Source organism: Panicum virgatum, chromosome 7N, assembly GCF_016808335.1.
Source record: "Panicum virgatum strain AP13 chromosome 7N, P.virgatum_v5, whole genome shotgun sequence".
NCBI classification, from domain to species: domain Eukaryota; kingdom Viridiplantae; phylum Streptophyta; class Magnoliopsida; order Poales; family Poaceae; genus Panicum; species Panicum virgatum.
The window spans coordinates 30,090,830-30,206,426 of record NC_053151.1 but is presented as its reverse complement, the minus strand read 5'-3'; the positions used below and the strand labels follow the sequence as shown (position 1 = coordinate 30,206,426).

Below are 115,597 nucleotides of genomic sequence, written 5' to 3'. Positions count from 1 at the left end.
GTGCCATATATGGCATCAAGTTCGTTGCGATATTCTACACCGCCGAACTTTGCTCAACCTAATAATACACCGATCACTAATCGGCTTAACGCCGATGATGTTGGATCATGTAGTATTAAAGATGAGGTGATTAAGATATTTCGGCAAACTTTTGGTATAGAGCCTAAAGCCAAATGCCGATCTTATCAAAGACCATACCCTGAGAATTATGATTATGTTGCATATCCTCAAGCATTTAAAATTTCTGAATTTGTTAAATTCACTGGTGATGATAGTAGAACTACATTGGAGCATATTGGTCAATTTATTATACAATGTGGTGAAGCTAGCACTAATGACATTTATAAATTGAGATTATTTCCTTTATCTCTATCGGGTGCTGCATTTACCTGGTTTATTTCATTGCCACCCAATTCAGTTTTTACTTTTGCTGATCTAGAGCAGAAATTCCATGATTATTTCTTTACTAGTGAAACTGAATTGAGATTGTCACATCTTTCATCGGTTAAACAAAAAATACATGAAGGTGTTTCTGAGTATATTAGAAGATTTAGAGATACTAGAAACCGATGCGATAGTTTGACAATTTAGAGGTGTCACATCTTTCATCTAGCTTTTACTGGTTTACTTGATTTTCATAAAGCAAAGCTAGAGGGACAAGAATTTCTAGATGTTAATCAAGTACTACAAAAAGCTCTGGCTATTGAAAGCCGAGCTAAAGAAGCTAGAGATTCTCAAAAGTCCAACGAAAAACCTAATCGTCATGTTTATGTGCTTGGGTGTGATTCCAATTGTTCAGACGATGAAGGTAAAGATGTTTATACCGCTGAATTTGTTTGGCCCTCCAATGATAAACCTTGCATGTGCGGTTCTCTTAAGCCGATTCACAAAAATCGGCAGAAAAGATTTACTTTTGATGTATCCAAATGCGAGAGAATATTTGATGAATTGTATAAGAATGGATACATCAAGATGTCACATGTCATACCGCCGCTTGAAGAATTAAAGCGGCGAGCTTATTGCAAATTTCATAATATTTTCTCTCAAGCGACTAATGATTGTAATGTGCTTCGGAGACAGATTCAATCGACTGTTAATGAAGGCCGAATAATTATTCCACAAATGAAAGTGGATCAGAATCCTTTTCCTGCACATACATATGTGCTTGAGTTGAGTAATCCCAAAGTGTTAATTCGGCCGAATCAAGCTGAGTCAACAAGAGGGAAAAATGTAATTATCGGTGAAGAGAGATTTGAGCCCTCGAAATCGCACCAGGAAGCTCTAGCGAAGAAGATCCCTTAAGATTTATTGAAGGATTCAACGCTCGGGGGGGGGGGGGCAAGAATAGAAAAAGGGCGCCAGGTCTGCTCAGACCGGTCTGACCGGTCAGGAAACCGGTCTGACCGGTCACTCTGGGAGTTTTGAAAAAAAATTCCAGAAACAATAAGGAAAAAAAGGCCGAGTTTTAAAGAACTCTTGGCCAAATATGAGAAGAAAGGAGTCGTCCAGAAGCAGAAGGGACGGCCAGATAAGGTTAAGGATACAAAGCCATCATCGTCTCAAGTGCAATTGAGTTTGAGCCAAGGTAATTTATTTAATGGGCCGATTGCTCCTTGGTATTGTGTTGTCGGTCGAAACCCACCAGCGAGCAGCGACAGGCAACACGAAGAGCCGGGAGGTCGCCGGGGCGCTGGCAGGCACTGCTCCCTCGTCGATGGCCCGCAATTCCAGCACACGCCGCGGCTTGTGAAGACGCAGGGCGTGCCACTTGACCTATACCCGATCAGGAAGGTGCGAACGTGCTTGAAATGATTTGCCTACATACACAAACACGTGGAAACATAAGTCCGAGCCGTGGTCGGCTCCCCGGGACGACTCTTGCATCGGCTTTAAAGAGCCGATCGAGTCCCGGTGTCAGATGGGATCTGTTTGCATCCGGATATTGATAATTAAAGTGAATAACTGTAAAGCTGTTTCAATTAAATCTAATTAACCTAATCCACGATGGTAAAAGCTTCACTACTAGATCGGAACATCCTACACATGATTGGGCCTAATAAACGTAACAGATAACTAAACCATAACCAAAACAGAGGCCTAAGAACTAGCAAGAGCCGATTCCCGGATCAATTCCCTGTTAAGACTAGAGTAGAGCATCTAACACGCCACCGGATCATCCAACCCGTTTGCAAGGCCTAACCTAGCAGATATTACGCCAACTCTTAAGAATAAGAGCAAACCATAACAGATTAGATCTACCAGACATAAAATAAGCAGGGTGTTGCCTTTACGTAGCTAACTCTATGCAACAAGAGCTAGTATAAGATGATGACATGATCACATAAAGATAACATGATATTCGTAGATGATAAGCAACAAAAGCACGATGGATCTACTAAAAGCCATGCTACGAACATCAGGATAACTAGCATTACTCGCCATAAAAATGCTTTAGTACGAGTAATACCAAGGTAAAGGTAAGAACAACGCTGCCCTGATCGCGAGAAGCGATCAGGGCAGCATGACGCTTACTTGGATGAAACCCTAGGATTAGGGGTGGCGATGCGCCGAGATTGTTGTTTGTGAGACGTGATGACGTTCTTTTTTTTCATGAATAACATAGGGTACATATTTATAGTCCGGAGACTTGGGAAACAATCTAAACTAATCTTGTCCCGATCGGACTCTATCTCTAATCTTGAACTAAATCTAAAGATACATGGCCCTTGTGGCCCAAACGCTCATGCAGGAGCCGATTTACAAGCCTTCTACAATCTCCTGCTTCAAGCTCATCTTGCTTTCGGCCCATAAATTAATCCTGTTAATTTACGGCGATAACACATGCCCCCTGGTTTTGGCAATGATAGTTCCAAAACCAATCCATCGCTTCATCTTCCCGTTAATGCTCATTAAACACACTGCAACCACCAAGGAAGACGCAACGTCTCTGCAACTGGCTCCTCGTAGAACATGAAACTGCCGATCCATCTTCCATCTTTTCACTATTTAATCTCACCCCGAATCGGCTTTTCTTCACAGCAAACTTCTTCTTCCTCCCAAAGCCAAGTAGCACAGAAAACCCCACTCCTCTACCAGCCATGGCGATCTCTTCTTCCTCTGGCTCCAACTCCTTCGGAGATTCCTCTTCCTCCTCTTCTCCCTCTTCTTCTTCTTCCCTTTCCGCCTCCTCCATCAACTCCATCCCGGAGAGTCGGGAGACGACGCCGGAGTGTGACCCAACTGCAGCGTATGAAGCGCTGGCTCCTCTGCACTAGGATGCAGAGGAGTTCGACTTCGGGACCGTCTCTGAGGAGGACGAGCCCGAAACTGCAGGAGAGGAAGACCTCCAGTTCCTGTTCCAAGAGGAACTGGAGAACAGCAAAGACGACAGCTTCTCTTGGGAGGGAGCCGACCCCTCCGCAGAGATCGACTCCTCCTCCAGCGATGACACGGCGGCAGGAGGAAACCCCCACCAATTCCTCAAAGCCCCCACGGAGGGAAGAGAAGAAGGAAGCAGCGGCGGCGAATGAAGCAGCAGCAGTGCCAACGACGACGACAACAGCGGCAGCGACGACGACAGCGGAGACGCATCGGCGCGTAGCCCTAAGCGCCGTAGGCACTCAGATACCTACGATTGGTAGATGTAGGTAGCATCGTAGGGATAGGATCGTAAAGCCGAAGGATTAATTCCTTTGTAACAATCGGCTTTTCTTTGTAAGAAACCTTTCCTTTTTAATGAAATCGACTTCCTTTAATTACTGTGTGCTCGTTTACTTTCCAAAAAAGCCGATGGCAACACATCAGGCTTCTATAAATATCCAAGAGCCGACGAAATTCAAACTAGAAGCAACTCGCATAAGAGTAGAGTATCACTTCCACCTTGAACCAAACTCGAAACAAGCTCTCAAATCTGAGCGTAATTCGAAAACCCAGCTCTACAAATTTGAGCAAGAACTCTTCAAGCATCCGGAATTCGAATCAGAGCCCATAGCATCCAAACCCCAAGTCAACGGATCTGAACCATGGCAGACTCTGCAGCTCAGACAACAAATCCTACTGTTGATGATGCGGCAATCTGCGGCCTGAAGGTACATTCAGCCCAATCCTTTTAACCTTCTTCAGCTTATTAAGCCTCCAAACATTAAACTCTGAATTTTGACACCATATGCATATTTCTGAATCTCTGAACTTCAGGTGTCAGACATCCTTCTGCCACATCATTCCAACCCAAAATCATTATGTCTTGGCCCACGAACCTATGAAAATCCCATAGATTTGATCTCTTGTGAAGCAAATAGGATCCCTTTCGTGAGTCAAAACATCGATTTGAACCTCTGGGCGGACTGCTTAAGAGCCTGGCCCAACACTCCTGAGAGCTGGAATACATGGTACAGCAGAGTAGCAAAAACTTATATGCCCTTGTGGTAGGATTTGAACATAGCCGATGCACTTAGCTTATCATTATCTCCTCTTGACAAAGATGAGAATCTTCTGAAAACCATCGGCTATTTCTGGTCTGATGCTCTGAACTGTTTCCTCTTTGGTCATGGACCCATGACTCCCACTCTGCTAGATGTCACCATGATCACTGGCCTAGATATTAGATCTCCTAATCCAGCTGCCCACAAAATGGCAGAAGTCCCCTTCAAACTTTCTTCCAAGGCAAACTGCACAAACTGGGGCACTTACATGAATCAGCACATGAAAACAAAAGGTCCAGTGACTGAGAAGGAACACACAGTCTTTTTAAATCTTTGTCTAGAGCACTTCATCTTCTGTGGCCCTTCTTTAGCTCCAACTAAGAACTATCTTCTCTTAGCCTATCACCTGGCCCATGGCAATCACATCGGCTTAGGCAAACTTTTTCTTGGAGAAACCTATAGATATCTCCATTTGATGACATCTAACTTGCTTAACCAAAAGAAACTGAGAACCGGAGGCCCTTGGTGGTTTATTCAGTTGTGGGCACAACTGTACTTTCAGCACAAGATTCCGAACTTCCAAGGCCTAACCAAGAACTCTTTTCCTGATGAGAGTGGTAAACCAATTAGATGTACTAGCTATGGCCAAGCTTTATTTAGTCTTCCTGGCAGTAAATTGAATTCAGCAGATGCAGCAAACTGGTTCAGAATCTTCTACAAGGGACTGGATAATCCACTCTATTTCCCATTCACTGAATCTGAATCCTTTGAGAACCCAACTGCCTTCAGACTAGATAATTTTGCCGATGACGACAGCACTCGGCATCTATACCCTTTAATGATCCGATCTGGTTTCCTTCCTGTTGGCATTAGCACCTCTAATAGAATGATCAAGCCAGGTTATGAATCTTATCAACCAGTCATAGCAGCTCGGCAATTTCCCTCCCCACTTCCATATTCACCACTTGGTGGAGAGTAGAGCCGATCTGCCTGATGGTCTCACCAGCTCAAGATGCTACAGCATGTTCGATGACCTCCACATTCCAATACCAGCCGATCTATCCTTTGATCCTTCATCGATCGATTTTAGCACATGGTGGGGAATGTGGAAAACACATGTATTCAGGAAAGCTCTAGGTCCTCGACTGCAGCAAATTGATCCTGAATATGTGATCCCCGAGGAAGAGGTACCGAATCTATGCACTTTATCCTTTCTGAGTACTCTATCCTTCCACTTGTCTAATCCTGCTCACCCTGTTTGCAGCAACAAGATGGTCCAGAACCTATGACCAGCAACGGAGAGCCATTCCACTTTCTTCCAACTACCCCTGATGTACTTTTCTGCAAAGGATTGCCATCAATGAAGAAAGTGATAATGACCATTCAGCCAGACTTACTTCAGTCGGCTTCCAATCGAAGACAAGCTTCTGCAATTGTTGCCCCCCGAGTCTTAATCAAGAAAAGGAAGATGATCACGAGGCGCGTTACCAAGAAACCAGCACCAGCTTCCCCGAGTCCATCAGAGTCCAACACCAACCAGGTAACTCATCTTTCTAAATCTTCTTCTTTATTGCATACGCACATACTCTGGTTGACTGTAATTCTATTTTCAGGACGCAACTGAAGACATCCTTGAAACTGACATTTCAAATGCTCTGACGGATGTACATGACGAACAGGCTAACACAGTCGAAGCCCCTGTTGTCACCTCCAATCCATCCGGATCAGCTACACCAGAGCCGATCATCACTTCCTGTTCAGAACAGGTAACATTACAAGAACCAATTCTGAACCAGCCGATAGCTCCATAAATGCATCTTGAGTCGGCAGATAGTAACAGGTGATGACAAGGATGACGAAGCAATCATAGCACGAGCAGACGCCGTCCGCACAGAAGCCATCCATGCCATAGAAAAATTCCTGAACCAATAGATAGGCTCAAGAAACAATTAGTAGTGCCTGTTAACCTGAAACTTGTAACCGTTTAAAACATCTTAAGTCGATGGTCGCACATCGGCTGTCTCACTTCTCATATATTATCTCTTTTTTTTACTGGCCAACTCAACGTGTTGGCCTTTTTTCTTTTTTTACCGGCCAACTCAACGTGTTGGCCTTTCATCATCATTTTTTTTACCGGCCAACTCAACGTGTTGGCCTTTCTATTTTTTTACCGGCCAACTCAACGTGTTGGCCCTTTTCTTTTCTTTTTCTTTTTTTTTACCGGCCAACTCAACGTGTTGGCCTTTCTCTTTTTTTTACCGGCCAACTCAACGTGTTGACCTTTTACGCTACAGCCAGATGGGTCTCATCGGCTCTTGTTACTCGCTTTCCCACATGCACGGGAAATACTTCTTAAGGTGTTGACCATTGACAGCAACAGGGAACTTGACACCGTCCAGCTCCTCAAGCATGTATGCATTCCCAAACAAAACCTGATCAACCTTGTACGGCCCGTGCCAAGTTGGAGACCACTTGCCATACTTTTTCTATTTAGTTCCCAATGACAATACTGCCTCCCAAACCAAATCTCCAACCTAGAAATTCTTTGGCTTGACCTTCTTGTTGTACGCACGAGCAACTTTAGCCTTATTTTCCTTGACCTTCTCCAGCGACCAAAGCCTTAGCTCTGTCAGATCCTCCACATTATCATTCATCAAGGTTGCATACTGTTCAGCAGATAGATCATTCTGAAACTCAACACGCCTTGATCCGGCCGTGATTTCCCATGATAACACAGCGTCTTGGCTGTAGACTAAATGGTACGGCGATGTCTTGGTGGACTCGTGACATGAAATACGATACGCCCACAAAGCTTCTGATAACACCTCATGCCAGCGCCTAGGATATTCATCGATCTTTCTCTTTATGAGCTTGATGACGCTCTGGTTGGATGCTTCAGCCTGTCCATTAGCTTGGGCATAATATGGAGATGATCTGATCAGCTTAATCCCCATGTCATCGGCAAACTTTCTGAATTCCTCTGATATAAAGACCGATCCTCCATCGGTCGTAATGGTCTGAGGGATCCCAAATCTGTGAATGATGTGCTCTTTGACAAAGCTGATCACATCTCTTGACGCTACTGATCTCATGGGCACTGCTTCTACCCACTTTGTGAAATAATCTGTAGCAGTTAAGACCCATTGGTGACCCTTGCTAGACGACGGGTTGATCTGACCAATCATGTCCATGGCCCAACCTCTAAATGGCCACGGTTTGATGATAGGATTCATTACTTATGCTGGCACTATCTGAATTTTGACAAACCTCTGACATGCCTGACACCCTTTGTAATATTTGAAGCAAACTCCAAGCATAGTGGGCCAGTAATAACCCGATCGCCTAATTAGCTACTTCATCTTATGAGCCGATTGATGAGTACCGCAGGCTCCTTCATGAACCTCATGCAAGAGCCGATTTGACTCTGAAGGTCCCAGACATTTAAGCAGTAGTCCTTCCAAGGTCCTGTAGAACATGTCATCCCCAATCAGAACGTACTTTATGGCCTTGAGTCTTATCCTTCTGGGTGCCCCCCGAGCCGAATCCTTCAAGTAATTGAAGATATCGGCTCTCCAGTCTCCGGGTTCTAGAAACTGAACTTCTACATCGACTCCATCGGCTATTTCCTTGTACCCAGAAGCCATCTGTGCTAAATCATTGGCTTCATTGTTCATAGTTCTGCGTATCCAGTGGAAATTGATGTACCTGAATCGTGACATCAACTCACGGCACTGCATCCATATTGGAAAAAGAGCCTCGCTCTCACACCTATATTCTTCCGTGAGCTGAGAAATCACTAGCTTCGAATCTCCAAATATTTACACCGCTTCTGCACCAGCTTCGAGGAGTAGTTCCATCCCTTTGCGAATGGCTTCATATTCCACCAAATTATTGGTGCATGGAGCAGTCATCCTGATGGAAAAAGAGTAAGTCGCCCCTCGAGGCAACACCAACAGAATTCCACACCGCACCCATCATCACAAGCCGATCCGTCAAAAAACATAGCCCAAGCACGAATAAATAGTGCAGCAATATCAGTGCTGATCTTGTCTGCAACAAGATCCGCTAGTGCCTGTCCTTTGACTGCTTTCGCAGGCTGGTATCGAATATCGAACTCCGACAATGCAAACATCCATTTTCCAAGCCGGCCTTTCAGGACAGGAGCCGACAGCATATGCTTTATGACATCCGATTTGCATATGACAATTGTTTCCGCCGAGAGCAAAATATGACGAAGCTTTGTACACGTAAAGAATAAGCAAAGGCAAAGCTTCTCAATTTCAGGGTATCTGGTCTCGGCGTCTAACATGCGCCTGCTGAGGTAGAAAACCACCCTCTCATGGCCGTCGTGCTTCTGGATTAACACCGAAGCAATGGAAGTGTCACCCACGGATAGGTACACATAGAACGACCTATCTTGCTGAGGAGGAACCAACACTGGAGGCTTTGATAAATATTCTTTAATTTCATTGAAAGCTTGCTGTTGTTCTGCCCCCCAGCGAAACTCATCATCGGATTTGATCTTCACTAAACCCATGAACGGTTCGATGCGTCCAGACAGATTAGAAATAAATCGTCTGACAAAGTTAATTTTACCGATGAGCTTCTGCAACTCTTTCTTTGTGGTAGGTGGCTTCATCGTCTTCACAGCTTCTTGACTCTTCAGGCCGATCTCGATTCCTTGTTCATGCACCAGGAACCCCAAAAATTGACCAGCCGATACGCCAAAAGCACACTTCTTCGGGTTCATTTTGAGCCCAAACCTTCGAGTCCGCTCCAAAACTTGACGCAGATCTCCTAGATGCCCCCCAGCTGATTTGGATTTGACCACGACATCATCAATATAAATTTCTACCAGTTTGCCGATGAGATCATGAAAAATGTAATTCATGGCACGTTGGTACGTTGCACCGGCATTTTTCAGTCCAAAGGTCATAACCAAATATTCGAACAAGCCGACTGCGCCTGGTACTCTGAACGCGGTCTTGTTCACATCTTCTGGGGCCATGAAGATCTAGTTGTAGCCGGCATTACCATCCATAAAACTCATCATTTTGTGGCCGGCAGCTGTGTTGATCAATGCCTCTGCAACAGGCATCGGATACTCATCTTTTGGCATTGCTCTGTTGAGATCTCTAAAATCAACGCAGACACGCCATCGGCCATCCTTCTTTTGTACCGGTACCACGCTAGAAATCCATCTGCATACCGGCACGGCCTGATGAACCCAGCATCCAACATCTTCTCCACCTCCTTCTTGACTTCTTCTAGGACTTCGTCCTTCATCTGACGTGCTCGATGCTGAAACGGCCGAAACCCTTTCTTGAGCGGGAGCCGATGCTCGACGATGCTTCTGTCTAGACCGGGCATCTCGGTGTAGTCCCATGCAAAACAATCCCGGTACTTCCAGCAGTGCAATCATCTCCTCACACAAGACCGGATCCAACTTCTTGCTGATAAATGTCGGCCGTGACTTATCCCCAGGACCGATGTCAACCTCTTCCAAATCATCAGCGGCGAGTCTGAAAAACCAGCTGCGAACGCAGGCGAGTCCTCATTATCCACAAGATCAGCGGCAAACACAGGGAGATGACAAGAAAAATTATTTGGCCAACCGCATGGGCTGGCCGTTTCTATTCTTCCATTATCATTCGAAATCAAATAATCAATGAGTGGCCAACTGCTGGAGCAGGCCATCATATGTACATGATGTAACAATTCCGACCCCAAACAGGATTTTTCTATTTTTCGGGGCCGGTCGCTGGGACCGGCCTCTCCATCTCTATTACACTCCGCAGCATGCCAGGATGTGTTTCCTCTGTGAGGCCAGTGGATAAGACCAGCCTCAGTCCGTTTTTTGTCGCTTCGATCCGATCACAATCTTCCAGGGCGATCCCTGAGATCGGCTCTTGTCCTTCTGCGTCCCAGGCATTCATATCTGCAAGCGAGACTTCGCTGGAATCGTCCGCAGGGAGCACTTCCACTTCATCGCCATCCCATTGGACGAGATACTGATGCATTGTGGAAGGGATACAACAGTTGGCGTGAATCCAATCCCTCCCAAGCAGTACCGTGTATGTACTCTTGCTATTGACGATGAAGAATGAAGTCGGGATTGTCTTGCGACCCACTGTCAGCTCCACATTAAGAACCCCCATTGCCTCTGATGGTTGTCCGTTGAAGTCATTGAGCATCACATTGGTCTTGATTAGGTCGGCAGAAGAACGCCCCAACCGGCGCAGCACTGAATATGGCATCAGGTTGACTGCAGTACCGGTGTCAACCAGCATCCTGTTAACGGGTTTACCGTTGATGAAACCCTTGAGATACAGCCCCTTCAAATGTTTGTAGCTTTTTCCTTTGGCTTCTCAAAGATGATCGGCTGGGGGCCAAGATCCAACTGTTCAATAGGCAAATCCTCCGGCTGGGGTGCCTGGAACTCTGATGGGAGCACGAACATCATGTTCACATCAGCCGATGGCTTCTCATCGGCTTTTGCCTGCTTGACGCACCACTCTTTTCTTGGAGGGCGCCTTTCCACCCATCGTGGGTGACTGACCTGTTCCGCGAGATCCGGACGTGCCTTCCTCAGCACGTCGAGGTACCTTGCTTCTGCCTCTTCAAGATTGCGCAAGCGCTGCACTCTGCGTTTCTGCGAGCGATTAAGCCCGTCAGGGCACCAGCTTGGGCGCTGGTACCTGTCTTCTTCTTCTGGCTCAGAATCACCCTTGGTCGGCCGCTCAACATGATCGTCGTGACGCACTTTGGGACCCAAGCGCCGGAACACCGAAGTATCGCCTGATTGGCGTGTCCGAGGCCTGCACTCCAGACAATCATCTATAGTGGGCAATCGGCTCATGCCGGAATTCCAGCAGTACCTGAAGAACGGGCAATGCCAGTGGTCGCGTACAGCCTGGCGCCTTCCCAGCGTCCTCCCTGTGCGGTACTCGTACTCCTCTTCTTCCGATTGATATCGGCGACGCAGCTTGTGCTGATATTCATACTTTTCCAGAAGCCGATTGGAAGCAGTAAGCTGATTACGGATGTGACGCACTTGCTCTTCAGTAATATGCTGTCGCCCTGGCTTATTTTGATCTTGGGGCCGTTTGCCAGAAATGGCCTCTCTCCTTTGCTCATCACGACGACGTACAGGCCCCGCCATGTTGATCTGGAATGAAAAATTCTGGCCCGTAGGAGTGAAGTCCGACAACTCTACCACGTTAGCTTGCGGGAAGGGCTTCGTGTCAACCTTCATCGTGTGTTGAGCCAAGATTAATCGGCCTTGCTCGATAGCCGATTGAATCTAACGACGGAGCTCCTTGCATTCACCCATGGCATGAGTGAACGAATGATGTCATTTACAGTATAGCCTTCCCTGTAGCTCTTGTGCGGTTGGCAGCTTGTGATTCTCTGGGAGCTTCAGCTGTTTTTCTTTGCGCAGCAGATCAAATATCTGTTCTGCTTTGGTTACGTCGAAGTCGAAGCCCTTCACAAGCCCCTGCTGTTTGATCCATTTGCACGGGACGGGGTTTGCCCCCCGAGTCCACTCTGCCACGGCCACTTCTTGCTCCTTGCCAGAGTCATCAGATTCATCCGCCTGGGCCATGTTTACATGGCGCTTGAACTTGTCCTGGTATAGCTCAGGATGGTAAAGCTCATATGCCATAAGCTTCTGCACCATGTGTGCCAGAGAAGTGAATTCCAACTGAAAAGCCAGATCCTTGATCGGCTTAGTGAGTCCCAGAACTGCCAGATCAACTGCCTCCTTCTCTGTGATGCGTGATGAGTAGCATCGATTCTTGACCTCTCTAAAGCGATGTATGTATTCTGAGACAGTCTCTCCTCGCTTCTGCCTGACTTGGGCGAGGTCGGCAATCCCAGCTTCAGCAGCCTCTGAGTGATACTGGGTATGGAACTGGTCTTCCAGCTGCCTCCAAGTTCGAATCGAATCTGGAGCCAATGACGCGTACCATCCAAAAGCTGGGCATGAAAGAGATTGGCCGAAGAACCGGACCCTCAACGGATCCGATACTGAGATCATCCCAAGCTGCGTTAAGTATCGGCTCACATGCTCGATGGAGCTGGCTCCTTCTGACCCGTTGAACTTGGTGAACTCAGGGAGCCGATACTTGGGTGGCAATGGGATCAAGTCGTAGTCACTTGGATACGGCTTGGAATAGCCGATCACTTTCCTCTTGGGCAGGATGCCAAACTGGTCTCTCAGTATTGCACTGACCTGTTCCACACTAAGAACTCCTGGGGCCGATGGCTCAGCACTCGGCCCGGTAGCATACTTTGTGAAAGGATCTTAAGATGTCTAGAGGGGGGTGAATAGGCAATCTGCAATTTAAAACACTTAACAAAAATGTCAGACACAGACTATCCCGGATACTCCGGGTATAGGCCCGGATACTCCGGGTTTTGTGATCCGGAGTATCCGGCGATAAATTCGGAGTCTCCGGGTATGAATGACCTGCAAGAAAACTGCAAGAATCTGTGTATGAAAAGTAGATCGAGTTAAAGTAAGAGTACCAGGGGTTCCTTAAGGTTGATATCCAACAAACAAACCTTACTAGAAACTCGTGAGTGAGTAGATCGAGCTCAAACCCTAGAAATGAAGTCTCACAAGCAAATAGCAAAGAAATCAAGTAAACTAACACAAAGGAGACAAGGATTTGTTTCCCAAAGTTCACACCCAAAGGTGCTACGTCTCTGTTGAGGAAGGATTCGAGAGACGATGCTCAAGAACCCCTATGTTCCTCTTCCAAGGGCGAGATCACCTCTCAAGCCCAAGGTTACTTACTATGGATTCCTCGGCGAGGAATGGAGCTTACAAACTTCTTGTGCAGCTCACAATCTTGATTGAGCAATCACAAGCACGCCTAGTCGTCTAGGAGCACAAGGCTCCAAGAGTAACAAACTCGAATCTGCGGGCTTGACCAAAACCAAATGCTCAAGAGATGGGAATGAGGCTCACTTGCTTGAATCCTTACTCTTGCTTGCTTCTCACTCAAATCCCTCAAGGGAATCACTCAAGAATGGAGAAAGGGGAGTGAGAGAGCTCTTTCTTGGCTTAGGTTTGAGTTCAGCTCGTCAAGTGGCAAGAGAGGAGGCTGAAAGGGTATGGAGGGGGTATATATACTCTTCAGCCTCAAAAGAGCCGTTGGGCGAAGGGGTACCCGGAGACTCCGGGTATATGCCCGGAGACTCCGGGCAACCCTAGGTTTTCAAACTTTGAACAGAGCCCGGACACTCCGGGCAACGGGGTCCGGAGTATCCGACCCTATACCCGGAGTATCCGGGTATGGCAGGGGAAAAACTCCGGTTTTTGCTCCTTTGAGTTGTTTTGTGGCTCACAAGTGTTTGTCTAGGTTCTCTTGAGCACTAGTTTCAAATCAAAGCCCTTGAATCAAGTCCCTCTTGATAGTACGGCGTTCCTATACTCAAAATTCAAATATAAAATCTAATTCCATGAGTATCCTTTGAACTCCGCTTTTTCATTTCCTTTTTGAGGGGTCGTACATCCTCACTTGATTCACCTATACAAACTCACCACCTGCATACATGCTCAATTACACAATTAAATGCACATGTGTTTTGTCATTAACACCAAAACCCACTTAGGGGCCTAGATCACTTTCAATCTCCCCCTTTTTGGTGATTGATGACAACCCACATGTAACTCATTTGATAATCATAAAGCGATAAACAACTAGCATATAAGAGCTCCCCCTTAATGTATGCCATGAACTTTGAATTTCAAATTTGACTTGTCATGTCAACAATCTTGGCATATATATCAAGAGAACTACAAAAGCTCTTATATGTTTTACAGTGGGGTGAACAAGTGAGTGTAAAGTCAAGTGTGATGCATATGACATGTTATCCACTCAATAAAATGTGTATCTGTCAGCTGGACCCGGAGACTCCGGGTATAGGTCCGGAGATTCCGGATAAGGAATCCGGAGAATCCGTCCTGTAGCCCAGAGTATCCGGACCTTCTGAGCCAGAACACAGAAAAACAGCAGTCAGTGAGCTCAAACAAGACACATACTAGCAGAAATTTCTTAGAATAAACCCAAGTTCGATAGCTAGACACAGAGTAGCACACATTACAAGGTTCTCACACCACATAGTCCTTACAAAGGATCAAGGAAGTTCAAAGCGTAAATAAAACGACATGAGTTCGAAACAAAGGGACACATGCCAAATGAGTACATAAATGGTCTTTCACTCCCCCTTTGTCATCAAGTGACAAAAAGGGAATGAAAAGAAGCATGAAGTTCATCTACTCATCATCTTCATCTTGAGCGGCATCCTCGGAGGTATCCTCATCTTCATCGGAGTCGGGGTGCTCACGATAGCCTATGGGCTCATCTTCTTCGGTCTCCTCTTCCTCATCAAAGATCTCTTGGCCACTTGGAGGAGCACGGCGGGAGGAAGAAGAAGCACGGCGACGAGGAGAATGGGGCTGACGACGAGCACGTGGAAGTGGAGCATGAGAAAAGCGGCAATAGAAGCCTCATCGGCGGCATCCCACTCAGCAAATGGATCATCAAAGTCCGGGAGCTCACGGTGAGGATCCAAAGGAAGTCCCAAATGACCCCGAATCTCATTGATGGACCTTGTGTTCTCATGCACATCATTTGCAATATTTCTACACATCCCAAATAAGCTGCGGAGGGCCCTCTTCACAAAAGAGTCATGATGACGGTGACGAGACGATGAAGAGGCACCCACAGAAGATGGAGCAGGATCATGTCTTGGGTTCCTTGTTGCACCGGCATGAGCTGGAGGTGGAGGTGGTGCATCACCTGAGCGGGCATGCAAGTGAAGAGGCTCATGCTTAACTGTCTTTGGAAATGTGACCTTGGTCACCCTCTCTATCATATACATGGTGTATGGTGTAGCAAGAAGGGACTTTTTGGCCTCAATCATAGTCCTTCTTAGCTCATTCCAAATGAAGTCCATAATGCAAAAAGGTCTACCACTTGGCAAAGTCCGGGCTAGAAGATTCACTGCATAGTATCTAAGTGCCACGGGATCACCATCCTTTGCATTAATGGTTGCTCTAAAGAATTGATTCATTGCATAGTAAACCGGCAAGAGATGGTTTGCCTTTCCTTCTTGAGCACAAATAGGATTGTAGAACAAGGTGGGTACTTGATATGTCTTGAGTTGTTCCTCAACATGAATGGGATCTCTCTTCTCATCCTTAGTGCCAAGTCCAAGTAACCTAGAGAAGGTCATGTAATCCACTCCATATTTTGCTCCTTCGGTGGTCCAATAAAATGCAATCTCATTTTCATCATAATATAAAGAAGAATGAAATTGAGCAAGGATCTCCTCATTCCAATCATAGCGAAAACCCATAATATCATAGAGACCCATCTCCTTGCACTTTTCCATAGCCTCATTAAAGAATGGATCCTTCATATTCTCATAATATTTCCAATCCACGTACTTGCAATGAACAATGAGAGCACGAGACTTACGCATCACAACTGAAGAATAGAAGTCTTCATGAAGCTTGCACCAAAAGCGCCGCTCAAGACCTTCACTCTTGTCATATCTGTAAACTTTCTCTTTGCGTGCCTCCCTAAGTGCCACGATTGAGATCCGCTGCAGTTGGGGTGGCTGACTTTGAGCCACTGCATGTGGGGCCCACTAGCGCTGGGGCCCGCTGGCAGTGACCCAATGTCAGCAGCCCCAACGTCAGCTGATCCGGTTCCAAGTGCCACATCTTGCTTGTAATAGTTTCTTTCCATCTCTACTGTGAAGCCAGGCACTATCCCAGGTCGATGAAGCCTTGGAATGTTAGGATAAGTGCGCTGTCCGGGAGTGTACTCAACTACCAAGCGAGGAGGGGTCTTAGGACATATGTCATGAGCAATACCCTTGCTTGTCGGAGTCGGACGGGATGGAGGAGCCGCGGCTCGGCTTTGAAAAATGTAAGGAGCTTTCCTTGGCTCCTTTCTTGAACTGCTGCCAGTGGGTTCCTTGCCCGCACGATGACGTGGACGCAACTCCCTTGGAGGATTTCGAGGAGCATCTTCCCTTTGAGAGTGAGGATCATGACGGCGCTTTTCACTTCTTTGTTCCGCATCCTCCAAGGACTCACCAGTGCGTGGCCTCACCATGCCTAAGTATAGATAACAAAGATTAAGACCAAGCTAGATAGAATAGGGAAGAAAAAGATGTGCTGGTGGTGATCAAGTCCGGAGACTCCGGGTATATCCCCGGAGACTCCGGCCCAGAGGGTCCGGAGTATCCGGGTGTATATCCGAAGTATCCGGACAGGAGCACCTGAAACCCTAAGTTTCAAAAATCTAAGGATTTGACCATGGGATTTGAATGAAACTTGAGCCAAAGGTTCCTACACATGCTAGGAAGAGATGCCCTAAAGATCTTTCAAAGAAACTTACGACATTGGGAGATCGGGCGATCCGAAGTTCAAAAGTACCTTTGAGACCGTTGAGAGCGCGGGAACTTCAAATCCAATGACTCCCCGGAGTTTCCGGAGGGGAGGAGAGCCTTCCTTCAAAGATTGACGAGTTCGTGATGGCCGGAAGGTAGAAATCGCCCCTAGGGCGTGAGTGGAAGAGTAGAGAGAAGAGGGGGGCGGCTGTGGTAAAAAGAGTGAAGGGAACCGTTTACCCCGACCCTCCCCGCGGTATATATAGTAAATTCCAAATATCCGGAGTATCCGGCCTCAGGGCCGGAGTATCCGGATAGTCCAGAGTTTCCGGGCCCTGGGCCGGAGACTCCGGCTCCCCTTGAGACTGATCAGAAAAGAACTCCAAGGAACTTGATCTAGATGGATTTGATATAGATAGATTTTGAGGATCTAATGGTGTGAGAGAAATTACTCAACTTGAGATCAGCCAACAATCAATCAAGGAGAACAATGATCTCAAGTGAGCAAAGTGAATAACCAAATTTTTCAATAAAACAACGGTCACACAATTTGAAAGTTTTCAAGATCTTTTTGTTTTGAGAACCACTTAATCTATGATCACTCAAGTGTATGCAGTAATTCAAGCTAGGTTACGAGAATCCAAGATGTTTAGTTCACTTCTCAAAGCACAAAACCTTGACTCATCTAGAGGCTTAGTGAAGATATCGGCAAGTTGCCCGTCGGTGCTTACATGTTGTAAAGCAATATCTCTCTTAGCCTCATGATCCCTTAAGAAATGATGACGAATATCTATGTGCTTTGTTCGGGAGTGTTGTACGGGGTTGTTTGCTAACTTGATTGCACTCTCATTATCACAAAATAGAGGAATTGCATCAAAATGACAACCAAAGTCACTCAACGTTTGTCTCATCCACAAAAGTTGTGCACAACACGCACCGGCGGAGACATATTCGGCCTCCGCCGTGGACTAGACAACCGAGTTTTGCTTTTTAGAGCTCCAAGCTACTAAGGACCGGCCAAGGAATTGACAAGTCCCCGTAGTGCTCTTTCGATCCACTTTGCAACCGGCATAATCCGAATCGGAATAGCCAAGTAAATCGAAAGATGAGCCCTTGGGATACCATAAACCAAGGTTAGGAGTGAAGACCAAATATCTTAGGATTCTCTTAACCGCCATCAAATGACATTCTTTTGGATTAGCTTGAAATCTTGCACACATGCACACACTAAGCATAATATCGGGCCTAGATGCACAAAGGTAAAGGAGGGATCCAATCATGGAGCGATATACCTTTTGATCCACGGCCTTGCCATCTTCATTGAGATCGAGATGCCCATTGGTTGGCATGGGAGTTTTGATGGGCTTGGCATTTTCCATGTCAAACTTCTTGAGCATATCCTTTAAATACTTGGTTTGACTAATGAAAGTACCATCCTTGAGTTGCTTGATTTGAAATCCGAGGAAGAAGGCCAACTCACCCATCATAGACATCTCAAATCTCTTTGTCATAATCCTACTAAAATCATCACACCAAGTTTTGTTAGTTGAGCCAAATATAATGTCATCGACATATATTTGGCACACAAAGATATCTTTATCAACTTTGCGAGTGAAAAGAGTAGGATCGGCTTTGCCTATTTCAAAGCCTTTTCTTAAGAGAAAGTCCTTAAGGCATTCATACCATGCTCTAGGGGCTTGCTTGAGCCCATAGAGCGCCTTATGGAGCAAGTAGACGTGGTTTGGGAATTTTGGATCTTCAAAACCCGGTGGTTGCTCAACATATACCAATTCGGAGATTGGTCCATTAAGGAAAGCACTCTTTACGTCCATTTGATATAGCTTGAAATCATGGTGAGTAGCAAAGGCAAGCAAGATACGAATTGACTCAAGCCTAGCTACGGGGGCATAAGTCTCACCAAAATCCAAACCTTCGATTTGTGTGTAGCCTTGAGCAACCAACCTTGCTTTGTTTCTTGTTACCACACCATGTTCATCTTGTTTGTTTCGAAAGACCCATTTGGTTCCAATGATATTTTGCTTGGGTCTTTCTACTAAGGACCAGACTTCATTCCGAGTGAAGTTGTTCAATTCCTCTTGCATAGCCATCACCCAATCCGGATCATCCAATGCTTCTTCCACCTTAAGAGGTTCCAAAGAAGAAACAAACGAGTAATGTTCACAAAAAGTAGCCAAACGAGATCGAGAGGTTACCCCTTTACTTATACTCCCAAGGATATTATCCACGGGATGATCCTTTTGAATTATGTGATGAACTCTTGGATGTGGAATGGAGGATTGATGTTGGATTGGTTCAGCTTCTCTATCATCTTGAGACTGATCTTGATGTTGAGTTGATGCCTCGGCTTGAGTAGCCCGGATACTCCGGTCTAGAGTCCGGATACTCCGGTCAAGATGTCCAGAGTCTCCGGCTTCATATCCAGAGTTTCCGGGTTTTGCAGCGGATGTAGAGGTAGATGGCCCTTGAAACATCAACACATCATCATCGTCATTGTCCACTTGTTCTTGAGGCTTTATTTCACCAATCGCCAACTTCTTGATAGCTTGACTTGATGACTCTTCCATTCCTACAACATTATCAACTTGCTCCCCTTGAGAGCCATTAGATTCATCAAATGTCACGTCACACGCTATTTCAACACAACCGGAGGTTTTGTTGAAAACACGATAGCCATGAGCATTTGAGGCATAACCAAGAAGAAAACCTTCATCAACTTTAGGTGCAAACTTAGAGTTCTTGGGCTTCTTGTTAAGAATGAAGCACTTACTTCCAAAAACTCTAAAGTAAGACACATTAGGCTTTTTACCAAGTAGGAGCTTGTATGCCATCTTGTTCAAGATCTTGTGAAGATATAGGCGGTTGATTGCATGACATGCCGTGTTGATTGCTTCCGCCCAAAATTGATCCGAGATCTTGTACTCATCAAGCATTGTTCTTGCGGCCTCGATGAGAGTTCTATTTTTCCTCTCAACAATTCCATTTTGTTGAGGAGTGTATGGAACCAAGAACTCATGACCAATGCCATCTTCATCTAGAAAATCTTCTACATTAGTGTTCTTGAATTTGGTGCCGTTGTCACTTCTCACTTTCTTGATCTTAGTCTCAAATTCATTTTGAGCTCTTTTTGCAAACTTCTTGAAGGTCTCTTGCACTATACTTTTCTCATGCAAAAAGAATACCCAAGTGAAACAAGAATAATCATCAACAATAACAAGACCATATTTGTTACCACCAATGCTAACGTACGCCACCGGGCCAAAGAGATCCATATGTAGAAGTTCAAATGGCTTGACGGTGGTGACGATGCTCTTTGATGGATGTGGAATACCAACTTGCTTTCCGGCTTGGCATGCACTACATACACGATCTTTCTCAAAAGAAACATTTGTTAGTCCTAGGATGTGATCCCCCTTTAGGAGTTTGTTGAGATTTTTCATCCCAACATGAGCTAGTCGGCGATGCCATAACCAACCCAAGCTAGACTTTGCTATCAAGCAAGCATCAAGTTGAGCCATCTCTTGAGAAAAATCCACAAGATAGAGCTTTCCCTTGAGCACCCCCTTGAAAGCAATGGAGTCATCGCTTCTTCTAATGACGGTTACACCCTCGTTAGTGAACAAACAATTGAAGCCCGAATCACAAAGTTGTGAGATGGACAACAAATTGTAACCAACTGACTCAACTAAAAGAATTTTTGAGAGAGTGAACTTTGAGTTTAGATTAATGTTACTGGTACCAAGCACTCGTCCCTTTTGATTTCCCGCAAAAGTAATGAAACGATCTCCACTTGATGCGGTTATTATTTCAAACATACTCCTTTCTCCGGTCATATGATTTGTGCATCCACTATCAATCACCCAAGTTGATCCACCGGAGGAGTATCCCTACAAAACAAAATTACTCTTTTCTTTTAGGTACCCAACAATACTTGGGTCCTTTAATGTTAGTCACAAGAACTTTGGGCACCCATACATGCTTTTTCACTTTTGTGTTCCATGTACGGTGTCCTACAAACTTGGCAACCACTTTACCACGGTGGTTCCTTGTCAATACATAATCGGCATAAAAGGATACATGAGATGATTCTTGTGCCTTGATCTTAGTTGAGTTAGATGCCTTGAACTTATCTTCTTTGAATGAGGATGCAACAATCTTAGCACCCTCATCACATGTTGTACCTCTCTTCATGAAGTTGACATGACCACTTTCTTGAATCACATCATTTGTCTTGTGAATGGGAGTGGTTATGTTCACTAGACCTCCTTGAGCACCCAAGGCGGGCTTGTTCTTGTTCTTGGTAAATGGAATGGCATGTGGGGTACCTTGCCCATTCCTACCAAGTCCCTTACCCACTTCAAACCCAAACTTGCTCATGTATCTTGACCCAAATCCCTTGTGTGTTTCTCAAACTCACCTACCCTTGTAAAGGGAATTTTCTTTGGGACTTGAGTATGTGATGGAGCCTCTTCTTGCAACAAATGAGTGAGTCTAGAGATTTCTTTCTTCATTGCATTCATCTCAACATAGTTAGTAGCACAAGTTTGAATATCAATATTAAAGCACCGTGCACATCCATTACTTGTAGAAGGACTAGATGAATTAGATGTCTATTTAGTCTTAGAAGTACTTTCCCAAAGAGTATTAAATTGAACTTCAAGTACCGTGTGATTAGCTTGTAAGCTTGTCATGCTCTCTTAAAGTTTCTCATTATCCTTCCTTAGGAAAGTGTTAGTGTCATTGACAAAGGAAAATTTTCTAGTCAAATCATCCACTTTTTCTTTTTCACTAGAGAGTGACTCTTTCAACTCAAGAAGAGTGCCATCCTTGACTTTGATTGAGTTCACAAGCATACTGTTTTCCTCCCTTTCATAGGCGAGGTCCTTTTCAAGAGCCTTGAATTTTTCTCTCTCAAGTCTAAGCAATTCTTCTTGTGTTTCAAGAGTCTCATCCGCTTCATCTAGTTTCATAACTAATTTCATCATTTTAGTTGCGGCCCCTTTACCATATTTCTTGACTAGTTTAGCAACTTCTACTTCATTATCTAATTCATCGTCCGATGAGTTTGGAGATGTTACCTTGGAGTTTTTAGCCATGAGGCACATGATAGGAGCTTCATACTCATCGTCGGTGAGATCTTCAAACAAGCTTGGAGGATGTGGAGATGATGCCTTGAAAGCCATGGTTGCAACATCTTCTTTCTCGGACTCATTTTCTTGTTGTGAATCCCATTCTTGACCAAGATGAGCTTCTCCGGCTTGCTTCTTGTATCTTGATCTATCTCTCTTGGATGTGCTTTCTTTGGTGTCTTTGTTCTTCTTCTTCTCTTCCGGGCAATCGGCAATGAAATGCCCAACTTTGTTACACCCAAAACACGGCCTATTAGATCTTCTTCTTGGCTCATACTTCTTGTTCTTTCCAAAGTTTCTAAAGTTGCCTCTCTTCAATACTATTGTGAAGTTCTTGATAAAGAAAGCCATGTGCTCATCATTAAGCTCTTCATCATCATCACTATTAGTGCCATCATTTTTTGAGGATTGGTTTGCCTTTTCTTTGCCTTTTGACTTAGCTTGAAGTGCCAACCCACTATTCTTGGCCGCTTGTTCTTGAAGCTCGGCTAGATCTTGGTTAATCTTGACTCTTTAATTGATCATGGTGAGCCTCAATTCTTCCAAGGACATTCTCGGCGGTGAAGTGCTTGAATCCGCTTTCGGCTCTAATCAAGCTAGATAGAGTAACATCCCTAGCCATATACACGGTCAAGAGCTTGTCCACAATCTCACGGTCACCCCACTTGTCACCACCAAGAGATTTGATTTGATTTGTGATTTTCTTCATGCGGTTGTACATCTCTTTCACACTTTCATCTTTCTTCATGGAGAACAAGCTCAATTCATCTTCTAAAGTTTTGATTCTTGATTCTCGTACTTTTCTTGACCATTGATGGTTCACTAGGAGAGTGTCCCAAGCATCTTTGGCGGTTGGTGCATCCTCTATCTTGTCAAACTCTTCGGGACTCACGGATGTGTGTAGGATGTTCAATGCTTGGAAATTCCTTGGTAGCACATATGCTTGAATTGGTGTTGGAGTTTCATCTTTATCCGGAATTTTACACCCAACTTTCACAACTTTCCAAAGATCCTTGTGGATTGCATTCATGTAACCGAACATCTTAGTCTTCCATTGATTATCTCCGGTACCATCAAAGAAAGGTGGGTTGCCCATATGAATTGATGCATTGTGCTCACTAGGTAGATGAGCTGCCCTTGTTTGAAGAGCATGAGACTCTTCTCTTGGAATCGGTGTCGGAATCATCTTTGCCTTTTGACTTTGATGAGCTGCCCTTGTTTGCAGAGCATGAGACTCTTCTCTTGGAATCGGTGTCGGAGTCATCACTAGAGTCAATGATAACTCGGGAGCTAGTCTTTTTCTTCCTTTGCTCTTTCTTCTTTTTCCTCCATGCCTTCCACTCCTCATAAGACATCTCATCATCGGATGTCTCTTCTTCACTTTCATCTCCACCATTCTTTTTCTTATCTTTCTTCTTGTTGTTGGATGGCTCTGCCTTCTTATCTATTTTATCACCGGTATCGCCTTTTTCACCTTCATCAACCGGATTCACCGGGTTCTTTTCATCATCCGACATCTTGACCTCTCCGGACGGTTAAGCCCTTTGAATGGAGAGCCGGGCTCTGATACCAATTAAAAGGATCTTAAGATGCCTAGAGGGGGGTGAATAGGCAATCTGCAATTTAAAACACTTAACAAAAATGTCAGACACAGACTATCCCGGATACTCCGGGTATAGGCCCGGATACTCCGGGTTTTGTGATCCGGAGTATCCGGCGATAAATCCGGAGTCTCCGGGTATGAATGACCTGCAAGAAAACTGCAAGAATCTGTGTATGAAAAGTAGATCGAGTTAAAGTAAGAGTACTAGGGGTTCCTTAAGGTTGATATCCAACAAACAAACCTTACTAGAAACTCGTGAGTGAGTAGATCGAGCTCAAACCCTAGAAATGAAGTCTCACAAGCAAATAGCAAAGAAATCAAGTAAACTAACACAAAGGAGACAAGGATTTGTTTCCCGAAGTTCACACCCGAAGGTGCTACGTCTCCGTTGAGGAAGGATTCGAGAGACGATGCTCAAGAACCCCTATGTTCCTCTTCCAAGGGCGAGATCACCTCTCAAGCTCAAGGTTACTTACTATGGATTCCTCGGCGAGGAATGGAGCTTACAAACTTCTTGTGCAGCTCACAATCTTGATAGAGCAATCACAAGCACGCCTAGCCGTCTAGGAGCACAAGGCTCCAAGAGTAACAAACTCGAATCCGCGGGCTTGACCAAAACCAAATGCTCAAGAGATGGGAATGAGGCTCACTTGCTTGAATCCAGGCTCACAAGTGTTTGTCTAGGTTCTCTTGAGCACTAGTTTCAAATCAAAGCCCTTGAATCAAGTCTCTCTTGATAGTACGGTGTTCCTATACTCAAAATTCAAATATAAAATCTAATTCCATGAGTATCGTTTGAACTCCGCTTTTTCATTTCCTTTTTGAGGGGTCGTACATCCTCACTTGATTCACCTATACAAACTCACCACCTGCACACACGCTCAATTACACAATTAAATGCACATGTGTTTTGTCATTAACACCAAAACCCACTTAGGGGCCTAGATCACTTTCAATCTCCCCCTTTTTGGTGATTGATGACAACCCACATATAACTCATTTGATAATCATAAAGCGATAAACAACTAGCATATAAGAGCTCCCCCTTAATGTATGCCATGAACTTTGAATTTCAAATTTGACTTGTCATGTCAATAATTTTGGCATATATATCAAGAGAACTAACTATTGCTCCTTAGGTTATCCGACCTTTTTGCCTTGTACCCTTTTCGGAAATGAATGGTTATTGTTGACAAAGAAATCACAAAATACGAGTCCACAATTCAGATGGTCTCAGGTGGCAGATCCTGAGATGCATGATCTCAAAATTAAGTCATGGCTGATGCGCAAAAGATAACGTAGGCACCAAATTGCCAAGAAGAAAAATCGGCTCCTAACTATTTGGAGTAGGGATGCAAGCGGGGCGGGTTCTGCCGCAAGCCCGCTGGGCTGACCCGCGCCGCATACCCGCGTAACGCCGCCAATGGGCCCGCAGAGCTGAAGCGACGCTTCGCGGCCTGGCCGCGATGCCCAGCGGCGCCGCGTAGCTCGCAAAACCAAAGGCTCGCATCCGGCATCTCCCCTCGATCCTACCCTAAAAAAAAATCTCCCCTCGATCCACCCCGCCGGCCGGCGGCTCGCCACTCCGCTCCGCCTCCGAAGCCGCCGGCACCACTTCGTCTTCGTCTCCGCTCCATCTCCGCCGACGCCGGCACCACCCCCACCAACCCAGCGGAGCGTCCACTCCAGCGGCGACTCGAGCACCGAATCCGTCTCGATTTGTTGGTAAGGAATACTTACTCCCTCGCCTCGGTCATTTTTTCTTCGGGAGATGGTGCGGGCACTCTCAGGGAGCATGACGATTCTTGATTTGTTCTGTTCCATTTTCTTCTTCCTCAGCGGCTCAGCGCGCGCAAGATCTATTGGTATCTGTGTAGGAGGCGTATCCATGGTGTCTCCGTCCGCTCGTGTGCCATCGCAAAGAATGGTTCCAGGCCTCCTTGCTGCTTCCCCTGGCCCTACTACTCCTACCTTCGTTGCAGCACCCATCCCTTCCCAGGTCCCTGAACCCCATCGTCAAGAACAGGGAGGAATCTAGACAACAGGGAAAAAACGAAAGGTCAGCAGCAGGATTGCTAAGCCACGTAGAAGAAAAAATGAGGAGAAAAAGGGATTCCAAGTACAGTGCTAATAGATTAGTGTGGTTCTGTAATGTAATCTATTTTAGTCTTTTCGAGCACTCGCCGATGTCATCATCGGATGCTGAAGTATAGTTGTAACACATATTTGGATTTCGATTTATGGTGTTGCAAAATCTGGAACATATAGTTGTTATAGACTTGTTACACATTAGTTGCAAAATCTGGAAACGTCAGCTCTGCTAGCTTGCTAGTGCGGACGGTCAGCTCTGCTAGCTTTGCTAGTGCGGACAGTGTTCTCGAGGTGACGCGGCCTAAGCGGGCTGCCGCAAAGCCCGCAAAAACTTGCGGTGCTATGCGGGCCGCCGCAGCTGCCCGCGTGAGAGTTTGCGGCGCATGCGGACGTGGGGCGGGCAGCCGCCACCCGCCCCGCTTGCATCCATAATTTGGAGTGCTTATTAAGATAGCTAGCTGTACAATTGTTCAGGAATTTAATCTGAAGTATAGGACATCACGAACATAACCAGTAGTAACTTGCCACTGACAGTGAACCTGAGTACCTGACCTATCAGACTTATTATCTGAAGATTAACCGCCCCAAAAGGCCACATTAGTCACCGTGTCACGTATTTAATTGAAAAGATACTCACGTACTAGCTAGCACGCCGCGTCCTGCGGTCAGCAGGCGAAGGCGCGGCAGCGCCGTCCACGGTCCCCCACCCTACACCCCCACGAGCCGGAACCCCCCTTGCGCCCCGTCCTGCCCTCGCGCTCAGAGCGCGTGGATGGAGGAATCAGAAGAGGCGGAGCTCGAGGTCGCCAAGAAGGAGGGTCCTCTCGCTCTCCTGTCGCCGCCTGGTTCTCCGGCTCGACGGCAAGTCCATTTCGCCATTTCGGTGCTGGCGGTAGCCTGCGGCCCCGGTTTTTTTATTTTTAAATTTTTTATTTTTATTTTTTACAAAAATAAATTTTTGATTTGGAAATTTACGGAAATATACCCTGGCCGCCCGGCAGCGGGGCGGCAGGGATTTATCCGCAAAAAAAAGACGACAAAAAATTGCAGACAGATCCCTAAGGGCCGGTCGCCCAGCAGTCGGGCGGCCGGCCCCCCAGGCCGCCCGGCAGCCGGGCGGCCGGCCCCCCACCCCTATATAAGGTGTTGGCTGCCCCCTCACCCCCTCATTTGCCTTACTAAAAATCCAGAAAAAAAGAAAAGAGAGGGAGGGAGTGAGGGGCAAAGCGGCGAAGCCCTGTCGGATTTTCAAACATGCGACTTTAGGTAACTAAAATTTTCTACATTTTATAAATAGATTATGTTGTAATTATTTTTTGAAACAATAGATTAGCAATCAGTTCAATTATTGTTAGGAGTGATTAGTGGTACATTTAGATGCAGTTACTTGTAGTGATTAGTGTTGATATAGTACATTTAGTGTTAGATTTAGTATTAGAAAATACTAGAAAATTGTTAGAGAAGTATTAGAAAGTCTTAAAAATTGAAATATAATATTAAAAAAATTTAGAAAATGTTAGAAAATTTTAGAAAATGTTAGAAAAAATTTTAGAAAATGTTAGAAAATAGTTTAGCAATCAATTTAATTATTATTAGGAGTGATTAGTGGTACATTTAGGTGTAGTTACTGATAATGATTAGCGTTGATATATTATATTAGCAATCTGATTGCTCACTTGTGATTGCCAAGGCTCAACACCATGGCATCCTCAGGATCCACCTACATTCCATGGAATAAGGTGACGGAAACAGTCCCCCAATGAGTCCAGGTGCCTATGTATTTTTGCGGATCCTTGTGCAAACTAATGAAATCAAGGGTTTTTGGGGACGACTTTGGCAAGAGATTCTTCATGTGCGAGAATTACGAGTACGCCCCGTCTAAGCATTACGGCAAGGACCGAGCAAAGGTACTACAAAACACTATCAGAGTTTGTCACTTTCAGATCTAGTAATGACTTCTAAAATGATTTGGGGAAAGACTCCACCGCCTCTATGTGATTTCGTGCAGTGTGTAAGCATCTAGGCCCTCAAGGTATGTTTCGGTGATTAATGACAACCATTATTGTGACTAATGAGTTTGTGCAGCTTAATAAATCATTATCGCTCATTTGGTATATGACAAAAGAGGCCCCTCAATTTCGGTCATTCAAAAAGGCGATCTCGGCTTTTAACTTATATTTGTCAAGGCTAAGGATCTTTCTAGTCCTAAGTGTCACAAGGTTGAGAAGGACACTTAGGTTAGTATAGGTTTTATAGTTTTGTAGTGATCGCACTATTAAGAGGGGTTCATGAGTTAGTAGCTTGATCAAACTTGAGTTGGCCCTAGAAATATTACACACTCACTCAAAAACAGCAAAAGTTGGTCAATAAAAGTCAACACAACTCTTGGAAGAAGAAACAATCAAAGTCACATTCGAATCCAAGTCAAAACAGCTGAAAACAAAGAAAATCAGTAGCACCGGTTGAACCGGTGCTCTAGCATCGGAGCATCCGATGCATGGCGGAAGGACCGATGCCCTGTCGGTCTATCTTCTCTGGATGAAGGCAGACATCAAGTAAAGCACCGGTTGAACCGATGGTCAAGAAGATAAGCACCGGTGCAATGAAAGTCCTTTGTTCCAAAGAGCATGTTTTGATGGATTTAAACATCTCTTCAGCACCGGTTGAACCGACGGTTCAGAATCAAAGCACCGGTGCAATGAAAGTCCTTTGTTCCAGAGAGCATGTTTTGATGGATTTAAACATCTCTTCAGCACCGGTTGAACCGACGGTTCAGAATCAAAGCACCGGTGCAATGAAAGTCTTTTGTTCCAGAGAGCATGTTTGGTTGACTCCAATTTCTCTTCAGCACCGGTTGAACCGACGGTTCAGAATCAAAGCACCGGTGCATTGGATGTACTTTGTTCCAGAACGCTTGTTTGAGTTGATCAGTGAACCTCTTCAGCACCGGTTGAACCGATGCCCCTACGGAGCATGCACCGGTGCAATAACGCAAGCGTGGATACTGTGTCAGAACTCCAACGGCTACTTCTTTGACACAGAGAGACTGGTTGAACCGATGCCCATATTTTCTATATCGTCGGTTCTTCCGGTGGTCACGGTTTTTCTGCAGAAAACCTCCAACGGCTATGTGACCTCCTCCACTCTATATAAGGGTACCCCCTGGTTCATTTCAGTTGCCTTTTGACACCTTGAAAACCTGAGGCCACCCTTGAGAAGAAGAAAAAGAGCTTTGAGCAAAAGAGAGAAGATCTAGTGCTTAGTTTGTGCTTCAACCTTGAAGAACTCATCCATTGCAAGTGTAGCAAGTGTGCTTGAGCTAGGGCCAACTGAGTGTAGGTCAAGTGAAGGCTTAGGAACTTGTTACTCTTGGTGTTTGGCAGCACCTAGACGATCTTGGTGATCGAAGTGTTTCTCGCGGAGCTTGCCAAGGATTGTGGGAGCCCGGAGAAGAAGATTGTACGTGGCTTGAGCTCCACCACGCCGGGATGGTGAACGGAGACTCTTAGTGAGCGCCCAAGTCTCGGTGACATGGGAGGTGACAAGACTCTTAGTGAGTGTCACAACGTGGATTAGGGGTGTGTGCCAACACATCGACACCACGGGAAAAATCTGGTTGTCTCTTGCACTCTCTTTCATTTCAAGCACTTACTTTCATGCTTTCTTTCATGTGCTTGACCCTAGAGATCATAGCTTAGCTCTACCTTGCTTAGTTTCATATCTTTGTTAGCTTGTGTAGTTTGCTTTGTTTAGCCGGTTGGTGAATTGAGCCTTACTAGCCTTGCATAGGTTAAGGTTGTTTTATTGCTTTAGAATTTTGAAAAAGGCCCAATTCACCCCCCCCCCTCTTGGTCCATCGATCCTTACAATTGGTATCAGAGCCTCGTTGCTCATTTGGATCATTAGGCTTCACCGCCTAGAGCTATGGCCAAGATGGGAGGTTCGCCGCCTCACTTCGAGGGCAAGAACTTTGCCTATTGGAAAGTTCGTATGGCCGCATACCTTGATGCGATTGCCCCCGAAGTGTGGTTGGCAACAAAGACCGGGTTCACCGGAACTCCCACCACGGAGCAATTAAAATGGAATGCAAAGGCTAGAAATGCAATTTTCGAAGCCATTAGTGAGGAAGTCTTTGCTAGAGTAAATGGCATGGACTTAGCAAGTGATATATGGAAAGAGCTAATTGAAATTCATGAAGGCTCCACAAAAGTCCGTGAACAAAAATATCACTTGTTTAGAGCAAAATATGATTCTTTTAAAATGCTTGCTCATGAAAATTGCAATGATATGTATTCCCGCTTGAATGTCATTGTCAAGGACATTAATGCTCTTGAAGTTTCCAAAATTGACAGTGGCTCCATCAACCGCAAGATTCTCATGCTCCTTCCGAAGCCCAAGTACAACATTATCAATGCTATGCTTCAAAAGGAGAATCTTGATACAATGGAAGTGGGAGAGCTTGTGGGCGAAATTCGCGCTCATGAAATGAGTATCCTTGGTATGACCGAAGAGCCAACAACAAGCAAGTCAATTGCTCTCAAAACCAAGGCTAACAAATCCCGCAAGCTCAAGATGGTCAAGCAAGAATCAAGCTCAAGCAATGAAGAAGAGGATCATCATGAGAGCTCATCCGATGAAGAAGATGATGGAGAACTTGCTCTCATGATGAGGAAGTTCACACGCTTGAATGACAAGATCAACAAGAAGGGTTTCAACTTTGACCCCAAAAGAAGAATGTTCCGGCCATGGGGAGATGTCAAGAACAAAACTTGCTATAATTGTGGAGAAAAAGGACACATCTCTCCCGATTGCCCCAAGCCGGACAAAAGGAAGAAGGACAACAAAGGCAAACATCGCCATGATTCAAGTGATGATGAAGAAGATGAGAAGAAGAACAAGAACAAGAAGCTTGGGAAGAAGAAGAGCCATGACAAGAAGACCAAGCTCTTCCCAAAGAAGAAAGGGCACACCAAGAGAAGCTTCTTGGTGGAAAAACAAGAATGGGTGACCGATGTCTCATCAAGCGAAGATTCAAGTGATGAAGAAGACATAGTCACCATCGCCCTCACAAATGAAGAACCATCACTACCTCCACCTCCAATGTGCCTCATGGCAAAAGGTAACACCAAGGTATGTGAGGTAGATAGTGAAGATGAAAGTGATGAAGAGCTTGATCCTTATGAATTCACTAATCTCATTAATGAGTACACGTCCGTCATCAAGAGGGAAAAGGGCAAAGTCAAGATTCTTGAGAGCACTCATGTCAAGTTAGAGCTTGCCCACTCCGACTTGCTTGGCAAGTACAATGACTTGCTCAAAAAGCACAATGAGTCACTTGTACTTGCTAAGCAAGTTGAAGAGAGCCACAAAAAGCTTAAACAAGAGCATAGGGAGTTGGCTCACAAATATCAAGAACTTGAATTTGTCTATGAAGCAATTGACCCAAGTCTTGAGAACTTTGCTCATGAAACTATTGAGAAGGTCAATGCTTCTACTTCATGTGATGACCTACTCATTAATGCAAATGCCACTAATGCTTTGCCCAAGCTTGTACCTTCTAGGGAAAAGGAATTGATGGATCAAGTGGCAAGCCTCAAGAGTAGTGTGGAGAAGCTCTCAAGAGGAGAATACATCCACAAGGAAATTCTCTTCAACAATGCACGTGACTATGGCAAGAGAGGTCTTGGTTCATTTCCGGAGCCAAATCAAGGCACTACTCCTTCTCCGGAGATCAAGATTAGCTTCATCAAGGAAGTTGGATCATATTGCCAACATTGCCAAGTCACCGGGCACCACACTAGGGAGTGCACCTTACCATCACGTCCTCTTCCTAATTTACCCAAGAATTACTCTTCAATGTTTCAAAATAACCATTTTCTCTTGAGTAAAGTGAAGGGCAAGGTGAAGGCCAAGTTTATTGGCAAACTCACTAAGGAGTCAAAGAAAAAGCTCCCCAAGCAACTTTGGGTCCCAAAAGCTCTTGTCACACATGTGCAAGGCCCAAAGCTTGTTTGGGTTCCCAAAACTCAAAAGTGAATTCTCATGTGTGTAGGTGAACTACAAAGCCGGTGGAAAATATTGGGTACTTGATAGCGGTTGCTCTCAACACATGACCGGCAATGATAGCATGTTCACCTCTCTTGAAGACCCCGGCGATCATGAACATGTCACCTATGGTGATAACTCAAGGGGAAAAGTTTTAGGTTTGGGTAGAATAGCTATCTCTAAAGATTTATCCATTTCTAATGTCTTGTTTGTAGAAGCACTTAGTTTTAATCTTATTTCTATTGCTCAATTATGTGATCTTGGACTAACGTGTACCTTTGACAAGAATGGTGTTGTAGTAACTCTTGAAGAAGACAAGTCAATGGTATTCACGGGGTTTAGGCATGGCAACATCTATTTAGTGGACTTTTCTTCAAAGCAAACAAGCACCATGACATGCCTCTTCACCAAGTCTTCTCTTGGGTGGCTTTGGCATAGAAGAATTGCTCATATTGGCATGAGCAACCTCAAGAAAGCCCACAAGAGAGGGATGATCACCGGCTTGAAGGATGTCACGTTTGACAAGAACAAGCTATGTAAAGCATGTCAAGCCGGGAAGCAAGTTGCAACACATCATCCCATCAAGACGATGTTGTCTACCTCCAAGCCGCTCGAGCTACTTCACATGGATCTCTTTGGTCCAACTACATACAAGAGCATTGGTGGTAACCTCTATTGCCTAGTAATCGTTGATGATTTTTCACGTTACACTTGGGTTATGTTTCTAGGCGATAAGGGTGAAACTCCGGAACTCTTCAAGACATTTGCAAGAAGAGCTCAAAGGGAGTACAACTCCCCAATTGTGAAGATCCGGAGTGACAACGGCACCGAGTTCAAGAACATGAAGATTGAAGAATGGTGCGATGAAGAGGGCATCAAGCATGAGTTTTCCGCCACCTACACGCCTCAACAAAATGGAGTGGTGGAAAGAAAGAACAAGACACTCATCGCCCTAGCAAGAGCAATGTTGGATGATTATGGCACGTCCGAGAAGTTTTGGGCGGAAGCAATCAACACGGCGTGTCATGCATCCAACCGAGTGTATCCCCACCGACTCCTCAAGAAAACTCCATATGAGCTCATCACCGGGAAGAAACCAAATATATCCTACTTTCGAGTTTTTGGTTGTAAATGCTTCATCTATAAGAAGAAAAGGCTCGGTAAGTTTGAAAGTAGATGTGATGAAGGTTTCTTTCTTGGTTATGCATCAAACTCCAAAGCATATAGAGTATTCAATCAAACCTCCGGGTTAGTTGAAGAAACATGTGATGTGGAGTTTGATGAATCTAATGGCTCCCAAGAGGAGGTTGTTGGCTATGAAAATGTAGGTGATGAAGAGATTGATGAAGCTTTGAAGAATATGTCCATTGGGGATATCAAGCCGGAAGAGGTGCATAAAGGCAATGATCAAGGGGGAGGACCTTCCTCATCTACACCAAGCACCTCCAAGGCACCCCAAGTGGATAAAGATCAAGAAAAAGATGATCCACTACCTCAAGAAGATGTGCCAACACCAACACCCCAAGTCCAAGAACAAGAAGAGCAAAGTGTTCCACAACAAGTACAAGTCACACAAGATCCACCCCAGCAACCATCCACACAAATACCGCTAGTGAAGCATGGTCGCATCTCCAAGGATCATCCAATTGGTCAAATCATTGGTAGTCCTTCCAAGGGAGTAAGAACTCGCTCTAAGCATGCTTCATTTTGTGAACATCACTCGTTTGTTTCTTGTATTGAACCCACTAGCATAGCTTCGCTTGAGGACTCGGATTGGGTAATGGCCATGCAAGAAGAATTGAACAACTTCACCCGCAATGAAGTTTGGGTCCTCGAAGCTCCTCCAAAAGACAAGAACATCATCGGCACCAAGTGGGTCTTTCGAAACAAGCAAGATGAACATGGGGTGGTGATACGCAACAAAGCAAGACTTGTGGCAAAAGGGTTTTCTCAAGTCGAAGGTTTGGATTTTGGTGAAACCTTTGCTCCGGTCGCAAGACTTGAAGCTATCCGTATCCTTCTTGCTTACTCTTCACATCATAACATTAAGTTGTATCAAATGGATGTGAAAAGTGCATTCTTAAATGGCGTTATTAACGAACTTGTTTATGTTGAGCAACCTCCCGGGTTTGAAGATCCGAGGAATCCTAACCATGTTTATAGGTTGCACAAGGCACTCTATGGGCTAAAACAAGCTCCAAGGGCTTGGTATGAGAGGCTTCGTGACTTCCTAATCATGCAAGGCTTCAAGATCGGGAGGGTGGACACCACGTTGTTCACAAAAGACGTCAACGGGGATCTTTTCATTTGTCAAATTTATGTTGACGATATTATCTTTGGCTCAACTAATGATTTACTAAGCCATGAGTTTGCTACCATGATGTCTAGGGAATTCGAGATGTCCATGATTGGCGAATTGACCTTCTTCCTTGGTTTCCAAGTCAAACAAATGAAGGAAGGGACATTCATCCATCAAGAAAAATATACTAAAGATATCTTGAAGAAGTTCAAGATGGATGAGTGCAAGCCAATCAAGACACCCATGGCAACCAATGGGCATCTCGACTTGGATGTGGACGGTAAACCGGTTGATCAATCCCTCTATCGTTCAATGATAGGGTCTTTGCTTTACCTTACCGCATCTAGGCCCGATATAATGTTTAGTGTGTGCTTGTGTGCCCGCTTTCAAGCTAACCCAAAGGAGTCACACCTTTCGGCTGTGAATAGGATCCTTCGGTATCTCAAGCACACCCCTAGCATAGGCTTGTGGTACCCCAAAGGCGCTAGTTTAGATCTCTTGGGATACTCGGATTCGGATTTTGCCGGAAGCCGTGTGGATCGCAAGAGTACCTCCGGGGGTTGCCACTTGCTTGGGCGTTCTCTAGTTTCTTGGTCGAGTAAGAAGCAAAATTCCGTGGCTTTGTCCACCGCGGAAGCGGAATATATAGCGGCCGGTGCATGTTGTGCCCAAATCCTATATATGAAGCAAACCCTTTTGGACTTTGGTGTGAAACTAGATAGGATCCCGCTCCTTTGTGATAATGAAAGTGCCGTAAAAATTGCCAAAAATCCGGTTCAACACTCTCGCACAAAGCACATTGATATTCGCCATCACTTCTTGCGTGATCACGAAGCCAAAGGAGATATATCTCTACAAGGTGTGAGATCCGAGGAGCAATTGGCGGATATATTCACAAAACCTTTAGACGAGAGTACTTTTGTTAGGCTAAGGAGTGAGCTTAACGTTCTAGATGCTTCTAACGTCATATAATTGCCTTGTCATATAGATGCATTTCATATGTACATGTGCTAGGGGCTTGTCTAACCTTGTCAAGATAGTGATGAACATGGGTCTTGCATGAGCCGGTGGTCTTGGTTTTGCTCATGGCATGAAGAATGGTTCATCATGAAGAAGCTTGACGAGGGTTCAAACTTGACAAGTCAGATTTAAATTTTGCAATGCATGTGCTTGTCATATAGAATGCATCCATGTTTAATTTCACGCTTTGCATTGGCATTGCATCACGTTAGTAGCATCACAAGGGAGCAAATCACACTTCGAGAAAGATATTCATGCTAAATATGATATGTCATCTCCACAAGAGTGATAAGATCAATGTTGTGCTTTCATGCCTATTGAGTCACGTCCTATCGAACTTAAAGTTTAAATCTCTAAGTTCATAGGCAAAGTGGCTCATACATTTGGTTTTTGTGTTTAAACCTCGCTTGGTTCTTAATTTGCCTAAGTTAATATAAAAAGCTTGCGAGCATTTAGTTTGAATGTTTGAGGGGTGAGGTTGTCTCTCGAAAATGATCCAAAACTGAGTGTTTATGGCTTTGGCTTTGAGTTTTTGGATCAGAAGTAGAGTTTGTAGTTCAGCAGAAAATTTCTTTAACCACCGGTTAAACCGACGCCGTGTTTTTTTCATCTCATCGGTTCAACCGGTGCTTAAGTCTTCGTGGCTAGGTTTCTGCAACGCCTCTGGAACAACCTCCGGTCGTTACTCCGATAGCTCACCGGTGCTTCCCATGTATGGCGAATGAACCGACGCTTCAGCATCGGTTCAACCGGTGCTACTGCGTGGAGTAAATGGGCCTTGCATAGCCTCTGGACCTTACTCCTGCAGATACACCGACGCCCATCGGATGTTCCGGTGCCTCAGTGGCGGATCTTCCGGTGCCCTTCTGACCACGTTTCAATCTCGTTCAGATCTGGTCAATCTTACACCGGTGATTACACCGACGGTCTTTTCTCTGCACCATCGGACCTTCCGGTGCTTAGGGTTGGCGGGCCCGCTCGTTATGTTTTCACTTAATCTTTCCGCGGGCCCACGCGTCAGTCTCAGTCCTGTTTCTCTTCCTCCTCGCAAAACCGCCGCCTGCACCCACGCCCGTACACCGTGCCGCCGCCGCTCACGCGCCGCCTGCTCGCCACTCCACGCTGCCGCCGCGCCCGAAGCTCTCCACTGCGCCGCCGCCCGCGCGCGACCCCTCCTCTTCCGCGCTGCTGCTCCGCAGTCACTCGTGCGCCCGCGCCGCGCCTGCACCACCTGTGCGCCGCTAACCACCAGGCCGCCGCCATCCAAGTTCTGCGCCGCCGCCTGCAGCACCAGCACGCACACTCCAACACACGTGCAGCCTCCCCTGCTCCGATTAAGCCTCCCACGCTCAAGCATTCAAGATTGATTTGATCCATCCACCCTTTGCTTAGGCGCTCTCAAGGTGCTCGAGGAATTTCCTCTTAGGTTCTTTCTTCGTCTTCTTCCCTGATTTGCAAGGGTATGACCTTTACATCTTGTAGCAAAGTGAAATTCCTTTGTATATCATCCTTTGCACATGTGTTTACATATATCATTTCCTTGATCACACACATAAGAATCCTGTCACCTATCTTTGCACATGCTCACATAGTTAAATCTTTTAGCATGTCATCGATATCAAGGCTGCTATCCACTAGATTTCACGTCATAGGCTCAAATCAAATCTTTGTTTTGACTCTATGTCAGATGGCTGGTGACAAGAAGGGCAAGAGCAAGATGGTTGTGCAGAAAAAGAAGAAGCGCACCCGTGAGGACCGCGAGCGAGAGCAGGCCGAGGCAGTGGCAGATGCAGCTGACAGGCAGGGCTCACTCAGGATCAGAGAGCCTCAGGCTCAGGGGGAGCCACAGCAGCAGTTACGTCGCTCAGGACGTACTCAGACAGCTCAGGCCACACCTGAGTCCCGCTCACGTCCACGGACTCGAGGTGGTGGCACTCAGAGGGGAGCAGGTCATGCACCGCAGCAGCACACCGACAGTCAGACTCAGACAGGTGGTCAGGACAGTGGTGAGGAGCTGCCCGAGGTTGAGTTGTTCGATCTCAGGGGTATTCCAGGACCTAGGGTCAAGAGATTGCGTTATGTGACCCCAGAGCAGTGGTTTCCCGAGCAGAGGGATGTCGGAGTTGATCGTCGTTTTTACACTCTGCTTCAGGAGTCTTTTTACCACACCTACTGCCAGTTGGACATCAAGATTAGTGAGCACAAGATGCTCCACTGGGTAGCTATGCGTGTAGCAGCAGGTGGGACTCCAGTGCTTCCTCTCTTTGAGAGATATGTTGGATTGCCTGCTCTACTCAGTGAGAGGTCCAGGTATATTCGAGAGTGGGTTCGAGTCTTCTACGCCACTCTGTTTATTGAGGAGGACCGGCAGTTTATAGACTTCATGTTCCAGGAAAGGCACTATCGCTTGACCCGAGCACGACTGGCTACCTATCTTGGAATTCAGATTGCCGAGGAGCCACACTTCATACACTATCAGGCTTATGGCAGCACGGTACCTCCTCGACGTCCTCACGAGTCTCACGTTCCATCTGATGAGGAGATCAGTGTTCTGTTTCAGCAGCCCTTCCTGCCTGGCACACCGAGGACTCCAGACAGGCTGACTCCCATGGCACATACTATCCATCTGGCCTTGAGGAAGAGCTTGTTGTTTCGGATTGGATACAACGAGGGGATCACAGCTCTGCAGCAGTGGCTTCTACTTTATATCATGACAGGTCGTGACTTTGACCTAGTCGACTTCTTTATCTGCGAGCTAGAGGATGTGATTCTAGATGGCATGACAGTTCACCGTCGGCATCCGTTTGCTCATTGGATCTGTTGGATTCTGGCTCAGCTAAGTCAGAATGAGCATATGGATGAGCTGGAGCACTCGAGGACACAGTTCAGTTTTTACTCACCAGCTACTCCTCGAGACGGTCGTCGTGGCTCGAGAGGCCAGCGCCGAGCACAGCGGGTTCTGGATGAGCGTTTCTTGGCTGAGGGCAGAGTTGCAGATGATCCGACAGCAGCCGAGGACGCTTCACTAGCAGCTGCAGAGGCCCAGCTCCCACACTACCTGATCACTGACTCGGAGGACTCGGAGGATGACGAGGACTTCATTCCCACTGTTACCGTCCCTCGAGGAGCTCATGATGATGAGGCAGGATCTTCTGGTGCAGCACGAGCCCCCGCTCCTCCAGTCTCCACCGCTCAGGTCACTCAGCCAGATGCACTCGCTGCTATTCTTACTCGGCTCTCAGATCAGCAGGACAGATTTGCAGCAGCTCAGCTGAGCATGCAGGCCGAGCAGGCTCGCCAGCAGGAGGCCCAGACTCTAGTGCTTGAGGGGATTCGACAGCAGCAGGAGGCCATGAGGTTACAGCTTCAGCAGCAGTCCCAGATCCAGCAGCAGATGTTTACCTTCTTCTCGGGATGCTTCGGTCAGCTGTACCGACACACTGGACTGCCAGAGCCTCAGCTCCCTACACCCCAGCAGCTCCAGTTCGACCCCACTGCTCCTCCTCCACCTGCTGGCGGTTTCATGCAGACACCCTTGTCATCTTTCCCGGTGTCACCACTTCTACCGACCGGGCTGTTTGCCAGTCCTGTTCCTGCTGCTGCCCCGGCACCTGCTCCACAGCCTAGTGTCTGGACAGCCGAGCAGCGTGCAGAGTTTCATAGACAGCAGCAGATCCTACACCAGCTCCAGCACCCCTCGGCTCAGTCACTCACGTTCGACTCTCCTTCTCAGCCCGAGGTGCTCCGTCCGTCCGTCGTGCGCCCCACTCAGCCAGACCTGACTCCCGTCACGTCTGCTCCTCCGACGGACTCCACGATCATCGCCGCGCCAGCTCCTACCGCTACTCTAGCTACTTCTGCCGCTCCGACGACTCCGGTCGAGCAGAAGTCTTCTTCGGTCGACGACGACTGGACAGACGACGACGCCGACGACTCCGCCGCTCAGTTCTCCACCGGACCCAGCCGGAAGACCCCGCCTTCTCCAGCTCAGGATTAGATCGCCTTCCTTTTTGGTGCTTTGTTGCCAAAGGGGGAGAAGTTTTAGGGGGAGAGTACAGAGTTAGGGGGAGGGTAGAGCTAGAGAGAGCTCGTAGTTATCAGGACTTTGATTCTTTGTATCACATTTGGTGTTAATTCATGGATATGTACATTTGTCGCTTGAGTATGCCGTGCTTTGAGACATATCTATGAATTTCGTTTGAGCCGTTGAGCTCTTTGGTCCTTCTTTTCGAGTTCGCTTGTGTTTATCTTGCTTTATCTTTCTCGCTCTCTCGTTATTTATGTTTGTGTTGTCATCAATCACCAAAAAGGGGGAGATTGTAAGCATCTAGGCCCTCAAGGTATGTTTCGGTGATTAATGACAACCATTATTGTGACTAATGAGTTTGTGCAGCTTAATAAATCATTATCGCTCATTTGGTCATATGACAAAAGAGGCCCCTCAATTTCGGTCATTCAAAAAGGCGATCTCGGCTTTTAACTTATATTTGTCAAGGCTAAGGATCTTTCTAGTCCTAAGTGTCACAAGGTTGAGAAGGACACTTAGGTTAGTATAGGTTTTATAGTTTTGTAGTGATCGCACTATTAAGAGGGGTTCATGAGTTAGTAGCTTGATCAAACTTGAGTTGGCCCTAGAAATATTACACACTCACTCAAAAACAGCAAAAGTTGGTCAATAAAAGTCAACACAACTCTTGGAAGAAGAAACAATCAAAGTCACATTCGAATCCAAGTCAAAACAGCTGAAAACAAAGAAAATCAGTAGCACCGGTTGAACCGGTGCTCTAGCATCGGAGCATCCGATGCATGGCGGAAGGACCGATGCCCTGTCGGTCTATCTTCTCTGGATGAAGGCAGACATCAAGTAAAGCACCGGTTGAACCGATGGTCAAGAAGATAAGCACCGGTGCAATGAAAGTCCTTTGTTCCAAAGAGCATGTTTTGATGGATTTAAACATCTCTTCAGCACCGGTTGAACCGACGGTTCAGAATCAAAGCACCGGTGCAATGAAAGTCCTTTGTTCCAGAGAGCATGTTTTGATGGATTTAAACATCTCTTCAGCACCGGTTGAACCGACGGTTCAGAATCAAAGCACCGGTGCAATGAAAGTCTTTTGTTCCAGAGAGCATGTTTGGTTGACTCCAATTTCTCTTCAGCACCGGTTGAACCGACGGTTCAGAATCAAAGCACCGGTGCATTGGATGTACTTTGTTCCAGAACGCTTGTTTGAGTTGATCAGTGAACCTCTTCAGCACCGGTTGAACCGATGCCCCTACGGAGCATGCACCGGTGCAATAACGCAAGCGTGGATACTGTGTCAGAACTCCAACGGCTACTTCTTTGACACAGAGAGACTGGTTGAACCGATGCCCATATTTTCTATATCGTCGGTTCTTCCGGTGGTCACGGTTTTTCTGCAGAAAACCTCCAACGGCTATGTGACCTCCTCCACTCTATATAAGGGTACCCCCTGGTTCATTTCAGTTGCCTTTTGACACCTTGAAAACCTGAGGCCACCCTTGAGAAGAAGAAAAAGAGCTTTGAGCAAAAGAGAGAAGATCTAGTGCTTAGTTTGTGCTTCAACCTTGAAGAACTCATCCATTGCAAGTGTAGCAAGTGTGCTTGAGCTAGGGCCAACTGAGTGTAGGTCAAGTGAAGGCTTAGGAACTTGTTACTCTTGGTGTTTGGCAGCACCTAGACGATCTTGGTGATCGAAGTGTTTCTCGCGGAGCTTGCCAAGGATTGTGGGAGCCCGGAGAAGAAGATTGTACGTGGCTTGAGCTCCACCACGCCGGGATGGTGAACGGAGACTCTTAGTGAGCGCCCAAGTCTCGGTGACATGGGAGGTGACAAGACTCTTAGTGAGTGTCACAACGTGGATTAGGGGTGTGTGCCAACACATCGACACCACGGGAAAAATCCGGTTGTCTCTTGCACTCTCTTTCATTTCAAGCACTTACTTTCATGCTTTCTTTCATGTGCTTGACCCTAGAGATCATAGCTTAGCTCTACCTTGCTTAGTTTCATATCTTTGTTAGCTTGTGTAGTTTGCTTTGTTTAGCCGGTTGGTGAATTGAGCCTTACTAGCCTTGCATAGGTTAAGGTTGTTTTATTGCTTTAGAATTTTGAAAAAGGCCCAATTCACCCCCCTCTTGGTCCATCGATCCTTACACAGTGGTTAGACGCCGAGCAATCTCAGCAGGATAAGGACCACGTGGAGCGTCAAGCAAGGTGGGCTGCACAAAGATGGCAACGAATGCTGCATGAAGAACAGATGGAGGAGAAGCGCAAAAAAACCAGGAAGAGATTCAGAAGAGGATTGCAGAAGTGGAACGTCAGAAGGCAGAGGAACGTGAAGCTGATAGGGAGAGGAAGCGAGAGAGGGCCCGCCGTGCTAAGGAAGCAGGGTCTGAAGCTATTAGGAAGGGAAAATATCCCCGGTGCACTCAGTAAAGCACCACCATGTAATCCCGGCATTTTACATTTCCTAAGGCATGTTAGGTTTATTCACAACACGAGGTTATCGTGTTGCACATGCCATGTTTTTCATTGTTCAAGTATCTAGTAGTATGAACGCCTTAAGCCTCTGCTTTGTAATCGTAGCATTGTTTACAAAACTGTATTGCAAACCGAAAATACCTTGCATGTCATTCGAGCCTCTTGGTCTTCATTCTGTACAGCTTCCACTATTCCAGGTATCCGCTCCCCCTCATCAGCTAAACCTTGCGGCTCAGGTTGAATGACATGCATGTTCTGATCTTCTTTTTCTCCTACCTGATCAGCTATACCTTGCGGCTCAGGTTCTGTGACATGCATGTTCTGATCTTCATTTTTCTTGTTGCACTGCTTGGTTCATATGAGATGATGTACTTGATGATCCTTCACCGAAATGGGCTGCCTTCTGGTGAATCTGAATTAGCATTGCAAGAGGCCACCCGCGGTCAAGAGCTGTTTGAATGTAAGTCTGTCATTCTTCGGTGTTTGCTATAAGCATCAACTCCCAGAAATCCCCTTCAGTTCCCCAATTTGTCACAGTCTAAACGGTTAGGAAATGAGTCTTTGAATTCACATTGAATATCTCGTGAAGCCATTTGCGTATGGAACCAAAACTCCTCTCTAAGGGTTTATCTATTCCGCACTCTCTTCATTCAAAAGCTGATAGATCTACTCCATACACATCATGAGAAATATATCCATCACCATAATGAACTTGAAAACGAAGGTTGCTTGACATATCTGGACACACAATCATAATATTAAATTGATTGCTAATCTACTGTTTCAACAAAAATAATTACAACAAAAATAATTGCTCGACATATCTGGACACACAATCATGCTATTTGTAAAGCGTAGAAGAATTTTGGTTACCTGCGGTCGCCGGCTCGAAAATCCGGCAGGGCTTCGACTTTCTCCCTCCCTCTATCTTTTTTCTTAGTTTCTGGAATTTTAGTGATGCAAATGAGGGGTGGAGGGACCAGCCAACCCATATATAAGGGTGGGAGAGCCGGGCGACCAGGCCGGCCGCCCAGCTGCCAGGCGGCCTGGGGGCCCGGCTGCCGGGCGACCGGCCCCCAGGGCCCTGTCTGCAATTTTTTGTTATCTTTTTTTTGCGGATAAGCCCCTGCTGCCCGGCTGCCGGGCGGCCAGGTCCCGGTCGCCCCACTGCCGGGCGGCCGGGGTATATTTCTGTAAATTTCTAAATCGAAAATATATTTTTGTAAAAAACGAAAATAAAAAATAAAAAATAAAAAAACCGCGCCGGCGGCCACGCGGATCAATCAGGGACTGGGGGTGGCAGTGCAGGCGTCTTTTTTATTTTTATATTTTTCGAAAACATTTTTTACAGAAATGTATTTTCAATATCACAATTTACAGTTTTGTACCCCTACCGCCCAGCAGGGGGCGGCAGGGGGCCTGCCGCCCATCAGCGGGGCGGCAGGGACTTATATGTAAATTAAAAAAATTATTTGCGCGAACGCCCTTGGCTGGAGCCTGCCGGGCGGCCGGCCCCCTGCCGCCACTCCACTGGGCGGCAGGGGGCCTGCCGCCCGGCAGGGGGGCGGCAGGCTCCCCCAACAAATTGCTATAGCCATTAGATGTGTTTTAGATATGGATACAAATAAAAACCATTAGTAAAGAACATGAATATGAAAAGTACAAGCTAGCAATTCACACACATACGCAAAATATATTACGAAATAGGTGATGTATGAGAACGAAATAAGTATAACATGATGACATGTCCATAACAAAAATACAGAAACAGCTAAAAGCACATCCTAACCACCCCGGCCATGTCGACCTCTTTTACGCTGAGCGTGGACGTGGTCTGTAGAGTAGGTGTGTCGCTCTGGAGGCCCTACGTCTCTACCTGGACGTCCGGTGGGCACAGGTGTTTGGAAGGTAGTATCGGCCTACGGGTTAGGTGTAGAAAATAACCGACTCCAATCTTCGAAGTTCGCCTCAAAGGTATCCTGTGTGGGCCCTATACAGTAGCAATTAAGATATCTTAATCATCGTCTTATAAGTCATATATTTTGGTATATATTCATCATACGTACCTGGTGGTGGTGGATACGAGGAATGACCCATATCAGGAAGCTGGTAGTGCGATCCTGTAAACCGTTCAAATTATTTAAAATATTAATAGAGATAAGAAGCACATGATAAATTCGGGCTACAGATTAGGTATTTACCTTGCGTTCCTTCTACTGTCACCGTAGGGTAATACGAAGAAGGTCCAGCATCATTTAACTGTTGTGATCCTATATGTAAATATAAAAGGAATTAGACTTGATACCACAATTAATTGAAATTAAGATATTGAGTATATGTCTACCGAAAGGTCGTTGTGGTGCCTGTGTTGGTTGAAATGACATCCCTGCAGCTGGTGCCATGGTACTAAACTGAGTCCCTCCGTGAGGTTGGTAAGGTGGGTGTGCATCACCTGTATGGACTGAGAATTAATTGTTGGCTTCAAAGTAGGAAGTTAGTAAGTATCCTCACGTACCTGGATAATGCTGCTGAGACCACAAGAATCCCTGCAGTTGGGAAGACTGCTGCTATGTGGGACCACAAGAAAACGAGGTCGAGGCTTGAGACGAACCGTACGAGTCATCGTACGATGTCCGGCTACCAAAGGCTTCAAGCATGGAATTGGATCTTTGTGAAACTCGGGTCCAGGCCGACTCTTGCTCATTCCTATCCATCATAGATCCCCCTCGAATCCTCATCAAATTCGCCCTGACATCTAAGTCCATCAACCTGCACATTTCAAACTGCAAGCAAGAAAAAAAAGGCATTAACACTGTAATCCAAAGTATTTGAAAAGCGATGATAACTTTGACTCACCACCCCAGCTAATGCTTCATCCCTATGTCGTGCGTACCCATCCTGTGCTGTCGCAACATACGGCTGTGGTTGCATGTCAGCATATATCAAGCGGCAACGAGTCTGAGGCTGGTACCAGCTCAGGTACGCCCTGTACGAAGCCTCCGTGTGTGCAGGGGTCGCAAGCGCCACGTTCTCCTCTGCCTGGTCCCAGCCATCGACCCAAGGCTGCACCCTTGTCACCCACATGTTGGAGAAGGGTTGCCCAGTCCTCGATAAACTAAATATTTAAAACAATTTAGTCAAATATGATTAGTTAACTATACAATGCATAATCACTGAAATAGTATATGAATTGTTACCTGTGGTCATGGCGTTCGACCCGATCCAATGCTGACAGCACAGGATACAACTGCCTTTGACCGAACTATCTCCTGACTCTGTCCAGGCAGTGAGCCTCAATGTAAACGTCGTACACCAACGCTATAGTTGTCATCCAAAAGGCCTGGTCCTGAAAGCAAACCGAAGATATCCCGATCGGTGCACGAGTGTTTATAGCCAACTCGGAGTAGGGCTCCCACACGACGTCTTCAGGTGTCAACCGATCAAACTCAGCCACAAAATCAGGATAGGCCCGACGAGACTGTACGTGGGCCCACCTCTTCTGCACAAAATTAATAATAATATGTACAAATAAGAAATAATATGTACAAATAAGAAATAATATGCACAGAATTGCCAACAGAATAGTACGAGTAGCAGTCATTTCCGTACCTGACGAGCGTACCAGAGAGTCCCCATGGTGGGCCTATCGTCCTCGGTGCCACCGTACATATCCAGCTCATACGGTGAGTGGTCGACAAGCGGGCGACCAATTGCTATCCTCTCGTACGACCAAAGCTGTAGCAGAATTGGACATCCTGTAAGAATTGCATTGTGCTTATTTTGCACCGATGCCTTGCAGAGGCCACGGTACGTGGCTGCAAGTACCGCTGCACCCCAACTGTATTGAGGCATTTCCTCCACAGCTGCCTCTGTGATCTCCAGTGCGTAAGGCACAAGCACCCTATCCACATAGGCCCCGTGTGAGTTGTTGAACATTATGTATCCAAACAACCATAACAGGTATGCCTCAAGGGATCGAGTGACGCTATCATTATCAGCATCATGTGCCAAATTGTCGGGCTGCATAGAAAAGATGAACATTTATGAGTACGAGATCAATTATAAAATAAAACCATAATTGCACTAGTCAAAAGCATAACTCTAACATTAATCGTAACAAAACAAGGTATGTACCTAGAACTGGAGGATCCATGCCTTGGCAGGGCCTGTTGCTTTTGGGTGCTCTTCTACATCAATCGCGATGTCAATATTTGCAAAACGCTCTTCTAGATCGTCCAACCACGTAGGCGGGACGACACGAGGCCCTACGGCATCCCCACTGATAGGAAGACCCAACAGCATCGCAACATCCTGTAGGGTCGGTCTCATCTCCCCACAAGGGAGGTGGAAGGTGTTTGTCTCAGGCCTCCATCTATCAACTAGAGCCGTCAGTAGGGACCTGTCCAGCTATACTGAACCACTCTCAGCAAGACGACCTATAGTAAGAAGACCAGCCTCACTCAACCTGAAAAATAGAACGATCAAAGGTAAGTACATTATGTACGAAACGTATACAAAACAAACATATTTTTAAAAACATAATCCGACGACATATCACCTGGGCACCCATCGTGGGTCAACAGGAATAAACTCCGCTGGTGGACGTAGACGCAGCACGTTAAGTTTCACGCGCTGAACCACTGCAAGAAAGGACCGGTGCGACGAATCTATGACTCCGTCAAGTAGAGCTGGTGTATCTCCGGCCATACCTAACACAAAAAAAAAATAAGTTTTTTGCATTTTCTACAATTTTTCTGCATTTTTCTACAATTTTTCTTCAATTTTCATAAACTTTTCTAACATTTTCTTGCATTTCCTACAATTTTTGTACAATATATTTTTATAAATATGTTTTACTAATATTTTCTAAAGTTTTCTGCATTTTCTACAATTTATCTTAAATTTTCATAAACTTTTCTAACATTTTCGTGCATTTTCTACAATTTTTTACAATATATTTTTATAAATATATTTTTCTAATATTTTCTAAACTTTTCATAAACTTTTCTAACATTTTCATATACTTTTCTAATATTTTCTACTATTTCTGACTATTTCTCGAAATTTTTTCTCGTATTAAACAACTAATCAATACCACAAAATTTGTTGGTAAACCTAATTGGTTTTTCTCAAAACTAATCTTAATTCTATCTAAATTATATTAAAAACATTACCTAAATCGCTAAAATATCATTAATGCTGCAGACACTAATTATAGAATTAAACATACAATAAATTTAGATCGAGAAAGTTGAGAAATATTTATTACCTGCGGTTAGGATCCAAAATCCGGCAGGGCTTCGCCGTTACAACTCCCTCCCTCACCCCTCCTCTCTCCCTCCCGCTCTCTGGATGTCGTGGGAAGCAAATGAGGGGGGAGGGGGGAGGGAAACCCTTTTATACATCATGGGGGAGCCTGCCGTCCCCCTGCCGGGCGGCAGGCCCCCTGCCGCCACTCTGTGGCGGCAGGGGGCCTGCCGCCCGGCAGGGGGGCGGCAGGCTCCCGCCAAGGGCGTCCGCGCAAATAATTTTTTTTTAATTTATATATAAGTCCCTGCCGCCCCGCTGATGGGCGGCAGGCCCCCTGCCGCCCCCCTGCCGGGTGGTAGGGATACAAAACTGTAAATTGTGATATTGAAAATATATTTCTGTAAAAAATGTTTTCGAAAAATATAAAAATAAAAAAGACGCGGCAGTGCAGAGTGTGCTGGGTGTGGGCCGCCAACCAGCGTACGTGGGCTTTGTGTTGCTGTATTATGGTCATTGGGCCTGGGCTAGCCAATTCGGGGTTTTTTTCAGATGAAGAGGAGTAACTAAAAACAACTCCAACAGCTTATGTAAACCACCTTGTAAAGATAAAAAAAAAGCGGTAAAAATCGTTTCCAACAGAGGCGCTAAACGGATGGCTTCCAACAGAGGCGCTTCTCCCGTTCCCGCGCGCCAGCAATCCTCCCACGGTCCCACCCCGTGTTCGCGCCTCCCTTCCGCGCGCATTTTCTCGGCGACGTGCCTTGCCCTCCTCCACAAAAGGCCCGCGCCGAGCGCCATCTTGTGTCCCGCCTTCGCTCGAGCCTCCCAGGGAGGCGCCCCTCCGCCCGCCGTCGAGCCAACCAGGGAGGCACCCATCTGCCTGCCGACGATCCGCCCAGGGAGGCGCCCCTCTGCCCGTCGTCGAGCCGGCCAGGGAAGCGCCCATCCGCCCGCCGTCGAGCCGCCCAGGAAAGCGCGCCTCCGCCCGCCGTCGAGGATCCCCCGGGATCGAGGATCCCCGCCGCCCTCATGCGGATCGTGCGGTGGGGATGTGGAATCCTCCCTCCGCTCATGTTCCCTTTGGTCAGCTAGCAGCCGTTTGTTGTGATTGGAGTTCCATTTGTTTTTTGGTCAGTTCGTCTAATCGAAGACTTATGTCTGGATGCACTTGTTGTTTATACGCCTCAAAAGTGAACTAATAATACTATTCAATGATCATTAGTACTCTGTTGCTCTGCTGGTTAAAAACTGTTGATTTCTCTAGGTTTTTTCAAGTTTATCTCACTGTGTCCAAATCATATTTATTAATTCATTTCTGAACCAGATGCATAGAGGAGATCAATGGAGGAGGCTTTGGACTGGAGGCCGTAGTTTAAGACTGAGAGCAATATTAGCTGTGTTGGTGTTGGGTACTATATTTTGTAAGTAAAGTGGGTTAAAGCACAACTCTGTTTTGGGTTCAGTTCTGTTTTGCAATGTTTAGCAATTGGATACAATTTCAGTACTATTTTGTTTTCTAGTTCTGGACTACAATGTTTAGCAGTACTATTTTGTTTCAGCTGTTGAATGAAATGAAATGGCAATTTTTGGAGCAACAGGAGTTGTATATGCTAATTTCTGCCTGTAATGAGCTGTAATTGAACTGTATAGGTTTGGAATGGATCCGCCGCATTCCCGCTCAGTGAGGAGGATCTGGACGGCACGCAGTGCTGCAATGGTGAGATCCTTGTTGCACATCTCAATTTGAGGTTCTTGATGCACAGTCTGAAATTGAGTTCGCATATGCATCTGAATTTGATGATGAAAAAACTCAATCTGTGAGTTCATCTGTGAGTCCATAGTCTGAAATTGAGTTGGCATACACATAGTCTGAAATTGAGTTCATTTTAGGGTTCAATCTTGTGTTAGTAGCACTCGGTTGGCAGGATTTGTAATCTGAAATTTAGCTTGGTCCGCATGCTGAAATCTGAGTTCATCTTGTGAGTAGTGCTCGACTGACAGGATATGCAAGCAACTTCTCACTCAGATTGTAACAATCCATTTTGCCACTCGTTCAGGTCACTACATATCAAGGATTTAATAGTAACAGTAGCGTTCAGTTTTAGGAACTCTTTGCTTCAACTTGACAGCTTCAGTTTCAGGAGGCAGGGGAGTGGAGGGGCGGCGCGGTTCGCCACTGCATGGAAGAATGGTGCGCAGTGCCTGCCCACCAAAGGAGACGCCGATAGGAAGGTGGCCACTGCAGGAGATAGGGTCCCACACGATTTGAATATGAAGAGTTTAGATTATACCTACTCTGTTGGTTTCCCCCCTCTTAAAGAACCTCTGCATCTTTTTACAAACCTTCCAGTTAGCTAAATTTACCTAGGATTATTGCTAACCTGTTGGAGTTGCTCTAACACTAAAAGATGGATAGCAAATAGCTAAACAAGAGTAAAAATAGATCTAACAGCTTCCCCATGTTTGGCTGGCCTTAACTGGATGGAGCTGGTTGGCTGGCTGCTCCTGCTCTAGCCCAGCCAGCAGCCGTTGCCGATGGGAGTGCGGTTGAAGAATGATAGGAGATTGAGCCGGCGGCTTGTTCACCTAGACTTGTGGTGCCGAACGGCTGAGCTGATCAGCCCAGCTAGTTCAGGCCATCTGAACAGGCGGTTCTTCATTTGCCGACCCTCACTATTTGTTTAGCTATCTCCGATCCCTCGCGAGCTATTTTTGCCTCGACACCTCGCTTTGCTATCTGGCCACATCCTCTCTCCTTCCTCTCGACCAAAAAAGTCGGTCACGCCTCGCCGCACCCCGCCATGCCTGCCGCCGGCCCGAGCTCGCACCCCGGCCGCGCCCCGCCATGTGCGCTGCCGCACCAACCGCCATGCCCGCCGCCGCACCAACCGCCATGCCCGCCACAGACCCAAGCTCGCACCCTAGTCGCCGCACCTGCCATGTGCGTTGCCGATGAGCTCCCTGTTGCCGGCCATGGCCGTCGCCCCCTCCTTCTTGATGCCACCTTCTTTCCACTGCGTACTCAGCGTCGCCGCCCTGCTTGTCGAGTTCGCACCACCACCCTCTCTGCGCCAGTCCCGGCTGCCGCTGTCGCCGTCACGATACCCGCTGCCAGTCCCGGCTGTCGCGTCGCCAACGCCGTACCCGCCGCTAGCGACATGACTTGGCCAAGGCCGGACCGGACCCACTTGCAGTGAGAGATCATTAGAGGGGTAGATCAGGTTGGGTGAAAAAAGGAGGAAGTCTATATCACCCCCTCAACTTTTGTGGATGGACTACATAACCCCAAAACCTATGAAAGATCTATATCACCCCCCTGAACTTTCTAAAACCGGTCAAATTATCCCCTAAAACAGTTTTGAAAAATCATAGTAAATCACAGAAAAATCATAAAATGAAAAATCCAATTGTGTTGGACTCCAAATGAGTAGAGCTACACAGTGAATATATAATATGGTATGCTTCAGTACATTTTTTACAGCTATGAAGAAAAGCATAGATCTAAAACTACAACAAAATAAAATAATAAAATATATCGTATTATATATTCACTGTGTAGATCTACTCATTTGGAGTCTAACACAATTGGATTTTTTATTTTATGATTTTTCTGTGATTTACTATGATTTTTCAAAACTGTTTTAGGTGGTAATTTGGCCGGTTTTGAAAAGTTCAGAAGGATGATATAGACCGTTTTATAGGTTGGGGAGTTATGTAATCCACCTCCATAGTTGAAGGGGTGATATAGACTTTTTCTGGTGAAAAAAGTATAGTTCAAGGAGGTCATCCTAATTTGTTCCATTTTATTTAGCTAGTCTGTTGGAAAGAAGCACAATATAAAAATGGAATCTTAGCTAAATGGCTAGCTAAAATGGAATTTGACTAATGAGATTTGAAGTATTTGGAGCTTCAGTTTTTTTCATAAAAGCTACCACCCCTCCCTTCAGTTGTACCCGTCTCACCATGAACTATCATTAAACATATTAACAAATTTTAATTTGTATAAACTTCATGAGGTTTCCAGAAGCTTCTTAAGGAGACTAGAATATTTTTCTCACCTCTGATTTCCACAAGCAAAGGGCATTTTAGTCTGCATCATGATTCAGATGTTATAAAGTAGAGCACCTCGATATACAATGACTTCCCTTATAAGAGCATCTCTAAAAAACTAAATAAATTTATTTGGCTAGGCAAATTTAGATTAGCAGTGGTAAAAAAAATAAATCCAAGAGACTTTTTTTTTCCTTCCTCACTATTCCGCTCGTCAGATCCTCCCGTCTAATCGTTTCTTCTGCCGAGCGCCATCACCTCACTATCTTTCTGCGCGCCCTTGCTCCCGCGAAATCCGGCGTTCTCCTACACGCCCCAGCTCCCTCGGTGCCCCGCCCGCGGCAGAGGATGGACGTGCCGGTGGTGTCGAGCTCCGCCCGCGGCGGAGGAGGGCTGCGCCGGCGGCGGAGGACTTCAGCGTGCAGGTCGGCTGAGGAAGAGGAGCTCGTCGGCGGTGGTAAGTGGCGAAGGCAGCTCAGAAAATGACCTAGGGCGGAGTTCTACGATAAAATTTTTGCACAGCCAGATCGAGACGCCAAGGCTTGCTGCCCGGCTGCAGGTGCCCGTGGCGGCGGCGCACTGGATTCACTATCGCCACCAACGGGTGCCAAGACGGGACTGCAGGATGGTCGGACGGGCGCGAAGTGGCGTCGCACAACGGCAGCGACGCGCCAGCGTGAGCGCCTGAGCGGAACTGCATGGGGGTGGATGGTGAACTGCCAAAGTTGGCAGCGGCATCTGGTGGCAAGAAGACACAGTGCTGGACTGGAGCGCTAGGCTGAACCGCTTAAGAGGTCGCAGCCCACTCGACCGGACGGCCCACGAGGCCACGAAGGCCACGAAGTCCTCTCGCCTAATACCCTAAAGGCCAAATTTGAGTCTCAGGAAGTCGGAACTCTCAGCGGTAGAGGACCGTCGTCCTCACATTCGGAGGGCGTAGCCGCACCGTCATGAGCCCTAGCGGAGTTGAGAATGGGGGATATTGTCAGCATCCACAAACTGGAGGAAGCATCTCTGCTACTATGGGCTGTCGCACCAGAAAGCCTAGTGCCTGTCTTGGCACGAATGAGTTCGCTAGATGTGCCTGCGCGCATGTATCAAGCCCAAGTCCATGTAAACGCAAGAGAGTCGCTAGTTAAATACTGAGTGGGTGTGAGGAGAAGGATATCGAACAACTTATATGAACTTTTACTCCTTTTTCAAGTAACCTGTTCTGCGTAAGTCAATTTCCCGTTCTCTTATGTTCTTCCTATGTTTTTTAGATCCATCCTTCTTCTCCTTCCCCGTTACCTCTACTGTTAATAGATATACTTTGAACTTCACTTAGAGGGACCTAGAGCGGCCGCCCTGGCTCGCCCTAGTGCTGGCTCCGCCCCTGGCGCCGGTGGTGATGCGATGTGCAGGGAGTCCGGGGCGGCGAGCAGAGGCTGGCGCGGAGGGTGGGGTGGCCGCGGAGGCCAGCGCGCCGAGGCAGGGAGGAAGAAGATAAGTGTAACACTAATTTGTAGGGTCCACCGACACAGTAATATATGGAGAGTCTAATTCAGAGAGTCTGTTGGTTTAGCCCTCAGTTTTGGAAGTTTTATTTTTTTATTCTAGCCTCTAACTCTATTTTTAGCTAGTATTATACTTAGGAGATGCTCTAATTAGTTTCCTCTGCGTCTTCATTGGTCCTGAAACCAATGAATGCAAATTGCCAACTCTTACCATCCCTGTCCAAAAGCAAAGGTGTTCAGTTTCAAGGAGATTATTTGGATTAGGAATATTATTATTCCATGAAAAGCACCACATGGATATGGTGCAAATCAGGTTTAGCTTCCTAACACTGCAGTCAAGGCCTAAAAAATAAAAACCGACGCTAGATGCAATATATATAGTGTTAAAATTGGAATGTTTTTATGCAAAAACGATACTACTTCATTCTATTTTTTTTGTAAACCAACCTCATTCTATTTTTTGTAAACCAACCACGGATGACCATGACCATGAGGCATCGATAGGGCCCACGACCAATTTTGACGTGTGTGCTGGATATGGACAAAACCAGGCTTGGGGGATCTCCCAACTGCCACCGCCGACGATTCCCCCTCCCGTTCCTATTCGCCTGCTGCGCCGCGCACTACTAATGCAATCCGTTCTTCGATGCCTCATTCAGGCCCTTCTTCAGCTGGCAAGATCAGTCTCAGTTGACGCCTCAGTAATCGGCACCAGAGATTTCTCTGGTGAGGGTTCACTGCGCCCCAATGCCCCGCGTTACGGCCGCCGCCCCAGCAAGCTACTCACCACGCGGGGTGATGCCGCTGCGATCGAGCAGAGCGTCTCGTCCTTGTGCCACTAGAGGTGCGTCCACGTCTTCTTCTTCGTTCCATTCATTATCACTGAATAAACACAATGCAAGTGGCACCCTACCGTGCGTTGTGGTCTCTGGTGAGAGGAGGACGCCAATGCATAATATCAGTAGAAAAAAAATTGTGATTTGTTGTAACTTCTGTCTCCTTTCACGTCCATGTTAGGATTGTAAGTACTTTGTATGCCTGTGAGTAATTTTTCCATGGCTGGTCCCAACTCCCAACTGATGCCTCATTCTTTGCTTTGAACAGCATATGCTGACAAGAGGTTGGTAGCAGAAAATACAAGGGTGCAAAATGTGGTATGAGCCTCATTGCCCATTAGTATGTCTGTGCAACTTGCCATGGCTTCAGTTAAACTAACATACTAGTACAATGCAGCAGAAGATGGAACTGGAGACTAGAATAAGGAATCAGCTCCTGCGACCTGAATTGCCACCTTCTTCATATGACACGGCATGGGTTTCTATGGTGCCCTTGCGGGGTTCTCATCAGTCTCCATGCTTCCCACAGTGTGTTGAGTGGATATTGCAGAACCAACAGGATGATGGATCTTGGGGTGTCAACCCATTTGACTCATCAGTCAACAAGGATGTTCTTTTATCCACTTTGGCATGTGTTCTTGCATTAAAGAGATGGAATGTTGGCAGGGAGAACATTTGGAGAGGTATAAATTAAGGTTACTCAATCCTTGAAGGTCTTATTGGTTCAGTGAAATTGATGCTGGCAGGTCACCATTTTTTTTCTTTCGTGTTCTGAACAGGACTGCATTTCATCGGAAAAAATTTCTCTATCGCTATGGATGAGCAGAACACTGCTCCTATAAGTTTCAACATCACTTTTGCCGGTATGCTTAGCCTCGCCATTGATATGGGTTTAGAATTTCCTATAAGGCAAACTGATGTCCATAGGACGCTTCACACTCGCGAGATGGAATTGAAAAGGTTTGTCCATGAATTATGCTGGCCTAAAAACTGGTGTTGTGCGTACTTTGTGTTTGCAAATCATGGACAACTTGTTTGGTTAAGTTAGTATTGATGGATACCATATGAATGGAACTTTAATCTTAACTTAGTTTCTTTTCCTTGTTTTTGAATTCTAAAGAGTTTGTATTAGTAGTTTTATATTTTAAGCATGTCATACGACCATGATTTTGCTGGAAAGGAGGTCTCATGATGTTATTCATATTCTTTTTTGATTAGATCAGATTTTGACTGGTACCTGTGAATAAAGTACTGAAAGCCCTGATAGTTGATTTAATTTAGACAGGCTGTGCACGGTTCTTATGGAAGAAAAGCATATATGGCTTATATCGCAGAGGGGTTAGGAAACATGCTGAACTGGTATGAAGTTATGAAGTTCCAGAGGAAAAATGGATCATTGTTCAGCTGCCCTTCCACGACTGCAGTTGCATTAATCCATAAATACAATGATCAAGCCCATCAATACCTAGGTGGGTTGCTATACTTTCCCTCATCAAAATCTTGCTAGCATTTAGATTGTTGGTCAATACCTAATGGAATTAGACTTTTGCAGTGCCAGCAGTGTATCCTTCAAAACTACATTGCCAGCTCTTAATGGTGGATGCACTTGAAAAAATGGGAATTTCTCAGCACTTTGTCAATGAAATAAAAAACATCCTTGACACAGGTAATTATCCTGTTGGAAAGCTTTATATCTTCTTTTAGTAACTTATATACTTGACTATATCCAGCTTGCAGTCGCTGGTTACAGAAAGATGAGGAAATCATGATGGACATAGCGACATGTGCGATGGCATTTCGCCTTTTAAGGATGAACTGTTATGATGTTTCCTCAGGTACTGCACAACTCACATATCTGGAATTCCCTACTGCATTAGTTTTATCTTTGATTTTGACCTAACTAACACAGTAATTTACATTTGGAGCAGATGAGCTGTGTCATGTTGCTGAAGCTTCCACTTTCTGTGATTAGCTTCAAGGATATTTAAATGATACAAAATCCCTACTGGAATTGTACAAGGCTTCAAAAGTCAGCTTATCAGGAAATGATTTGATCTTAGATAGTATAGGATCATGGTCTGGCAACTTATTGAAGGATAAGTTGTGCTCTACTAGGGTGCAAAAAACCCCGATTTTCGGAGAGGTGCTGCATAAATTTGAAAGTCATTTGACCTGGGAGGTTTGATTTATGTTTAATTTTATGTTTTGTGATTTCAGATGGAGTATGCTATTAAGTTTCCCTTCTATTCCACACTGGAGCGTTTAGAACACAAGAGAAACATTGAATATTTTGATGCTTGGGGTTCTCTGATGCTAACGACAAAATGCTCGTAAGATTCTAATTTTGCAGAGGAACATCCCATCAAATCTGATCAGTTTAGATGCTTGGTATCAATGTTATACATGTTTCTGTATCAGGTCTTTTCGAGTCAATCAAGAATTTCTAGCTTTGGCTGTCAAAGATTTCAGTTTCTCTAAATCTGTTTACCAGGATGAACTTCAGCATCTTGATAGGTAATCTTAATGTTATGTTCCCTTGTATTTTTAACCTTTTCATTACTAGGTTAATTTCTTAACTTTGTTGCAACAGTTGGGTGAAGGAGAACAAGCTGGACCAACTACAATTTGCTCGGTAGAAATTGACATATTGCTATCTGTCTGCTGCTGCTACCATATTCCCTTCTGAACTGTCTGATGCTCGCATTTCATGGGCCAAAAACGGTGTGCTCACAACTGTGGTTGATGACTTCTTTGATGTTGGGGGATCAAAAGAGGAATTAGAAAACCTGATAGAATTAGTTGAGAAGTACTGTCCCTCGACTTGATGTCTTTATCTAATCTTTTAAGTAATGCTGATCTCTTCATGACTAATTGATTTCCCATGTTTGGCTAATGTTTTTCGTAGATGGCATGAGCGCCATGCAGATAAGTACTACTCAGAGCAAGTAAGAATAATATTTTCTGCTATTTATGCAACAACGAACCAGCTTGGAGCAAAGGCTTCTGCAGCACAAGGCCGTGATGTTACAAAACACCTAGCAGAAATCGTAAGTCTGAAGTGTGTCCCCAATGATCTTGCATTGTGTTCTGTTCAGTACTGACAACTTGAAACTCAAATGCAGTGGCTAGATCTGTTGAGGTCTAGTATGGTCGAAGCAGAATGGCAGAGGAGCCAACATGTGCCAACAGTTGAAGAATACATGGCAAATGCTGTTGTCTCGTTTGCTCTGGGCCCCATTGTGCTCCCAGCATTGTATTTTATCGGGCAAGAGCTCTTAGAGCATGCTGTCAAAGATCAAGAGTACGATGACTTATTTAGCTAATGAGCACTTGTGGCCGACTCCTTAATGACACCAAAGGTTTTGAGGTATTTGGACCCCCTTTACACATACAATACAAGTCACTCCTTGCAAGTTGCACACATATCTATCTGCTAGATTAGCATATTTGCTTGACATTTTGCAACAACAACAATAAATTTATGCTCTAATAATTCACATGTCCTTGAACATAGACTCCTTTTTAATGTCTACAATTTGTGAGAATAGAAGCACTACAAAAGTCCTGAAACGCAAGAATTGCTTGCGAAAATCAAGATTTATGACCATGTTATCCTCTGTTTATAGCTATTATGTTTGACAAGAGTCCTTTACAACCACAATGTATATTCATGATAAGTTTGTAATTGCATGATCCTTACAAACAATTGGTCCATGGGTGCAGAGGGAAGGCAGTGAGGGGAAGCTGAATAGCGTTTCGCTTCTTGTTCTTCACAGTGGCAGTACTATGTCCACAGAAATGGCTAGCAAGGTGATACAGAAGTCCATAGACACGTCTAGGAGAGAGTTGCTAAGGTTGGTTCTCAGGAAAGAAAGGGTTGTGCAAGGAGCTCTTCTGGAAGATGTGCAAGATTCTTCATTTGTTCTACTTTCAGACCGATGGATTCAGCTCTCCAAAGGAAATGGTCAGTGCAGTGAACGCAGTCATCAACGAGCCACTGAAAATCCAAATGCCGGATCATCCTTGTTCATTTCATCAGAAAAAATGATGTGAAGTCTCTAGTTTCTGTTATATATGCTTAGGTGCTCCTCCATATCTCTGTCTTGTTGGCTTGCTCAATAAGTATTTCCCTTCTGTTCTTACTGCTTCTGAGTTCATTTTGCGCGAGCCTAAATCTAAGTAGTTCATCCTTCCTTGTATACCACACACACAAGTCGATCACCACCACAATCTAAACTACTAACCCATCGGCCGGAGAGCGTCGTCATGGGCACCCAAGGGGCCAAGAAAAGAAGAAAAAAGAATGGCGCCGGTCGACCGGTCGCGGCACATCCGGTGCTTGATCAGACCTTGCCGTTGCTGTTGTGGTCGTCTATGTTCCTGACGGGCCCCTTGAACCACTTCCTGGCGTCGAGCGCCCACCAGAGCATGATGAGGCCGAGGCAGACCCCGAGCGCGATGGGCGCGTAGTTGAAGGTGTCCATCTTGATCGGGTACGCGGTGGGGAGCAGGAACACGGCGCAGGTGTAGCAGATCCACAGGAAGGCGACGAGGCAGACGGGCCGGCTGGCCGCGCCCAGGTAGAAGGGCCCCGGCCGGAAGTCCTCCTCCCGCATCACCATGCGCGCGAAGATGGGCACGGCGTAGCCGCCCACCCACCCGATGGTGGCCACCGACGTGATGGCCGTGAACACCACGTTGAGGCGCAGGATCGGCAGGCCTAGCAGCGCGCACACCGCCGCGCACAGCCACACCGCGTTCGCCGGCACCCTGCGCCGCGGGTGGATGCGCCGCCACACCGACGACAGGGGCACGCCGCGGTCGCGCGACAGCGCGTACACCACGCGCGCCGCGCTCGTCGTGATGGAGAGGCCGCCGAAGAAGGAGCCCCAGATGACGAAGAGCAGCACGATGGCGCCCGCCGAGCTGTGGAACCGCCCGTGGAACGCGTCGTACAGGATCTGCGCCGGCACGAACGTGCCGGCCGTCTCGTTGTTGGGGTTGTACAGGTAGCTGAAGTCCTGCCCAGAGCACATAGCATTTTTTTTTCAGAGAAACTGGCTGACGGCATGATTTCACGAACGCAGGAAAGTACCTGGATGCTGAAGGTGAGCGCGAGGATGTACGCCCACCCGAAGACGGTGATGATGCCGATGCTGGAGAGGATGGCGATGGGGCCGTTCTTGTCGGCGCCCTTGGTCTCCTCCGTCAGGTGCGCCGCCGCATCGTACCCGTACAGGGAGTACTGGCTCACCAGGAAGGACAGGACGACGGCGTAGGCGCTGCTGCTGATCCCGGTCACCTCCGGCGCCGTCTGGAAATGGGTGAACACGTACGACGCCGGCTGCGTGGTCTTGGACACCAGCGGGAGCATCACCACGATGACGGTGCCGCCGATCACCTGCAAGCATCAGGCAACAGCGCAAGTTGGAAACCAGAGCATGTGGGAATGGCTCTCCAAATGCAATGCAGCGGTGGCAGCTTAGAAGGGGACTGCTGGTACCTGCCACCACATGGAGATCACGTCGAGGAAGGCGATGACCTCGAGCGCGAAGGTGTTGAGCACGGCCCAGATCAGCGTTAGCCCGATGTACATGACCAGGAATAGCCAGCGCGGGGCCAGATAGCCACCACCCGTGTTGGTGCCGGTGCAGAGTAGAATGATGCTCTGCAATACTTGGGATCCTGCATATGCCTGCAGCATCAGAGCGGCAATATGAGTTGGCATGACAAGTTATGTGGCCGGTTCGGTTCCTGAGAGTACTGAAGTGGAAAGTAAGTTCCCATTGTTTCCGCATAAGGATCAAATGAAAAGTTTTGAAAGACATGATCAAATGGAAATTGCAAAGCAGAATGGAACGCTTATATTTGGTATAGTACAGCTATCATGAGTTAGCGTAACAGGCTGTGCGATTATAATCCAGAGAGCAGTGAAATGGACAGTTAATAGTTTCCGTTGTTTCAATGCAATAGGGATCAAATGGGAATTTTGGAAAGACCTGATCATATGGAAATCACAGAGCAGATGGAACATCTATATTTGGTATGTAGCATGACTGATTATGAGTTGGCATGACAGGCTATGTGATTGAAAATCCATGATTAGCAAAATGGACAGTTAATAGTTTGCGAGGATCACACGGCATTTTTGAAAGACCTGATCAAATGCAAATCACAGAGCATGATAGAACATTTATATTTGGTCTATAGCATGACTGATTATGAGTTGGCATGACAGGCTGTGTAATTGAAAAGATACATGAGTAGTAAAATGGGGCACTTGTCTCTGTCGTTTTCAGAGTAAGGATCAAACGAAATCGCGCGCCAGAACAGAGGAAGGTTGCTTAAAGAAAACCTCGAGCATGTGACGAGATCGGCTATAAACAGAAGAGCATACCTGTGTGCCGATTCCGGCAATGAGGCCGATGGCCTCCAGCCAAGCGCAGCACCAAGATGCCAACGGACCCCATACCGGACCAGCCAAGTGAGCAGCCCAGAAATACAGGGAGCCAGTGGTCTGTTTGCAAACAGAAAAGAACGCGTCAGCACTCCGTTGCATGCAGCTTTCGCCCGAAGAACAAACACAAGTGTATGAGTATAATGCATTGAAACTATTTTTCAGCAGTGCCACTCAAAAGTCAGAATTGCAAAATTTCAAATTGTAAGGATGTGAGGTTAGACTGAAGAAAATTAGCGGCACACCACAGCTGTATAATTTGGTGTCTGACATTTATCTGTCTTGTTTTTGAGTTCAGCATGCAGACAAGTTTCAAAAGAAAAGGGTTCAGTATGCAGACTAGTGACAGACTCACAAGAGACAGGTACAGAATTTAAAAAGAAATCTTGCTTAACACATGGTAACAACAGTTCAAATTAAAAAAACACGCAAACGATGGCATAGCGTTGGACGCTTTGAGACGGCACCATTTTAGTCACACACAAAAAAAAAGAGACGGCACCATTTGAACTGAACACGACTGGCCAAATCTCTATCAAAAAGGAAATCAGGCTTGAGGCCACACAAGCAAAGGGGGGCGGGCGCGCGTACCGGGAAGGAGGAGCAGATCTCGGCCATGGCGACGCCGACGAACCAGGTGAAGAAGGAGACGACGACCCAGCCCCAGACGAGGGAGGCCGGCCCCGCGTACTGCAGGCTGGTCCCGTACAGCGGCGTGATCCCCGTGAAGAGCGTCATCGTCGAGAAGGAGATGGCCAGCGTCTTGAACAGCGTCTGCAGGGGGACACAGAACAAGTGTTCCTCATCTTGAGAATCGCAAGATCAAACTAGCTTACGATCCAGCCTCGAAAGAAAGCCGACCGAGATCACATTTCTACCGATGTTGTTATGTTTAGAAAAAAAAATATTTATACGGCGCGATTTCATCCGCGACAGGTTTCGGCGAAACCTGATCGCTGCCATCCATCTACCTCCAAATTCCAAAAGGCCAGCAGCAACATACTAGTACGCGGAGGACGAACGAAAAAGGAGGCGTGAATGAAAACCCATCTCACCATCTCCCTGCGGAGCTCCTGCTTGTACCCGAGCTCGTTGAGGCGCTTCTCGCCGGAGTCCACCACCAGCGGCTCCCCCGTCTCCCCGGCCATGGCTGCGGACGGACGGACGGACGAACGAAACCCGCGCACCGCTCCGCGCCGGGTCGCCTCCGATCCTCCCTCTCCGACCGACGAAGCGCGCGCGACGCGACCCCGCCGCCCTTGGACGGGTCGTCGCCGCCCCTGCTGACGCCTCGGGGGACGACGCGCCTTGAGAAGCGCGCGCGGGGGGAGGGAGGGAGGGAGGAAGCGAGGCCTAGGCGCTCGTGGGCTGCCTGTGGCAGCAGCAGGGGGGGTGAGGAGAGGTCGGGACGGCGTCGGCGTGCGGCGCGGCTGCGTTGCGCCTTGGACGGCGTTCGTTATATGCAGCGCCGCAGAAGCTGGCGCAAATATTTCGTGGTCCCTCGGGTGGTTGACTAATGACTAATGGGATTCTCCCGAGACAGCTCGCCCGTCTTCGCCTGCTTGTTTGCTTGCACTAGCTGGCTACTTAGGCTGTGTTTGTGTTTGATCGGTGGTGAAAAAGTTTTCATGAAAATTTTTGGGTTTTTTGACCATTAATTAGGGGCATGAAATGAAGTCTAATTATAAAATCATCTCTACAATTATGACACTGTAGCAGGTACTGTAGATAAGGAGGCCTGCCGTATGATTAGAAGATGATTATGCGTGGTTACTGTAGCATCACTGTAGCCGCTCATGGTGGAACTTGGCTTATTAGATTCGTCTTGAAAGATTATACTCATATGTAAAAAAGTTTCGCAAATAAACTTCGTTTAGTACTCCATGCATGTATTCGTCTTTTTGTGAAAAAAAAATTCATGAACTCATCCAAACATGGCCTTAATTTAGGCTGTGTTTAGTTTGTGAAATTTTTTGAATTTGGGTACTGTAACATTTTTGTTGTTATTTGATAATTAATGTCCAATCATGAACTAATTAGACTTAAAAAATTCATCTCGTCATTTACAGTTGAATTGTGTAATTAATTCTTTTTCCTAACTATATTTAATGCTCCATACATATATCCGAAGATTCGATGTGATAGGTACTATTGGAGAAATTTTGAAAACTAAACAGGACTAGCATGGAAAATGGCATGCGCACAGCGCACCCTCCAAGTGCACCAAACACCTCTCGTGGCGTTCTCGCAGCGAAAGTGCTTCTGCTCGGAGTGCAGTGTACTCGTGCATGTTGTTCTTGTTTGTCAAAAAAAAAAGACTCTGTAGTCCAGATCGTCATAAGTTCGTAACAATATAATCTAAACTAGAGTGTTTCAAAACAACAATTGGTATTATACTATCCAGGCACCCAGCTTGCCGTGGATTGTGGAATGTTCAATTCCGATCTACTACTCCATATTGTTCTAACAATCTGAGATGGCCTCTAAGCTGAGGTAACAAACATGTCGTGTATGGGGCAAAGGTCATCACAGGCTTGGGGTGTGTTAGTGTCTCTCGGGTCGTTTCCTCTTTTCTCCTTGCTACAGTTGAGAGGAGAAAGTGCGACAGCGGCGCGGCTTCGTCTTCCGGCGACAATTTCGCCGGGCCCCTTCCTCTCCGGCGGCCAATCCGGCGTCGGAGAGGGAGGGCGGCCGGGAAATCGTAGCGCGGATGTATATAGACCAGGTAGGTTGCTGTCTAGGTCTAGGGTTGCTGGAGGAGAGGTGCTGGACTTTGTTCGCGAGCGGATGAAGGTGGCGGCGCTTTCCCCTTGTTGGCCGGGATTCCTTCCGCTGGCTGCCGGAGACGGGGGTGCAGCGGGGAGGATCTTGTTCCTTCCGTTGGTTGTCGGCGACGGCGGCGCGGCGGAGAGGATTTTGTTCCTCCGGGAACTTCCGGGTGAGTTCTTTGCCTCGGATTTCTCCTGTGAGGTTGGCTGGAGTCCATCAGTTGGCGTGCGGATGGATCTCCTTCTCTGGATCCTCTTCCTTGTGGTTGTGGCTGCCGCTGGTTTCACCGGAGTTGGGGTGGCATTCTGGAAGTCGAGGATGGCGGCTGCGGGCAGTGTTGGGGCCGAATCGAAGATGCCGACAGCTGTGGTCAAGTACCGAGGATCTCATGCAGCTTTTACCAACGTTTGGGGTCCGCTCTTTGTTTCGGCACGGCGAGGAACGGCGGCTTGAAGTCCGGATGCTATGCTCCATGGCCAGCGAAGCCGAGGCGGAAGCGACAGCCAAGGATGAAATAAACAGTAGCAGTGTGGACCTTGTTGTAATTTCTAAGTTACTCGGGGACCTTTCTGAAAAAAAGGGTTGTACTGTGTCTTCTCTTTAATATATATATTACAATCCTTTTCGCAAAAAAAAAAGGTCATCACAGGCTTTCGATGGCGAGTTCTCCCTGCACCGTGTGCTTCTGGATGGGACCACTCTGCCAGGATCATGCACGCCGCGTGAACGCCTAGCTAAGTTTTCTTTTTCTTTTTTTTTCATGGATGGATGGCCACGAACGATACCCGTCTTCCTCGTAAGCCTAGCTATCTTATCCCCAGGTAGCAATGTAGCATCACCATTCTTAAAATTTCCATTTCTGGGCGCATGCGTATGCATATGCATACTATGGTGCTTCAACTTTCAATGTACTAGTATTTTAGGTCTTGTTTAGTTGAAACGCAATTTACAGCCCATCCATGCAAAAAATTTTGTAAATAGACTTCATTTAGTACTCCATGCATGTGTCAAAATATTCGATGTGATATTTTTTTGGTGTTTACGGGATTTATGAGGTGGGATCTAAACAGCCTTGGTATTTTTGTTGTTTGTGTTGTTATTGTTGTTGGGGGCGTCATGCGAAATTAGCAGGGGATGCTTATGCATGCTCCGAGGGCAACTGACATCCCCTCTACTACTTTTCTTTCAGAAAAAAAATCCCTCTGCTGCCTACATCGGCCGTCGTCTGGCCAGCCCATGTTGCATCCATCCACACTCGATTGTCATCGCGTTCAAACGGGATGGGGGTCCAGCCGGAGCGGCCGTTGACTGGATCTGTCCAATCCAGGTGAGCAAGAGCAATGGCGTCGACCAACCCAAGTCACAAAACTCATTTTTCTCCCCCATCTCCTCTCCTCTCCTCTCGTGCGGCAGCGGCAGTAGTAGTCCACACGTAGCTATCGGATCCTGCACAAAAGTCCAAACAAGGCCTTTGAAAAAGTCCGCGCGCGTGCCAACGTAAGCAGAGGAAATCACGCACGCATCTTTCAGTGGGAGGGAGAACTCTCTGCTCTTTAGACTATCCGCACTCATCATACTCTAAATTCATCTTCTAAATCGAATATTTTGTCATGGTCATCAATATTCTCTCAACATTCAGTTTTCCCGCACTCGTTCATACTCTATATTCATCCTCTATATCAACTACCAACTCCGGAACCCACACGTCATACTCATTTCATGTTTTCACTCTCTCTCTTCCCGTTCACTCTCTCCCTACCCCGTCTCCCCACCCATCCCCTCCCTGCTCGGCCTCCCCTTCTCCCGCTGGATTCATGGCGGCGGCGGCAAGCCGAGCTCCCCGCACCGGCCACCAGCGCCCCGCCTCCGCGTGACCTTCCTCCGCGGCTCGGCTCCCATCCCCGGGCCGGGCGCAGCCGTGGCGGGGCCGGCGCACGGCGGGCGGACAGCCGCCCCCTGGAGCTCGCCTGTCCGCCGCCGCGGGGCGCGCGATGCGCGACCGGGAGGAGGCTGCGGCGCGGCGCGCGGCCGGGCGGGCGGAGGCGGTGCGCGGCAAGGCGGACTCGCGCGCGCGACGGCGAGCGGAGCTCGGCGGACGAGCACGACGCGACGAGCTCTGCGGCGCGGCGAGCGGAGCTCGGTGAACGGGGCTGCGGCCGCGGGCCGCACGCACGCACGGCGGTGCGGCGGAGCTGGGGCCCTGCCCCTGGCAAGATCCACCCGGGTCAGCGACGCCCCTCCTTCCTCCGCTCCGGTGGCGCACGGCCGCGGGTCCGTTCCTCCTCCACCGGCTCCGCGGCTCCCTCCGCCTCATCCCCTGCTCGCGGCGGCCGGATCCCGCCGGCCGGCGGGGGAGGAGCGGGCCGGCGCGCGGGGCGTCGCGGGGGAGGCAGCGGACGCCGTGGTGGTGTGCGCGGGCGTCGTCGGCCTCGCGGTGGCGCGCGCGCTGGCGATGGCCCCTGCATCCCCCTCGGAGCTCGGCTCCCCGCGGCCATGGTGCGCGGCCAGACTCGGGCTCGAGCTCCTTGGATGGCGGCCTCCCTTCGGGGCGTAGGCCGGCGGGTAGGATTTGAGGGCGGCGGCGAGCGGCGCGGGGCTCCTACGCACGGCGGCGGCGAGCTGCGCGGGCGCGCTCCACGTGCTCGGTGTCCTCGACGACCTCGACCACTTTCTCCCCCACCGCCGAGCTCAGCCACGATGCTGCAGCGACATCTCCCTCGCCGACTCCGCCCCTACCTCGACCACCGAGCCCGCTCCCACCCCCTCCCTGCGAGGCCAGCCATGGCCCGCCATGGCCACATCGGTGAGCGTGGGCCGTCCTCCTCTGTAACGACCCGGCCCGGGAGAACGGTTAAGATCTACTCTGCACGTTGAGTAAAACATAATTCTCTTGTGTTTTCGTTCTTGCTTCGCGCAAAAAGTTGCAACCGAAGTTATTTAGCCTCCCTGAGTCTGGTATTTAAATTGGTCTGGCTTCCCTTCAACTCTCAATATGGGACAATCCCCGCGGATGAACAGTGACACGGCTGCTACAGTAGCGATCTATAGTAACTCGGGATTCGGCCCGGCCCATCTGGCTCATGGCTGTTACATCCTCTCCCTCCCTCTCCAGCGGGGCGGCGCGCGGCCATCCTCTCCCTCCCGACCACGGCGGCGCGCGGCCATCCTCCCTCGCGAGATCCGGCGGGAGGTCGTGCCCGGACCGGCGGACGGCGGCGGGTCCTGCGCCTGCTCCCCTGCTCCTGAGCGGCGGCGGCGTGGTGTAGGACGTCCGCGGCGGGCACACAGTACGACCTCAACGGTGGACCCTCCGGCGGACGGCGCGAGGCGGTTGGGGATTGTGCTGGTGTGCGGGCCCCGCGCCACACAAGCGGCCAGCGGACCTCCTCTATTCCGCTGGGAATAGCGGCCGGGCTGCTCGTCCGCGCTGCAGCTTTTTTTCCGGTAAACCGGACCTAGAGGACGCGGTAGCGTGCCCCGGTGTGGACAGCCTTACCCTCTTGAGAACATAGGCGGATTGCGATATCAAAATCTGCAGAGCTTGTCAGGTTTACTCTTACTATTCCATCAGTAAAAAAATACTTTATGTTCCTAGAAAAAAGGAAAATAATTATTCAGATGAAAATGGGTACTAAAATATTGTAAAAATACGTGATCTCAGGAGGAATAAGTCGAAAGCAGAAAAGCCGGATAAGGTGCGAACAAACATGTGGCTCCTATGTCAGTCAGTTCACTATGTAGTTTAAAATCAAAACTTACCAGAAAGATAACATCTGGAACGGTTTCATAGAGAGGTGTGAACGAACGAACGGGCCATGCACACACTAAACGCTGAAAATGCATAATCAAATAGCCATTCCCCACTCGTAGTCGTAGAGACCCGGCGTTGTCCTTTCGTTGCACGTAATCCTGACGGTGCGGTACGGGGTGGCACGTACGCCAACATGTTTACGCTCCCAAACAACTTGAACCCGTTCACACGTGACACGTTGCAATGCCGCTTCTTGTGTCCAGAAACAAACAAGACCACACGTTGTCGACTCGGAGAGGGGCAGAGCAGCAAGAAATGGCTCCAGTTGCCGGTCAACTTAGCCTGCAGCCGACAAGAATGAACAAAATCAAGGGGGTGTGATTCCGCAAAAACAAATGAAACGATCATCATTAGGGCAAGATTTCGGGACAGCTTGGCACGTGCCAATGCAAGCCTTCATCAATTTTATGGATGACACTTAGTTTTTTTTAAAAAAAAAAATTATGGATGACACTTGTCTTGGGGACACCACCACCATCAGCCATTTTTCCTCCAAGCGACAGCGAAGTACAGATTCTTGAAAGGAAAAGGGGCGAGGACAAGTCTTGCTCTTTTGACCAGCTCCCAACTTTGCGGCTGGGAAGATATTCCCATGTGACTATATGGCGGCTGGAATAAAAAGCGACAGCATCTGACCAGGTCACCGAGGTCCTAGTATGTTAATACAGCTCCAGGACATACTATAGTTGATTATTTCATTACCACAACTTGACAACCTGAATGCCCTAACCAGAAAATCATTTCATGTTTAGTGCCATTCTCAATCTAAGAAAGACAGCAAACATACAGTCTAGCGCACGTTTCTACAGGTGGGGAAAAAACCAAGACCAACCTAGGAGGAACTAGGTCGCTTTTTAATTAAGAAGAAGAAATAGGCATTCAAATTCACCTCAACAATGATAAGTTTCTCTCAGTTTGTTTTCTAAAGTACTAACATCTAAGTAGTATCACTTGAATAATAACGATAACACATTTTTTTCGAACATAATGATGATTGATGATAACACATTAAGTTAGCTCAAACAGCCTGCAACAGGACAGTTTAGTGTCACTATAGTATGCTATTCATATCTGCACAGGGTGGGGCCTACTGGACACCATCAGAGTCTCAGTTGCCTGAATCAAAGGTATCCACTTCGGCGATTATTCTCTCTGCTATGTCATGTGAAGGAGACAGGCGAAGAAAAATGGTCCCAAAGAGCCCAATTTCAGAATGTCCAAAAGAACCCACTGAAAGGTCCAATGCTTCTTTTAATGGAGATATTGAATGCTTCTTTTGTGGAGAACAGTGGGATGGTTAAACATTCTAGCCTAATAATATAATTTATAGTTTATCCATCCATATGAAAGAAGTTTATGCCATGTGCAAGTTTGCCTTGTCCTTGATTTTTCTAAATAGTTTGAGAACGGAGGAGGCGCTAATCCCTATATGGCAATGCCATTGGATGCAAGATTGCAATATATGATCTGTTCATATAATAACTTCTTATCATATTAAAAACACAAGAATTTAAGCGCTGGTATCTGAGCATTCCATTGTTAGGAATATATAGTAATGATTTAATGAATTACAAAATATCAATGCTAACATAAGAAACAATTTAATCCTAGCTCAATTAAAATAGGATCAAATCCTTAAGCTGCTACGATTACACAGGTTCGCACTTGCTCCTTATTTCCATGTATTATAAACCATAGCTATTTCAAAAGTTTAGCTTAAATTTATCTGGGTTGGCATAGACCAGAATTTAAATTAAACGCCTGGATATCAGGCAAACTTTTGAGACTTCAATATTACTTTGCCTTCTCCCTCTCCCTCTATCTCATCCCATCCCATGTCCTATCTAAATGATATTTCAGGACATGTAGCATTCAGATTATAGAGTAATACTGTTACCACCTAAAACTTTGTCCGAGATATTATAAATGTACGTGTGCCAGATTAAGAATTATAAGATTATAACACTTCACTGTATTTCTTGTGAGGCAAACATAACCAATCAGAAGAAAATGAAGCTAATTATCCAAACTGAAATAACTTATATCCTTAGTCACTGATAATTGATAAAGGTATAATGGAATTTGGACACCAGAATACAGCAACCATTTGATTACAACTCTTTTTACGAAGCAAGAAACAAATACTTGGGACTTTATTTTCAAGCGGAAGGAAATTCTGAAAAAAGAAAAAGAAAGTGTCATACCTCTATTGTTAAAGACCACTAAACAGAATCAAAAGAATGTAAAACTTGTTCCAGAACAGTTCTAGTCTGGCTGTCCAAGGGCTTCTCCTGGGCATCTGAATAGGCAATATTGAGCAGATAGAGCTTCCTTGAAGCAACAAATGCAGCTGAGAAGATCCGCTTCATCCCTCCCCTGGTGCTATCCAGAGCGTACTCAATCTCATACACTGTCAGGCCACCATGACCTGATCTCTCTCCAGCTGAAATCACCTCGGCAGACTTCGTGCTTTCCTGTTTGAAGTGAAAAGATTCAACCAGCTGCCTGGAGGCTACTAGCACTGATTCACCGAACAAGGCAAAGGAAGTACATAGATCACAGGTATCAATCAGAATCCTGATCAGCACGTTAGCAGTTCACAATGCGTAGTGTGGCGTCTGCAAGCATTCATAAGTGGCACTGAACACAGGAGTTGCAATGCCAGGAAAACATTGCTGAGGCATTTATACCTTCTTCTTCTCTGCCTGCAGAAGCTTGTCGGCGACAAACTGCGGCGTCCCAAAATCCGTCAGCGAATTGAGCCGGACAGGGTTGACGACAACCCCAATATTGTTACTCCCTTTCCCCTCCTGCTGAAACAGCGCCGTCGCGCCCGCTTTCTCCACCTTCACCAACCACACAGCAGAAGCACAGAAATCCACATATGCAATTCACAATCCCGAAGTACTCAAAGCATCCTACGCTGCTGCATTACATTGTTACGAAATATTTACGTCGTTGAGGTTCGGTAATCCTTACCCTGGGCCACGAGGCCGGCTTGAGGAGGGTGAAGCCTTGCTCCTGGTCAGTGTACCGATCCAGTTCTAGCCCCTCTGCAACTCCACTTTCTCCTTGTGCTTCCGCCGCCGCCGCCGCCTCGGACGCGGAGGCGACGGGGAGTTGCGGCCACGAGGCGGGGAGGGGGAGGAGCAGCGCGGCGGCGGACACGGCCCTCCGGGTCAGCACGAGAGGATGGGAGGGGGAGGCCTCGCATTTGGGCGCGACGGCTCGGGGCCGATGCGGGCGGCGGCGGCGGTGGCCGGCGAGCGCTAGCGGCGGGCCGCAGCGGGGACAGACGAGTGGCATCGGTATCTCGTCGCGGGCTATGCCGCCGTGGCGGCTCTGCCTCGCCGCTCGTTATCGCGCTTTGAGACTGACTGGTGGGTCCTCTAGAGAAAATTGGGTTGGGCTGTATAGATGATTGGGCTACAGCCCATACCGTAGCTATGGCCTTCTTGCTCATGAAACGCTCTTCCTATTCAATTTCTTAATTAAAAAAATGCAATCTCCTCCCGAGATAATCTAAAAATGCAGTCTCCCAAAAGATCTAAAGATTCTTGTGGCAGAACCTACTTATCCAACCTCGAGCTCTCAACTCAACAGGAGTACTCACATTTTATTGAATTAATGACGATCTTATTTTTTTTAACCATGGAAGGAGTAATAATTTCATTAATCTTGAACTATAGAGTGGCTTTGTGGCTTGGGAATGTATTTGGAACCGGATGGAGTACAATTTGTTTAATTAGTTACAGCACAATACACCACAACCAAAACGTTAAAGTATCCAGTTGCCCTAAAAGCAAGTTACGATTTATCTAGATCCTTAACCCAAGAAATGATCAGCAAACTTGCTCCCTCCGTATAAATGTAGATCGTTTGAGTTTTATCATAAGTCAAGCTCCTCTAATTGCAGATATAATTTTTTGACATAGGCCTTATTTAGTTCATTACATGTAAAGTTTTTGACGCATTCCGACACATTTGAAGTATTAAAATAACAAAACAAATTACAGATTCCACCTGTAAACTGCGAGATGAATTTATTAAGCCTAATTAACTAGTCATTAGCAAATATTTACTGTAGCACCATATTATCAAATCATATGCGCTTAGGCTCAAAAAATTCGTCTCGCAATTTACATGCAAACTGTGTAAATTATTTTTTATGTTGTTCTTATTTAATAATACTCCATGCATGTATCCAAACATTTGATATGATGTTTTTGGTCAAATTTTTTTGGGATCTAAACAAAGCCTTAATAAGGAAATGAAAATGGTCTACGATTGGAATGAGGAGCATCGTATTTTTCGATTGAGAAAGAAAATGAATATACTTGGTGGTTGCAGGGTATTGTTGTTGGCGGGGTGATAAGATATTTAGAGCTTCTCCAGTAGCCAATGCATCATCCGACGTGGTCTTGATTAATCGAATCAAACCGCGGAGGGAGTTGATTCATAAAGGAGAGAGAGAAAATCAACCCATTCATCAATCGAATCCTGGGCAACTGAAAAAATAAAGGGAAACGGTGTCTCTCCACTCTCTCGTGAGAAGTAAATGCAAGCGTTGCTCCTGCGTGTGATATATTTTTTTTAATTGGATTGGATTGAATCCCACACCCACGTGACAGTTTTTTTTTATGAAACAGGAGGGTTCCCCTAGGGGGTTCCCTACTGGTTATATAGTATTAAGTAAAAACAAAAGAGTGTGAAAAAGAGGTTACAAGCTGTAGTCCTAAGAAACAAAAAAGAAATAAAAAAGATCAGCAAGATTACACATGGGCTTCTAGCCATGAAGTCATATGAGCTTTAGACTGAACTTTAGCCCTTAGAATAACTAAGGAGAACTCTTTAACAAAGTGCCTATGACAGAGATCTTGACTTGGTGGAATGCCTCTGAAAATGAAATCGTTCCTTTGCATCCAAATGCACTAACTCATAACAATAATGATATCCATGAAAAAAATTCTCCAAGGTAGCAAAAGCATCATCCTGACCCACAATAAGTCCAATGGAGGACCAACAAAGCTGAGCAAAACTGCAGTGAATGAAAAGATGATGCAGTGATTCCTGTATTGAGAGATTGCAGCAGGCACATGCATAGGAAGGTAGAATCATATTCCTCTTTTTAAGTAATTCTCTGGTAGAGAGCCTATCATTCAGCAGTAACCAGAAAAACACCTTATGCTTATTCTGGCAAACTGACTTCCAAAGCCAGTTAAATGCAGCATGCACAATTCTATGTCCAGTGAGATGTGTATAGGCCTTAGTTGAAGAGAAAAAAGGCCAACCCCATATGTAGGACCAAATATCTGAATTTGTTGATTCCTGCAGGGATGCCAACTCTTGAGCCAGAACATTTAGCTGTTGGAGAGCAATCTCTGAAAGTGGCAGATAAAACAGTATGTTTGGACTTTCCACATTACATGCTGCCTTTAATGAAATATTCTTATGTCTGGCAAATGAATACAGTTCAGTAAAATGAAGTTTAGGAACCCTATTTAGCCAAAGGTCATCTCAAAAAAGACAAGAGGCTCCATCTTGAACATTGACCAGTGCCATTCCTTTGAAAGCATCAAGTAGTTTCAGAACATCTCTCCACCAAAAAGAGCCCTTCTTGTGACAAGAGGGAAGGGTTCCATTTCCATAATATTTTTCCCAGATGAGATGGACCCAAGAGATATCTTCCTGGTTAAAAAACTTATGGAGATACTTCAGCAGCAGTGCTTCATTTACACCCATGTGACAGTTAGTTAGCTGCTCAAGTAAAAAGATACTCCATTCGGTCTGATAAACCGGTTGATTTCGGTACGAGAGAAAATACATTGGAATAAATTACAATAAACCGAAAGAAATGTTTCTGAAGTCGGATACGCAGAAGGACGAGCAGTCGTATGCCTTTGCAACGGACACGTAGAAGAACGAACAGTCTCGGCGGCTCCGAGGAGCCGTGGAAAAACCTGACACGGCGCCTGATGACCAGAACCGCAACCGGCCGCCGAAGGCCAAACCCAGCAGAAAACACCACGCCGCCCCCGCGCGCCGACGCACCAGTCGCCACCAAACACCGCGAAGTCTCCGCCGGAGTCCCGAGACCGGCGCCGCGCCAGGCGCCCATTGGCCGCCACGGGATAAACAAAGGGCGCGCCTCCGGACCACCAACCAAACCTCCCCACGCCGGCGGCCGCCGTTGCCCTTGACCCCGAGCTCCCGAAGCCCGGCGCACGCCCCCCGCACCAACCCCCCCAAAACCCCTCGAAACCCAGGCGAGAGGGAGAGGCGCCTTTCTCTCGGAACCCGCAGCTCCTCCTCGCTCCAAGGGCCGCCGCGCTGCTCCCACCCATCACCAACCCACCAACCCCTAGCCGCCCCAGGCCCCGCCATGGCCGAGCGCCTCGCCACCGCCACCGCCGCCACCCTCCGAGCCTCGGCCGCCGCTCCGTCCGCCCGCCGCGCGGCGCGGGGCAGCCGCGCCTTCTTCCCGAACTCGTCGGCCTCGCCGGCTCGCGCGCGCGCCGCCCTCCGCGCCGCGCCCTCCCGGCTCCCGCAGGTCCGTACCCGCCGCCTCCGCTGGGTTCAGGGTGCTCAGGGGCGGCTTGAGACGCTGGTCGAAATGGTGCGGCGGACCGGCTGCTGACTCGTGTTTACGTGTGTGGTCGCAGACGGCGAGGGCGGTGAGGTGCTCGGCGGCTGCGACGGCGGCGTCCGACGCAACGCAGCTGAAGGCCACCCGCGAGGACATCAGCGAGCTTCTCAGGACGACTCATTGCCACCCCATCCTGGTGCGTACGGTGACCTTTGTCAAGCGCTTACTTGCTGAGACACTCCATTGGGTCACCATCGTTGTGTATTGTGCGAGATTTGGGATGTGACATCGCGTTGCAACATTAGAAGATGAGGCATTGACTTATGACCCCATCACTAATAATTGTTGGAGAAGGTAGTAGCTGTGATATCTACTAACTTTGTTAGTGGTGTCCGATCGATTCATATGTGCCTCTGCAGCACTGTTGGGCAGGGGTGGATTCAGACAAAAATGTTACCGGTCACTCCTAGAACATGGGTTTGTTTCTCACTTTTAGGTGTTATTTCTTGATTATGCATATAGATTTACTTAGTGTTTGCAACAAGTCATTGATGCCACACTGCCACTTGACACCAATGAGCATACGCTGGAGTTGCCTCCTGTCGCTGAGCTTAATATGCGTCTTTTGTTGATGCACAAAGATTAGCCAATATAGGCAGGTAAAAGTAAATTCGACATGAGTAGTTTGTTTGTTATAAAATGGTACAAAGTATGTAAGATAAAGTCGACCAGTATGAATGTAAAAAAAAGTGAGTGGCATGCCAGAAAAGTTCGATTACTCATGAGATGGTATTAAGTAATCCAAAAAGACATTTTCAATTCAAACTTTATGATGTAGTATTGATTAATGATACTATGTAGATGAAGGTGTTATCCAATATACGCTTCAGGATCATGTCAGCTTCTGTTTGTTAGTTATGCTGCATTCTCATGTATTTTACCTTTGCATGGTCATGTGATTTTTTTGTCTTATGTTTTAGAGGTTGAAGGTATCACAGGACTGTTGTTTTTCCAGTTAAGCGTTGTTGTATGAAATTGTGCATATTTCTATTGGCCTACCAAATGCAATGCAATTTTCTGTCGTCTAGTATCTTTTTTTTAAGACAAATGTGTATGTAATCGGGTTACCTTAGGCTTCTTTTATTTATGCAAGATGGTTGATTGTTGTTTGTTTGATTGGGAAGGTCCGTCTGGGATGGCATGATTCTGGTACATATGACAAGAATATTGAGGAGTGGCCACAACGAGGTGGAGCTAATGGAAGCTTAAGATTTGATGTTGAACTGAAACATGGAGCCAATGCTGGTACTTTTACTAGACTGTCCCCCAGTATCATTGCTTTATTCTTCTAAAGTGTACTATGGGTGATTAAAGGTTTTTATTGAAATTATCAAAGGCCTGATAAATGCTCTAAAGCTTATCCAACCAATTAAGGACAAGTACCTGGGCATCACTTATGCTGATTTATTTCAGTTGGCAAGTGCTACAGCAATTGAGGTCTGACCTTTCCCTCAGTGAAGTATCTAGCTATTTTACTTTTAGTGTATTACTGCCATGTTAATCCTAGTCAATCTCACTCCAGGAAGCTGGTGGCCCAAAGATTCCAATGAAATATGGACGGGTTGATGTTACAGGACCTGAGCAGTGCCCACCTGAGGGGAAGCTTCCTGGTTAGTAGATCTGGTCACTGGACTTTGCAGTGTTCTGCATCTAGTACCAATGACCTTTCTTAGTTTGTAGGAAAGAGTTAGATACAAAGAATACTTCTCTAGATTTCTCTTTTCTGCTGAGAATATCAAATAAGTGTATTTTTCATTTCCAGAAATCAAGGGTATACCTCCATTGCTGCATTGATGTCAAAACTGTTCTTGTGTAGATGGGAATAGATGTATCTGCATGTTACCCAATTCCATTATTCTGATGCCTCTCCTATTCCCCTTTATCTTGTGCTTTACAGATGCTGGACCAAGTTCACCTGCTGACCACTTGAGGGTGGTATTCTACAGAATGGGCCTTGATGACAAGGTGTGCAGCTGACGACACGTAGCCGTTTCAGTATGTACTTCTTGTTGCCTTTGTTGAACTGTTTGGAATTTGAATCCTGTGTAGGACATTGTTGTCTTGTCTGGAGCACATACACTTGGAAGGTCCAGGCCTGAACGGAGTGGCTGGGGGAAACCAGAGACAAAATATACCGTATGTTCTTATCTTCTTTGTGTGAGGTGGCGAGGTGCAAAGCAGGAACATCAGTTACCTTCTCTCCAGGAATTCTATTTTGAGCATGTTTTGTTCCATCCACTCTGTTCTGATTAATGATTGAATTGCATTTTATAACTTTGCTATAAGAGGGACATTGCAATTTCTCAATTCTTTGGTATACTGTCATATTGTGCCTGCACAGCTCTTAGATTTGTCCTCAATGTCTCTGTAATGCTTTTATTCGATGTTTATGTATTGACTAAGTTGTGCGTGTCATGTATTGTCTCTTGGCCTTTTTCATCTGACTGTTATTTAAAGGATCTAAATCTTTTTTTGTTCCCTTTCTATGTACTGACTAAGCTATGCATGCCACGTATTGTCTCTTGGTATTTTCCCCCATCTTAGAGCAACTCCAAAAGAATAGCTATCCTACTAGGTAAATTTGGAGTTTTTCCAACCCTGTAAAAAAATAGAGCCTTCTAGATGGTGGGGAAACCAACAGATTAGGTAAATCTTGAGAATGTAAAATTCAAATAAAGTCTACATGGATGCATTGTTGGATTTTTGGTTGGCGAAACTAGTTGCTCTTGCTCCTTTAGTGGTAGGTTATTGTCATGAACCTTGGGTCCATGACGATAACTAGACCTAGGCTATGCTTTTCATGGCCGCGATCTATGTCTTCTCCGGCGAGGTTTTCCCCTCTACCGCAGGCTTGGTTGTTCACCGATGGCCAAGCAATGGATCACAAAAGAACAACTGCATATTTCTGACAATGTCAGATCTTCAGAACAACTCTCTGAATTTCTGTATGTGCTCTTCAGACACGGAGTGTAGGTACTAGTCTGATTGATTTTTCTGGAGGCAGTATCGGTATGATCTGAGTAGGAATGCATGTTTGCATCTTGGTCAAAGGAAAAGCTTATCTGAAACAAAATCCTAGACGCCGGGGCTTCTAGACGGCAGGGAGGCGTGGCTCCGGGACACCGGGCCTCCTGGATGGCCGCTGGGGCTTCTGGACGGCGGGGAGGCGTGACTCCGGGATGCCGGGCCTCCTGGATGGCGGGGCTTCTCGACTGTGGGGGAGGCGCGGCTCTAAGGTGGTGGCACTCCTGGACAGCAGGGGAGGTGCGGCTTCCGGGATGGTGGAGGAACCTCGATGGTGAGGGAGGTGCAGCTCCTGGACGGCGGGGAAGGTGCAGCTTCTGGACGGCGCGGCTGCTGGACGCCGGGGGATTCTGGATGGGGCGTGGCGCTGCCCTTTTCTGGACGAGAGCGAGATGCGGCGCCGAGAAGGTGGGCGCGCGGTGGCGGCAGCCGCGCGGGAGCAGGAGGAAAGCACGCGGGAGGCTGGGATGGCGAGCCGGTTTCGCTGGGCATCTTTGCCGAGGGAAGGGGAGGAAGTGGCGAGGTAGATAGCGATCGGACCAATATAGCTAGCCTGTTGGATACTGATTTCGGGAGTAATTTTCGTTTTTTAGCTAATCCAACCAAGATAGCCAGCCTGTTGGAGTTGCTCTTACTGTTCTATTCTATTCAAAGGATATAATTGCTCACTTAGATTATATATAAAAACGATTTGTATTACCTGGACATATGAATTCGAACGTGCTGCATTGTGCATGTGGATAAATTTCGCTGGACCAACCTTTGAACTCATCTACCATGTCCAACTCGTGCAGAAAAATGGTCCTGGTGCACCTGGTGGGCAGTCATGGACAGCTGAGTGGCTGAAATTTGATAACAGTTACTTCAAGGTATGCGTCTTTTGTCACATATTACATTCTGCAAAATTTACTCTGAGTTTATCATATCTGACCTGGTAGCAATATTTTAGGAGATTAAAGAGAAAAGAGATCAGGATCTTCTGGTCCTACCTACAGATGCTGCTTTATTTGAGGACCCAGCATTCAAGGTGATCTTTGATGCTCATCTGTATCATGTCGGTATCCTACAATAATCATTGAACTTACTGTCTGAGAATCCACAACACAAACAGGTCTATGCGGAGAAATATGCAGCGGACCAAGATGCATTCTTTAAAGACTACGCTGAGGCTCATGCTAAACTGAGCAATCTGGGTGCAAAGTTCAATCCTCCACAGGTCAGTGTCAGCATTTTGCTCTTAGTTTTCCTACGAGGCCACCCTTGTCATTTGCAGTTTCTTTAAATAGCAAGTGCTTCGTATTTGGCAGGCGACTAGCTTTTTCCAATAAAACTGACGCTGATTTGTTTTTACCCCATCATGCTGACCATCCTTATCATCCTTCGCTCAAATTGATCCTGCAGGGAATCTCTCTGGATGATTAGTGCTTCACCTGAGCCATAGCCCCGTGAAGCAGGCAAATACTCTCCTACAAAAGGTGTCTATGCCTCCTACCTTCAAATATATAAAGTCACTTGACTAGGTTCTCTATGGCCGCTCTCTGGCAAAATGAAGGACCAAGCAGTTCGTTTAGACATCTACTAAAGATGATAAAATAACTCGGCTACTGCCCCTTGCAGGATCAAAGAGAAACACATACACGATTTATTGCTCATCGTACAAGATGGATCGGTCCCATGTCTCTTTCTATTTATCCCGACTTAGGAAGCGAGCTTGCGAATAAATAGAATAAAACAGACAGTCATGAATTTCAGAGCCATTGTGTGATCCTCCAGATGGAGCTACCTGATCTGATGTTCCATTTCTCTCGCACATGATGCTTTGCATGTACAACTGTCAAATTTTCTACCAGCAAGTAGCAACATGATTCCTCTATTCCTCTTGCACGGGGTTACAGCTGCAGATAACAGCCAGATCCGCAGCACTTAAAAAACTTTTTGGGCCCTACGTCTGGTGCATCTGCTCAGTGCTTCCCAGCCCAACACAGCCAGGAGTAGTTTTTCATCGGGAAATTTGTGTGTAGTACACTGTCAAAGAGTAAATTTGTACAGAACACATTACCAATATCGATTTTGTTCCTCGCACACCGTGAAAGAGTAGCTTAGTGTGCAGCACACCGCACCGAATAAAGTAAATATTTTTAGCTCAGATAAAGGGCAAAAAGATCATATTGCCCCCAGTCAGACCCACTCGTCATTTTCCCCTCTCCTCCCTGCAAGGCCGGACGGCGCCACCCCTTGGCCGCTCACCGGCTGCACCCTTGTGCCCGCCGCCGGCCCTGCGTGTGCAGCCGCCGTCGGTCCCGTTGACTCCCGCGCCGGTGCCGAAGACGAGCCGAGCGCCACAGAGTTGTAGACGAGGGCGGTGCTGACACTTCCCCCGCTCGCGCATCCGCCGTCCCCCGCGCCGTGCGAAGCTCGCGACCGCGTTGCCCCAGTGTGCCCCGTTGCGCGCGCGTCCGCTCCCCCGACCGCGCCACGGGCGGAGGCCGAGGCAGGCCCGCCACGTGACCGGTGCGCGACGGTACTCGGTGACCGGCGAGCGCGGACGCGTCGAGCCCATGGCGGGCGCTCCTGCCAAAGGAGCCGAAGGAGCGGTGGATGCCTACGGACAAGCCGCCTCGGCCGTGCGCCAGTAACGGGTAGAGGAGGAGACGGAGGAGGTAGAAGACGATGGCGAGGATGACGACGGCCGTGAGCAGGTCGAGGGCGCGGTGGTGCGGGCTCCGCGCGACGACAGTGCAGTTGCCACCTCGTGGACGCGCGCGGGGGGCGGCGGCTATGCTTCAATGGCGCCTCCAGGTCCTGCTATCGGCATAGATCAAGGACCTCGGTCCTCGAAGATGAGGCGGATGCCGTCGCGGCTGTCGACGGCGACGGGCATGCACGACCGGAACAGGACGCTCTCCACGCCGCGGTGCACGTCCTCCTACACCTCCCGCATGGTGAGCGCGGCGTTGGGGCGGCACGCACGCAGCGCTGCCGCCGCAGCGGCCTTTAGTTCGGGCCGCTCCAGGGGCTCCCCGGAGGGCGCAACGTGGACCGGCGGCGAGGGGCCACGGCGGGGTGGGGCTTGGCGGCGGAGCGAGGCTACGGTGGAGGCGGCGAGGGGCCGCGGCGGGGTGCGCATCGTCGGCAGCGTTGGGCGGAGGCGGTGCAGATCGGCGGCGAGGCGCGGGCTGGTGGCGGCGCGGATGGCGTCGAGGGCCACAGCGGGACGCGAGGAGGCGGTGGCGCAGGGCCTAGGCGGAGGCGGCTTGTACCGGTGGCGAGGGCCGCGGCGAGGTGCGGACCGGCGGTGTCGAGGCCGTAGAGGTGCAGCAGCGATAGAAGTGAGAAAGAGGATGTCCAGTGGGCTCCGATAAAGGGCAAAATGGTCCTTTTATCTAACATCTGAGCTGCAAATAATTAGTTTATTCCATGCAGTGTGTTGTAGACCAAGTTGCACTTTGGTGATGTGGTGGAGACAAAATCGACTTTGATGGTGTGTTCCGCACAAAACTGCATTTTGATGGTGTGTTATGGACAAATTACCCTTTTTCATCTGGCCATGCTCCCGGATTTGTCGTCACAGGCGGGGCGAGAATCTTTTAAAGCAATGGATGGGCCATTTGGCCACGGACGGACCCGGTCCACCAAACTCGGGGCTGCGACCTGGATTTGGAATTTTGGATCGCTCGGTTGGACCGACTGGCTGGTGGGCGCCACCACTTGAGAATCATTAGGACAGCAGCGTAGCGGGGAGACATACGGAGTAGGAGTCGATGCTGCATTGCTGCTGATAGGCCACGGCGAGGAGCCCGGCATTAACTCTGATCAGCGTCACGTGCGCGCCACGTGCCGGGCACCCCCGGCGCGCTCTGTGGCGCAAGAGCGACCAGCAGCCAAATTACAAACTTCAAAGGGACCGCAGGTTCGTGTCCGGTCACGTTACCGGTGATCCTAGTGGCAATTACCGTCGCTTCCCGCCCAAACGGCCGAACCGCTTTTCTCCTTTCTCATTTTGCGGTGAACAGAGATGGTTATGCACTGTTTATCTTTCACAACAATTTTATCCCGAGTCAGGGCTACCCGTCTTAAACATAGTGCATATGACTAGAGTAAAATCTTAATTCTAACTAACACCAACTATTTGGTCCATACTTGTCGTTTTTGTGTTTCATGTGCTTGCTTTCTATATCTTGTTACATTATCGTTGTACATTTGTCAAATAGACAACTCACTTCAAAGCAAGTTGAATTGCAGCCGTGTAGCCCTAGATTCAAACCGTCCAATAGCTCACTAAATTCCAATAGCTTGTTTTTCACCTACTTTTAGATGAGTAAGAACCATTTTTGCTTTTAACTTGATGATGCTCGTCTTTTCTTCTATCTTCATCTTCCTTTTTTCTCTCTCTATATGGTATATTTATCCTGTGCCATCTACTCTCTTATCTTGCCTTTATCCTCACATCTTTTAATGGTATCCATGATCTCCCACCCAACCGTTGAACTATAATCATTTATGTCTGTTCCTATCTTAGCTCTTCAACATCAGTTTTTTTTTTTTGAAAGTTTCTTCAACATCAGTTGTCTTAATGACATTCCCGCTATCTTGCCACGTTGACCTCGCTCACCAAAGTCTATCCTAAACTTAACATGAATGGAAAACCTACGAAGGCAGAGAATGACGGTTGACTGAAGCTTTACTCAATTTCGGACGATCTGATTAGTATCCTAGATATGCTAAATCATCACAATCACATCCAAAACAGTTGCTCAACGAACCATTCGCATCAAGACTCCGAGAGGCCGCGGTGATCTCACCTGCGGTGGTCCATAACCCCGGAAAACTTCAGAGCTTTTAGACCAAAAACACCAAAAAAGGCGGCACCCGGGGGCGCCTCGGAGGAAGACGACGACGACCCTCCAAAGCAATCCCACGAGCTCCCCTCTCCGTCTCCATCCCCACGAGCTCGTGCTCGCCTCCTCTCCCCCCAAAACCCTAGTCCCCAGCCCCAATCCCGGCTCCGCTCCAGTCTCCACCGCCGCGCCGCGGCAATGTCGTCGTCGAGGTCGACGCGCTCCAGTATCTCCCCATTCCGATCCCGCCGCTCGGCACCGCCGGCGGCAGCGGCGGCGCCTCCTCCGCCGGCGAGGACCTCGTCGGGCGGCCGCCCGTCCACCCCCTCCTCTACCGCCTCCGCGCGGCCCACCACCCCGTCGTCGACCTCCGGCGGCCGACCCGCTACCCCTTCTGCCGCCTTCGCGCGCCCCACCACCCCGTCGTCCTCGGCCCGTCCCGCAACGCCGTCCTCTACAGCCTCCGCGCGGCCAACCACGCCATCGTCGGTCTCCTCGCGCGCCGCGGGGAGGGCGCCGCTCGTGGACCCGGCCAATGCCAAGGAGAACATCATGGTCACCGTCCGCTTCCGGCCCCTCAGGTGTGCTTTTACGCTTATTTGCTTGCTTTATGCCTTGTTTGGAGACGAGGTTTTGGATTTCGTGGGCTTTGTGCTGCGTGTTCGTCTAATGCGTGCTTGTATTTTGTGATGTAGTCCTAGAGAGATGAACAAGGGGGACGAGGTGGCGTGGTACGCGGACGGTGACAATATGGTGCGCAACGAGTACAACCCCAGCATTGCCTATGCTTTCGGTGAGTGCTCTTGGGCTCATTGCTGTGTGATGCTACATTGTGGAACCGTCGATGTTGCAAAGGAAATATACCTACTATTTGCCCGAAGAGGGGATACAATTGTCTGTTGAACCCGACCATGTACTTGAGGAATAAGGATAGTGATCGTGGCATGTTTGGTAATGGATTGGCAGTAGAAGCTCGAATTCCTTTTCTGCGATATACTGGGGATGAATGTTGATACATTTTCACAGACTCACAGTAGCGCGGAGAGGCTGCTTAAACGAATTCCCTAGGGGTCAGTGTCGTAATCAATGAAGAGAACTGTATTTCCGCTTTGTACTATTTCTCACTTTGTTGATCAGGCATGCTGCAGTATGCCAAATGTAGAGCCATGGTAAGGTCTTCATGCTTTTCAGTAGGAGTTTCAATAAATGGTTAAGAACAGTTTGGTTAATTCTGTTATTTCTTTAGAGGATGGTTAATTCTGTTGTTATTTTGAATCTAAAATCATGTTTTGAGGAAAAGAACCTTAGGTCAGAGATAAGCTTTGCAATGCAGTTCCAGAGATTAACCAAGTTAGTAGTGTACTAGTGTTTACTGAACCTTGAGAATCCTTTGCATTTTTTCTCTGATGCAGATAAAGTTTTTGGCCCTGCTACTACGACTCGGCATGTATATGATGTTGCCGCTCAGCATGTTGTAAGTGGTGCCATGCAAGGAATCAATGGTATGTTTTCATTTTCAGCTCTCTTCATTTGTCTAGAAATACATGTGATCTTAATTAGTTGTGAGACTGAAATTGTTGTTACATGCCTATTGGACTTTTGAGTGGGGCAAAATATTGTGTAGCCAGTTCCTATGATAGCCGCCTGTCAGGAGAGCTCTGTAGACAACAGATTCAAGTTGACTATGCAAATTATGTCTATTTCAGAATGCAGATTGGTAGGGTGTGGCCCTTCTCATGGAGCCACTTTTTTTGGTGGGGAAAGGCGGAAAGCCCCCTACTGCATTTGTATCCTCTGAACTCTGAAGTGTTACCTGTTCTTTGATCATAAAATTTGGCATAAGGCTGTCGGTGTGCATGCTTCTTCTTGTCATTGCCATCTCTACTTTTGATTAGGACCAAAGCACAAAGACTGCTGGTTGCTGGTGCAGTTGCGCATGCTTTCTTGCTACTTCTGGTCCAAAGTACACGTCGTCCTAGAATGCCTGTGCTCAACATTTTAAGATTTTGACTATTACAACTTTTAAAAGTACATGACTTCATTACATGGAAAATCAATTTTGTTAAACATATACCTAGAAAGAGTAATAGTTGGTAAATATGTGTCTTGGAGACCGTAACAGTGACCTAAAAGACAAGTAAACCTTATGGAGATAGGCAGGTAGCATAGGTACTTCAATATTAATTCAGTTTCCTAAAATTTCTCTGTTCCTTTCAGGCACTGTCTTTGCATATGGTGTAACTAGCAGTGGGAAAACTCACACCATGCATGTAAGTTTCTGCTTTCATGTTCTGCCTATGTCTTCTATTTTGTTTATGCCTCTAGCAATGGTCTTCTGTACCTGCTTGTTCAGCACAAGGCATTCCTTTATTGTTTAGTACATATATTGCTCATCATCCTCTTGTTATGATAACAAGCTAAAGAAACTCAATTTCAACTTTCACACGCTTCAAATTTTGTGCAGGAAGAATTTACTACTCTTCATTGTTGAACTTCCTTTCATGGTACATTTGGATTATTGTTGCAGGGAGAACAGAAATCACCTGGAATCATTCCATTGGCCGTGAAGGATGTATTCAGCATTATTCAAGATGTAATTTCCTCTTTTTTCTATCCACTGTTTGACTAAAAAGTACAACATGACATTGTCATATCTTTTACTGACATCAGACACCTGGACGAGAGTTTCTTCTGCGTGTTTCGTATCTTGAAATTTACAACGAGGTGACTTCTCTTTTCAAGCTGTGCATTTGCTTGCTACTGCATAGCAACACCCAAGAGCTATTGCAATTTCATCTCCATATTGGATATTTGAGCCAGTTTATTTCCTACTCATATATTATTACTTTATCATATTTCCATGCTAGTCCTGATTACGAAAGGATTCTGATTTGTTATTCAACTTGAACTGCATACAAGTAATGAAACATAGGCCAGTTCAAAGTGGTCACAATTTGTTGAAATGTACTGATTCAGAACTATCATGAAACTGTGCAGTACTTGTTCAGAACTCAGAAGCTTGGTTTATCTTTATAACTTTGCAGGTTATCAACGACTTACTTGATCCAACAGGACAGAATCTCAGAATTCGAGAAGATGCACAGGTACCTGAAGTATTGTTTTTAAAAAAAAATGATTTTGTAATTATTCAGTCACGCCCGTTCAATTTATACAGAACAATGAGTTAAGCCGCATGGATTTCTTTTCCTTCATTGATGTGAATTGTCCATATTCATTCTTGGTTTATTTTGTCTATGGGCTGGGTCCTTTTTTCTTATCCTTTTTGAGAAAGATAATCTTGTCCATTAGTGTGAAATAAGTCTTTCCTTCTTAGCTGATAAATTATCATACCCTTATTTGTTCTGTTGATGTAATCATTTAGGGAACTTATGTGGAAGGGATTAAAGAAGAGGTTGTTTTATCACCTGCACATGCACTCTCTCTAATAGCATCTGGAGAAGGTATTTGCTTCTATCTAGGGGACACGCTTTATATTATACCACCCAAAATTCTTGGATAGACTAAGCCATTGGTTAATTGATTTGGTGTATGAGCACCCATATTGTATTAAAATCCAAGATATCTAAGTTCAAAACATGACTCATGCAATTTTAAAAATAAAAAGGGGGCATCCAAGGAATTTCAGTTTCCATGGGGTTGACTTTTTTAATGTACATATGCATTCTGATTAGGGTCCACATGGTATTTCCATTTTAAATTACATCTCTTGTATTGTCCTCGATTATTTAATTGGTGTTTCCCTTGAAACATAACACACGTAATTGATACTTCTATGGATTATTTAATATAAGATTCAAATACGCATGATGCTTGTGCCTGTATCCAAGTATGTGAGAGCTGTGTTTGGGCAATTCATTTAATGTTAGTTCGTACACAGTGGAATCAAATATGTATTGTTCTGAACTCCTGACATCATTGCTTTCTTGCAGAGCACAGACATGTTGGATCAAACAACTTCAATCTTGTCAGCAGTCGGAGTCACACTATCTTCACTCTGGTATTGCTGCTTGCTCTCTTTATGGTTCATTAAATCTGCATTGTAGATTCAAGTGTGGTAGTTAACTAAAACGAATTTATGGGCATACTTGACTTCACCATGCAAAGTTTAATGACTCATGTCATTTACTCCATATAATATGTATGGCAACTAATACATGTTAAATCTGTGAAAAATCTGTTAACTAGTACTTTATTGGATATCAAACTGTTTTTCCCCCATTAGAAGTGTGCTTAGTAAGACTAAGCTAATAAGCTTATGACAGCTAAATCAGGCAGACTTGTTAAACTTATATGTCAACACTACTGCAGACCATCGAGAGTAGCCCTTCCAGTGAAAGTGACGCAGCAGAAGAAGTCAAGTTGTCTCAGTTGGTAATTCCTCCCCTGCAGCATGCTTCTAATTTTCATTCTCCTACAATTAATTTTTGTCTCTTGGCATTTAGAATACAGGAGCTTGATTAGAATTTTTGGGATACCTAAGTGCTCTTATGATATTCTTTTATATCCTTTGATCAGAACTTGATTGACCTTGCTGGGTCTGAGAGTTCTAAGACTGAAACAACTGGTTTACGACGCAAAGAAGGTTCATACATAAACAAGAGTTTGCTCACCCTTGGAACTGTAAGTACCAAATATCGCTAACTATTTGTCTTATCACTATGACATTTTGATACATACAGAAAATATAACTCCGTGGACTGTTTCATACATAGGGAGGTTCATTCATACCATCACTTGAGGGACACTTTTCATTTATACCATCAGAGTAGTCAATGGCGTGGAGTCTGGTTCCACATGTCATTGAGACAGCCTGGTGGTATAGATTAAAAGTGCAACTCAAATAGTGGTAATGGAAATATTCCTTAATATATTTGTGCCAAACGGTGTTCCCCTATTGTCTCTCAGAGCTAGTTGGGTGACAGATTAGCACATGGCTCCTAATCTGCGATTAGGAGAACTTAGATGTATTTGCTACTTGCTAGTCCTAAAATATGACTGGCTAGGTTGGCAGGGATACTGCAAAAATGGTCATATTCTTTGTTCATTTGTTTGGTTGTTCTTCTCTTGGTAAAACTATCATCAAAATTGTCTTGCAGGTAATTGCTAAACTTACCGATGGTAAGGCCACTCATATTCCCTATAGAGACTCAAAGCTCACACGCTTACTTCAGTCTTCTCTTAGTGGACACGGACGCATATCTGTAAGTGGTTCTTATACAAAATCGGTTGTGTATTTTTATCTTGCTTCACTAAAAAGCCTTTTTTGTTGTCTTTATGTTTTGCTTTTCATTTGTGGAAAGTATTTCCACATCTAAATGTTATACCGCGTGCATAGTGCAGTCTATGTTGCTATGTTGAATGCTTATCTTTTTTTGCAGCTTATTTGCACAGTCACCCCTGCATCCAGCAACAGTGAGGAGACACACAACACATTAAAATTTGCTCACAGGAGCAAGCATGTTGAAATAAAAGCTTCTCAAAATAAGGTAACAGTCAATAACAATTAATTCGTGCTTTTTGCACTACTGTGCTTGTACGATTGCTTTTTATAGCGACAACTATACAGGAAATGTCTACTGTGGTGTGCTTGTTACTAATGTTGATGGATTTTCCTTCTCAGATAATAGATGAGAAGTCCTTAATTAAGAAGTATCAAAAGGAGATATCCTGCCTGAAAGAAGAGCTACAGCAACTGAGACGTGGTATGATGGGCAATGGGTGTATTCTCCCTACGGATCAAGAAGATCTTGTTAATCTAAAACTCCAGGTTTGCTTCATATTCAAACTTTTGGTGAAATATTCTCACATGATCTCTGGAAACCGTTTCTACAATTCTAAGAACAGGCAAATGAGAACTTCACTGCATGAGTAGTTTTCGCTTTAAACAAAGGGAGTATGAAACTGATATGCCTTTCCTAATAACATCCTGGTAGAATAAATGAACCTGTTCCAAATCCATGTGGACAATATTTGTTAGTCATATTTCAATACTGATATATTAATCTATTTCTTTATATTCTATCTGTGTGATAGCTTGAAGCTGGGCAAGTCAAACTTCAATCGAGGCTAGAACAGGAAGAGGAAGCAAAAGCAGCACTGATGGGTAGAATTCAGAGGCTAACAAAATTAATATTGGTATCAACCAAAAGTTCGATATCCTCAAATGTTTCAGGAAAGACTAACTTCCGTCGGCGGCATTCGTTTGGTGAAGATGAGGTTTGAGCCCTCTTTGTTTTGACTGCGGCATTTTTTTTCTCTTAATCCAACTCAGGACAGTAGACGAAACTTGAGCAATATCATGCTGTAGAAAATGAAATATAATGCAAGTGTGGAAGAGCAGCATAGATTCCACCTCTATTCCTTGTTTTTGTGGATGCTATGGTATGCTGTTTGTCATGTTGAAACTTAGTAACTCCTAGTTGTCAGAGTATATCATGACACGGGATTACATTAGAGTTTGTTGGAATTACGATCACTTGTACTGTCTTGCCCTCAAGTCATGCAACTCTCATATATATACCGCCGAGAGGCTCAATGTAATATCAAATCCATTATACGCAATCCATCCTTCTTACACTAGTTAGTTGAGTATTTCTTTCCAACTAGTAGCAAAGATAACTGCCCGAGAAAATTTGCACGTCATACTGCCCCTCCACAAAAGAATAGTCATTTGCTACTGCACTTGCAATATACCACCACAGTACGGTGCTTTGGGGAACCTTGTTAATCCTGTGTGTAGGTGTTGACTGTGGTGCCTAGTATATTCACAGTATGTTTTTCTTTGTGTAGCACAGGGTCTCAATTGTTCTTATTCTGTTTCAAATTGCAGCTTGTGTATTTGCCAGATCGAAAGCGGGAATACTTTGTAGATGATGATGATATCAGCCTTGATTCAGAGCTTTCGCTTGAAGGGAAACTTGATGCGAACAATCCTGATGAGTCAGCCAGGTTTGATAGAAGGCATCGTAAACGTGGAATGCTTGGTTGGTTCAAACTAAAGGTACTTCTATATGGATAATGGATTTATGGATAGCATGAAGAAAGACATTCTAGCTATATGGATTGTATGCATTAATAATTGTATACGTATTAACTTGTGCAGAAGTGTGACCAACTATCGGGGTTATCATCCAGTGTGGATGGCGATAGCAATGCTAGTGGCTCACCTTCCTGCCCTAAATCATCACAACAAAAAAACTTGCTGCTTGACCTGAAGGATGGTCGAAGGAAATCAATGACCAGGAAAGGAGATGACCCGACACTTGCTGATTCTTTTCTTGAAAGGACTCAAGCTGGTGACTTATTTAGTGCTGCGTCCAGAGCACGTCACCCTCTACCAGTGAGTTGAATTTCTATGTTTACTCTTCTTTCTTTATTTCTTTCCATTTTTTTCTCCCTGTGCATGCATTCCCTTGTCCTAACAAGCAATATTAGCTGGTACAAACGTTAATTATAATTGAAGTCTAGCACTTCCCTGGGTGTTGCTTACTGGAGGACAAGGGCCCTTGGGGAACCTTCACTGTCCATCAAAGGATAATGTAATATCAGAAGTGAAAGAAGATGCTAAGTGGATTCAAGTTTGAAGTTATGATGGAGTTTGAATGTTTGATTTCATGCAGTCTCTGAAAGTTTGATAGTTTTCGCTAGTACTTATTTTCCTTCACCTGGCAACCTCCTCTGGTCAGGAGCAGCATGGCCATACCTTCCTTGCTAATAGGACATCCAATATTGTTACTTCGGTTTTTGCATCTTGTTCTAACTGTGTATTGTTTTGGTGGGTATTCACTACAGTCATTGACACTGACAGCCTTGTTGCATTTGTAGAGTGGAACAACCATTGTGGATCAAATAGATCTTCTACAAGAGCAGGTCAAAATGCTGGCTGGGGAAGTGGCACTTTGTACAAGCTCACTCAAAAGGCTGTCAGAGCAAGCAGCCAACAACCCTGATGATGTGCAAATTCAGGTAATTTTCTGACTGTCCTGTAACAAGTTGAGCAGTTTCTGGGTGTATTTTTATGAAGTATCTTTTCCCTTTATTTTCTTCTACTGCAGGAGCAAATTGAGAAGTTGAAAGACGAAATCACTGAAAAGAAGTCACATATACATTTGCTAGAGCAGCGGATGGTTCAATCACTTGAAACTACAGAAGACCCAGCAAATAAGATAGAGTTGTCTCAGGTCATGAAATAGATGAAATCTAACTTCATCCTAGTTTGATTTACTTGCAAATTTCTACCAGTTACCAGTGGGCATATTGTCGTTATATTTTGTATTGTTGAGGGAAAAACAATTTAATAGTTTTAATTGCTATTCTGTGAGCCAGTCCCACATGCTAGAATGTTTTGTTTTTTTATGCCATATCAATGTTCTGAATATTTCATATAATCTGATCTTCTCACAGACTTTTTCAAAGTTGAGCACACAGTTGAGCGAGAAGACATTTGAACTGGAGGTCCGTATAGTCAATCTGTCAGCTACTATCCTTTTGTTGAAATTTATGCTGGACTAATTACTGTTTTCTTTTGGACTGGGTGGTTTCTCTAGATTATGTCTGCGGATAACAGAATTCTCCAAGACCAGCTACAAGCTAAGGTGAGCAGCAGGTGGGGGTCATAATTTTTTTTTATGTTCAATGTATTAATTTGATTCCCTTGTTCAAACAGGTAACAGAAAATGCAGAACTCAGGGAAACAGTTGGACAATTGAGGCAAGAAATCAGTAGCTTGAAGGCTGCCAAAAGTGAGGATAGTTTTGCCAGTGTGCAGTCTAGTGAACCATCAACAGCGAGCACTGATACTAGGGATAACACAAATGAACTCTCAAACCATGCAAATGTGTCCCCTAGAACAACTGAAGGAAACGAGTCAGGATTAATATCTCAAGTGCTCAAGCAGGTAAGAGCATATGCCACTATGTCATCACCTTCCTTTATAGTTCATCTGTTTTATCTTCTTTTATGATATGCCAATTGAAACCTAAAAACGGTGCTGCAGGCTTCAGAAATTGAAAGTTTGAAGCAAGAAAATCTGAGGTTGGCAGAAGAGAAGGATGGACTGGAAATTCACAGTCAAAAGCTGGCTGAGGAATCGTCCTATGCTAAAGAATTGGCATCTGCTGCTGCAGTTGAACTAAAAAAATTGGCAGAAGAAGTCACCAGGCTTTCTTATGAAAATGCAAAGCTGAGCGCAGACTTAGCTGCGGCAAAGGAGCAGATTGCATCAGTTTCAAGGAGCAACATTCACAATGACACAAAACGATGTGATCAAGAGAATGGAATTCTAGTGGAAGAGTTGCAGAAAGAGCTGGTTGCTAGTTGTCAGCGGGAGGCTGTATTAGAGGACACACTATCTCAAAAGGATCGAAGAGAGAGTGAGCTTCTAAAGCTAATTGACTATGCAAAATGCCGTGAGCATGAGTTGGAAACCGAGCTGGCAAGTATGTGGATCCTTGTTTCAAAAATAAAGAAAGAAAGCTCTCAAGAGGATGTATTTGAATTCAAAGCAAAGCAAAACGGCGTCCACCCATCTAAGTCTGATAGTGGCAGACTGGCAAGTGAAATGCAATCTTCAGATAATGGGAGCTGGGATGGCCTCAGTACCATTGAAGAAGCGAGAGCTGCATACAATTTTGAAAGAAGGCGCTGCAAAGAATTGGAAAGCATTGTGTCCAGATTGAAGGTGATTATAATAGTTTTATCTTGCACTAATTTTCCAGCTGGAAAGATGATGAATCTACTTTTGCAATATAAAATTTCTCTTTGGGAGCTTTCTTTGCCTTGCCTTGAGCCACTTGACAGAATGTTCTGAAATTCAGTGATTTAGCTTCTTCTATTTCTATGCTTCTGATGCGGAATTTTTCTTTTCAGGGCGAGGACCTCAGGGGCCTGGATGTTAAAGTCCTTGAAGAGCTACAAAATTTCCATGTAGAAGCGCTGTCAAGGATCTGCCAAGAAAAGGTATGGTGTTTCACCTGTGACGTCCCAGTCCCCCGCGCACACGGCACTCCCGCGCATGCGTGTACGCAAAGCTCGGATTTCTTTTAGCATACTACTAGTCAGCATGCTTTGACTCTTTCATGCTACGAGCTAGTATTTGAAACTGGTGTCTGAAAGTGCCCTCTCCGTTCTTAACACGCCTCCTCTGTCGTGCTCTGCAGATGGCAAGTCAGGCGCTATAGCAAAAACCTCCCTGAGAAGCCGCTTTCCTCAATCCTCGTGGAGGCCACAGCTTGCATGCCTGCTGATGTCCCCCCCATGCCCCTGCGCTCTAATGTTTCCATCAACAGTGGGACACCGTTGCTGCCATAACCGAAGCAACCCTGGTTAACCCGCATTTGGAGACGGATCGTCTGCGTCTGATCGGCAGAAAAAAAAGAAGCGACATGTGGTTAGACTGCAGGCGCTGATGCTCACTAGTGCTCACTAGTTACTAGTTAGCATGCAGATTTCTCCTGTACAGCTTATTGGATCAGAAAGATGCTAGTAACATTAGGCTATTTCCAGCAGGTTAACGGATGCGGATGCGTATTCTCCGCCATATGCGAATCGTTCTTGCAACACAAAAAGAAGTCATATCCAGCAGCTCGCGTACCTGAATGCGCATCTGAATAGAAAATATCTATGGGTCCTACCTCAGCTTTATCTCATCAACTAACTTCTCCCTCGTTTCTTTCTCTCCTCAACCAACAGTCTGAGCTGGAGCCCTGGTGAGCTAGATGCGCAGAGGAGAGAGAGTCCGTGAGTTTCCGCTGCCTCTCTCATACTCCTAAAATGGATACGACACCTGCTGTAGTGGGTAGTGGCTAGAGTAGCACGCGAGCAGGCAAAACGCGCATCCGCAACGAGGTACAGTAGCTGCTGGAAATAGACTTAGGACTAGGAGTACCGGATTGCATTTACTGGTAGGAGATGGGAAGGCGGAGTTCTTGTTGTACCTGCACCGTGCTCTGCACTCAAAACTGTAGCAGACCCGAAAGGACGCGGCTGTAGCTATGGCACCTTGCTTTTTATGTGATGCCGTGTACTTGGCGCCGTGCCGGACGCGAGGTTTGACTTGGGTCTGGCACGGCCGCGGCTTGGGCGCTGCTGGCTCTCGCCACGCTGCGAGGCTGCGGATACGGGTTTGCGATTTGTGGCACCGCGAGTGCGAATGTCCGTGGCATCATCTGCGGCCTGCGGGGCCGCGGTGGATGGCGTTCCCGTGCTCCGAATCTCCGCCTTAAAACAAACCGTCCGTGGCTCGGCTCCTGGTGAGTACAGCACAGGCCGTCCTCGCCGGCGGCAAGCTTTTTCCTCCGGCCGTTCCTGCGGCTGGAGGTAGGGATGTGCAAGCGGGGCGGGATGCGGCTGCCCGCCCCGCGGCCGCCAGAGCCGCAACACTAGACTAGTGGCGGACGTATGCGGCAGCCCGCATGATGCCGCATTTTTTATGCGGACTTTGCGGCGGCCCGCATCTGCTTCCGCAAATTCAATTTTGCCTTTTGCGGCTGCTCGCCAGAGTGAATGGAGGGACTTGACGAAATTGGTGATGTCCGATGTGCTCTAAACAACCAAGATGTGCAAGCACTGATTGGATCCATCTCTGCTAGCATTTTGGGAAGTTGGGAAATGCAAAAGACAAAACAAGACTTATCAAAGGGAGAGCCAAAACTGAATTCCATTGTTTTAAGTTTTAACTGATCGACCGGTGAACACTGAACAAAGCATATGTTCTCTCTGACAAAACCACATTGCAGTATTGGAGCTATACAAGCTTGTTGATGACATGGTGCCTGATCTTTTCAAGCACTACTCCACTCGGATGAGATGTCGCTGACTGAAAGCTGCACGCTCTATCTATCTGAAACATGCAAGATCGAAAAACACTCAGCATGACATTCAGTCGCTGTTTTCAGAGTTGGCTGTGACCGAACCGCCAAATTAAAACTCTAATTAAGCGCAATGGCCGTCATTTGAACACATCGGACGCATTAGCTTAACGGCTTAATTTGGCGATCCTTTCTCAACCCACGGCCCGATCGAAACAACACCGGAAGTCCCACGCGAAGGAGGGCGCAAATGGTACAAGCACAACGTAATACTTAAAAATATAAACATCATATGAGTACCAAACATTAGGTTTTACAACCCGAGTTCAAATATACGAATAATCTACAAACTTTGCATAATTTACAACTTTACAGCCGATGTCCGGAAGTTTTAGTAGACTATATCCTACAACTATACTAGCCTGCATAAGCCCTGATTAACCATGACCGGTCAAAAATTGAGGAGCTGCACACTCTGCCCTAAGGTGTGCAAACGACCACTCCCTAACCTAGGGGTCTCAGTCTCGCTCCACCACCTCCCACCCCTCTGCATCCCGGCGGATGAACTTGATACAGCAGGGGCAGAAGTCAACTTCTGTCTGTCCTGAAAATATTGGTGGCAAGAAACCCTGAGTATACTAATACTCAGTAAGGCTTACCCGACCATTGGGTATACTTAGCCCACATAACTAGACATGCAAAGCTTTTTGGCCGGTGGTTGGTTTTGCGGAAAAAATGCAACTACAAGTGAGTCCTTATTTCCATGTTTTAGTTTCAATATAAAGTAATCAATTTACTAAACTCCAATGTTTTGCAAATCTACAACAATCATGGTGAGCAAACCATTAGTTTAGATAATAGCAATCCACATCTCATCTCAATTTATTCCAACTCCTTACTAGGATGTGACCAAGAGATCAGGGCCCTCATGACCGCGAGACACGGCGAATCGATCCGATTTACCTTGCAAGGTGAACCTAACCAACACGGCACGCAAAAGCCCCGTCGGACCTCACGCACCAACCTTTCCCCTCCCCGCCTCGAACTACAGAACCGCCCCACCTACATATAGTAGGTCGAGCTCAACGTGAGACCACCAAAAGTAAACATATGCATCCCATTTCTCCGCGACCACTTGACTCGCCCTAAGGGGTGGTAATGAAGTTTTGTACTTTCGAAGCAAGGCAGTACTCGGCTTGCCGGTTTCGACTACCTCCTACTCCCGGCATGCGGTTAGTACAATTCAATCCCCGATCAGCACAGCCGACAACGGAACGGTCCTTAATCAACACAGATGGGGTTATACCTTCTCCCATCCGGTCTACCATCCCTTACCTTCCATCTCGAATATAATAAAGCACATACTGTAATATAAGGACATCCTATATCTCGCGAGTGATAGAATTATCACTCGACTTCTATCGAGCCCTATTAAGCATAGCAGTGCTAACGACCTATTCATACTAGTATGAGGCCCAGGAAAAACTAGGAATCATGCAACTAAGGTTTCAACCAACTCCTAAACCTAATGCACAAATATTAGAGACATATATATAGATGACATAATTTAAAATATTAGAATGTGCACCGGGGCTTGCCTTGAGTCTGCGGCTCAGTGCTAGGGTGAGATGGGCCTTGGACTTGCTCCCCACGATCCTCCTGCTGCGGGGCTTGCTCCTGCGGCCCCTGTGGCTCCGCAACCACCTCGTATACGACTCCTTCAGTGGCGGCGTCTATACGTATGCATATGATATGAGAATGTATGCAATATAATTTGAATCTTTGAAATAAACCTTAACCGATTACAAATACTACTAACCACACAACCCGACGTTCATAACTCTGCAAAACCGGAATATCCGGATTCCCAAATCCGGAGTTTCCGGGGCTATACCCGGAGTTTCGCCCGGAGTGTCAAAAACCCGGAGTATCCGGGCTTATACCCGGAGTCTCCGAACCCGACAGCATTTTTCGCCCCAAAAACTGAAATCGTGATTTCTAGCAAAATCAACCCACAAAAATCGAAACCCTCCTAGACCCTAGTAGAGTGATTCATAAGAAGACGACTAACCGGAGGAAAACGATTTAAACCCCCTAGAACAAGTGACTTGCCAAACCCTAGCTTATTTACCTTGGGCGATCTCTTCCTTGCACCAAGGGCTTGAACCCAAGCCGTCCAGGGATGGAGCACGCGGGATAGATGATCCACCACCCAAGTGAAGCTCCCGTGGGCCTTGGATCAAGGGTAGAGGGAGGGTTTTGGGTCTCTAGGGTTTGGGGTGAGAGAGAGCACGAGAGAGAGTGAGAGAACACGGGAGAGAGTAAGAGAGAGCACGGGAGAGAGTGAATAACGTTTTATAACATTTGGGAACAGCAAAAGGACCAAATCATGAGATATAAAGTTCTTGGTCCGGAGTATCCGGAAAAATATCCGGAGTATCCGGGTAAATCCAGAATTTCCGGATTCATACCCGGAGTATCTGGGTTCCTCTGGCTCCAGAATTTGAAATCGAGTTTTGAGTCGATTTGTGACTCGACTTGTAACCGAGAGAATTTGGTCACTAGTTAGCTAGTTAAACCAAGTTTAACACTTGGGTGTTACACTGACCTTGTTTGCAGCCGCCGCCGTTGGTGGCCTACAGCACACCTCCAAGCAGGCCGAGGACGCCCAGTCGCAGCGCATGGAGAAGCTGCAGCAGAACCTCGCCGAGACCCTGACGGCCGGGGCCGACCCGTTCCGGCTCCCCGACAGCTGCACGCCAATCCAAGGCCGGTGAAGCGGGGGAGGGCTACGGCAAAAACGGACGACAGGGCGAGGAGTCTTGCCGGCGGCGGTGGGTCGCCGCTGGAGTGGACGCTCCAGTGGGGGTGAGAGTGGGTTCGGCGGTGCCGGCGGCGGCGGAGGCAGAGGCGGTGTAGGACGCGGCGAAGCGAGCAGCACGGGGTGCGGAGGGCGCGGCGAAGAGGCGCGGGGCGCAGAGGGGCGTGCCGGCCACAAAGGAGGCGGCGGCGGCACAAGTGGATCTCGGATGGCAGAGGCGGCACATGCTTTCTTTCTACTCCGGGCTACGCGGCGCCGTTGGGCCCTGCGGGCAGACCGCATATCGCCACTTCACCTATGCGGGCTCAATTGCGGCGATTCGCGGGTTGGCGGCGCGGGTCTGCCCAGTGGGATGGCGGCAAAACCCGCCCCGCTTGCATCCTAGCTGGAGGACGACGGCATTGCCCGGACCGGACCGCTCCTCCGTGCTATACGCGTGTGTATCTCCTTGCTCATATGCTCCTGTGTATGGCTGTATCGCAGCTGTCATTCTGTGAACCTGTCATATACTCATGTACACTCCGTCCTACCAAGAACCTCATTGACTTGAAACGTCCATGGTTCGGTGGTGGTTTAGTGGTACACCGTTAGCTTCCTGCGTGGTGGAAAACAATGTTGCCAGAGTATCATTTACTGCTGCATGGAGCTAAAGCAGACAAGCAGTTTCTGGCGGAGCCATGCCAAAGGAGGTGTTTGGTAGGACTCCTCGTGAGGGGATCCAAAGTAGAAGCCGGAGTCGTCTTGGAGGTGCCATGAATTGTGGCTCCTATAAAAGAGCTCTCGCTTCTCTATTTTTCAAAAAAATATCTATTTTTTATAAAACAATAGCTTCTCATACAAAATGTTTAGTAGAGCTCTTGCAGGAGCTCGGGACTGGAGCCATTACGAGATCCATGTGAAAAAAGACCCGAGTGGCCGAGTGCAGCTAGAGTGGCACGTCGAAATCGGTCAAAGAAAAAAAAAAGAACCTAAGGAAAGGCTGAGCGGATTATAATTCTGTCTTGGACTCGCGAAGGCGAAGGGACAGGCTAAAAAGGGCACTATCGTGGCACGGGATGTGCAGATTGGGCTTGGGTGCCTTCGGTTCATCATGCCTGTTCTGACTCCATATCCTCCAAGGACCGAGGGTCCTCATGTGTGGTATTGCCGCCTACAACGTTCAAAAGAACATCTTTATAAGGAAATAACAATGCATTTGGACCAATTAGCTCATATAAATGGAGATAAGATTCATACAAAGTGATCTTTGCTTGTTACCATTTGCATAATGTTAAATGCAAAAAATGGTATAAACTGGATCCCTCAATTGAGTAAAAATGAGTCCATAAGTGGGCATGGAGAGAGGTGAGCAAAGAGAGAGATTAATATTTATTTATTATGAGCTGCCGATATACATACGGGTATCATTTGCTGTGAATCACTGATAATATGAATGGATAGTACAATACTCCCTCCATTCCAAATTATAAGTTATTCCAAGAATCTTGAAGAGTCAAACCATTTCAAAGTTTGATCAAAATTATAAAAAATATAAAGATTTATAATATCAAATAGGTATACTATATGCCCACTTTGTGATCAGGTTGGAGAAACAATTGATCACTTATTGGTCTCCTGTGTCTTCACCCGACAGTTCTGGGTCCACACCTTGCAGCAGTTTGGGCTCCAAACCTTGGCGCCACAGTTGGATGATCACTGCTTTATTCATTGGTGGGGGGAAACTAGCAGCAGGTTCTCGGGTCAGGTTCAAAAGGGAATCAATTCCATCATTATTCTAGGATCTTAGTTAGTGTGGAAGCACAGGAATTACTGTGTGTTTGATGGAGGAACTCCTAATTTATCCCGGGTCATGGCAGCCTTTAGAGAAGAGGTCCAACTGTGGTCTGTAGCTGGGGCTCGAGGAGTTTCTTATCTCCTTGCCCTAGCTCCCATCTCCTAATTGCCCTGTGCAGGTGGTCTGGTCCTTTAAGTGTTTAGTGTGTCTAAGAGAGTGTGTTCTTCCTAGGGTGTGTTACAGATCCTTTATCCCTGTAACATTTTTTGTTTTGGGGGCTCTTTCCCCCATTTTTCTTTCATCTTAATATATTGATGCGCAGCTCTCCAGCGCATTCAAGAAAAAAAAATAATAGCGGCCACTACAAAATAAGACGGCTCAGACAATTCCTTCGGGGCTGGGCCAAGAATAATAGCGGCCACTACAAAAAAGAGAAAAAAGATCTTATCTCAAAATTAGAGGTGCTGGATAAGAAAGCAGAAAATGAGACGCTCCTTCAATGGGAGATTGACCTGAAACAAACACTTAAAGCAAGACTTATCCAACTTCTACGTGAAGAAGAGATAAAGTGGTACCAAAGAGGAAAAACAACCAAAATTTTTCAGGGTGATATGAATACCAAATACTTCCAACTGATTGCTAATGGCAAGCACAGAAAAACTAGAATCTTCCAATTGGAAGATGGGGATAAAATTATAAAAGGAGATGAGGAACTTAAAAAATACATCACAGATTACTACCGCGGTCTTTTCGGTCCCTCAGAAAATAGTTTTTTGACTATTGATGAAAGTAGAAGGGACGATATACCACAAGTAATAGATGATGAAAGTGAAAGCCTAATCGCCATGTTCACCCAAGAGGAGGTTCGAACGGTGTCGGTACCCCAGGACTGGGGTACCCCCTCTTGCTGTGACTAGGCAAGAGCCTTAGTAGTCATCCTTGACTACAACCAAACAGCCGGACCCCTGCAGTCCGAAGTCCTGTCCTCCCGACAAAGGTCCGGACCTGTTCCACGGCCGGGGAAGGTCTGGGAACGCCACGTGTCCCAGAAAAACAGGCGCTCAAGCGCAAGCAGCCAGGGCTCCGGACCTCCCAAGGAATCCGGACCCCCGCGGGGTCCCGGACCCCTCATAGGGTCCTGGATAGCAACCGGACCCCTCTCCAAGGGAAGGTTTGGACGCCCCGCCTCAGGGTGGTCCGGGGCCGACACGTGTATGAGGCCCTTGGTCTCCATATTGAGGTCCACCTACCTTCGCATTTATTGCGGTAGGTGGACGTCCACTTTGATATAGTGGAAGCCGAGGCGTTTGACTGACCAGGGGGCACTATTGATCGCGTATTACCAAGGCAGTGGAGCCGATGGCGCCGCCCATGCCGCGTCTGCCAGTCTGCCGTAACAGTCGGATACGACGGCTCGGCTTCACCCATTATGACGCTACATAATAGCCTCAGCAGGCCACGCCGCAAGCTACGCTACTCCAACGGGCGCCTCGCTGACGGGACAAGAGAAGACCCCTGTGTCAGAAGAGCAGCAGTACGCATATCGAAGGAAAGATTCGCTACCACTGTAGCCACAGTCACGTTGGGCCCACCTGTCGGGGCATCAACGTTCTATGTATCCGCCCTCCCTTTGATCTATAAAAGGGGAGAGCGCCGTTAGAAAACCTCAGGCTGGGTAAGAGCCAAGACCAGCAGAGGATAGATTCATTCACACAACCAAGACAATACATCTCCCAGTGGACGTAGGGTATTACGCTCCGGCGGCCCGAACCACTCTAAATCGTGTGTTCTTGAGTCCTTGTCCCAGCATAGATTCAGCCCCATCGCCTAGTACTTCCCCGAGTACTCCCTCACTGGGAATAGGCGGGTGCGTTCCGCCACCCGGCTGTGGGTACCCCTAGAACCCCCACGACATTTTGGCGCCGTCCGTGGGGAAGACAGGCGTTGGCTGGATCTTCAGGCCTCTGGGCTGCGTTCTCCCTCTGCAACGGCAAACTTGAAGATGAAGGAAGGCACACTCACTCCGCATGCTATGGCACCGGCGCTCCGACGACCTCGGTGCGGCGGCGCACGGCAGCGGCGTCTGCTGTGTGTCGCCACCGCGACACCTCAGAGCCGGCGTAGCAGCATGCAGCAGAGGCGCCGCTGCGCACCGCCGCTCCTACGTCGACTCAAGGTTTCCTCTCAAGCAACGGCCACGCCCCCTCTGCGATGGCATGACGTCGGCTCAAGGCTTTCTCTCAACTTGGAGCCTAGAGCCGACAGCCATCCCGGAGGAAGTTGACTGAGACCTCCTGCCGCAGCAGCACCGGAGATCCACCTCAGCGTTGCTCGGTGCTGCTGCAGGCAGGACCCCGCCACCTCGCGCGGGGGCCCTTGGCGCTAGCACCAAGGACAAGCCGGCGAACGACCGCACTTCTCCACGCGTCGCACCGGTCCATCTGCTGCGCAAGGGTTCTGGTTTCCATCGGCAACGGCGACGGCAGGGGGAGGGGGCCTCTTCCATTCAAGGCCAAAGAATTTGTCTCATGCCATGTAAGCATGTGACAGCTCTTAGGCAAGGAGGGGCCCCCCGAGCTCCCGAGGTGATCCTGGATGATGCGGTTCAGGCACGTCCAAGGTGCCTTCACCTCCGAAGAACACGCTGTATAGCATGCAGCCGTAGGTTACTCCTAAGAAAGGAATAAGAGAATTTCTCCTTTGTAATAGCGTGGTGTCTATGTGTGTGTCCAGAGCGGTTAAGGTCCGACCTTGTAAACCCGGCCTCTGGCCCTATCACACAAACAGGCAAAAGCGGTCCGGAGCGGTGGAGGTCCGACCTCGTAATCCCGACCTCTGATGTATACCGTGATAACCACAATGATAAAGGAGATTTTCTTTCTTGACCTTATCTAGGCTCCACCCCGGTTACATTCATTCATTCTGGATGGCTGTTTTTTCGGTTGACCATTTCTTCCTCCCAAACAGAGTCTTTACCATTGTTGCTAACAATCCAAGTTGAGTTGCTGGCTTGTGGTCAGGTGAAGACACCCCTTCTAGCTGGAAGGCAGTCCGGACCCCTAGGGACCTGCTCTGGAGAAGTGGTATTTGTATCCTGGGGTAGAGAAGCTCCGCGTGGCTTAGCCTGGTAATGTACCCTAAGTTTACGTACTTCACTACCCTGTTACAAGTACTCTAGTATCCAGGACTGCTGACTTTAGAGGTCCCGGGTTCTCTTCTAGTATAAGGCTTGGTTTCTTTGCACCTTACTATGAGGTCCGGTAACATGCTTCATCGGATTATCAGCAACGCCCGCTCCGGCGGAGACCGCTCGCCACGGTCGCTCCAAGTCCACTCCGGTGGCCCGCCCCGGCGGAGACCGCTCGCCACGGTCGCTCCAAGTCCACTCCGGTGGCCCGCTCCGGCGGAGACCGCTCGCCACGGTCGCTCCAAGTCCACTCCGGTGGCCCGCTCCGGCGGAGACCGCTCGCCACGGTCGCTCCAAGTCCACTCCGGTGGCCCGCCCCGGCGGAGACCGCTCGCCACGGTCGCTCCAAGTCCACTCCGGTGGCCCGCTCCGGCGGAGACCGCTCGCCACGGTCGCTCCAAGTCCACTCCGGTGGCCCGCCCCGGCGGAGACCGCTCGCCACGGTCGCTCCAAGTCCACTCCGGTGGCCCGCTCCGGCGGAGACCGCTCGCCACGGTCGCTCCAAGTCCACTCCGGTGGCCCGCTCCGGCGGAGACCGCTCGCCACGGTCGCTCCAAGTCCACTCCGGTGGCCCGCTCCGGCGGAGACCGCTCGCCACGGTCGCTCCAAGTCCACTCCGGTGGCCCGCTCCGGCGGAGACCGCTCGCCACGGTCGACAAAAGCCGGGTCCGGGAAGTAGTGCTACCCCCTGAGCGATCCGAAGTCCGTGTAGCCGCTTAGCTTGGTTCCGTACCCTAAGCCTACACCTTCGTCGCCCCGTGGAGAGCACTCTAGTACCTAAACCAGGCAACAAGCATACCGGCCTCAGGGGTCCGGGATGCCCACTCTCTCCAAGAGCACACCAACACAATCAAGTTGCGTAAGAACACATCACGGTGGTGGCCCCACCCGCGGGTTCGGACCTCTCCCGAGGTGGGCCCGGGGGCCACTGTCGGTACCCCAGGACTGGGGTACCCCCTCTTGCTGTGACTAGGCAAGAGCCTTAGTAGTCATCCTTGACTACAACCAAACAGCCGGACCCCTGCAGTCCGAAGTCCTGTCCTCCCGACAAAGGTCCGGACCTGTTCCACGGCCGGGGAAGGTCTGGGAACGCCACGTGTCCCAGAAAAACAGGCGCTCAAGCGCAAGCAGCCAGGGCTCCGGACCTCCCAAGGAATCCGGACCCCCGCGGGGTCCCGGACCCCTCATAGGGTCCTGGATAGCAACCGGACCCCTCTCCAAGGGAAGGTTTGGACGCGCCCGCCTCAGGGTGGTCCGGGGCCGACACGTGTATGAGGCCCTTGGTCTCCATATTGAGGTCCACCTACCTTCGCATTTATTGCGGTAGGTGGACGTCCACTTTGATATAGTGGAAGCCGAGGCGTTTGACTGACCAGGGGGCACTATTGATCGCGTATTACCAAGGCAGTGGAGCCGATGGCGCCGCCCATGCCGCGTCTGCCAGTCTGCCGTAACAGTCGGATACGACGGCTCGGCTTCACCCATTATGACGCTACATAATAGCCTCAGCAGGCCACGCCGCAAGCTACGCTACTCCAACGGGCGCCTCGCTGACGGGACAAGAGAAGACCCCTGTGTCAGAAGAGCAGCAGTACGCATATCGAAGGAAAGATTCGCTACCACTGTAGCCACAGTCACGTTGGGCCCACCTGTCGGGGCATCAACGTTCTATGTATCCGCCCTCCCTTTGATCTATAAAAGGGGAGAGCGCCGTTAGAAAACCTCAGGCTGGGTAAGAGCCAAGACCAGCAGAGGATAGATTCATTCACACAACCAAGACAATACATCTCCCAGTGGACGTAGGGTATTACGCTCCGGCGGCCCGAACCACTCTAAATCGTGTGTTCTTGAGTCCTTGTCCCAGCATAGATTCAGCCCCATCGCCTAGTACTTCCCCGAGTACTCCCTCACTGGGAATAGGCGGGTGCGTTCCGCCACCCGGCTGTGGGTACCCCTAGAACCCCCACGACATTTTGGCGCCGTCCGTGGGGAAGACAGGCGTTGGCTGGATCTTCAGGCCTCTGGGCTGCGTTCTCCCTCTGCAACGGCAAACTTGAAGATGAAGGAAGGCACACTCACTCCGCATGCTATGGCACCGGTGCTTTGTTATGTTCCATTTGAAGAATCGCCGTTTGTCGGTACCCTGCAACAGGGATACCCACTCTTACTGCAGCAAAGCAGGACCCGCGTAGTTATCCGTAGCCGCGCGGGAGAGACGGAGTAGCCAGGCCCCACAGGCCAGGCTTTTCCCTCACCAGGCCAACGGCCCCGGACCGTTCCCCGCCTGAGGATGGGTCCGGTGGCGCCACGTGTCTCCATGGAAGGGAAGCTCCAAGCTGACCGCCGAAGCCTCGGACCCCCAGAGGGGTCCGGGACCTCCTACGCCCGTCCGGACTCCCCTCACCGTGTAGGGGTCCGAAGCCGCCACGTGTCCCGGAGGCGCGGGATCGTGCGCGAGCCTTCCGGAGGAAGACTCGCCCACCTACCGCATTTAATGCGATAGACAAGGCGTGCTCTGCCGCCGTGGTACACAAGACAGCCTTTTGTCAGGCCCCGCTGCGCGCCGCGTATTACCAAGGAGCACAGTGCAGCCGCCTGAGCCGCGCCCGCGCAGAGCCCGCCTGTGGCATTAAACGGATACGACAGCACGGCACTTTTCCATCATGCCGCCTACGCCGCAAGCTACACCGCCCGCTTAAGCAATGTGACGGGCGGTGTCACTAGCTGCGACGGGCCTGACCTGACAAGACGACGCTAGGACATGATGGACGAAGGGCTCCGGGAGCAGGCGAGGGAATCCAAGAGAAAGATCTCCTTTGCCTGCGACGCCATAATGCAAGAACAGTGCATTAGGTTATACTACATCGTTGGACCCACCTGTCGGGGATCCAACGGCTGTGTACGCGCCCCCTTGAGATATAAAAGGGAGGCGCTCGCTGTGCACAGGACAGATCGATACAGACTCAAGCTCCCGCACCTCCTCACGCTTGTGGGAAGGCAATACAACACACAGTGGATGTAGGGAGCTTGTGTGTTGTATTGCCTTCCCACAAGCGTGAGGAGGTGCGGGAGCTTGAGTCTGTATCGATCTGTCCTGTGCACAGCGAGCGCCTCCCTTTTATATCTCAAGGGGGCGCGTACACAGCCGTTGGATCCCCGACAGGTGGGTCCAACGATGTAGTATAACCTAATGCACTGTTCTTGCATTATGGCGTCGCAGGCAAAGGAGATCTTTCTCTTGGATTCCCTCGCCTGCTCCCGGAGCCCTTCGTCCATCATGTCCTAGCGTCGTCTTGTCAGGTCAGGCCCGTCGCAGCTAGTGACACCGCCCGTCACATTGCTTAAGCGGGCGGTGTAGCTTGCGGCGTAGGCGGCATGATGGAAAAGTGCCGTGCTGTCGTATCCGTTTAATGCCACAGGCGGGCTCTGCGCGGGCGCGGCTCAGGCGGCTGCACTGTGCTCCTTGGTAATACGCGGCGCGCAGCGGGGCCTGACAAAAGGCTGTCTTGTGTACCACGGCGGCAGAGCACGCCTTGTCTATCGCATTAAATGCGGTAGGTGGGCGAGTCTTCCTCCGGAAGGCTCGCGCACGATCCCGCGCCTCCGGGACACGTGGCGGCTTCGGACCCCTACACGGTGAGGGGAGTCCGGACGGGCGTAGGAGGTCCCGGACCCCTCTGGGGGTCCGAGGCTTCGGCGGTCAGCTTGGAGCTTCCCTTCCATGGAGACACGTGGCGCCACCGGACCCATCCTCAGGCGGGGAACGGTCCGGGGCCGTTGGCCTGGTGAGGGAAAAGCCTGGCCTGTGGGGCCTGGCTACTCCGTCTCTCCCGCGCGGCTACGGATAACTACGCGGGTCCTGCTTTGCTGCAGTAAGAGTGGGTATCCCTGTTGCAGGGTACCGACAGTGGCCCCCGGGCCCACCTTGGGGGAGGTACGAGCCCACAGGTGGGGCCACTTCTGCGATTTGGCACTATATAGCTTGAAGCTCCTTTCTGCAGGTTTTGACCGGCTTTGACTACCCATTGGGTTGGTTGCTGCCTCATCACGTCGCAACGGATTACTGACTAAGGGCCCCACGATAAGCGGTTCACTTAGTCACACGCGCGACGTTCGGCATTGTTGCGGCCGGAGTAAACGGATCATTTACCACCGGCGCAGCTCCCGAAAAGCTCGGCCACGCCTATGATTAATGCGCGCACGTCAGCTCGGCTTCCGCCTTGCTTCACGCGCGCGGGCGACGGTTCGGATCCCGCCTTTTCGCACCCCCGTTGATTACCCACCCTCCCTGACAGGTGGGCCTGGGCCCCCCACGTCATGGACTGGGCGGCTAACTCCTGGTGCGAGCGTCGCTTGAGTTCCGGCGACGGTTCCGGGGCGCGCTGGTTGAGACAGGCTTTATAACGGGGCATACCGTATCCTACGGTTGCTTTCCCGCATTCGTCTTCTTCCTCCAGCCTTTGCGCCCCTTTGCCTCCGAGCCTTCCTTGACCTTCTCTCCCCCCTACACAGGCTCCTTCCTCGCCCGTCAGGAGATGGCATCCCTTGTTCATCCCCGTCGCTTCCAGACCGAGGGAGAGCTGAACACAGTGCGCCGCCTGCTTGGGTGGAGCGCTCAGGAGACCGGCTGGGGGGTGCGAGCAGGCTCGGTTCCCCTTGGCAATCTCCGCGCCGGGGAGTTCGTGCTATTTACCTCGCACGTCTCCGCCGGCGTGGGGCTGCCGATTTCTTCATTCTTGCTGCTGCTGCTGGAAGACTTCGGCCTCCAGCTTCAGCATCTGACGCCCCACTCCCTCCTCTTGGCGTCCATCTTTGTGCATTTATGCGAGATGTTCGTAGGAGTGCGTCCCTGCGTCATCCTCTTCCGCTACTTCTTCATCCTGGTGAGGTCCGGAAGGAGCAAGGACGAAGTGGGAGGGTACTACTTCCAGATAAGGAGCGACCTGCCGACTCCTTACATTCCGGGCCTTGCTGGCGGAAGGTGGGAGGAGTGGCGCAGGGATTGGGTGGTTGCCACCACCGAAGCCAACGAGCGCCTTGTCCTGCCGACCGCGGGGCCCGCCTCCGACAAAGCATCCTGGAGGGCCAAGCCATCGCTGCAGCCGGAGTTCGACTCCGTGCTGGATAAGATCAGGTCACTGGCAGGGAGCGGCCTCACCTCGTGGCACGTGCTCGGCGACTTCGTGAAGCGCCGGATCGCCCCCCTGAAGCAGCGGCCGCGACCGGCGTGGAGCTTCACCGGCCTCAACGATTGCAGCAGGACCCATCGCGGGGAGGGAAGCGACCTGACCCAGGAGGCCTTGGAGGTCCTGGTGCGGAACGTGACGGGAGACACCTTCATCGCAGAGAATCTGATCCTCCCGCAGAGCATAGTCCCCCTCTGCGAGGACCCAGCGAGGGTGGCGGTGCTGGCCACCCTGCCAACCCTGGACGACGGGGGACTGGCCCCGCGGCAGACCGGGGGTGACCCGAACCGTGGGCTCCGGATCCCTGGCTCGTCCGGGGATCAGGCTACGCTAAGCGCTGCGGGGTCCGGTGCCACTACGAAGGGGAAACAGGCCGCGGCTAGCAGCGCGGCTGCGGCCGGCTCCAGCCGGGCCCAGAGCAGCTCCGGTGCGTCGTCAGGGGACGTAGGCCGGCGGAGGCTACTCCGGGGCGACGGGACCCTGGTGTCGGAGCCCGCCGCGAAGCGCCAGAGGTCTTCCGAGGGGGCAGGCCAGGGTAGCTCCCGGGCTGCTGGCCCCCACGGGTCCTCTGGCGTAACTGGACCACCACCATCGCCGCCGAGGAATTCATCGTGCCGGCAGCAAGAGCAGCATCAGCAGGAGCAGCCGCAGGAGCAGCGGCAGCAGGCTCGCGGACGGCAGCAGCAGCAACAGGAGCGACCCCGGGTTGCACCCATGCCGCAGCCGCAGGTACAGCAGCAACGGGCGCAGGCCCGGGTTACGCCTGTATCGCAGCTGCAGGGACAACAACAGCAACAGCAACAGCAGCAGCCGCAAGAGAAGAGGCCCGGGCTCCGGGGACGCTGGGTCCCCGGTTCTGCTGGGTTAGTGTCATCTTGCTCTCCTCCCTTGCGCCGGTGTTCTGTTTTTTTTGTGTTAACGGCTTTTCTGCTTTGCTACCAGGGCTTCCCGCCCCAGCGGTTCTTCTACCACCGTTGGCACATCAGCAGGTGCCCGGGCGGCAGCGACCTTGGCATCGACAGCGACGGTGGCAGTAGGTGCGGGACCCTCAGGTACGGCGTCCTGTTGCTAACTCCGTGACACATGATGCGATGCTGACTGTCATGCCATTTCCAGACTCTGCAGGGCTCAGTGCAGCAGCGGCAGCGGCGGTGGCGCCGGTGCTGGGTGCAGCCGCTCCTGACGTATTGGTGGCGGGGGCACTCGATGCGGCCGCGTCTGCCACGGCAGCAGCGGGAGCACCGAAGTTAGGCTCGGCCGCGCCCGACTTGTCGGCAGCGGGGGCACCAGAGCTGGGTCCGGCCGCGCCCGACTCGGCGGCAGCGGAGGTGCCGGAGCTGGGTCCGACGGCGCCCGACTCGGCGGCAGCGGAGGCGCCGGAGCTGGGTCCGACGGCGCCCGACTCGGCGGCAGCGGAGGCGCCGGAGCTGGGCCTGGCCGCGCCCGACTCGGCGGCAGCGGAGGCGCCGGAGCTGGGCCCGGCCGCGCCCGACTCGGCGGCAGCGGCGGCGCCGGAGCTGGGCCCGGACGCGCCCGACTCGGCGGCAGCGGAAGCGCCGGAGCTGGGCCCGGACGCGCCCAACTCGGCGGCAGCGGAGGCGCCGGAGCTGGGCCTGGACGCGCCCGACTCGGCGGCAGCGGAGGCGCCGGAGCTGGGCCCGGCCGCGCCCGACTCGGCGGCAGCGGAAGCGCCGGAGACAAGTGCTGCAGCGGAAGCCCCTACCTCCAGCTCCGGTCCTGCTGCGGAGGAAGAGTTGGAGGTGGTGTTTGGCAGGCGGCTCCTGCAGCTCCAATCCCCGGAGGAGGATGCGACTCCGCTTCCTCAGGTGCTGTTGCGAGTTCGGCGTTCAATTGAAGAGGCAACCTCCTCCGCCGAGGTGGCCTTCCGGCGGGAGTGGTCTGCGCTGGAGAGCGAGCGTCAGCGCCTCTCCGACTGGCACACCCGCCTGGAGGCGCACACGAAGGCGGAAGCCTCCCGCGCTGCGGAAGCTCGGTCGAAGCTCAAGTCGGACCAAGAGGCCTACCGAGCCAGCCTTAAGAAGGTGTTTGACCGAGAGCTCGCAGTGTCGAATCGGGAGAAATCCTTGGCACAGCGGGAGCAGGACTTCACCCTGGAGGTTGTTGGGTTTGCTGCTCAGCGGTCCGGCCTCGAGGCTCACCTCGCAGCCCAGCATTCAGAACTGGAGACTCGCAGCGAGGACCTCGAGGTCCGGAGGCAGGAGCTCGACGTCTTCTCTGCGACTCTGCAGGGATGGCATGAACAACTGCAGGAGAGGGCCCGCCAGCTGACTGCCGACGAGGCGGACTTGGAAGAGGACCGGAAGTCTCTTGCCAAGCGGGAAGCTCACGCCACCGCCATAGAGAAGGAGCTTGGGCGCCAGCGAGAGTCGCTCAAGAAGCGGAAGGTATACGCGGAGCAGAAGGAGACCAAGCTGGAGGAGCGGTCCCGCGAACTCGAGGAGAGATCCCGCGAGCTGGAGGAGAGGTCCCGCGAGGTGGAGGTGGCCAAGGCGGCCTTGGACACCCGGGTGCAGGAGGCTGTCCGGGAGGCGGTCCAGAAGCACCAGGAAGACCAGCGCGCTGGAGCTCAGCGGATCGCTGACTGGGCGGCCGAAGCGAGCCTCGCACTGGTGCCATTTGGAATGAGCCCGATCCAGGTGGCGGAGCTGCCAGCTTCGATAGCTGACGCCCTCCCAGTGTTGAGCTCCGCTTCGGATAGGCTCCAGCGCCTGGGGCCGGTCCTTACTGGACAGCTTGAAACCGAGGGCCGCGAGCTGATCCGGATGGTGGCGGAGCACATCCTGACCTGCCTCCGGAGCCACGACCCGGCCATCTCGCTGGCGCCCGTGGTCGATGGCCCTGTAGCAGAGACGGAGGCCGCCGCTCGGGACAGCGTGCGGGAGGTCGTTGACTTCGTCGCCGCCTACTTCAAGCGAGAGCCTGCGGACCCTTAGGCTGGGGATTGTATCTTTTTTCTTTTGCATTATGTAACAAACATTGTATTAGTTGAAAGTTTTTGAAATAGAAGAAACTTCAACTTAGCTGTTTGGCGGTTGTTGATTTGCGGTATGCGGCACCCCGGCGCCCTGGCCCCCTGGCGGATAGGTTCAGTTGTTTGGACCTGTCTGCCACCTTGGGCATAGGTGTCACAAAGCGGATGCCTGGGCCCCCTGGGAGAGAGACTCAGCTGCTGTGAGTCTGTCTACCACCGAGATTGGCTCTTATCCTGTATGAAAGCTTTGAAGCAGATACTCGGCCCCCCTGGTAGATAGGCTCAATGGTTTGAGACTGTCTACCACTGGCCAGGTTTGAACCTGTGTACCACCTCAAAGTTATAGCTTAGAGCAGACCCGCGGGGCTCATTCCTGACCAATCCCAGGCTTGGTACCAGGTCTAGGACTCTAGATGCGCAGGTCCAGGTAGCTCTGTGCTTGTTACAGAGTGGGGGAGTGCGTAGGCTTAGGGTCGGAACCAGGCTAAGGCGCTACGCAGGGCTCCGGACCACTCCAGGAAACAGTACGATCTTTCCGGACCTGGCTTCTTCGTCCTAGACCCTTCGCAGCAGTGGGTGAGGTCACTTTGCTGTGCTCGATCCTTTGAGATATAGTGCTGGACACGCCGTGTTGGACTTAGGAAGCCAGCTCTTGAGCTGGGTCGAGGTCCGGGCCCCCAATTACCTGGCTTCAGGTACTAGAGTACTCGTTACAGGGTGGTGGAGAGTGCAGGCTTTTGGGTACGGAACCAGCTAAGCGGCTACACTGTACTCCGAACCACCCCAGGAAACAAGTACCCGCTCCCCAGAGTAGGTCCCTAGGGGTCCGGACCCCTCTCCTGCAGCAAGAGGGTCCGGACCTGTACGGTAGTCCAGCAGCTCAATGCAGATCTTAGTTGCAGCAACAAGAGTAGAGGTCCCGCGGGGGTTAGAAAAAAGCGAAAATTACGAGAATCGAAATGCGTAATTTAACTTTGACACAAAGACAGAATTAGGAAAAAATCTTTCCTTTGCAATCTCGATGTACATGGCTTGCGCGATGGATGTCAGAGGCCGGGTTTATGAGGTCGGACCTCTACCGCTCTGAGCCGCGCGTTAGCCGCTAGTGCGATGGATGCCAGAGGTCGGGTTTACGAGGGTGGCCCTCAACCGCTCCGGGCCGCACGCTAACTCTATCTTATTACAAAGGAAAGGTTATTTCCCTGCTCTGCCTAGGTGTAAAACTTACGCAGATGCTCTATGTTCCACGGGTTGGGCAGCGGTACTCCGTCTTCTGTGGCGAGGCGAACACATCCGGGCCGGCATACCTCTGTAACCTTGAAAGGCCCCTCCCAGCTGGGGGAGAGTTTGTGGAGCCCCGCTCGGTTCAGGATCCGTCTGAGGACGAGGTCGCCAGCCCGGAGCTCCCTACTGTGCACGAACCGTTGACGGTAGCGCCGGAGCGCCTGGTTGTAGCGTGCATTTCGGATCGCTGCTCGCCACCTTCGCTCGTCAACGAAGTCCACGTCGTCGCACCGCAGCTGCTCCTGCATGGATTCGTCAAAAGGCCTGGACCCGTGGTGAGCCCAGGTGAATTTCTGGGGGAAGGCATGCTTCAGCCCCGTAGACCAGGAAGAACAGAGTCTCTCCGGTGGCTCGGCTGGGTGTGGTCCGGTTGCCCCATAGTACACATGGAAGCTCGTCAACCCATTTGGCACCATGCTTTTTCAAGCAGTTGTACGTGCGGGTCTTGAGTCCCCTGAGGATCTCTGCATTCGCTCTCTCAACCTGTCCATTGCTGCGGGGATGTGCCACGGACGCAAAGCATAGCTGGATGCCAATGTCCTCACAGTACTCTTGGAAAAGCCTGCTTTTGAATTGGGTCCCGTTGTCCGCGATGATGCGGTTTGGGACGCCAAATCTGCACACAATGGACCTGAGGAATGCGACTGCTGATTTCTTAGTAATATTCACCACAGGAGTAACCTCCGGCCACTTAGTGAACTTGTCGATGGCAACATAGAGGAACCGGTACCCGCCGACAGCCCGGGGGAAAGGCCCCAGGATATCCACACCCCACACAGCAAATGGCCATGAGGGCGGGATCATCTGTAGAGCTTGAGCTGGGGTGTGTATTTGCTTTGCATGGAACTGGCATGCTTTGCAGGACCTTACCAGCTCAGCCGCATCCTGGAGTGCTGTTGGCCAGTAGAAGCCGTGCCGAAAGGCCTTGCCAACAAGCGTGCGAGAGGAGGAATGACTTCCGCACTCGCCTCCATGGATCTCCGCAAGCAGTTCGCGGCCCTCTCCCTGGGAAATGCATCGCATGAGGACTCCGTTGGCGCCACGGCGGTAGAGATCCCCTTCTACCACCGCGTAGCGTTTAGCCAATCGGACTATGCGCTCAGCAGACACATCGTCATCAGGGAGGATGTTATCTTTCAGGTAGTCCCGGATCTCGGAGATCCATGCATCGGGAGCTCCCAAAGCAGATAGGGGTGGTTCTGTGAGGACAACAGGCTCCTCAACAGAACTCACAGCCCTAGTTGGGCACCATAGGTGGAATACTGCCGGGACCGCTAGCTTCGAGGTGCCAGCTTGATCCCCGTCACCCGGCTCGGCAGGCTGGGCGGTAGGTTTCAGCAGCCGTCTTTCAAAGACACCCTCAGGCACAGAAGCCCAGGTAGATGCTCTCGCAGAGAGATCATCTGCTGCTGAGTTGTGCTCGCGGGGAACGTGTTGTAGTTCCAAAGCGTCGAAGTCCTTCTCGAGCTTCCTCACGTGTATGAGGTATGCCGCGAGCTGGGGATTATTGCAGTTGCAATCCCCTCGGACCTGCTTAATGATTAGCTGGGAGTCCCCCTTCACCAGAAGCTGCCGGACCCCCAATGAGAGGGCTTGGGTCAGGCCGAAGATCAGAGCCTCGTATTCCGCCATGTTGTTGGTGGCCTTGAACTCAAGGTGCACCATGTACTTTAGCTGATCTTCGTTTGGGTCGATGAGGACCACACCAGCTCCGGCCCACTTCTCGCGGGCGGACCCATCAAAGAAGAGTGTCCAGTGAGGCTCGGTGAAGACTGGTGTCCTGATTTCCGGCTCCGGGGGTCCAACATTTATGGCCGGACCTCCAGGGTTGCTTGGGGAAGGAGTCCACTCCGCTATGAAATCAGCCAGGATCTGGCTTTTGACCGCATGGCGTGGCTGGAATTCCAGTTGGAACTCTGCCAGCTCTGCTGCCCACTTGGCGATATTGCCTGTGGCGTTGGAATTGTGTAGAATCGCTCTTAATGGGTAAGAGGTCACTACAACAACTCGGTGTGCTTGAAAGTAGTGGCGCAGTTTCCTGGACGCAATAAGTATTGCATAGATAAGCTTATGTGTCTCAAGATACCTGGCCTTTGCCTCGTGGAGGACTTCACTGACGTAGTAGACTGGCTTTTGGACGGTCCGGACCCTAGTTCCTGGGTCCGGTTCGCCCTTGTCCACCGCATCTGTCCCTTGGGCCCCCAGTGGTTCTGGGCTCCCAATGGGATGAGGCTCCTCCGGGCCTGCCTGTGCGGGGCCCGGACCTTCAAGCTGGGGTGAGGCTGACGGGCCCCCGTGTACGGGGTCCGGCTCACCATCCTTGGCCAAGAGGACCTTAGTGCTCCCCTGGCGGGTTTGCTCCATCCTTTCGGCGACCAGCACCATGCTGACCGCCTCCGCAGATGCAGCAAGATACAGAAACAACGGCTCACCGGGTTCTGGTGCCACCAATACTGGCAGCGAGGTGAGGTGCTGCTTCAGCTCCTGGAAGGCCTGTTCAGCCTCTTCGGTCCATGAAAATGGACCGGACCTCCTCAACAGCTTGAAGAAGGGAAGGGCCCTCTCAGCCAGCCTCGATATGAAGCGGCTAAGAGCAGCGAGAGATCCAGTAAGCTTCTGGACGTCCTTGATGCGGCCAGGAGGCCTCATTGCTTCGATCGCCTTGATCTTGGCTGGGTTTGCCTCGATGCCTCGATGCGAGACCAGGAAACCCAGCAGCTTCCCTGCTGAGACGCCGAAGATGCACTTCTCTGGGTTCAGCTTCGTGCGGGTGGCGCGAAGACGGTCGAAGACGAGGGACAGGTCCTCCACTAGTGTTGATCCTACCCTAGTCTTGACCACAATGTCATCGACATAAACCTCAACAATATCTCTAATTAGATTACAGAAGGTTTTGTTCATAGCTCGCACAAACGTGGGCAAGGCATTCCTTAGACCATACGGCATGACAATGTAGCAATAAAGCCCATCTACTGTTACAAAGGCAGTATGCTTCCTATCCTCTCTAGACATCTGAATCTGGTGGAAACCAGAGTATGCATCTAGGAAAGACAAAAGATCACACCCGGAGGTGGAGTCCACGATCTGATCGATACGCGGAAGAGGGTAGGGGTCTCTTGGACATGCCTTGTTGAGGCTGGTGTAGTCGATGCACATCCGGAGCTTCCCGTTGGCTTTTGGGACGACGACCGGATTGGCCAACCACTCGGGATGGTGGACCTCCTCGATGAAGCCAGCGTGTAGGAGCTTGTGGACTTCTTCGCGGATGAAGTTCTGCCGCTCCACAGACTGCTTCCGAGGTTTTTGGCGCACCGGCGTGGCGTCGGGGTAGATCCTCAGATTGTGCTCGATCACTTCCCTGGGGATCCCGGGCATCTGCGACGGTTCCCAGGCGAACACGTCGACATTTGCCCGGAGGAAAGCGATGAGCGCGTCTTCCTATTTCTCCTCCAGGTTCCCCGCGATGCGGGTGGTCCTGGTGGTGTCTGCCCCAATCTGTACCGACTTCACGGGAACTTGGTCCGGATCAGATGGTTGGACCTTGGGAGCCTTTGCAGGCGCCCTGGGTTGCGAGGTGGACGGATCCTCCTCGGAGCGTGCAGCCTCTGCCGCCAGAGTGTGCAGTCTCTCAACTGCAGCAACGGCAGCGGTGCGGTCGCCCTGCACGGTGAGGACTCCGGCAGGGGAAGGCATCTTCAAGACCAAATACCCATAGTGGGCAATGGCCATGAAGCGGTAGAGTGCCGGTCGGCCAATGATAGCGTTGAACGGGAGGTTCACCTCCGCAACATCGAACATGACGCTTTCTGTGCGGAAGTTCTCCTCGGTCCCGAACGTGACCGGCAATGTGATGCTCCCCAGGGGGAACACCGGATGTGGGCCCACTCCGGAGAATGGGCGAGAGGGAGTCAGCTTGGACTCTGGGATCTGCAGCTGCTTAAATGCTGCATAACTGATGACGTTGAGGCCAGCCCCACCGTCAATCAGCACGTGGTAGAGCCTCACGTTGGATATGACAGGAGCAGTGACCAAAGGTAGCACACCAGCTCCAGCCATATTCTCCGGGCAGTCGGATGGCCCGAAAGAGATGGTGGTGTTCATCCACCTCTGGTGCGGCGCCGCCCTCGGGACCCCCGGCTTCGCCGAAAGGACCTCCCGGCGAAGGGTCTTCACGTCCCGCCGGGAGACAAGCTCCCAGCTCCCGCCATACATCACGTACAGCTTCTTGCGGCGGTCGCCGTTGTCGGAATCGGAGTCGTCGTTGTGATAGACGCCCTTCAGCTCTCGAGCGGGGGATTGGTACCCCAGCTCCTTCTCCCCGGCTGCGGCCCTGCTGTCAGAGGCCTTCTCCTTGCCGGCCCGCTGGCGAGGAGGGGGTGAGTCATCCTTAGAGGACTGCTCCCGCCGCCCACTGACCCGTTTCGCGAGCTTTTGGATCTCGCGGCAGTCAGCAGCGCTGTGGCGAGCGGTGGGATGCACTGGGCATGAACCTCCGCTTCCACCTTGCGGGCGAGGGCGTTTGCCGTGTGTATTCTGGCCCCCAGCCGCTGCCGCCGCAGCCGGCGCCGCTGGTGGCGCTGCTGCTGCAACGACTGGTCCGCCAGAATGCGGCTCCCCACGACCCCGGTTCTTCTTCTTCTTCTTGCCACCGCCCTGAGCGGTAGCGCCGGAGCCACCAGCCTTGGTGTCTCCGTCTTGGGGAGCTGAGTGCCATGCACGGCCCTCGGCGGCCCTGGCACACTTGTCTGCCAGGGAGAAAAGCGTAGTGACGCTTTCCACCTCATGCGTCGCCAGCTTCTCGAGCATCTTCTCATCACGCACCCCCTGACGGAAAGCAGTAATAATAGATGCATCTGAGATACGAGGAATGGTACCCCGTACCTTAGTGAAGCGCGAGATGAAAGCCCGAAGCGTTTCCCCGGGTTTTTGCCTCACGGCGTGAAGGTGTGCCTCCACACCATGCTGCTGGTAGGCGCTGGCGAAGTTCGCTGTGAACCTTGCACAGAGCTCTTCCCAGGACTGGATCGTCCCAGGTGTGAGGTTCATGAGCCAGGTCCGGGCTGGCCCAGACAAGGCTACATGAAAGTAGCTTGCCATGACGGCGCCGTTGCCACCAGCTGCTGTGATGGCGGTAACGTACACCTGCAGGAATTCCGACGGGTTAGTAGTACCGTCGTACTTTTCCGGCAAGTGGGGGCGGAACTTGGGTGGCCACGCCACGGCGCGGAGGTGCTCCGCAAGCGCAGCACAGCCCACCCCGGCCACCGGTGCCCCTGGCTGAATCCGGGCGTTCACCGGAGGCCTGGGTGCCGCCGCGTCCAGATCGACATTGAGGTTGCGTCCCTCAATGTTGAGACGGCGCTCTCGCGCCCTCTCGACTGCGATGCGGGCATCCTCCCCCGCGCGCCGGCGGTTGAGCTCCGCCCGCAAGTCTTCTGTTCGTGCACCCCTCACGGTGGGGGAGCGCACAGATGCCGACGCACCGCCCTGACGCTGGTGGTAAGGTACCACCGCGTTGCCAGGCGGAGGTCGTTGCCCAGTCTTTGCAGAACTGGGGGAGGCCTGAGCCAGGTGGAGGAGACGGTCGACGTCGTCTCGCCACTGCCTCAGGGCGTCTGGCGAGGCTGCCTCAGCCGGAGGGTTGCGAAGCAACTCCCTAGCCGCGGCTAGAGCTCCGCCGCTCGCAGTCTGTGAGGGGGCCCTTGATGGGCGCCCTGACTCTTGCCGGCGGGCGGCTCGCGCCGCCGCCAACGGTGGCTGCTCCACAGGCACGGTTGCCCCTGGAGTAGGAACGCGAGGGGCGTGT

At 48.8% G+C, this 115,597-nt stretch overlaps 5 protein-coding genes, 1 long non-coding RNA gene and 1 pseudogene across 8 annotated transcripts; 5 read left to right on the top strand and 2 right to left on the bottom strand.

The window, feature by feature from the left end:
• The first annotated feature begins 25,046 nt into the window (after nucleotides 1-25,046).
• LOC120682702 lies at nucleotides 25,047-25,641 on the top strand. The gene is made up of 2 exons (XR_005678550.1): nucleotides 25,047-25,313; nucleotides 25,428-25,641. It is a non-coding gene; the product is annotated as an uncharacterized LOC120682702 (long non-coding RNA).
• A 21,865-nt stretch (nucleotides 25,642-47,506) lies between these two features.
• Nucleotides 47,507-57,316, top strand: LOC120682607 (annotated as a pseudogene).
• LOC120682608 (amino-acid permease BAT1 homolog) lies at nucleotides 56,823-61,083 on the bottom strand. Its single transcript, XM_039964578.1, has 6 exons — nucleotides 60,687-61,083; nucleotides 60,223-60,405; nucleotides 59,572-59,691; nucleotides 58,678-58,869; nucleotides 58,270-58,575; nucleotides 56,823-58,195 (listed from the first exon to the last, which is right to left on the bottom strand). Exons 1-6 carry the CDS (start codon nucleotides 60,777-60,779, stop codon nucleotides 57,518-57,520), a joined length of 1,572 nt encoding a protein of 523 aa, XP_039820512.1. The 5' UTR covers nucleotides 60,780-61,083; the 3' UTR covers nucleotides 56,823-57,517.
• A 4,991-nt stretch (nucleotides 61,084-66,074) lies between these two features.
• On the bottom strand, nucleotides 66,075-69,546 carry LOC120683650 (psbP domain-containing protein 2, chloroplastic-like). Of its 2 annotated transcripts, XM_039965741.1 has the most exons (4): nucleotides 69,191-69,546; nucleotides 68,902-69,057; nucleotides 68,416-68,685; nucleotides 66,075-66,493 (listed from the first exon to the last, which is right to left on the bottom strand). In XM_039965741.1, exons 1-3 carry the CDS (start codon nucleotides 69,515-69,517, stop codon nucleotides 68,434-68,436), a joined length of 735 nt encoding a protein of 244 aa, XP_039821675.1. In that variant the 5' UTR covers nucleotides 69,518-69,546; the 3' UTR covers nucleotides 66,075-66,493; nucleotides 68,416-68,433. The 2 variants fall into 2 exon arrangements, with proteins under 2 accessions (XP_039821675.1, XP_039821673.1); XM_039965739.1 differs by lacking the exon at nucleotides 66,075-66,493 and having other exon boundaries at nucleotides 68,229-68,685.
• A 2,723-nt stretch (nucleotides 69,547-72,269) lies between these two features.
• Nucleotides 72,270-77,762, top strand: LOC120682370 (probable L-ascorbate peroxidase 7, chloroplastic). 2 transcript variants are annotated; one of them, XR_005678380.1, is made up of 12 exons: nucleotides 72,271-72,761; nucleotides 72,874-72,993; nucleotides 73,982-74,102; nucleotides 74,194-74,294; nucleotides 74,380-74,467; nucleotides 74,755-74,822; nucleotides 74,907-74,993; nucleotides 76,676-76,750; nucleotides 76,831-76,908; nucleotides 76,993-77,097; nucleotides 77,283-77,356; nucleotides 77,499-77,762. XR_005678380.1 is itself a non-coding variant. In XM_039964234.1 (11 exons), exons 1-11 carry the CDS (start codon nucleotides 72,594-72,596, stop codon nucleotides 77,301-77,303), a joined length of 1,032 nt encoding a protein of 343 aa, XP_039820168.1. In that variant the 5' UTR covers nucleotides 72,270-72,593; the 3' UTR covers nucleotides 77,304-77,761. The 2 variants fall into 2 exon arrangements, 1 of the variants encoding a protein (XP_039820168.1); XM_039964234.1 differs by having other exon boundaries at nucleotides 72,270-72,761; nucleotides 77,283-77,761.
• A 1,467-nt stretch (nucleotides 77,763-79,229) lies between these two features.
• On the top strand, nucleotides 79,230-91,375 carry LOC120682259 (kinesin-like protein KIN-7E, chloroplastic). Its single transcript, XM_039964084.1, has 25 exons — nucleotides 79,230-81,300; nucleotides 81,415-81,512; nucleotides 82,132-82,221; nucleotides 82,937-82,989; nucleotides 83,247-83,312; nucleotides 83,390-83,443; nucleotides 83,764-83,823; nucleotides 84,102-84,180; nucleotides 84,670-84,737; nucleotides 85,049-85,111; nucleotides 85,256-85,360; nucleotides 85,837-85,941; nucleotides 86,119-86,226; nucleotides 86,361-86,507; nucleotides 86,774-86,956; nucleotides 87,570-87,740; nucleotides 87,843-88,079; nucleotides 88,565-88,705; nucleotides 88,795-88,920; nucleotides 89,144-89,194; nucleotides 89,287-89,334; nucleotides 89,406-89,636; nucleotides 89,736-90,419; nucleotides 90,608-90,697; nucleotides 90,898-91,375. The coding sequence occupies exons 1-25, from the start codon at nucleotides 80,918-80,920 to the stop codon at nucleotides 90,916-90,918; spliced, it is 3,462 nt and encodes a 1,153-aa protein (XP_039820018.1). The 5' UTR covers nucleotides 79,230-80,917; the 3' UTR covers nucleotides 90,919-91,375.
• A 14,761-nt stretch (nucleotides 91,376-106,136) lies between these two features.
• On the top strand, nucleotides 106,137-108,858 carry LOC120681128 (transcription factor btd-like). The gene is made up of 4 exons (XM_039962663.1): nucleotides 106,137-106,378; nucleotides 106,458-106,567; nucleotides 106,632-106,890; nucleotides 108,822-108,858. Exons 1-4 carry the CDS (start codon nucleotides 106,230-106,232, stop codon nucleotides 108,856-108,858), a joined length of 555 nt encoding a protein of 184 aa, XP_039818597.1. The 5' UTR covers nucleotides 106,137-106,229.
• The last annotated feature ends 6,739 nt before the right edge of the window (nucleotides 108,859-115,597 follow it).

Excerpts from the sequence above, each read along its gene's own strand:
- LOC120682608 (XM_039964578.1), bottom strand. The coding sequence starts at position 60,779 with ATGGCCGGGGAGACGGGGGAGCCGCTGGTGGTGGACTCCGGCGAGAAG. Across the intron at positions 58,576-58,677 it reads TGATCTCCATGTGGTGGCAG|GTGATCGGCGGCACCGTCAT; the intron begins GTACCAGCAGTC and ends TGATGCTTGCAG. Across the intron at positions 58,196-58,269 it reads CGCTCACCTTCAGCATCCAG|GACTTCAGCTACCTGTACAA; the intron begins GTACTTTCCTGC and ends TGCTCTGGGCAG.
- LOC120682370 (XM_039964234.1), top strand. The coding sequence starts at position 72,594 with ATGGCCGAGCGCCTCGCCACCGCCACCGCCGCCACCCTCCGAGCCTCG. Across the intron at positions 72,994-73,981 it reads CTCATTGCCACCCCATCCTG|GTCCGTCTGGGATGGCATGA; the intron begins GTGCGTACGGTG and ends TTGATTGGGAAG. Across the intron at positions 74,994-76,675 it reads AACCAGAGACAAAATATACC|AAAAATGGTCCTGGTGCACC; the intron begins GTATGTTCTTAT and ends CAACTCGTGCAG.
- LOC120683650 (XM_039965741.1), bottom strand. The coding sequence starts at position 69,517 with ATGCCACTCGTCTGTCCCCGCTGCGGCCCGCCGCTAGCGCTCGCCGGC. Across the intron at positions 69,058-69,190 it reads AGCCGGCCTCGTGGCCCAGG|GTGGAGAAAGCGGGCGCGAC; the intron begins GTAAGGATTACC and ends TGGTTGGTGAAG. Across the intron at positions 68,686-68,901 it reads TGCAGGCAGAGAAGAAGAAG|GAAAGCACGAAGTCTGCCGA; the intron begins GTATAAATGCCT and ends CACTTCAAACAG.
- LOC120681128 (XM_039962663.1), top strand. The coding sequence starts at position 106,230 with ATGCCGCAGCCGCAGGTACAGCAGCAACGGGCGCAGGCCCGGGTTACG. Across the intron at positions 106,379-106,457 it reads TGGGTCCCCGGTTCTGCTGG|GGCTTCCCGCCCCAGCGGTT; the intron begins GTTAGTGTCATC and ends CTTTGCTACCAG. Across the intron at positions 106,568-106,631 it reads AGTAGGTGCGGGACCCTCAG|ACTCTGCAGGGCTCAGTGCA; the intron begins GTACGGCGTCCT and ends TGCCATTTCCAG.
- LOC120682259 (XM_039964084.1), top strand. The coding sequence starts at position 80,918 with ATGTCGTCGTCGAGGTCGACGCGCTCCAGTATCTCCCCATTCCGATCC. Across the intron at positions 84,181-84,669 it reads TCTAATAGCATCTGGAGAAG|AGCACAGACATGTTGGATCA; the intron begins GTATTTGCTTCT and ends GCTTTCTTGCAG. Across the intron at positions 87,741-87,842 it reads TTGGTTGGTTCAAACTAAAG|AAGTGTGACCAACTATCGGG; the intron begins GTACTTCTATAT and ends TAACTTGTGCAG.